This window comes from Taudactylus pleione, unplaced genomic scaffold (genome assembly GCF_031769625.1).
Source record: "Taudactylus pleione unplaced genomic scaffold, aTauple2 ptg000093l, whole genome shotgun sequence".
NCBI classification, from domain to species: Eukaryota; Metazoa; Chordata; class Amphibia; order Anura; family Myobatrachidae; genus Taudactylus; species Taudactylus pleione.
This window is the reverse complement of record NW_028284495.1, coordinates 38,148,410-38,292,588: the sequence shown is the minus strand read 5'-3', so window position 1 is coordinate 38,292,588 and position 144,179 is coordinate 38,148,410. Positions and strand designations below refer to the sequence as shown.

At 43.3% G+C, this 144,179-nt stretch overlaps 1 protein-coding gene across 1 annotated transcript; it reads right to left on the bottom strand.

The window, feature by feature from the left end:
• Positions 1–35,846: 35,846 nt before the first annotated feature.
• Positions 35,847–117,269, bottom strand: VAPA (VAMP associated protein A). The gene is made up of 6 exons (XM_088469699.1): positions 116,912–117,269; positions 75,283–75,435; positions 45,506–45,609; positions 44,797–44,877; positions 43,567–43,704; positions 35,847–39,473 (listed from the first exon to the last, which is right to left on the bottom strand). The coding sequence occupies exons 1-6, from the start codon at positions 116,994–116,996 to the stop codon at positions 39,357–39,359; spliced, it is 678 nt and encodes a 225-aa protein (XP_088325825.1). The 5' UTR covers positions 116,997–117,269; the 3' UTR covers positions 35,847–39,356.
• Positions 117,270–144,179: the final 26,910 nt, after the last annotated feature.

Here is a 144,179-nt window from a genome sequence, read left to right as displayed (position 1 = left end):
ATTTGGGTGTGGTATGTTAGGTCATCATTCAGAATGTCAACATGGCTGTTATGTCAACGTTTAGACTGTCAACATGGTTATGTCGACATTGATATGTCAGCATTGTGCATTTAGACAGTTGGCATGTTGCCACAGCATTTTTGTAGTGTTAGAGTCCTAACCCTAAACCTGTACTGTTGACATTCACAATGTTAACATAATGACCATGTCTACATTATTTCCATGTTGACATTGTGAATGTCGGCATGTTCACTGTCGACATTTCAACATCCCAGACCATGTTGACAATCTGGTGTTAACATTATGAACGTCGACATAATGACTACATACTAAACTATTGCCATATGTAGTAAATACAGTCCTCATCTACATGCTGTTTAAAGTAAGAAGAAAATAATAGTAATTAAAACCACAAAACAGCCTAGGCTGGTTTCTACTAACCAAGGAACACCTCATTGTTTAAACATCTCTAAATCTTGTTTTTGCATTTGTGCAGAATACAAGCCAATGCACGTCTTCACCTCCCCTGCAAGATGCCACTATATTGCCTCTCACATCCATGCACTACAAACAGGAAGGTGATAACACAGAGGAAACCCTGTCATAATGAAAAGCAACCTCAAGTTGTTTGAATGACTGGGGTGCAAGTGAGTGAGCACCTACTCTCAGAGATTGGCAGCCACATGTGGAAAAGAGCATTCAATCTGTCTAAGTGTGCTGGCCTAGGTAATGAACAGGATTGGGACCCCCTGGAGTGGTAATTATGTGTTTTCCCTTCCCCTCAGATTTCCTAGTATAATGGACAGACGTCTATAAAACCATCTTTTGTATTTTAACTTCTCCTTTGTATGTTCTATCCAAGTTCAACTCTTGCACTTGTGTAAAACTCTGTGTCCAAGCAGGGCTTTAGGCATTTATGGGATAAAGATAACTTTAACAGACCTCTATTCACATTTGGAACCTGAGGAGTAAAGCTGGGCATACACTGTCAGATAAAATGTCTATCAGACATTTTAACTGACAAGCTGAAACCCATCAGATATCATGGCATACACTGTGAGACATTTCACAGTGTATGGTCCACGATATCGGCTTTCCTCCCCTGGGGAGGAAGCATATCCCCGTTCCTCCCCTGTGCAGGAACAGGGAAAATGTCTGATGCCTCAGTGCATACCCTTCCAGAAGTAGCCAGGCAATTATCAGATTTATCACACATGCTGGATGATTTTGCATAGAAGACAGATAATTACTGATTGGTCGCAGCAATACACTGTTCAATTATCGTCCGATAATTGGACAGTGTATGCCCAGCGTACACTGTAGATGTATACCAAATGAACAGTGTATTAATGTTCTCAGCAGAGCAGTACAAGCAGGGACATATTAGCTATGATATGCGGTTAAAATACAGATGAGGGGATTCCAGCGGTCAGAATACCGGCCCCGGAATCCAGACACCTGTCAGAAACCCAGCACGGGCATCCGGACCGCTGGAATCCCGATGGTTAAGTAGCGGGGTTAGGGGGAGGGTTAGTGTTAGGCACTAAGTGGGTAGGGTTAGGTTTAGGGTGCAAGGAGGGGGAGGTTAGGTTTAGGTACTAGTGGGGACGAGGTTAGGGTTAGGCACCAGGGAGGGAGAGTTAGGGTAGGATACCGACCGACAAAGTGTCGGTATTCTAACCCTGTCGGGATGCCAGCGTCGGAATTCTGACCGACAGGATCCCAAATGCCGGCATTCCATACCCAACTTATTAGCTACATATTAACTTATTACTGTTTGTTCTATTTACTTTTGTGGTTTCATTAAAAAAAACAAATGTACATGGATCTTTGTGCTGTTCAAATAATAGGAGAACGGCTGATGGGTAAAGGGCAGGGCCGCCATCAGGGGGGGACTGCCGGGCCTGTAGTCCCGGGCCCGGAGAGAGAGGGGGCCCGGATGTCGGAATTAATGTAGTGGCCATTATTATAAGGGAAGCCAGGGAGAAGACCTAGCGCTGCGCGGCAGCATTCCAAACAAGTTGCCAGCCGCGAGCCAATTAAAGCTCGCGGAACGGCAGCCAATCAGGAGCGGCCGCTCCTGATTGGTTGTCGTTCTGAAAGCAGCCAATCAGGAGCAGCTGCTCCTGATTGGTTGCCCCACGAGCAGCCAATCAGCAGCGTCCGCTCCTGACTGGCTACTGGTCCGCGAGCTGTGATTGGCTCGCGGTCAGTGACATATTTGAAGTGCCACCGACATCGACGCTTTCTAGCTGGCTGCCGGTCCATAACTGCACTGCTGCGGCCCTGCAACCCGGGCCCCCGCTCTCTCCGGACCAGCTGAAGTCAGTAAATAGGTAAGTTCATAAACCCTCCTAATGTGGGGGGGTGGACGTGCCTTTCACTGCATGTCCACCCCCCCACCAAGTCCGAAGCCTCGCCTGCCCTCTGCCAGAGTCTGACTCTCCCCTACTCCTAACAGCCCTCCCTCCCCTGTGCCTCCCCCCTACTCCAGACTTTCCTACCCTGCCCCCCCCCAATAAGGTTCAGCATTCCCTGCCCTATGCTCTCCCCCAGGGGGGCCCTGCCTATTTTATTAGTACCGGGCCCCACAATTTCTGGTGGCAGCCCTGGTAAAAGGTGCTTCAGTATGGGTGCACAATTACTGATTTAAATAATGTAGCACCACGCGCATCTTTCTGTTTAACTTGAACTAACAAAGATGAACGTTCACATTCCAGGAAAAGAACAGAAAATCACTCTCAGACTATTGTGCTGGAAATGCTCATGGTCCAAAGAGTAAAAACATCACCACAAAAGGCAAACATTAATTCTTTTCAAATCAGGTGAACGGTGTAGGAATTACAACAGTTTCTATATGTGCCTCCCACTTTTTAAGGGGCCAAAAGTAATAGGACTATCAACTCAAAAGCTATTTCATGGACAGGTGTGGGCTATTCCCTCGTTATTTCATTATCAATTAAGCAGTTAAAAGGTCTAGAGTTGATCCTAGGTGTGACATTTGCATTTGGAATCAGTTGCTGTCGACTCTCAATATGAGATCCAAAGAGCAAGCCATCATTAGGCTGAAAAATCAAAACAAACCCATCAGAGAGATAGCAAAAACATTAGGTGTGGCCAAATCAACTGTTTGGAACATTCTTAAAAAGAAAGAACGCACCGGAGAGCTCAGCAACACCAAAAGACCCGGAAGACCACGGAAAACAACTGTGGTGGATGACAGAAGAATTATTTCCCTGGTGAAGAAAAACCCCTTCACAACAGTTGGCCAAATCAAGAACACTCTCCAGGAGGTAGGGGTATATGTGTCAAAGTCAACAATCAAGAAAAGACTTCACAAGAGTGAATATAGAGGGTTCACCACAAGATGTAAACTATTGGTGAGCCTCAAAAACAGGAAGACCAGATTAGAGTTTGCCAAACAACATCTAACAACATCTAAAAAAGCCATTACAGTTCTGGAACAACATCCTATGGACAGATGAGACAAAGATCAACTTGTACCAGAGTGATGGGAAGAGAAGAGTATGGAGAAGGAAAGGAACTGCTCATGATCCAAAACATACCACCTCATCAGTGAAGCATGGTGGTGATAGTGTCATGGCGTGGGCATGTATGGCTGCCAATGGAACTGGTTCCCTTGTATTTATTGGTGATGTGACTGCTGACAAAAGCAGCAGAATTAATTCTGTAGTGTTTCGGGCAATATTATACGCTCATATTCAGTCAAATGCTTCAGAACTCATTGGACGGCGCTTCACAGTGCAGATGGACAATGACCCGAAGCATACTGCAAAAGCAACCAAAGAGTTTTATAAGGCTAAAAAGTGGAATGTTACACAATGGCCAAGTCAATCCCCTGACCTGAATCTGATTGAGCATGCATTTCACTTGATGAAGACAAAACTGAAGGGAAAATGCCTCAAGAACAAGCATGAACTGAAGACATTTGCAGTAGAGGCCTGGCAGAGCATCACCAGGGATGATACCCAGCGTCTGGTGATGTCTATGCGTTCCAGACTTCAGGCTGTAATTGCCTGCAAAGGATTTGCAACAAAGTATTAAAAAGTGAAAGTTTGATTTAAGATTGTTTAGTTTGTCCCATTACTTTTGGCCCCTTAAAAAGTGGGAGGCACATATAGAAACCGTTGTAATTCCTACACCGTTCACCTGATTTGGATGTAATTACCCTCAAATTAAAACTGAAAGTCTGCAGTTAAAGCACATCTTGTTTGTTTCATTTCAAAGCCATTGTGGTGGTGAATAGAGGCCAAAATATGAAAATTCTGTCAATGTCCCAATATTTATGGACCTGACTGTGTGTATATATATATATATATATATATACACACACACATATATATATATATATATATATAAACACATACATATATATATATATATATATATATATATGTACACACATACATATCTACATTTGTACACATACATATATATATATATACACACACATACATATATATATATGCATATACACACACACACACACACACACACACACACACTTGAGTCCGGCACACCCGTCCTTCAACCACAAATTGCCCGGTGCCTCTCTTATACGAACGTATATCTTTTTGCACTGTATGGCGCTCTGGGTCAAATAACTTCACAAAAAGAATCTCCAGGACACTGTGATGGGGTCAACGTTTCAGGGGGCAAACCCTTTTATCAAGACACAAAAAACATTTTTTACATACCTTTAAATAGTGATCACCCGTGCTCACCTTCACCCAGCCACGACTTCCATCGGAAGCACAATGACGTTACGATGTGCCCCATAGTGTCAACGTCCCGGCGTCTCCGTGGGGCGTGGCTGTCCTGTGTCATCCCATCACCATAGTGACTGTTACTATAGAGATTAAAAACAATGTGCGTAAGCAGGGAAGAGATGTGTACTCAGTACCAGATATCACCTATGATCACCATGATATAAATATATACTGGAACAAATATGTAAAGAAATATATATCATAGGACAAATACCAAGCGCCGGGGGTACACCCAAATAGAAAAATTAAACCACATAGCTCCATATCACAATGAATATATCAAATATGATAAAATGGCATGAAACCTAATGAATTAAACGGACTAGAAAAATACAATATACTAGTCTCGGAATAGAAGTCATCATAAAAAAATAGAAAAAGACAATTTCATTTAGACCATGGGGATTCACCATATGCAGCGTGTGAATCCACCATGCTTCTCTCTGGAGAAGAATGCGATTCCGACACCTCCTCTCGGATTGGGTGGTACCCAATCTATCATTTTGTACCTAATGGTAGACAGGTTATGCTTAAGATAGAAAAAATGCCTGGCTACTGGATGTTCTGACATTTTACCATCCAGGGCTGCACGTATATTAGACCTGTGCAGTGTCATCCTCTCTTTAAGTTGTCTAGAAGTTTTTCCTATATACATAAGTCCGCATGGACACTGTATATAGTATATTGCAAATTTACTTGAATGAGTCAGAGGATGTCTGATCTTATAAATCTTTCCAGAGTGCGGATGGGCAAAGGTATTGCCTGTTTCTAGAAAACCACAGGTGATACAGCCCAGACATCTATAGTTGCCTGGTTTGCGTGTGAGGAAATGTTCAGCTGTCAGATTTTTTTAAATAAAGAAATGTCATTGTGGACTACTGAATCCCTGATGTTTCGGCCACGGCAGTAAAGACGTACAATTTGATAATCCTTGAATCCCGGCAGATGATAATCTGATGTTATGATGGGCCAAATTTGTTTAGCTCTTTGAACTAATTGTTTACTGACAGCCATATATTCCTAAATCCATGGAATCTTGTTTGATTCTTGTCTAGGACTTGCACTGGAAGATAACGCTTCTGAATGTGTCATATTGAGTGCCCTCATATTAGCTTTTTTTCAAGCTTTTTATAAACCGAGCAACTTGAAAAAAGCTAAGATGAGGGCGGGTGATCACTATTTAAAGGTATGTAAAAAAAAATGTTTGTATCTTGATAAAAGGGTTTGCCCCCTGAAACATTGACCCCATCTCAGTGTCCTGGAGATTCTTTTTGTGATGTTTTGACCCAGAGTGCCGTCCAAAAAAAGATATAGGGGGCTATTTACTAAGCAGTGTTAGGAGACGGAGTGGAAAGTGATAAGGTGCCAGCCAATCAGCTCCCATCTGTCATTATTCAAACACAGCCTGTGAGATGGCAGTTGGGAGCTGATTGGCTGGCACCTTATCACTTTTCACTCTGTCTCCTAACACTGCTTAGTAAATAGACCCCATAGATTATTTATATATATATATATATATATACACAGAGTATATATATATATATATATATATATATATATATATATATAATCTGTAATACAATTATATTTACCGGATGATGACTCATATTATACTTAATCTATAAATAAATATATTTATTGTTTGGGCCATTTTCCACATGCATAAAAAGGCCTGTGAACTATTTGTGAATACATATTTAAAGCTATATATGCATTATTTTTACAACCAAAATGTTACTCTTACCCTAAGGATATGTCTTTTAGAACATGGGTTTTACATTATATTGTATTGACAAATGCGCATAAACATAAACGTATGTTTTTCATAACAAATGCTAATGGTAGCCTCATTCCCAATATAAAAAACAAAATAAACAAGTTATGTTACTAATACATTTTATAGTAAATCAGTAAGAAATGCATGGTTTATTTTTTCATTGTAAATACATGCAAGAAGTTCATAATAACTGAAATTCTGTCCTCGTTTGTAACAGAAAACCAGAGGAAAAAAGAGCTCGGTTCTAGAGATGCTCTGTCAGGCAGTATAACTTCACATGTTATTCACACTTCTGCACTTCAAGGTTAATGCCTGTTGCTCGGAGAGGAGGTCAGATTACAGGAGACCCTGCACTGGGGCCAGTTACATTCCCTATATAATATAAAAAGTGTAGCCCACACCTGTACTGTCATACAGAAGGTAAAAGCAGGTGCACAATTGCAGTCTACATTTACACATATATTGAAATAAACATCTCAGAATGAATAAGATAGGCTGACTATGGGCATATACAATTGGGCGCGAGGTTTAGCGAGGAAAAAATCTTGTGCCCCTCGTTCCCAATTTAGAAATACTGCGGGTATGCGCACTCCTGATACCAGCGGTATTTAATTAAAAAAATAGTGGTCACGGGGTTTTCAGCTCTGAAAACCCTGCGCCGGGTAAATATAAAAAAAAAATCTTCACTTACCTGGTCGGGGGTCGGGGGTCTCCACGGCTCCCGGTGGACTCCCCTCTCTCTTCTTACTGGAGAGGGGGCTGCTGCGAGATGTAGTTATCCCAGTGCCCATTTCGGGGGCCACACGGACACTGGGGGGGCACACACACACTCACTCATGCACACTTACAAACACCACACACACTGACATACTCACCATGCTGCAGAAGAGCCGGCTCCCGACGTTGGATGCAGAAGACAGTAATTAAGGACTAATTAAGCTAATTGGAAACTTCCAATTGCTCAATTAGTCCTAAGGGGGGTGCCGCCGGGTTGCCAGAGCAAATCCCACAAATTTTTCCTAAAATTAACTATTTTAGGAAAAATCACGCTTGCTCTGGAGGTGCGTAAAAAAAAAAATCTCCCGGCGCGAAAAAAAACAAAAACACACACCTAATTGAATAGCAAAAAACTCGCACCTGCAGGAAAAACCTCGTAAGTGCGGGATTTTTGTTATCCTCGCACCCAATTGAATATGCCCCATAGTATTGTCGGGATGCAGCTCTTATGTAATATATGCTTAAGGACGAATCCAATTAGCCACGATGATCTCACAGGTGCAACTGCCGCACTTTACGGCAGCCAGAACTCATACAAAAGTGCCCGAAACACCATAAGGCTCCGAGCAATATTGTGGGAATTCGAGCTCGGAGCTGAGTGTGAGGGGTGCGAGATGCAGTGCTGCTGCTGGTGTTTTAACGGCGTAGCAGCGGCAACTCGCACCCTTCGTGGAAAATTGGATTGACCCCAAAGCCTACTAACCCTGCTAATCACTCACCTACTACTAGTGTTTGTAAACCATGTCCACCCAAAACATATGTTTTGCATCAAGTGGAGTTCAATAAGTTATTATAAACTTATTATAAGATAGTATAGGTTACTATAAATTACAAAAAATACTTACTGGGGTTGAAGCATCGTTCCAATACCTGGGTGCACGTGCCCAAAGCTTCCAACACTCCAGTTTTGCTCTCCTCCTAAAGGCTTCCACTTACACGTTTCATTCCTCCATATACTTCTGAATAGCTGAATTGTTTTTACCTTCAGATAATGGTAATGTTGCAACTTTAGTGAATAGTGTTGCAGAACACGCAAAGGTTCAACCAGACGAACGGCACTGGAGCCCAGAGGCAAAATGGGACAGAGACTGTGATATTGTGGATAAACCAACATAAAACCAAACTTCTTTCTTTTCGCTGATCCCTTTTCCTGCCTCCCAGAATGATTTCCAGCATTGGAGTGGGAAAGTGCTGACTGCGCAGTAGCATTTATCATTGCACATGACATGAGCGCAAACAAACTTTTGGCGGTGAACAATTGAAAGATACCCCTGTACACTATTATGTCATATGTTACAGCAGGCAGTGCCGGAAGCAATACGCAGGGGCAAGAAGGTCAATACTGAACTACTACTGGGCACCTTACTGCCCATTATCACTACTGAAAACTTTTATTACCATTCCTTGTTATGGGCATCCTAGTAGGCCTTACAATAAATGGACATCTTACTGGCTAATATACGAGGCTACTTACTAGATACTTCTAATTGGCATCTTATTTGGCATTACCACTAATGAGCATGTTACAGTACATGACAATTACGTCACTAGCCAATACTAGACGAAGAACAGAAGAAATATCTGTTGCACTGGTAAAATCATTTAGTGTAACACTTTTAGAATACCCTTATGCCTTATAATTAGTGTCATTCTATATTCATTATTATGTAGGGAGTGCCCCCATAGAGTGATATAATACCAATTTGGAGAGAAAAGAAAGGAGACTATATGGTGCACAAATAATAAAATTGAACTTAGGTTAAAATTATTCATTTCCAGTGATACATAGCAAAATATAATTTAAAAAGATAATAGAAAGACTGTGTAAATGATAATCATTATGGAGTACACAGAGCCTGATTCAGATTTGGGAATAGAGTAAGATAGAGCAAGTACTGTAACTGTGCATCTTGGTAAAACCATGCTGCCCTGCAGGTGGGGAAGATGTAAAATGTGCAGAGAGAGTTAGATTTGAGGAGGGGGGTGTCCAAACTGACATCTAAATTGCAGTGTAAAAATAAAGCTGTTCAGCATGTGTGGGCTACATGCAAAAGCAGCCAGTTATTTACCCACATGCAAAATAAAATGTATGTATTTGGGGATGTTCAGTACCCTGACACAAGGTATACCAGAGCTTAGAATACCGGCGCCAGAATCCCGATACATGTAAAAAAAACGGTGCTGGCAACCATACCGCCGGCATCCTGAAGTAAAGTAGCGGGGTTGGGAGGGACGCTTAGGGGGAGGGTTAGACATTAAGGGGGGAGGGTTTGGTTTAGAGTGCGGGGAGGGGGAGGTTAGGTTCAGGGACCGCGAAGGAAGGGTTAGGGTAGGGAGAGGGGTAAGATACCTACTGACAGGTGTCGGTATCCTAACCCTGTCGGGATGCTGGCATCTGGATTTTGACCACCGGGATCCCGAGCGCCGGCATCCCGTACCCATCATGTGTATTTGCACCCCTTGCTTTGCAACATGGTTTGTCCAGGTGCACAGTCACTTGCTCTGTCCCACTCTATTCCCAAATCTGAATCAGGCCCACAGTCTTTCTACCATCTTTTTCATTGATATTTTGCTGCGTATCACTGGAAAGAATTAGGCTTTAACCCTTCTTAAATTGTATTATTTGTGTGCTAAATACAGACTCCTTTCATTTCTTTCTTCAAACTAGAACATACTAGGAAACTAACTAGACACTCCTGTTAATTAGCATCTTATTTTGCATTACTACTAAATGAACATGTTACATGACAAATAATTCAACAAATAGCTTATTTACCAACTAACGAATTAATTTCCACTCAAGATTGAATATATTTACCTCAAGTAATACATTATTTTCTACATTTTCCTATTAAAAATATATTCTATCACCAACAATGCATCATTTTTTGAGAATGGCCGGACCTTTTCCTGCAGCCTCTAACTGGGTGACACAAATCATTCCTGCCAGTGCTCCTTAGTTTGAAAAATGATGAAATGGTTATGAGATAAATGAGTAAATATGACTAGGTGTAAATGGTAAGTCATTTTGTTTATTTATAAGGTGCAGAATTATCACGGAGTCACAGTGCTCCTAATCTGCTAAACACTTATGATGCAGGGTGTGTGGGGGAGAAGTAGTGGGAGAGGGGGATAGTATGGGTGCCAGATTGAATCCGGAGGTCTCTAGTGCCAATTGGGACTGGTATTGGCTGTTAGAGGGGGTTGTGTGCGTATAGCACAATTGATCATAGAGGGTGAGTGATAGTCATATGGAACATCCAAATAAAGAAATAAATGTACATGCATTTTAAAAGTAAAAAAAATTATGATAGAAAAAAACGTATAGGTATTGGCGCTCTGGAGGGGTGGCGTCCCGTGCCCTCTGGTCCGTCTGCTTACCCTGTGTCCTGTGATTCAAAACGATCCTCGACTGTCCTTGATGGTAGTTGACCCGCTGTCTGTTGCTTCAGTGTATGCCACGTTAAACACTCTCTGCGGTTCCTTCCTGCTCACCAGCCGCGGGGATGTCTGACTAATCCCACACTTCCTTGCGGTCACGTGGTCCCAGCTGACAACGCGGCTGGCCGCTCGAACCACCAGCTGGAGGGGAGACTTGGGGAATGCGGTTCAAATGTGCGCTGTCTGCTGCTTCAGTGTGTGCCACGTTACACACTCTCTGTGGTTCCTTCCTGTTTACCGGCCGCGGGGACGTCTGACGGAGCCCACGCTTCCTTGCGGTCATGTGGTCCCGGCTGACTGATGACGCGGCCGGCCGTTCGAACCCACCAGCCAGTGGGGAGAATTGGGCAATGTAGTTCTGATGTGCAGTTGCGGGTGTGCATATACACTGTGTACCAGATGGAGTCAGTGGGTTCGTTGGTGGATTCACTGGCAGTATCAATAAGGATGATGATGTACATGTAGTATGACTGTCTCTGTCTAACACGTAGCGGCTGGTTTGCCTTCTTCAGGGACTTGGTGTAAGTGGGCTGGTAGTTCCTTTATAAGGGGAGTGTTTATGACGTAGAACATGATGATTGACAGTTGTCATGGATACAGAACATGGTGAAGAAAATAAAAATAGGTGATTGGTTGTTCTGCATCACATGGACATATAATGTGATTCTTAATATATGGGTAATTGATCTACAGTTAGGAACTTGCAATAAGTTCTGTGGTTAGCGGAATGTTGTGCATAAAGGAGTTATGAACTCACTCATGTTTGAGCTTCTTTTTATTTGACATGGGCTCCGTCACACATCCCCGTGGCCGGTGAACAGGAAAGAACCACAGAGAGTGTGTAATGCGGCACACACCGAAGCAGCAGACAGCGCCCATTAGAACCGCATTCCCCAAGTCTCCCCAATGGCTGGTGGGTCAAGCGGCCAGCCACGTCATCAGTCAGTTGGGACCACATGACCGCAAGGAAGTGTGTAATTAGTCAGACGTCCCTGTGGCCGGTGAACAGGAAGGAACCGCAGAGAGTGTGTAAAGCGGCATACACTGAAGCAGCAGACAGCGGGTCTACTACATCAAGGACAGTGGAGGATCGCTTTGATTTACAGGACACAGGGTAAGCTGAGGGCACGGGACGCCGCCCCTCCAGAGCGCCACTACCTATATACGTTTTTTCTATCATTTTTTTCTTTTAAATTACATGTACATTTATTTGTCTATTTGGATGTTCCATGTGACTATCCCTCACCCTCTATGATCAATTATGCTATACGCACACAACCCCCTCTAACAGCCAATATATGGCTTCTTGACATTGTCAAACAGACAGACCTTCTGTCATCATGTTCTGTTCGTAGGTGGTATTTCATTTCTAGTGCTCCTTAGTTGTTGTGACATTGCCTTTGGGTTTTGGAATGCTTGTTAGTAAAACAATACACATATATGGAACCCAAAGAAAAAGAAAATATAATATAGTGTGTGTGACTGTACCAACTACAGTCAGTGCACAACAATATGCAAATCTATTGCACTTACCAATAGTAGGTGACGATTAATCCAGCAAGAATATCAATCTCTGCAAGTGTAAAGAAGTCTCTCCAGTACTTTTCAATTCAGTAATCTTTCAGGATCCCAAGCTGTTCAAAAGCTGTTAAACTCATTGATGTATTTCAGTACGAAGTGGCATTTTTCTCAGTTGAAACCTTAGTGTAGTACAGTCATTTATTTTTAACTTGAACATCTTAGATTTTGCAAGCTGTGATGTCTCCAGCCCATTGTTAATGGAATAATCAGTTTTATATAGCTGTAGTTGATGTTATACTATATATTTAAATACATTGTTGTCTAATTAAGGTTCTGCTGTAGAATATGTTTAATCGGATGTAGCCTTAAATTTTATTTTTGTCCATTTGGTTGGGAATTTATACACTCTCCATATGGAAGCTGCTTCATTGTGGGTGTATCTATTCATGCCCATGGAAGTTTCTGCCTTGGTCCACTTTATGTGGCTAAATTGTCTACCAATCCATTCCATTTTTGGTCACTTAATATATGGCCTACTTAATGGTTATATAGTACCACACATTTCCAATGTAGAACTTTAAATCTAAAGGTCAAGTAGACCTATTATTTACTGTGTAGGTGACCCTACCATGTAAAGCAGCCCAATAAGAGGAGTCCTGTGCTTATGAACTGTTTACGAAGGTAGAAACCGAACTCTATCTGAAGTCTCTCTTCCACCTATACCCTGCCATCTTTTTCTAATGCTCACAATTGCCTTCTCCTTTCGGTGTATAGACCTTCAAAGCTAGAGAATATTTAAAGTGCACATGGGTAATTGTTAGCTTATCCAACATGTGAGACCAGATAGCGCAGGTGAGGAGAGTCTCAGCTGATTAGACACACTGTGGCTAGCCGAGGTCCTACACACAGGGTCAATCATTTTAATTCTGGATATGCTGCAGGCTCATATTCCCAGAGAAAATACCAAGTGGAATGGTTTCAAAGGTGGGGATTTGAGCACGTGGCAGGGGGTCCAGTGGAATCCTGCAGTTTGATTGGTAGAGAGTATTACTAGCTGAATAACAATTTTTCTTCTACACAGGTACATAAATTGCAACTCACAGTTCAAAGCTCAGCTGTGTGCATGCAGACCTACATTAGTAATCCACTAAAGATGTTTGCAATACAATAACATTATTGAGAAAAATAAACAGTAAACTTAGGCGATGAGCAAAATGAGTGAAGGGAATAGAGGGGGAAGGGGTTGTGACTGAACAGTTACTGAGAGGTGGCTGCAACCACCTTAACAGAGGAACAAAATGAAGAAATAATTAGCAGCACTGAGTCACAAGTAAATGTAGTGGTAAGCTTAAGACTCAAGATAAGCAATGCTTGTAAATAAACCCATATAGCAATAAATTGTTATATAATTTTATTTACAAGCATTGGTTATCTTGAGTCTCAAGCTTACCACTACCCATATATTGGTAACACTGCACAAGTCATATTACTTCTGGAGATATTTGCTGCAGAAGACTTTAAATGAAGCTTAATTAGCTTCCTTATAATTCCTAGTGCTATTGCACAGACAGCACTTTGTATTAAGGGCTCTGCTTTGAAGTATGGTCTTTAATTTTGTAAGAATAATTTCCACTAATATGAGATTTGGGAATACCAAGGATTCCAGAATAAACAAAAGCTTGAAAGTGTTCTTAAAAACAAAAAAGTTTGAAAAATTCCCCAGACTTAGACTGTCTGTGCCTCTAAGCTTATTTCTTGTTCCTTGAGCTCAATGAAGATATTGCAGAAGAAAGATATTAGATGAAAAAGTATTGTAAAAAAAAAAACCAATACATTAAAATGCCATATAAACATCAAGAAAAAGGTCTGTCCTTATGTACGTGAAATTGACCGCAAAATACTGAATAACTTGTTCACAGACTGATAACTGGATTTATAAAGTAATATGGCAATGGAAACAGTAACGTTAAAAGCTTGGGAAAAACAGGAGTACCAAATCCATCTAAGCCAAGTGTGATTTAATAGAGATAGCATGTGTATTGGGCAAGTATGAACCTAATAATAGATAATGTTACTGATCCCTACAAGGAAATGAGACATCCATGTAAATAAGTCTGTCAAAAATGAACCAATCAGATCAAGGTTTACATGCTCTGATTCAATAACTTCTTCATCACTAATTTGTTATATATTAAAGATGTAGCATATATCCACATTGCTACACATCCCACTATTCAAACATTATCGCAGTCACTAATATGTGTCCCCTTGGGAACTTCCATTAACCTGCTGCTAGATCCTGTACGTGTGGGATTTGTACTGGTGCCAGAAAATGATTCCATTCTGTGTGATTTTTTTATTGAACCAACATGAAACAGTATGTAAGTATTCTTATGTTGGAGCCTGCAAAGCTCAAGAGGTCTCTACTCCAGATGTGACTGAGATAAGCACATCTAAGGAGACAAGTGTTTTCCTAGGTCTCGATGCCCTTTAAATAAAGTGGCTCACTATTAGTTTTGCTTTAATCTAATAAAGCTAGTATCAGAAGCCTAACCTATTATTAAGTTATTTTAAAACAAACACTACTGAAAATTTTCCGCACTCATACACTTTTTTTAAGAATATAATATCACAAAGCATGAGTTGTTCAGAATCTCCTGTATTCTAACCAGATTTGAATTGTTTGGCATTGAAAAAAATCATCATTAGCTTGCTTATTCCATAGTTAGAGCAAACCACGGGGAAGATGTACTAAGCCTTGGAAAGAGATCAAGTACCAACCAATCAGCTCCTAATTTTTCAAAACACAGCCTGTAATGTGAAAGTTAGGAGCGCATTGGTTAATACTTTCTCTCTCTTCACTCTCTCTCTCCAAGGATTAATAGATCTCCCCTTATGTTCCTTAATCATTGGCTAATAGATTGATAGTGCAAGCCACTCACTGTGTGACCCTGTAGCATGGACCAAGTGACATGACCATAAGCAGCCAAATCGGACAAGATATGGCTTCTTGACATCATGTTGTGTTTGCAGATGGCCACACAGGCAGGCCAATACAGGTCCCTTGTAGACCGCATTGACCAATATGTTCAATCATTAACCATCCTGAATTGTAAACACAAGACTTAAATGGACCAGTTTTTTTTTATTGCATTTGCTAATACATTGTAATTGGGCTGTGGACAACCTGGAACATTCTGTAATCAGGGTTGCCTACCTTTAATATTCTCTTCCCGGGAGAAGCCCGGGTAAGAGAAGCAGCAGGGGGCCGACGGGGGCGGGGCTTGACGATTAGCGTCATTAAGCCCCCGCCCCCTCGCGGTAAAATTGCCACGATTGGGCACAATTTACATAGGGGGCGGGGCCAAATGCTGTGATTCATGCAGAATCACAGCTTAAGCCCCGCCCCTTCACGGAGACCAGCGATTGCCGCGGGTATTCTCCTAATTCTGCCCACTTCACTAGGAAGTGGGCAGAATTCGGGAGAAATGCCTACCCTTCCGGGGGTGTGGGGGGTTACCCGAAAAATCGGGAGCCTCCCGCGAAAACCGGGAGGGTAGGCATGTATGTTCTGTAATGATTGGCCAGAAACAGGCCTAAACAGTTTTAGCACATTTTGCCAAATTAGAGTTAAAATTATCACATTCTCCATTACATCTTGTACTTATTTTTATTTGGTAGTTTTCGTAGGAAACTATGGGCCTAATTCAGCACGGATCGCAATTGCAACCGCGTGCGCAGATTAGCCGATTGTTGCATACTGCACATGCATATGGATCGCGCATGCAGACAGATAATCCATCGCAGGTGCTAGAATGTTCAGTCATTACTTTTCAATAGGCTTTTTCTATGCCGGACTTGCCATCTGGCAATTTTGGCAAATACCAGAAGGGCTGATGGGCCAGCCCCGTCATTTGAAGGTCTGGCTGAGCAGTTCTGTATCCTGGTGCTATGCTCAGGCAGTTTTTTTCTAATTCGCAGGCATGACATGAAATCATGACGTAACATCACACAGCCTCATACTGAGGGAGGCGCTCGCAGACGGGGTGTAATGCCACACCACGCCCCGTGACCCACAGCACACCTTAGTGATTCAAGGCCTTGAGCTCTTTTTTTGCGCACGCACAAAATAAACCCCAGTCCGTCCCTGGGTATAATGAATTATCAAACTTTCACCTAGCAATACGGCAGACTGTCAAGGACACAGCAACTGCTGGCAGACTCTATATTCACAAGTGTAATGGTGATATTCTCCTCATTCACTTGCCCCCTCCCCTCTACCTAACCCCCCCATCCCCCAATTATAGTGCCTCTCCTATAATTTTTTTTGGGGGGGGGATCTGCCCCTATGTAATACTGTTGATAAGTAAATTTAATGTAGTTGTATAAGTGATGTCAACAGTAAATGCTTGGGAGGAAGAGATAGTTGTGTACAACTTTACCTACCAAACAATTCAGTATTTTCTTTTAGACAATAGATATTGCAGTGAATGCAATGATACTTGCTACTTCTACTTATATACAGGTTTTGAATAGTTATAAAATGTAATTTCAGGATGACAAAATATGTGGGCTTGCACTGGTGCTCTATGTGCACCTATTTGTCCACAAAGGCACCACTACCATAAATAAATCTATGCCTAATGTTGCAGTCTGATGGATGCCCTGGAAAAAGTGCTGGGCTGAAGCAGTAAACATGGCAAGTGATAGTCCAATCATCTACGGCTTCCGATTGCACTGAAAGGGACGGATTCTAAGTCGCCGTAGTGGAGTGTTGCATGCATCCCCATTGTGTTCATGCAGAGCTAAAGTTGAAATTTCAGACGCACGCAGAAGTGGATTAAAAATGTATTGTGCATTCCTGGGCTGTGACAGAGGTAGCTATTCAGGCCATGGAGATGGTTTGTCTGATGGTTCCTTTATGGGAGTGTTGCGGGCGTGATGCTAAATTGGTTGCATACACAGACGAGTAATTGCGCTCATTGGAGAATCTACACCTAGCACAGGGCTGGTGCAAGTTTCAATGGTGCGAACAATGGTTGCGTGTAAAAGATGCACCAATCACAACTGCAGGTTCTGGAGATGCTCGAAGTGGGTGTCTCAGTCAGACTCAGAATCAGGCCCAAAGTGAGGAATCATTGATCCCTCTGAGCAACGTCATAATGTATGAGGAATGTATGTATCAGTCATTATATATAGGAATACCTACATGTGCAAAATCGACCCAACAATTTGTATTCCAAAAATAGAAGTTATAACCCATATCCTATATTTAATTATTTACTAGATACATTCTGCAGCATATTCCATCTGCGCTGGGCCAATTGAACTGAGAGTTCTTCCTAAAACCAGTCCCCACAATACTCTGCAGTGGTCAGAGTTTAAACAGAGATGCACAAACTGCTTTTTGGAGATGCTGTGTTTGAACCTGATGACAGTGCCAATATATTACAGAGGCCCGCTAAGGTGGTCGTACTGGTGCAGAAGTAAGAACTATAGAAAAGTGTGAAAGCCAAGTGGTTCATTTGTATAATAGAACCCTCAGAAAAATTAAAACATCTCATTGATAGATTTACTAAAGTGCAATTTCACTAAAACCACACATGCTTCTTGGAGTTTTAATGTGAAGTTTGAAAACCATGCGATTTCCAAAAGGCCAAACTGTACATCAAACCACATTATTTCTGGGGATGAGTGGGTTCGGATTTCAGTCATCAGAGCCCACCCGAATTTAGCAGATCCGATTCGGATCCAAACAGGCTTGATTTTTCCCGCCTGACTCGGCTCTCAAACCGAGCTTTCGTCTCTATGATCAATGTGGTATATAAGGGACCACGCAACGGATGCCATTTCACAATGGCTGTGGAGACTGAACAGGGAGGGTGGGTAGTGTAGGGCTGGGAGAGGTGCTGGTGCTGTCTGCTGTGTCCTGGGCTGGTGCTCATCCATTCTGGCTGGGCTGGTGCTGTCACTGTGCTGTCTGCTGTGTCCATCTGGGCTATCTGTGCTGTCTGCTGTGTCCTGGGCTGGTGGTGCTGATCCATTCTGGGCTGGTGCTTTGCTGTCTGCTGTGTCCATCTGGACCCAAGTTCTGGACTAAAAAAAATATATATATAGTAAAAAAAAAATCAATCATAGTGTCTTGTATATTTTTCTGTGTGTGCGTGTTAGGCTTAACCGCAGTACCGCAAAAGATCCAGCCAGCAAAGCAAGTTGCAACCTATTGCTGCCCCACTCCAGTCGTGCTAAAAAAAAAAAACAAATCAATAAAAGCATCATTTATATTTTTCTGTGTGTGTGTGTGCGCGTGTGTTAGGCTTAACCGCAGTACCGCACAAGATTCAGCCAGCAACGCAAGTTGCAACCTAGTGCTGCCCAACTCCAGTCGTGATCAATCTGTGCTCTGGGCCCAAGTTTTGGAGCTGAAAAAAAATAAAAATCAATTGTCTTTTTTTCTAATAATTGTCTGTGTGTCTGTGCATGTTAGGCTTAGCCACACAAGAACTAGCAAGTCGGCAACGCAACCTAGTGCTGCCGGATTCCAGTCGTGATCAGTCTGTGCTCTGGGCCCAAGTTCTGGAGCGGAAAAAAAATAAAAATCAATTGTCTTTTTTTCTAATAATTGTCTGTGCATGTTAAGCTTAGCCGCACAAGATCTAGCAAGTCAGCAATGCAACCTAGTGCTGTTCGACTCCAGTCGTGATCAATCTGTGCTCTAGGCCCAAGTTCTGAAGCTGAAAAAAATGTAAATCAATTGTCTTTTTTTTGTCTAATATTTTTGTGTGTGTGCACGACTGCACGTATGTGAATTTTGTAACCGCACCTTGGCTACACTATTGGCGCTTGTGACTGCTTTAAGACCACAGAAAATATGGAGGGCTGTCACATGACAGGAGAGCAAGGCCAAGAACCACATGTCGTAGCTGCCGCCAGCAGTGCAAGGCCATCAACTTCCTCATCCTCTATTAAAGGCCATGCCCCAGGGCTTAAGTCACGCCATCGATATGGTAAAGCTACTACTGAAGTTAAGAAAAAAAAATTGAAAGGAAATTTGCCTTTAGATAAACAAAAAATTGGAGATATGCCATTCACTACTCGAAGTGGTAAAGAAAGGATAAGGTCTTGGCCTTTCCATAGGACTGCTGATTCCGATAGCCCTTCGGAAAAAACAACTGTGTGCCGTGAGAAATCGAAACCACAAATCACCGAGGAGAGTGCAAGTGTGTCCGCGGTTGCCATGTGTGAGCCAGACCTAAATACTAGTGTACTGGACGATCCTCCAAGTTCCAACATTTGTGTGCCCTCTGTAAAGGTGGAGAAGGGCAGTCAACATCTTGCAGACATAGTCATCATGGAAACTTCTGTGGAATTGCACATGGAGGAGGAGGATATTTTGGTAGTTGAAGGTGCTAAGGATGATGAGGATGTCGATGATGAAGATGTTGGTGACTCGGATGTTGATGATGAAGATGTCCTTTGTGTAAGTAAGGCAACAGCTGTTGCCCATGGATTGAAAAAGCCAAAGCCCATTGTTGGCATGCTGGGACAAAAGACAAAAAAATCCACTTCTCACGTGTGGAATTATTTCCACCCCTATCCGGACAACAGTTGTCAAGCCATATGTGCCTGTTGCCATGCAAGAGTGATTAGAGGGAGGGACCTAAACCACATAGGAACCTCCTCCCTGTTACATCACTTGGAGCGCATTCATCAAATATCAAAGTGTACGTCGCCAAGTTCCAAAACTCAAAACGTAACAAGTCCAGTATCACCTACCTGCTCCCTCTCTGTGAGATCCAAGTGCCTTCGATCTCCAACACCAACACCTGCATCATCAGCATCCTCATTCGTGACCGGGAGTAGTCCTGCTGCATCCAATGTTGGTATTCGAAGCATGATTGACTCCTCTCCTATCCGTGATTCCTCAGAAGGATCCTTGATGACTACGCCTGTTGCTGCTGCTGTCAGTGGTTCTTCATCCCAGAAGGGGACCAGGAGGAAGACTACTTGTAGCATATCCTCCAAAAAACAATTAACTGTTAAACAATCGTTTGCAAGGGCAAACAGGTATGACAGTAATCACCCATTTGCACAGCAGATTACTGACGCCATAACAGCTGTGCTGGTATTAGATGTGCGTCCAGTATCCGCCATTACTGCAGAAATGCTGTTGTACCCATTGTCCACTTATATGTGGACAAGTGGGACAGGGCAAACTAAGGATTACATGACTGTGATGGCCCACTGGGTAGGTGTATTGTCTCCCAGGGCCGTAGCTAGAGTAGTGCGGCCGGTGCCATCGCACAGGGCACTACAGGTCAGGGGGCGCTGTTTGGGCCTGTCAAATTTCTGCTTATTATCATTCTTGCTTGTAGCTTCCTCTTATTTCATCTCCAGCATCTCCTGGCCTCTCCTATCTCTTCCCTGGCCCTTCCCCATGAAGCCATGGCCTTTTTTTGGGTGCATTATGTCCCTTTGAAAAATGAGGGGGGCGCCTATGCTCTTTCTGTCACAAGGCACCACAAAGTCTAGTTACGGCTCTGTTGCCTACAACAGCCACATCTACCAGCTGATACATAGGCAGGCTACTCTTTGTATAACTGGTTTCACTAAGAGGCATACCGCTGAGAACCTCTTCGAAAAACTCAGGGAAATCATTGCTAAATGGCTTACCCCACTTGGACTCTCCTCGCGATTTGTGATTTCGGACAATGCCACCAACATTATGAGAGCATTACATCTGGGCGAATTCCAACACGTCCCATGTTTTGTTCACACAATTAATTTGGTGGTGCAACGTTTTTTAAAAACTGACACTGTCATGCAGGAGATGCTCTCGGTGGCCCACAAAATATCCGGACATTTTAGACATTCGGCGACTGCTTGTCGAAGATTGCATGACCAACAGGTACTGTTAAAATTTGCCCTTCCATCAGCTGAAGCGAGAGGTAGTAATTCGGTGGAATTCTACCCTCTATATGCTTTAGCGCATGGAGGAACAGCAAAAGGCCATCCAGGCCTATACAACGGACTATGATATAGGCCATGGAGGGGGAATGCACCTTACTCAAGCGCAGAGGAGAATAATTTCCGTGTTATGCAAAGTTCTCAAACCCTTTGAACTTGCCACACGTGAAGTTAGTTCAGACACTGCCAGCTTGAGTTAGGTCATTCCCCTCATCAGACTTTTGCAAAAACAGCTGGAGAAACTGAAGGAGGAGGTGAAATGGAGCGATTGCGCAAAGTATGTCGGACTGGTGGATCAAGCCCTTGATTCACTTCACCAGGATTCAAGAGTCGTTAATCTATTGAAATATGAAAAATATATTTTGGCGACCATTCTGGATCCTAGGTTTAAGTCCTACCTTGTGAGTTTTTTTCCAACACACAAAAATCTAAAACTGCGCAAAGAGATGTTAGTAAAAAAATTGTCAGCTGCAGCCACACGTGAAACGCCATCATCTCCTCCTTCAGCTGCCAGAAAAAGACTACATTTTCCTTACAGAATGCCTGCTGATCATGCAGATCGTTCACCAAAAAATTACATCTGGTCGGGCTGAGAGAACTGCCTAGTAGTGACATGTCTTCTACCGTGACTATGTGTGATACGGTCTCCATTCGCAGAATGGTAGAGGACTATTTCAGAGATAACATCAACAGTCAACATGTCATGTCAACAGTCCCTTTCAGTACTGGTAGGAAAAAGAGGCAATTTTGAGTCCCATACACAAACTGGCTTTGCATTACTTAAGTTGCCCACCCTCCAGTGTGTACTCCGAAAGAGTTTTCAGTGCAGCTGGCAACCTTGTCAGTGATCAGTGTAGGTTACTCCTCAAAATGTGGAAAGATGATGTTCATTAAAATGAATTACAAATTCCACGAGGAAGACCTCTACCAACAATTACATAAAAAAATTACAGAGGTGCCTATGGTGAATTGCAGCGGGGACGAATTAATATTGTGTGAAGAAGAGGATGTACACACTGATGGGGATGACGAGGACAACGACAACTATTAATGTAAAGCCAGTTTGTGTATGGGATAATTTTCATTTCCATGTCCATATCACATTGGCAGCTTGTTTTATGGGGGTCCAAACAAACCAATCATTTCAAGCAGTCCTTGTCGCTGAAATGATTGGTTTGTTAAACTGTCCTGTTTCGTGTACAACATAAGGGTGGGTGGGAGGGCCCAAGGACTATTCCATCTTGCACCTTTTTCCTTTCCATTATATGCTGGTTGGGGCATTGCTGCCTGACATTTTTAAATTAATGTCATGGTTGGTTTAGGAACCAATGACTTATTGTTAAATTTATTTACTATCAATTTTACAACCAGGGGCTGCACCAATTAATTTATTATCAGTTTTACAGCCAGGGGCTGCACCCAATGAATTGTTTTTTAATTAATTCATTAACAATTTTACAGGCAAGGGCTGCACCAACTATCAATTCTTCAATCCTCAAGGGTATCCCAACCATCATCTTTGCACAGTCCTCAACTCTATTAATAAGTATATCAATCGGTTTTGAGCCTGCAAGCTGGATGCAACCTTTTGGCCCTATAACTAGATGAAAAAAATCAATATTGTGAACTGTGAGGTGGTCAAAATTGACTGGAAATGAGTGGAAATAAATGTTATTGAGGTTTTTCCCCTGGAGACATGTTATCTTTACCCTTGCACAGAATATCTACTTCAAAAGGAGTCTCACACTGGGATTTTCACACCTATACAATAGGAATGGCTTCTAACACCTTTCCACAAGCCTGCTTTGCCCTGGAATACTTTGTGTAACTAAATCATCAACTGAAAAGACAAGTTTGCTTATTAGATACTCCTTATTCAAAATATACCTGTTGTACAAGAGAGAAGCAACTGGACATAGCAATGGCCAAATTAAATTAGTCTGCTCATGAATCCCATTATAACTTCTGGAGTTGAGAAAACAGAAAAAAAATAAAAACTACTTGATCTTCTCTCATCATCAAATGCAATTCATGCTCGCTCATCCATGACCCAATGTATTTTTACACCCTAGCTTTATGCTTTCACTCCACCCACCACGAGCAGCAGTTCCTATTGATCCAGCACAGGCTTCCATTCTTAAATCCCTTGGCATTTTCAAAAAAACTCAACGGGGCAGTCGTGGGAAGCGAGGACGAAAATCTCTTATCCGCTATAACCACGCAAGTTCCTTGCCTTCAGGTTCACCAGTTTCATATAGGAGACAAATAGAAGTGGTACCTATCAAACGGCCCTGTGCTTGGAAGAACAGATCATTAAACTCCCGCTCTGTGACGGACATCCCCAGAGCCCCCACACTCAATATAAAGAAATCTACAGGCACTCCGGTATGCCCAATCGGGTCTGTCCTTTGTAATGCCAGATCTATAAGAAACAAGACTGCCACAATTGCTGACCTTATTGAATCTGCAGATCTTGCCTGTATTACAGAGACTTGGCTAGATGAAAATGCAGCACCTATCTTGGAAGCTGCAGTTCCAACAAATTATTCTGTCATTCACAACCCAAGACTTAACCGCAGGGGAGGGGGAGTGGCCATCTGCTTTAGAAAACCACTTAAACTTAGGGTTCACCCAATGGAAATGACTCACTCATTTGAGTGCATCGCTGCTCGGAGTTCTACAGAATTAGGATTCAGAGTACTTCTCATTTTCCGCCCCCCTGGAGATGGAAAGATATTTCTACAAGAATTTGCAGATATTGTTGCTGGACTAGTTCTGGAGCATCAAAGATGGCTGATCCTTGGGGATTTCAATGCATGGGTTGATTATGAGCTCTCACACCTTGGCCAAGATCTCCTGTGCACAATGAACGCTCTGGGCCTCACACAAGTCATTCCTTCGGCTACTCATATAAGTGGTCATACTCTTGATCTTGTCTTCCAGATTGGATTAGATGTCTCTGACCTAAATATAAACCCAGTCACGTGGTCAGACCACCACTCAATTCACTTCTCAGTTGCAACCCCTCAAAATAGAACTTTACCCATGGAGTTGACAAGGTATCGTCCAAGGAGGGGCATGACTCCCCAGGCTCTTGCAGCAAACCTGGATCTTTCTGCAGTAATGGGGGCCTGTGAAGATCCTTGTTCCCTGGTCCATTACTATAACAGGGATGTGACAGCTGCAATGGATATTATTGCCCCTGTGCGTATACGACCCCTCATACCACACCGTCAAGTCCCTTGGTTTGACAATAGTGTTAGTGAACTCAAGAAAAGGGGGCGTAGACTTGAAAGACGATGGAGGAAGACGAACCTGGTAGAGGATAAGTTAACACTAATCAAACATATAAGAGAATATCAATCAACAATCACCCGTAAGAAAACAGAGTTCCTTTCAAATGAGATCAAGGCAGCAAACAATAGGCCAGCTTAGCTTTTCCGTACAGTGGAGATGCTTTGCAAACCAGCATGCCTGCAGCATGATGAAACCCTCTCCCAGTCAAGATGCAATGAGTTTGCAAAATTCTTTGCAGATAAAGTATCATCCATCCGGGCTGGAATCCCCACAGTGCCAAAGGAGTGCCAAACTACCAAGCCTGCCAAGGTAAGCCACCTGTCTCCCTAGAACAGCTTTGACATAATGGATGTAAAAGACATTGCTAAAATTATCAGAATGTTGCGACCTACCACCTGTGATCTGGACCCTGCCTCAACCAAGTTTCTCATAGGGTGTATGGAAATGATTGGCCCTGTAATTGCAAAAATAGTTCAATGCACTTTGCAAACAGCCATTTTTCCAGAACCACTAAAGGAAGCAATTGTTAGATCACTTCTTAAAAAAAATCAAATTTAGACCCCGACTGCATGACCAACTATAGACCAGTATCAAACCTTCCTTTTCTAGGAAAAGTCATTGAGAAAGTGGTGGCAATGCAACTGGAAACCCACCTGTCTACCCATGATATTTATGATCCATTCCAGTCAGGATTCAGGAGAAGACATAGCACTGAAACAGCCCTGGTATGTGTGCTTAATGATCTTCTGATGGCAAGAGACAGAGGTGATTGTTCAATCTTAATCCTTCTGGATCTCTCAGCAGCATTTGATACTGTGGACCATGGGATTCTAATTGAGCGCCTGAAAAATTTCTGTGGTCTGGATGGCACAGTCCTTAAATGGTTCAAATCATTTCTCACTGGCAGGTCACAGAGTTTCTTCTGGAGTAAACTCTTCATCACCAGTGCCACTTCCATGCGGTGTCCCACAGGGTTCTATACTATCCCCCATGCTTTTTGCAGTATACATGCTACCATTGGGTGAAATAATCAGAAGTCATGGCCTGGTCTACCACTGCTATGCAGATGATACACAACTGTACCTGTCCTTTGCTCCAGGTACAAAGGACCCAATAACAACCCTAAATGGCTGCCTAGCTGAGCTTCAGGAGTGGATGAGTGCCAGTTGGCTGCGACTGAACCCTGATAAAACAGAGGTCCTTATGATAGGTCACAGGACAGGGCTACAGCATAGCCAACCAACAGGCCTTACGCTTGGGGGTTCAGAATTACAAAACACTAAACAAGTGCGGAATCTTGGTGTTGTCCTGGATAGTGGCTTGACACTTAAACATCAGGTATCAGCCACAATCAAATCCTCAATCTTTCATCTGAGGAACATAGCCAGAATCAAGCACTTAATTCCCTCAGAAGATCTGCCTAAAGTCATACATGCATTTATATCATCACGCCTAGACTACTGCAACGCCCTCTACCTAGGTCTCGCAGCAAAAGAATTGCACCGCTTGCAGCTGGTACAAAATGCAGCTGCCAGGCTATTAACCAACCAGCCCCGTTCCAGCCACACAACACCCATTCTCTACTCCCTTTACTGGCTGCCTGTCAGATGGCGAATTGCTTTCAAGATTGGATTAATAACTTACAAAGCCCTTCATGACCATGGCCCAGGGTACCTGAAACAGCTTCTGATTCCTTACTGTCCCACTCGATTACTGCGATCCATTGACAAAGGACTATTAACAGTACTTAGTAAATATCCCTAATTTTTGGTATTTCCAAATTGTGTTTACAATGAAAAGTGCATTAAAATCACCTGTATGAACCATGAAGATTATAGTTCCAATGTTATAGTAAATTATTAGTCATCATGATAATATACATGAAAAAAATGCGATATGCAATAGAATTTAAAATAAAATGTCCCTTTTCCAGTATACCCCTTATAACTGGCTTGTAATAGTTTCTTTTCAAATGTAAAATGACAGCAATTTGTATATTGCAGGAATTTCTTTTGGTGTAGTTTCACTCAGTAGGAAGAGCAGTGTTTACCAGGTATGCGTCAGGAAACACCTCAAGCCGCAAGGAAACAGCTTCGTTTAATATTCAAACTAATCCTTATAAATCAGACATGATGTTCTCACATACGCAGCACAGGACTGTACTGAGGCAATATTGCAGATGTGTATCAGTAAAAAGCACCATGTGAAGCGTACTGTATGTTACAGCCATCCCGTGACACCAAATCAAATTATCTACACGTCAGGCATCAATTTCCACTATAACTGCACCACGTTGACATAATAAAACAAACCTGTGTCCAATTTATGTTGTCAGCTTGTCAATAGTGCATGCCAGCTGTGCATTGCACACAAATATGCTCAAATGCTGATAATGAGAATTGTCATTTTACCATGCCATCCAAGCATTTAAGTGATGTAGCGGTTATTGTGGATTGAAAAAAAATACTTGTTTTCTCCTTTTAAACATTTTAAGTATAATCATTAAACAGAACAATTGAATGTTTTAACCCTTTTCAGATCTGCACTAATTTTATGATTACTGCATCAAATCTATGCAGTTTTTATATGAAAGTTACAATTTGTGTACTTATCCAGTTATACCAGAATAATAATACAAAAAATAACTAAATCTACATTATGTTTTTTCCCAGACTCGGAAGTCACTGGGGTATATTTACTAAAATGCAGTTTTTTTTTAAGTGGAGATGTTGTCCACAGCAACCAGATTCTAGCCATTATCTTGGAGGTCCCTAAACCTAACCCCCCTCATCCCCGGCCTAACCCACATACTTGTGCTCAGGATGCCGACATCAGTATCTTGATCTCTTTGGGATGCCGGCGTCAGCATTCTCTTCTGGGCATCAGTATATTGACCGCCGGCATCCTGACTGCATCCCATTACTACACCTTTATCTACAGTAAATGTCAGTCTAATAAACTTATGTGGCTTAGTATCATCAGCAAAGATCACCTTTATGTGCCACCTACCAGCCCATACATAAAAAGACAGAAATCAATTGTGGTACGCTACATATATAAGATAATACCCCTTTTCCACCAAAATTCGGGGTCTGACCCGGAGTTGGAACAGGGTTCCTATCCGGATCAGACCTGGAATTTTGCCGGCGCCGACTCGGGATATTCCCGAGTCGGCGCCGCTCACACCAGGGTCGGGTCTGCATAGACCCGGCTTTTCCGGCGTGTAAGTGGTCGCTTGTAGATGACGTCATCTCCTATTGCCACTGAAGCCGGACCAATTGGCCGGCTTGCAGCGCACTGCAGGTCATCGTAACCCGGAGTGCGCTGTTCTCACAGCAGGGTTTCACAGGCTACGCCCGTGTTAAACCCTGCTATTTACCTGGGTTGGATTGCCGGGTCACTCGACCCGGCGATCCGACCCTCTCCCCTTTTACACCAGGGAGCTGCCCGGGTTAACCCTTCAATAACCCGAGTTTTAGCTCCGATGTAAAAGGGATATTAGTCTGAATGGTTTCCCATGTATAAGTAACCTAGGTCTTCTATCATTCAACCAGTTCGCCTACCCAAGCACATACTTTTCTCTCCAGATCTAGATGTCTCATATTATGTACCAGACTGAATATAGAAGGATTTTGCATGCAATTGCACTTTGAAACTTTCCTCCTCATAAAAACCATACTGTACTAATATGTATGAGTGGTCCTTAATGAACCTGTGATGACACTTATCAAGCATATTTTACAATATATTTCAGAACTGCATGCTTCAGAATCCCTTTAAATGGCCCAATATCAGTTTTATTTTCATGCTAACTTTTTAAAAATGTTTTATGATTAGACCTGCAATTGGTTCCTTCTAATTAGATAAATATTACCAATGCCTAAAAGAATTGTAATTGCATTTCTCTCATAGGTAAACATTAGATACTGCTACGTTATGCCATATGAAAGATCCCATCTGCACATTGTGTACTATAGCCCAATTTATTCTAATTACACCCATTCATCTGTTCCTGAGAGTATATTTATGTAACACGTATAACATCTGATAACCTGACTTTGATATAACCACACCCCTAGGGGGAGCAGACAACACACACAAGTCACATGCTCCATAGCTGCAGCACACCATACTGTACCAGCTAGAGAGCAGTGTCAGTTTTCCAATATCAGCTTTGCAAACAATCACTGTGCTTTAGCTTACACTGGCTGCTCCTATGTCGTAAATACTGCAATTAAATAAAAAATAAGGTTTCTTTTGTAAGGTTTTGAAAAGCGTGATATGTAAAACAGGTAAATAAGATTGGTAGCCTAGTGGATTGGTAGTCAGCAGACTAAATTAAAATATCTTTGAAGGAAAAGCAAAGAGGAAAAAAAAATATTAAGTTTTAAAACAGATCTCTCTTGCAGATCTGGCTCATCAAATGTCGTATCTGACAACCAGTGGCGTAACTAGGGTATTTGAAGCCCAGGGCAAATTTGAAAAGGGAAGGGAAGAGATAGGAGAGGCCAGGAGATGCTGGGGATGAAATAAGAGGAAGCTACAAGCAAGAATGATAATAAACAGAAATTTGACAGGCCCAAACAGCGCCCCTTGACCTGTGGTGCCCTGTGCAATGGCACCAGCCGCACTACCCTAGCTATGGCCATGTAGAATACTAATTATCTGCACTGTAAGGCCAGTTTCACACTTGCCGGTTTTGACCTGGCAGCGAAAAGCCACCTGTTTTTATGCCGGGTGTGAAATATAGTTAAGCAGGTGGGTCCTTTCATATGGCCTGGGCACGGCACGGTTGCCGTGTAACAGCCGGAAATATCTATTGAGGACGGCTGCCATGCCGTGCCCATGCTGTCCCTGCAGTTTCCTTACACACACACACACCGGACGGCTTGTGCAGTAGCTGCAGCACATGCCCAGTAAGATAAATAAGAATAGAAAAAAAAAAAAAAACATTAAAAGCGGCTCAAAGCTGCTGCTTGTGAAAGGCACTGAGTGCCTGGAAAAACATTGTCCGGCTTCTGCCTGTTTCTTGGCCGGATGGCCAAAGCCGGCAGGTGTGAAACTGGCCTATGGGTATGTTAAGACATAAATGTTTACCTTTATGCCAATTGCAACAGCATAGAAAACAAGGTACAGGTTGAGTCTCCCATATCCAAATATTCCAAAATACAGAATATTCCAAAATACAGAATTATTTTGGCATGACTGAGATAATGAAACCTTTGATTTTTGATGGTTCAATGTACACAAACTTGGTCTAAGGCACAAATGATTAAAAATATTGTATATTACCTTCAGGCTGTGTGTATAGAATGTATAAGACACATAAATGAATATCATTTCCGTACACAAACTTTGTTTGAGCCACAAAATTATTGAATATATTGTATAAAATGACCTGCAGGCTGTGTGTATACGGTGTATATAACACAAATGCATTCTGTGTGTATATTTGGGTCCTATTCTCAAGATATCTCATTATGATATGCTATTATTCCAAAATACGGAATATTCCATTATCCAAAATACCCCTGGTCTCAAGCATTTTGGATATGGGAGACTCAACCTGTAGTACTTATTTGTATCTATACTTGTACACAGGCATATAGCAGAAAAAGGTGTTGGACTTTGTTTATTTAAAAAAAAAAAAAAAAGTAAATAAAAGGGGTATTTTAAAAAAACATATCTTAAGTATCAAAGTGCTTCATGTACAGTATACACCAATAAAAAAAAATCCATCTGGAATACCCTTAGACTCATTGAGTGTTACGAAATGCCGCTGAAAGTCTACAGTGTCTGCAAGAGTTATCTGCATCAATAAAATAAAAATACATAAATGAATTCAGTGCTATAGCTCCATCTAGTGGCTGAGCTTAGTCACGGAAACACATTTTCAATCTCCTATCCCGTAAATAAAAAATTTTTTAACAAAATCTTGTAGATTCAAAAATAATTTAAGACAGGTCAGAAATCTACCCTTCCATTAACAAACTATGCATACACCTCATTCAGAATTGGATTTTAATGCAAGTTTCTGCTCTTTTCATGTTGTGCACATTTTTTTTTCCCCAGGCAACTTGAACCCTCTGTGCCCACGGGGCTAGGATAGGTGGCAGGGCAGCTGTGAATATGCTGCAAATGTACAGTAAGGGCATGTTGATGAAAACTGCACCAGGTAGGCCAGTGCAAATGCGATTGTTTTAAGGAATGTGACTTGCATGTACGCAATCCTTGTACAAATTGTGACCTTCTGAAACTTAACAGCATGATTAGTGCACTGAATGCATGTTTTTCCAAAATAAATATGTGCAACCTTTTATGGCAGCAGTTTAACAAACTGCTGCTATGTAGGGTTTATCTCACAGACGCAAGGTTTTTCCTATGTAATTGCCAGAGAGAAATTCAGCTGTGGAAAATTCATTTGGAATTAACACTGCTGCTTTCTCGCAGCCCTCCAGCATGTGAAAAAAAAAATCAGTGAAAATCCCTATTAAGTTAAAAATGTTGGGACTCTCTTCAGAACCCCTTGGACACCACCCACCAAAGACTAATTAGACAAATGGAAGTTTCCAATTAACTTAGTCCAATAAATGCATTATTGCTGTTTAAAAAAAAAAAAGTCCTCAAATTGCCACAAAATAAACGCATTAATATGTGTACCTCAAATTTAATTACAGTATTTATAAAAAAAAAAAATTTTTAAAAATTGCTTTTAATTTTTTTTTTACATTGTTTATTTTAATTGGCTTCATACTACTATAAAATTATTTTTTTCTCAAAATTTTCAATTTTTTTCATTTGTATTTAAAAAAAAAAAAATTGCTCTTCATAATTTTTTTGTTTAAAAAAAGAAAAGCAAAATGCACAAATCAGCCATTTGCAGCATTTTTAAAGATCAAAATAAAATTTCCCACAGATTTTTGTGGTAAAAATTACCACAGCCATTTTTTTTTAATTGGATAGCACGGGTATTAGGAGTGTGCATACCCATTTTAATGAAAAAATGGTTGCAATCATTTTTACAGCAAAAATATGAATATGTCCCTCAAGCTGGCCGTTCAGACCAATTTTCCTCCAACCATCCAACTAGTTGGTTAGAATGAAAATCGGGTAATGCATGGGAGTAAACGACAATTAGCCATTCGCTCCCAAACACCAAAAAAATGGACGAAAGCTGTTGTTCAGACAGGTTTTTAAATTCAAACAGATTTAACCAACTTGCCTGAATGACCTTTTTCGTGTTTTCTGGTGTCTAAGAGCAAATTGCTGACAGTCGTTTGCTCCTATACATTACCAGATTTCATTCCAACCAACCAGTTGAATGGTTGGTTGAAAGTTGGTCTGGTGTACGGCCACCTTTAGCCTAGTAAAAAAAAAAAAAAAAAAATAGACTGAAATCAATATTGGAATAATGTACAGAATATTACTCTTATATATAATTACTTACAATATATATATATATATATATATATATATATATATATATATAATGTATCTAGTCTATAGGAAAATACAATTTTTGCTTAGCCTTTCCAGGTCTAGATTTTAAATTGTTACCAGTGCAACACTGGTGTTCTTTGTTATACAGTGACTCCACCTTGCCCTGGTGTCTTTTAGAATCTTCCCAAGAAGTCCTTAACAAACAAATACAGACCATATTGGGCTTCCATTGAAATTTTTTTTTATGACATTAATAGTAATCTGCATAATCAAAAGTAACAAAGCAAAGATGCATCAAACTAAATTATTATTTTAATTGATTGAATGTAATGTATTTTGATGCTCAGTTTGAAAGGAATATCCTTCAGACATCTGGTAACGGGTATGAAGAAGTAACCATCCTTCAGCTTTGCATAGATTATTTGCTGAGAGTTCTATATGGCCAGGTGATGCTCTTAGTCTTTGTAAAATACACCCTTCGGACTTGTGGCTCTTCTTGCATGTCCTTGGATAAGGTCCTACAGTCAGCATATCTCAAAATAGATGATGAGACCAGGTGACTGGGTTCCCTTTTATGTTTGGAACTGTTCACACAGTGATTGGATTGGGGGGAGTTGACACCTTAATGCATTAAAGGCAACGTCTATGCATTCAGTATCCATGCTACATAAACTTCTTTCACAAGCGACCCAATAATCTCAGATGCTTCACCTAGGGATATGTGTAAGTCCTCAACATAGATCTAACCTGTGTAATTTGCAGGCTCCAAGAAATGGGGGGGAATGCAGTATCCCCTTCGGAACGATATATGGAGTAATGTGGTTACAATAGGGTGCAGGTGAATCGGAGGAGGGATATGGTATAATAATGTAGTACTGTGGGATGCAGGTGTCAGCTCCTACAGCACCAGCTTATTCAGACGGTATGCAGTCAGGAAGCCGACGGTCGAAATGCCGACCGCCGGCTTCCCTACTGTGCAATCCCGACAGGGGACTAATGATAGGCGTCGAAATCCTGTGGCCTATCATTATCCCTATCCCGGGAGCCCAACAGCCGGCATACAGAACTAAGGTAAGCTGGGCGCATACAGACCAGGGAAGAGGGGAGGTTTAGGTTAGGGGCTCCCGGGAGGGACTTGGGGTTAGGCACCCTCCTGGGAGGGTTAGGTTTAGGAGGGTTAGTTATAATTACCTGTCAGGATCTTCACTGCTGCCGGTGTTCCGGCGTCGGGATTTTAACCCGCCGGACCTATTCATACCGATCCCATTCAGACACCTGCATCCCACAGCACTTCTCTATTATACCAGATCTAGCATGCAGACCACAGAGGGTCACCCCACATGCCAGAACCTACATTTTGAAGTACTATCTGATAAAGTGGGCTTGAGATACTTGAGAACATTGACTTACATTGATAAAGTGTAATTAATTCATCATAGTCGATCACACAATTGGAAAACGTTTATTACAACCATAAGGACAGACATTTACTAATTTTTAAAAAAAGGAAGAGATATATTCCACCTCCGGTTCACCTGCGCCCAAGAGTAACCACACTACTGCATATCCAGCAATATTGTGGCTTGTAAGTGTCTGGTTCCCCACTACAAATCATGGTCTCATTTTTGACAAAGTCTCGAAATATATAACCACTTTACTGAATGTGATACTACTCTTTGAATCTATGGTATGTTGTGGATGTTTTTCTTTCAGTAAGTATCAAATCATATCCAGGGAAATTATCCAAAGTTGCAGGTATGTATTGTAACATAAGAGGATATTCACTAAAGACTGGTATTTGCAGCAAGAATAAATTAACTGACTGCAAAAAAAGGTTTGTTCCGCTTGTAATCACACAAATTTCTCCCACATTATAAAATACAAAATAGTGTATTTTCCTGGTAAGAGTGGAATGGTTGTTTAGAGTTACAACCAACAGCTTTAAAACAGAAGTGACAAGGTGTACACCTTTTGGGATCAGTTTGGGTTATAGTTTGATCATTGACAATCAGAATGTGGACAAGGAGTTTGGAGATCTCAAAAGGTAGGCACCGGGATATTGGCAAATGCTGTCAGGCACTTTATGCCTGACAGCAGTACAACTGTATACCCTTTAAGTAGCATTCACACTTGCTGACATCCCTACACCTGCATTCTGGGGTTCATGTACGGCTCGTCGACTGTCTGTATGCATTAGAATAATTTAAGTAAAGTTTTGAGTTCTCATTTATTACAATTTTCAAAGAAATTGTGTAATTATTTTAAAAAAAATTCATGAAAAACTTTTTGGCCCAGAGCCTTATAAAACATACAGTAGTGGGAATCTATTGGAAAAAGCATTTCAATAGGGAAGCAAAGATACATATTTTGCCATTTGGAATGGAAAATGTTTCGATAATGAAACTAGTAATTGGCTTGGCAGCCACTTACTGCTTGGACATAGACACTCCTGGAACTACAAGATTCAGCAATAGGTGGGACTTGTAAAGTCCCAGCTAGCACTGTGAACTTGACGTTGTAAAACTACAAGCACTAGCACACTGACAGTTCCAATTTCAAGTTGTGATTAGTACCTGTTTAGTAAGCATCTTTTAATAACAAATCTGTTGAATACAAGAGAGGCCCAAGGTTTAAAGGGGTTAAATACCTCAGACAACGAATGGCCTGAAATATAACTCAAGTTGGTGGGGAGAGAGAATAGAACATACGAGGTACATCTATTAAATAAAGATGAGTTATTTAATCAATCAGTCTCGTTACTTATGAGTATTACAAATGTAATGTTTGTCCCCTTCAATATACTCCCCATTTGCACAAATACATCGCTGTAGGTCTTGTTTTCCACTGGTGGAAGGCATGGGGCAAATACATTTCTGTTAGTTGTTTCAACATATCTGCCGTTTTCTTCTTTACAGCATCAACTGATTCAAAGTGTGTCCCTTTAAGCACAGATTTAACTTTTGGGAAAAGATAAAAGTCGCAAGGTGCTATATCGGGCGAATATGGAGGATGTTCAAGTGTAGTAATGTGATTGTTGGTCAAATACTGCTTCACAGAAAGTGCTGTGTGAGCAGGCGCATTGTCCTGGTGAAGAATGAAACCATTTTTCCACAGTTGCAGACGTTTATTTCTGAGACTCAGCTTTTTCAAAACTTCCTTATAATAATGCTGGTTACCTGTTGTGCCTTCTGGAACCCATTCTTGCAAAATTACACCCTTGATATCGAAAAAATGTTACTAAAAATATCAAATTGACACGTTGTTCAACTTTTAAACAGCATTTCTTTGACACTCTACAGGAAATACAACCAAATTAAATGGCTGATCACAATCAACTGAATGTCAGAGTGTTGCTGCTTGTCATGCAGGTTCAGACAAGTTCAAGGTTACTACGTATGCAGTTAGAACCGGTTCTTATGGCCTTGTTTACTAGTTGGAATCAGTGTCTCGTTATTTTATAGACATACGTATGTTTTTAGCCCCTACTGCCTCCATCTATCTTCAAAAGCCATCAATGTTAGATACAGTAGCTGTCTTTTAAAGGAGTATATAAACCAGCCAACATTAAGTGGCTTATCACATATTTCCAAAAACGTAGGTTATTCTTACAAAAATAGAAAGACCAGCTTCATAAAGTATTACTTGAAGACCTGTTAAACACACAGACAGCAATTTTCAGTGAAGGTGACAGTCCTGTACAATACAGAAACGCTTTCCCGCTGCACATATACTATGTAGAAAAGTCAGTAGGATTGCACGAATGTGAATGTTTGTGTTATACTGTAAGAGGCAAGCTAAAAAAAGCAAGTAGATAAATCAGACAAAAGAAAAAGACATTGAAGGAACAAAGACAGTTTAATCCATAGTTCATAATTTAGTACGGTTGACTTCTTTCAAAGACACTGCTGATAGCAAAATATTCTGAGCATTACATTTTATATACAACATTAAAGAGGATTACTATGAATCAAGGAACAGTCCAAATCTTACAGCACCCTATGAAAGACTGATGCATTTTCGCACTAAGTTTAAGCATAAGCCCCACCTGGAGCACTAGGGGTGAAATCAAATCATTTAAACAAAGCTGTGGATATGATAACAGTATATCTCAATGGCAAAAAAAAAATTGAAATAAAAAATAAAAAAATAAAAAAATAAAAAAAAAATCAGTAAATAATTGCAGGTACATTTAATAAGAAAGTCCTACAATGCTCTTTGAAATGGATTTTTCAATATGGTATGTTAATGACAAGGTCAGATATTCAGTGCTTCAGAATAGTAGAACTGTCTGTTCTGTCGCTTGCATTGCAAAAACAAAATGCTGTGTGTGCGCATATGAAGCAGTCTGGGGGCAAGCAGCAATAGTTCAATTTGCAGTACACATATGAATGGAATACTTTGCAGCAAATGTGTGTTTTGTGTAAAATGGCAATCCTATGAGTAATATGACGGATGTCTGCAAGATGCATGCGTTATGTTGCCACATAACACTCTTCATCCATTTAGTGAAATAGCACTTAAAATGCTGTCTTTACACAACTACACAATTTACCTTTTAAAGCTTAATGTGTAGCAGCAACACATCAAGGTCAGTTCAGGAGAGTCTTGGCTACATTTACTAAAATGACAACAGTTCAAATCAAGCATGACATTAATTCAATATTACAAACAAATTGTGCAAAATTGTTCATATTTTCACACTATTTCATCAAAATAGTACTGAAAGGAACAGACTAGCCACAATTTATGATATTTACTGCAATTCAGAAATCAGTGGCTACAGATCCATATAAAATATGAAATCGTTTCTGCATAAATGTTTAACATCCCATGCCAATGTGTTAAAATGTAACCTTGTAAGCCACAGTTTAAAGAACAAGCAGACCAAAAAGCATTACACCTCCCCACAGCTAAGAATTGTGCGTATACTGTAAGGTTTAAGATACATTACTGAATGATCCACTGTGCTTTTTGAGGCAAGGTAATATCAAAATAATGGAGCATACAAAAGAACTAGATGAATAATGAGGTATTATATCAAAATTGCTCCCCTTTAATAAGACTAAAATATCTTACCAGAAAACCGCAGAATTCATTAAGTGAAATAATGACATCACTGCATATTTCTTATTCAGCATTAAATATACTTTATGCCTGTAACAAAACACAGACTTCACTGTCAGATTACAAAGTCATAGTAAACAATGTAATGCCCCCACTCTTCTCTACAACAGTACAAGTAACTGCTTGCCACCTGGAAGACCACTATGTACATACGCCTGCTGTGAAAGGCTGTTCATAAACGGGATTCTGTAATCACAAGGTGTTCTGGCCAATTACACCAAGTAACATTTTTTGTATGTGGAATGTAAACGTAAATTGGTGTATATATATATATATATATATATATATATATATATATATTTATTTAAAGAGTGTGTGTAAAATACACACACCAAAGCTCCTTTGATCTATAGGAAAATACCAACCATGTGCACTTAAGTTTTATTTTTTATTATAGGTCTATGGACTTTCCAAAATCAGGATACAATTATGACATGGAAGATGCAAATAATTACGGGGTTTGGCATACAAGCAATTTTAACAGACAAACCAAATCTCCTATGCAGTGGTCTTGCAACCAACACAAAAGTGAGGGGGCATCAAAGCAAAGACTAGGATTTTGAATTAAACATTTTTATTAAATAATTAGTTGCAGACATATTTGTTTCTTTGTTTTTGTTTTTTGTTTTATTCTGCAGAACAATTTTAAGTTTAACAATAATTGCCACCATAAACATCTACTTTAGCTTGCCTGGTCCGCTTGCAGACAGTTCCTCTACAATGCACACAAGCTGAAAAAAGCTGTGGAACACTTTCTGTGGAAACGTGAGAGCTCACCAGTAAAATGCACATTTAACGCAAGTGAAACGTGAGTATTTTGCACACTTTAATAGGCTAACGTACCCTTAAAACAACCAGCTTAAAGCACCATGTTCCCATGTACAGATAATGACTCACTTTGCAATTCTCCAGAAGACAATACAGAACACACTATTTCTTTATGGGACAGTCATATGGTGAACAAAGATGGATTAATCCTAGCAGACTTAATTAAAAAAACAAAAAGGCACAAGAAACCGTTAAGATGGGCAGTCAAAATGAGGCTTGGTTATTGTTCGATAATAAGCAGCATATGCAGTTAAACAGTGTCGAACAGACACTACACAAATATTGTAAGAAGTGTGTCTAATTGATAAGGTCATCTCTACTTGCTTCTATCAGATATATTAGCCAGTGACAAAATAACAACTGTACAAGAAATACTGCACCCATTTCCTTAATATAGGAAAATAAAAGTATTATTGGAAACAGCGCATAATTCGGCTTTGTGTAAATTAGTGTACTAGCGACTTCTGTCAGAAAGGTGCTGCAAAAAGCTAAATCATACATTACGTTACCGTGGTACATTTTACCACGCAATCCAATAGGCTCATGGCTAAGTCAGTCAATTAGTAAGAACTGTAGGTGTATAGATAACACTAATTTTACTTGCTGGATTGAATGGATCATAAGCTCATCTCATTTAATACTGACATGGTCTCCATAAGCTTTCATTGTACCTATATAAAAGGCGGTAATCGTCATAGACACATGGGAAACCAGATGTTACAAGTACCAAAATCAGCACAATAACTGAACTTTTTGAGACCCTTACGTCCTTGAGACATAAAATACTATCCAGTAAGGAAAAAACTATTTATTTTCGTCTGGTTTTAAACTTTCCAATTTTAAGTAAACATGGGACATGACTGAAGACAAAAAATGAAATATGCAGCATCTGCCTCACACAGAATTTGATCTGCTATTACAAATATACAGTGCAAAATAAAAGATTTAGCATTTACATTGAAGAGACACCATCCCAAGATACCTCAGTCTTATCCCTGAATGAGATTAGCAATCTAAGGAAACCATGTTGCAAACAGTTAAGATAAAATTTAAAATGATTAAAATAATATACAAAAAAAAAAAAAAAAAATGTACTTTAAACATTCAAAAATTACAGGGGAAATAATTAAGTGCCCCTCCCCTCCCCATAAAAGACTGAATGTGTGTGGGAGTCTTCATGTTGATGCAGGAACACACACATTTTTTCCCATAGCCAAACAGTTTGTTTTTTATTATTATTTTTTTCGGTGAATTTTGTGATTGTTAAAGGCGTTGCCTATATGCTGCTGTATGTAACTGACATGGCAGCTAAACAACTTTATGGCCAGGAAAGTAGGGGAAAAGGAGGGTAGAGGGGGAAAAATAGGAAAAGTGAAAGCACTTTATGCCTTAATTTACAAGATGAACTTTCCAAGAAAGAAACCGATGAAAATTGCTGCAATGACGACAAGAAGGGATGGAATGCAGTGACTTTGATCTCCCAGCATTCCTCTGCCCTTTCTTCTTTCATCCTAGAAAACACAAGGCAAACATTAATCTCAGTAAAATCACGTGATTACAACATAACTATCCCTTTCATTTTACCTTAGCACAAATGAAAACAAAAATGATATATTTTGTACAAAGTGAGTGAGGATCTCGGAGTGGGAGAAATGATTGGACAGATGAAACCAGTGAACACTGCACTGCATACTTGATATATTCAAATGATCTAAACATATTCTGCTGAATCACAAATAAGTGCACTCCACGGTACAGTGACACAAATGTTCAGCTCTCAACAATCCTCCGACCAAACATTGTGTTGAATTGAATAGCTTCAGGAGCTCCCTCCCGGGGCTATTCAACATCGCATTGAATTGAATCGCAGCCCGTGAAATAAAGACAAGGCACTGCCTACTTCCATAGCGAGGCAACACACCGCCATTTACAGTGGTTTACAGTCATAGGGGGTCTATTTACCAAGCTGTGTTAGGAGATAAAGTGAACAGTGATAAAGTACCAGCCAATCAGCGCCTGCCATTTTTCAAATACCTGTGTCTGTGACATGGTAGTTAGGAGCTGATTGGCTGGTACCTGATTACCGTTCACTTTATCTCCTAACACAGCTTAGTAAATAGACTCCATAGTCTTTTGCTGTGCATGTGCGGCCCCAACCACTGGCTCTCCTCATAGTGACTGGCTACATCCAATCTGTACATCATAAAATACTGAACTTACCAGCAGCTTCAAGGCTAAAAGATTGGAAAAATAGGAATCTGCCCAAGATTGAGTCTATGACGGTATAAATGTTTGATACGGACATTTACTGATTACTATTTTCTGATGGTTGTACTGAAGCAGTTATACAGTCAGGTACATAAATATTGGGACATTGACAGAATTTTCATATTTTGGCCTCTATTCACCACCACAATGGCTTTGAAATGAAACAAAGATGATGTGCTATAACTGCAGACTTTCAGATTTAATTTGAGGGTAATTAAATACAAATCAGGTGAACGGTGTAGGAATTACAACGGTTTCTATATGTGCCTCCCACTTTTTAAGGGGCCAAAAGTAATGGGACAAACTAAACAATCCTAAATCTAACTTTCACTTTTTAATACTTTGTTGCAATTCCTTTGCAGACAATTACAGCCTGATGTCTGGAACGCATAGACATTACCAGACGCTGGGTTTCATCCCTGGTGATGCTCTGCCAGGCCTCTACTGCAAATGTCTTCAGTTCCTGCTTGTTCTTGTGGCATTTTCCCTTCAGTTTTGTCTTCATCAAGTGAAATGCATGCTCAGTCGGATTCAGGTCAGGGGATTGACTTGGCCATTGCATAACATTTCACTTTTTAGCCTTAAAAAACGCTTTGGTTGCTTTTGCAGTATGCTTCGGGTCATTGTCCATCTGCACTGTGAAGCACCGTCCAATGAGTTCTGAAGCATTTGACTGAATATGAGCATATAATATTGCCCGAAACACTTCAGAATTCACTCTGCTGCTTTTGTCAGCAGTCACATCAATAAATACAAGGGAACCAGTTCCATTGGCAGCCATACATGCCCACGCCATGACACTACCACCACCATGCTTCACTGATGAGGTGGTATGTTTTGGATCATGAGCAGTTCCTTTCCTTCTCCATACTCTTCTCTTCCCATCACAGTAGTACAAGTTGATCTTTGTCTCATCTGTCCATAGGATGTTGTTCCAGAACTGTAATGGCTTTTTTAGATGTTGTTTGGCAAACTCTAATCTGGTCTTCCTGTTTTTGTGGCTCACCAATGGTTTACATCTTGTGGTGAACCCTCTATATTCACTCTTGTGAAGTCTTCTCTTGATTGTTGACTTTGACACATATACACCTACCTCCTGGAGAGTGTTCTTGATTTGGCCAACTGTTGTGAAGGGGTTTTTCTTCACCAGGGAAATAATTCTTCTGTCATCCACCACAGTTGTTTTCCGTGGTCTTCCGGGTCTTTTGGTGTTGCTGAGGTCTCCGGTGCATTCTTTCTTTTTAAGAACGTTCCAAACAGTTGATTTGGCCACACCTAATGTTTTTGCTATCTCTCTGATGGGTTTGTTTTGATTTTTCAGCCTAACGATGGCTTGCTTCACTGATAGTGACAGCTCTTTGGGGATCTCATACTGAGAGAAGCGACAGCAACTGATTCCAAATGCAAATGTCACACCTAGAATCAACTCCAGACCTTTTACCTGCTTAATTGATAATGAAATAACGAGGGAATAGCCCACACCTGTCCATGAAATAGCTTTTGAGATGATAGTCCCATTACTTTTGGCCCCTTAAAAAGTGGGAGGCACATATAGAAACTGTTGTAATTCCTACACCGTTCACCTGATTTGGATGTAATTACCCTCAAATGAAATCTGAAAGTCTGCAGTTAAATCACATCTTGTTTGTTTCATTGCAAAGCCATTGTGGTGGTGAATAGAGGCCAAAATATGAAAATTCTGTCAATGTCCCAATATTTATGGACCTGACTGTACAAGATAAGTGCTTTTGGAAGCTATAGCAACACTACTAACACGCAAAATACTGCATTCGAACAATATAGCACATTGAAGCTATAAGTAAATGCTTCACTAAGCCTTATTTTTTTCAGAGTGTGCAGATTTCTGCATCTAACTGCATTTTATTGTTTTAATGTTTACTTTATTAAGCAATTAGTTACTTACGTATTTTTTAAAGTCTGTTTCGGTGGAGAGACAGAATATGTGGTTGGATAATGTTTTTATGTATACTTTACTACAAGCGTTTTATGAATGTGTTTTAATAAAGTATTGATCCTATTTTATTTTTAAAAAAAAAACAGATAATTTTGGAATACACTTTTACTTAATTTATTTTACAGCAATGTTGGAAATGGGTGTGAAAAATATTTAAACAGTCCTTACAATAGCTAGAATAAATACCATTACAATTTTATTTAGAAGTACAAAACATTGTGTGTGCGGCCCTCAACAGTTTACTTGTTAATTCAGCCCCCACCACCACATGCTGAAATAATTACCAACCCCTGTATTAGATGCTGTAAACCTCAAGTAGTCCACAACCTGATAACAGACTAACAACTATAAGTAGTAGTTTAAAATGGGACATAAAAATTAGCGGCATTTTGAAGCTTGGGTACGGTTTATAAGATGAGCAACATCCTTAATAATGCAGCTAATCTTATAATTGGGTATTCACTTAAAACCCATTAGACTGCAATGCAGAATAAGATACAATTGAATTGCTCATTCAGGAAAAACATAATTCAACAAATAGGGAAACTATAAAAAATTAATAAACCTCAAAGAATACTTCATCTTGCCTTAAGTTTACCAATGTCACCATAAGTTTTATTTTATAGATCTTGCAAATAATTTTCATGAAGTAGAAACCAGCTTTAGAGTGGCAGATATGCAGAAAATTTTATTAAAAGTGCATCCATAGTTTTTGAAAAAGCAACTCCGGTTTCACACATTTTTGAGGCGAAGCGAAAGGCAATACATAGCACCAAGATGTATTAATAGCAGCTGGAGTGGGGAAGAGAAAACTTTACCCTCCAGCGGTCTCAAAGTCCCACAGCGCCTAGTGCTGGTGCCCTATATCTCAGCTCCTGAACAACTCCAATGCACGTGATCTGGAATAACCGCGAGATCCCATTGCAGGCAAACTGCCCATGTGCGAGGAAATGCAGAATTGGTGGCAGGAAAGGCTAAGCACATAGCACTGTGTGTTAGGGGACGAACAATGAAAAGTTTAGCCCCATAACACTTCCCCTGCCATAGCTGGCGGCATTATTTACACAAGGCAAAGGCACCACTAGACATATTTCCAATTTCTCCACATTAAGCCTTTTAATATAGTTTTGAGAAGGGGCAATGACACATAAAAAAAGGGGTCAATCACCGCTTGATTCATGTACCGCATGTTGACCCAATGGTAAATGCAAGTGGCCTTATAAGTCAACAAAGCTAGACACTGAATGATATAACATGTAGCAGCCATGAATAAATGTATAAACAGGTCTTCAGTTTGAAGACAATAAAAAAAAAAAAAAAACTTTATTAGATATTAGGATTCAAGAAAAACAAACACTTACTTTCAGCCGCCGATTTTCATCTGAAAGTTTGATTATCTCAGTCTGAAGTTTCTTACACTCCTCCACAAGCTTTCGTGGTTCAATGTCATCAGTACTTTTCGCTGGCAGAAAAGAAAACAATCTTGTAGCTTCATGTGCCTGGGAAGACAAATGCAGAAGTTACATAATCACAGGATTCCAGTTTTAGTAACAAAATATGTACACGTGGGTAGTTTACAAGTGATATAAAAATAGATTTTATTCTAAGTTGATTGCCCACCTAAAACTAAAAGTCAGTCAAGTGCATGCAGAGAAGTGTGGGGTGGGCCCGGTAAAATGAACAGGTATATGTTTAAAAAAGTTTTATTTAAGTACTTAAGATAGGTGCTGGAGGGGTCTCTGGCTCACATTTGGTGCCATTGCCCTAAAATTAAAGCCTATTGGCAGAAAGTACATAGGTTGATTCTACAGGTCACGAGTGTCTCCATTCCCCCGTGCTTATCCTTTTCCCTTCTCCTGCGACCTGTCAATAGTTGTGATAAACTCACCCAACCTCTTAATAGGCACATTTTCAATTACGCTAATTGTGCAATTGCATCATCTTGGAAAAAAACTGGACAATCCGTCCATAGCTGCCCTACAGGGCTCGATCTGGCATACATATAACCTAGAATATATCACTAGCCAAATCCATGAAAATGTTGCCAAGTTTTCGGAGACGTGGGCTCCTTGGTTAGCCTATCAGGAGACGCATCATTAGCCTAGGATGGGCTCTTGGAGGTGACTCCACATGCCAACTCTTCCCTTCCTGCCTCTTACCCCATTATTGTTCCTCACTAACTCGCTCCCCCTCCTCTTTGTTTCCATCTGTCTTTCTTTCTTTTCTGATAGTGATATTTCTCATCACATATAAAATATTAGGGGTTTGTTGCGATTTATATTTGCAAAGCTTATCTGTGTTCGTGTTCTTTCTTATATGGCTTGGAATATTATGCCATTTTGCGCCTTTTGACTCTAGTATGTAATTTTATATGCAGTTGTGTTTTATTTTATTGTACCCTGAAAAATCCAATAAAATAATTTCAATAAAAAAAAATAAAAAAAAAATTTATTTAGCTATTCCTACTCAAAAGGACAACATTATTTGTTCTGAGTCAACTGGTTCTTTATAGGACAAGCTTCCATTGACATCACGGGCTTGCAACAATTTAGATTCAATGATACTTGCAAAAGTTGAAGAGGGTAACGTACCGGCTTCTCATGTTCATGTGGCATGTCAAACACACATTTTAATTTAGAATCCATAAGATCATCAGGCTTTGCTTCTTTCCACTGCAATCACAAAATCATGTTAAGATACCACAATAGTATATGAAAATAATAGTTTACGTGACCTATACAAACCAATACTCTGAAAGACTGCATAAGACAAACTAAATGCAGAACTGTGGCTTATTATTGAAATGTTGGCTTATGTCCTTTCAAAAGATCACAGATAAGAGAACATTTTGTAATTTTTATTTAAGCAATTTAGTTAAATGCCAATTTTAAAAAAGCAGTTGGTCATGAATGGGATTTGTTTTATATCATTGACAATTATTTTTACCCCTCATAACTTCAAGATAATGGAAATCAAATAGTGCAAAGTTGTTTACTCAAGTAGGCTTGTCAAACATGCATACAAACATCACAATGCATTTTCTAAAGGCAGATTCACCAGTAATTTTCAAGGCTATGTATTATTTTCCGTCATAATGTGTCACAGTGAACAACAACAACCCTGTATTATAAACAGTTTTGTGAAAAACATACAAATTCTACCCTCCTGTAAAACATTCTGTAAGTTAGTCTTACTACAGATACAGTATGTGGCGGCAGAGGAACACAGTGACATCCAACAAATGGGAGTGGGGGGGAAAGTACATGTAGTCTATATGACCATCACTAGGATGTAACTTACCACTGTTTCAAGGTCGGATATATGAGACGGGGCAAATACGGTCTGGACCATGAACTTGTGCTTACTCTTTTCATTTGGATCATAATCAAATGGCTGCAACATTACTGTTTAGAGAAAGAAAAAAATAAAAGTTAAAGTAAATTCACCAAATGCTCTACTATTGTCAAAAATAAATACACATATTGTACTAATGGTGAGTCATAACCAATTGAAAGTTAGCATCTAATACAGCCCAAAATTACAGGAGCTGGTATAGAAGATATTTATTGAGATCCCCCTAAAGTGTGACATTCGACTATGCAAAATTAAAATAGAAAACACAAACTTATGGGATTTTTTTTTCTCCCTTTTTATGGTGTGTGTTCGTTATCTTACAACCTGTAACAGTGGCTCATCTACCTTTCTTCAGAACAGCTAGAAAGTGAAGCAGGTAAACATTGACTCTGGCCTACATTACCTCCAATGAATCCCAATGAAGGTTATATAGCAGAGAGATCTATTCCTAATATTTTGTTACATCTCAGGACTTTCCTGGGCCAGGTGGCAGTACATAAAAACTCCATTCTGTAGGTGCACGGTTTTCATGAAGGGCTTCAGTGTAGTGCCTTAAAATTCTGCTTTAAATTTTGACGCAAAACCATGGAAGATTACCTAAATTGGTCATAGGAAAATATACACAACTTCCAAAAGAATTGGAGAAAAAAAATCCATCTTGGAACAACAAAAATACTATAGAGAGAGATATATACATACATATACACACACACACACATATATATATATATATATATATATATATACACACATATACACAGTGGTGGCGCCAAAATTGCGGACACAATTTGAAATTTGAATGTTTTTCAACTTCGAATGCTTATAAAAACTGTTTCACTTCACGCAGTGCAATGATTTATATATCAAATTAAAGGAAATTTAATGCTGAATTCAACACAATAAACAGAGGTCAAATATTTGCATTCCAAGGGAAGTTATGCAGTGAAAATAACACTTAGGGTGAAAATCCCTGTGTACTTATGTTGTTACTGTCCTATCAGTATTTCGTTGGGTAGCCTTTATTTTTCAAGACAGCAGCACAGCGACGTGGCAGTGAGCCAACCAGTGTTTGGAGCTCTTCCTTCTTTATTATGTGGTGCCATGAGACAATTATAGTTTCAATTAATTGTCTTTTTTTGAATGGATGCCTCAGATGTACCAGTTTTTTCAAACTGAACCACAAATGTTCTGTTGGGCTCAGGTCTGGGCTGTTTCCCAGCACCTGCATGTCATTCTCCGTGAACCACTGTTTGCATATCCATACAGTGTGGCAGGGAGCTGAATCCTGATGGGAAAAAAATGGGGCACTATCTGGAAAAAGATCCCAGATAGAAGGTAGAAGTTTTGGTTGTAGGATGGTGTCAATGTACTTTCTGCTGTTCAGTGTGCCATCTATGACATAAAGGTGGCCTACAGCATCTGCTGTCATACATGCCCAGATCATAAGACTTGTAGGATTCTTTGTTGTCGCTTTAATGCAATCTGGATGTACCTCTTCCCCGATGCGACGTCTCCGATATTTTATCCCATCACTGCCCAATATCGATATCTTTATTTTGTCACTCCATATCACTTGTTTCCACTGACCTTCTGTCCATGCAATGTGTTCTTTTGTCCACTGTATTCATTTCTGACACTGCTTTTTATTCAGCAATGGCTTTTTTCGGGGAATCCTACCTTTTAGGCCAACCTCCGTTAGTCTTCTTCGTACCATTCTTGCACTTACAAAAACACTAGTTGCACGCAGGTCACTGCTAATGGCCGCAGATGACATCCATCTGTCCCTGACGCAAATTAGTTTTATTCTCTATCATCAACAGGTGTTGTGCACTTTTTCCGGCCTTTTCCTTCTTTGTTTTGCATTGATTGTGTTTCCTGATAGCGTAAACAAAACTTTCGTACTCCTGATGTCACATTCCCACCAACTTCTCTCGCAATTGCTGCATATGAAAGACCATTTTCACGTAACACCATAATCCTGGATCTCTTCCTGGGTGACCAGTCACCACTTTGCCTGGATGACATTGTTGTATTTAGTTTTTACACCGTCGTTAGCACTAAACAATACACAAACATCCAACCGTAATTGCACTTCGGTAACCAACTTTATTCTGCAAAATAAAACAGCCAAACTGACCTTTCCCACCTTTGAACATGACCTTGCATCTGCTCATAAACGACAGCTGATTGGTCCTCAGAACGACGATTCCGATTGGCTGGTAGTAGCTGTTACTACAATCCGCTTCTTGAAACTAACGCTTCTTTAACTGACTGAAAGTAGCATAACTTCCCTTTTAATGCAAATATTTGACCCCTGTTTATGTTGAATTCAGCATTAAATTTCCTTTAATTTGATATATGAATCATTGCACTGCGTGAAGTTAAACAGTTTTTATAAGCATTCAAAGTTGAAGAACATTCAAATGTCAAATTGTGTCCGCAATTTTGGCCACCAGTGTATATAAACAAAACACCTTTTTTTAATTAAGAGTTTTCATTTGTTTTAAACCAATGTATTTGCTCAGTGTCAAAGAAAAATATCAAAACCGTGAAAAAAAGAAATGTTATGGTGTAACATACTTTAGTTAACTCTTTCTTCGAGGTCCATAGGGTCCACAGGAACTACCTTGGGGGGTATGTAATTGGAGTGATCCAATGCACTAAACCGCTTACAGCTTTCCAGCTCCCAGCATGCATAGGGCCTCCTCCATATATACCCCGCACCCAGCCCCAGGCATTCAGTTTGTAAACATGCCTAACGACAAAGGACGGAAAGTGTAAAAGGAACTACAGATGTTCACAAGAAACTCTCAAAAAACAAGGAAGCAGTGATACAAAAAGAAAGGAACAGATCCCAACTGGGGCCAGGTGCGTCAGGGTGGGTGCCCTGTGGACCTCGAAGGAAAAAAAAAAAGAGGTAAAAGGTATGTTATACTATAACTCTTATTTTCTTCTTCAGGGTCCATAGGGGCCGCAGGAACTACCTTGGGTACATCCTAAGGTAATTCCCTTAAGGGTGGGGACGATCCGCCGCCCGAAAGAAGCATCCTGGGTGGCAAAAGTATCAAAAGCATAGAATTTGATAAACGTATGAACCGAAGACCAAGTCGCCACCTTGCATAATTGTTCTGCAGAGGCGTTATGTCTAAATGCCAACGACTGTCCCACAGACCGAGTAGAATGTGCTGTCACCGTGTTCGGAACCGTGAGATCAGCGTGAGTATACACGAGAAATAGTCATACGTAGCCACCGAGCCAGGGTCTGCTTGTTAGCTGGCCAGCCACGCTTACGAAAGCCATATAAACGCAAACAATGCATCAGATTTTCTTATGGAGCTGGTACAATCCACGTAGATACGAAGAGCTCGACCCACATCCAGTGAAGTTTCACCTACAGAAAGGCCAGAATACTGAAAGGCTGGGGCTAAAATCTCCTCATTTATATGAAAATGGGATACCACCTTTGGAAGGTAACCCCCCCCCCCCCCCCCTCCCGTAAGGAGGACAGCTCTATTCTGATGAAAAACACAGAATTATGGTATAACATACCTTTTAGAATTCTTTTCTTCAAGGTCCATAGGGTTCACAGGAATTACCTTGTGTGTGTAGTTGGATAGCATCCAATGCACCAAACAGCAACGCTTTGGAGCTCCCAGCATGCACTGGTCCTCCTCCCTATATACCCCGCCCCCAGCCATTCAGGTCGTAACCAAGCCATGCGGCAAGAGATGGAGAGTGGAGAAGGAAGTGTCATGTACACAGGAAACAATCAACAAGCGAAGAGGGAATCTGTGACAAAAACGCTTAGGAACATGTCCCATCTGAGACCAGATGAGTCAGGGTGGGTGCCCTGTGGTATGTTATACCATAATTCTGCATTTCTTCTTCGGGTTCCATATGGTCCACAGGAATTACTTTGGGACGTCCTAAAGCAGTTCCCATAATGGTGGGGACGCTCCTGCGCAAAGAGAATCCGCCGCCCAAAAGAAGCATCCTGGGAGGCATACATATCAAAAGCATAAATTTGATTACATATTAACGGAAAACCAAGGGCGCCACTGTCTTACCGCCCACAATGGTCTCCAGGACCGAGTGGAATGTGCTGTCCCCTTGTTAAGAACAGTGGGATCAGCCTGTGTATAGGCCTGAGAAATGGCCCTACAGAGCCAGTGAGCCAAGTCTGTATGTTCGCTGGCCAACCTATTCTGTGAAAACCATATAACACAAGAAAATAATCTGATTCCCTGATGGAGTTGGTCTGCTCCCCGTAGATACGAAGAGCTCGAACCACATCCAGGGATGCTTCACCTGTAGACAGGTCTGAAGACTTAAAGGCCGGGACTACAATTTCCTCATTTATATGAAAACGGGAAACAACCTTTGGGAGGTAGCCCGTCCTGGTACGGAGGACAGCTCTATTTCGATGAAACACCAAATATGGAGAGCGTCATGACAGTGCTGCCAAGTCAGATACTCTGCGAGCTGAAGAGATGGTCAGGAGAGAAAAAAAAGTCTTAGTCGTCAGCCATCTCAAGTCCACCTTTTACAAGGGTTCAAAGGGATGCGACTGCAGTGTCCTGAGAACCAGAGACCAATCCCACAGTGCCACTGGTGGGAGAAATGAAGGTTGCAGTCACACAATCCCCTGTAAGAATGTTTTAACATCTGGCAGAGGAGCATCCTGCTCTGAAACTAAACAGTCCAAGCCAAAACTTGGACTCTCAAGGAAGCCAGGCGAAGACCTAAATCTAATTCAGCCTGAAAAAAAAAAAAAGTACCCTTGATCCCTTGAATATCTTAGGGTCATATTTCCTATGGGAACACCATAGAAAAAAAAAATGACTGCCAAACCCTGTGATAGATGCGATCAGAAGCAGGCTTTCTTGCTCTCAGCATCATCTGTATCACTGAAGGAGAAAACCCCTTGGCCTTTAAGACAGCAGACTCAAGAGCCATACCGTCAAAGCCAGCCGAGGTAAACTCTGGTATAGGCAGGCACCCTGTATTAGCAGATCCTGCCGTAAAGGCAGTGGAAATGGACTGTCTAGGGATAGACGAGTCGGATCTGAGGATCAATGCCTCCTGGGCCAAGCAGGGGCTATTAGCATGATCCTGCCTCCCTCCTGCTTGAATTTTCTGATGACTTTTGAGAGGAGGGAGATTTGGAGGTAACCGGTATGTCATCCTGAAGTTCCATCTCACCGTCAGAGCGTCCACGAAGGTGGCTGATGGGTCCCTTGTCCTGGACCCATACCTGGGGACCTTGTGGTTGTGACGTGATGCCATGAAGTTGTCTGGTATTCCCCACCTGTCCACCAGGAGTTGAAACACCTCCGGATGAAGAGCCCATTCTCCGGTGTGTATGTCCCGGTGACCTAGGAAGTCTGCTTCCCAGTTGAGAACACCTGGGATGAATATTGCAGAAAGATGGCATTCTGCCCACAACAGAATCCTTGCCACTTCTTCCCTGGCTGCTGGACTTTGTGTGCCTCCTTGATAATTTATGTAGGCAAAAGCTGTCGCAATGTCAGACTAAACCTGGACAGGTCTTCCCTGAAGAAGGTCCTGTGCCAGTATGAGTGCCTTGAGCACTGCCTGAAGCTCCAATATATTTATTGGCAGATGACTTTCCTGTATCGACCCCCTTTCTTGAAAGGTGCGATGACCTGTCACTACTCCCCATACTCGCAGACCTGCGTCTGTGGTGAAGAGTATCCACTCCAGGATCCATAGTGGACGACCCTTGTTCAAATGAGTCATCTACAGCCACCAGGCTAGGGAGAGGCGAACCTCTAGTGAGATGCAACCCATATGGGATCTATCCGATGATACTGACCATCCCACTGGTCCAGGATCCACAGCTGCAGGAACCTGGAGTAGAACTGGGAATAAGCCACCATGTTGAAAGTGGCTATCATAGAGCCCAGCATCTGCATAGCCAAGTGAACTGACACGGTTTGCTTGCAAAGTAGACTGTAGCACTACAGACTCATGTGCACAATGTTGTCCTCTGGTAGATGAATCCTCTGTCCCAGCAAGTCCAGCAGTGCCCCCAAGTGCACCATCTGCTGAGTTGGAAAAAGTGAAAACTTTTTTCCCAAATGATTACCCAGCCTTGCTCCTGTAAGCAGACAATGGCCATCCGTAGATGACATTGTAATATCTCATCTAGATATGGCAGTATCCTAAGTCCCCATTATCTTGGTAAACACCCAAAGGGCAGTGGCTAGACCGAAGGGTAGAGCCTGAAATTAGTAATGTTGCTGATCTACTGCCAACCTGAGAAAGGCTTGGTGGGATCTTGCAATCAGGAGTTGCCGATATGCATCCTTTATGTCAAATGAGACCATAAAGTCCCCAGGCTCCATTGCCAGCATAATTGACCGTATGGTTTCCATAGGGAATTTGGGCACCTTGATGAATCTATTGACTTCAGGTTCAGTAAGGGCGGTGTGACCCCTTGGGTTCTTGAATCAAAAACAATTAAACCCTTCCCTGTTGCATCACAGGGACTATAACTCCTGATGCCAGGAGGGCCTCAATAGACTACTGGTAGGCCGAGGCTCTGACCGGGTCTGCAGGAAGGGTCGTGCCCACAAACCTCTGAGAAGGATGCCTCCAAAACAAGCTGGCATAACCCAGAGAGACCAGCTCTCACACCCAGGCATCTGATACCAGGCCTGAGTGAACTGCAAAAGTCAGCCTCCATTCCAACAACCTTCAGGAGAAGGCCCGCCGCTACTGATCCAACTGCCTGCGGAGAGGCTATAGACAGCGGCATACTCTGACTAGAGTGAGCAGTAGAATAAATACAACAGGAATTCATGTATATGCATACATAGGACACCAATGCCGTGAACACCATGTAGCATGAAGCAATGCAGCCGAAGCCCGTGCTTCTGCAGCTTTTGTCCACTAAGTGCGTCAAAATCTGAGACTAAGTGCGACAAATTCTGAGACCAAGCGGCCCCACAGGTGGCTCTGGTGCATGTGTACTGGAGACAAAGTAGCTGTTACAACAGTACTACACAATCCCTCCTAGTTAACAACCTGCTCATACAAGCCTGCAGCACAGGACTTAGATGTTCCTTCTTACCTGTACCTTTAGACATGACAAATGTATAAATGGTATAAGGTATACAGTATAAATGCAATGTGACTGTCATGAAACACCCCACACAACTTCAAAGTGATGAGGAGAAACACAGTGATAATATACCCAACAGTTTTTGGCAATCAGGCAGTGTACACACAGCAGCTAGCGTTTACAGTCACATACAATGCACATTTGCATATTGCTAAAGCAATATGGACTCTGAATCAACTAATCAGCCCCAGAGGGATTTGTAGGATATAGAGAGCGCTAAACCTTTGAGACAACTGTAGTAGTGCACGGACAAAAGCTGAACTGCGAGCGTCTCACACACGAGGTGGTCAATAGTAAACCAGAGACTCCACTCGGAAGTTTGTGACTGGCGGGGAGGGGCACCGCCTTATCTCCCCTCAGCTACAATTTTGACGACCGGGTACGCTAAACTACAAGGTACTGTAGCAAGACGTTGACTAGTGCGTCTTACTACCCATCCCTGGCAACAGACAATATGGCCCCAGTTGCCTTAGTGAAAAAACTAAGAACGAGACCTTAACACACAGCCGCTTCTGATGCGTCTCAACACCGGAGTTATGGGACCGATTAGCGCACAATTCCCTGAAAGGAACATCTTACCTGACATCTCCGTTTCCCGACCACGGTCCCAGGCTTCAGCAAGAGCCGCTAGCTAAGGCATGCCGAAGCCTGCTGAAAACCCAGTGGAATAAATCGGATGCTGGTGTTGGCGGTGGAGGTAGTAGGAAGCGCAGTACAAGCATCTTTCCAGGCGCCTGGTACCGCTAAACTCTGAAGTTCAAAAAAATTAAGGTAAACCATGAAATAAAAAAAAGCTTAGAACTGCCTAGCAGTCCAGCTGCATAACAGGTGCTTTGTGCCGCGCACCAAACAAAACTGAATGCCTATGGCTGGGGTATATAGGGAGGAGGACCAGTGCATGCTGGGAGCTCCAAAGCTTTGCTGTTTGGTGCATTGGATGCTATCGAACTACACACCCAAGGTAATTCCTGTGGACCCTATGGACCTAGAAGAAAAAGAATTCTAAAAGGTATGTTATACCATAATTCTGTATTTTTCATCAGAATAGAGCTGTCCTCCTTACAAGGGGGGTTGTATCAAATATGGAGAGCGGCATGAAATCAAATATGGAGAGCGACATGAAAGCGCTGCCAAATCAAACTCTGCGAGCTGAGGAGTCAACCATTTGAGGTCCACAGTGTAAAGGGTTCAAAGGGGGGAGCCTGCAGCACCCTAAGCACCAAGGATAGATCCCATGGTGCCACCGGAGGGACAAACAGAGGTTGCAGACTGAACGCCCTGAAAAAAAATGTTCTAACATCTGGCAGAGTGGCAATTCTGAGCTGGAACCAAACTGACAATGCAGAAACTTGAACTCTTAAAGTAGCCAGACGAAGACTTAAGTCTAGTCCAGCCTGAAGAAAAGCAAGAACTCGGGAGACCCTGAAAACCCCAGGGTCATAATTTTTGAGGGAACACCAACGAAAAAGTGAATGCCAAATCCTGTGATAGATGTGGGCTGAAGCAGGCATCCTCGCTCTCAGTATCGTCTGGATCACAGAAGTAGAGAAACCTTTGGCCTTTAAGGCCAGTATTCAATTTGGAGCGAAAAGCCATTTTCGTGTATTTTTGGCCAAAACTTTTCACCAATAACGTCATTTTCGCCTGGTTTGATTTTACTCCGTATTCAATTTGAAAGACTTTCCGCCTAGGCAGAAAGTCAATGCAATGTAATAGGCGAAAAAGATTAACCTATGAATAGCAGGCGGGAAAAAATTAGAATTGGTGTTTTGGGGTGCAACATTGCGGGAACCCACGTGCAGCCTTTAGACAGTCCCCCAAAAGGTAAACTGTGTCAAATAAAAATAAAAAAACACACTTAATAACAACCCAAAAAATCACTGAATTTAGGGGCGAAAAAAAAAAATGTTGGGGGACAAAAGGTAAAAACTAGCGAACTTGACTCTGGGGGGGTCCCCAAGTAAGCCCCAGGTGTTTTTTTTTCATTGCAAGTGCTTCCAGCAGTAGGATTTTTCACGATTTTTTCAACTTAACTTTAGCAACTTTAAAATATGCTGACCCCCATTTTCAAGTACCCCAAATTTGCTGGGATAAGTTTTTTCAGCAAAAAAAATAAACTCCAGAATACTATTCTTCACCACTTATACAAAAATGCTATTTAGCAGCTATTGAGCCCGTTTAAAAACACCAAATACCTTCAGCAAGCCAAATCTGGGGGTATCATAGGGAACCCCCATGTCAGAGAATATTTTGGGGGTTGTCAGGGTGATTTGCCCAAATCTGACATGACATTCCGCTTGTTTAAGTATCAGCGAGTCCCGTTTTGGAATACTTTCAAATTGAATACGGCGATTAGCGGGCATATGCGCGATACTTTCCGCCTGCAAAACACGCAAGGTAGGCGAAAAGTCCGAGAGGCGAAAAAGTATCGCAGCTCGGCTCAAATTGAATACGGGCCTAAGACGGAAACCTCAAGAGCCATGCCATCAAAGCCAGCAGAGGCAAATCTAGATATAGTCAGGGACCCTGTACTAACAAATCCGGTCGCAGAGGCAGTGGAAGCGGACTATCTACGGATAGACATGTCAGATCAGTGAACCAATATCTCCTGGGCCAAGCAGGAGATATTAGTATTATCATACCGCCTTCCTGTTTGAACTTTCTGACAACCCTTGGGAAGAGGGATATTGGAGAAAACCGGTATGCCAACCTGAAGTCCCACCTTACCGCCAGCCTGTCAACAAAGGCTGATGAGGGTTCCCTTTTCTGGACCTGTACCTGGGGACCTTGTGATTGTGACGTAACGCCATAATGTCTATGTCTGGTAGTCCCCACTTGTCCACCAGGAGTTGAAAGACCTCCAGATGAAGAGCCCATTCTCTGGCGTGTATGCACTAAGGATACTGCCTTTGAACCTCTATACACCCCTGCCTATACCTTCTAATATCCTTCCTATAAACCTCTAAGGATGACGCTAATTTGAGTACGCAAGTCATCCAGTAAATAAAGACTCCAGACCTAGAACATGTGGTTCCAAAGCACAAAGTATTATTCAAGTAAAAGTACAGCAGTTACACGTTATGATCCTCATATAATCTTAGCGCAAAGAGATTATACAGACCTAAGTTCAATTATACATATGCAGTGCTCTCTGGTCCAGATGTTAGGCATCAGCAAGAAACCCCTCGTCAATCAGCATTCAGCACAAAGACTAGGAACCCAGGGTCAGAGCACACATATTTATACCCCCCAGAAATAACACAATAGAGAAGTTTGTTGCTAATACCATTGGTCCTAAAGGAGAGGGCATATGTTACATGGCATTTAACAGACTGATTCAAATAGACACAACCCAGCCTCTAACAACTGGGGGTCTCTGGTTTCCTGCCTCATGCAACATCCTAACAGTTGTTCATATTATGTACATTTTGTTGCTTGAAGTCTCTGCGGTCCATAAGTTGAGAATGCATGATGCGATCTCCACACCGATGGTACCGGAATACTGTTGAAAGAGTACGCATCAGTACAATACCAATCACAGCTTACTTATCATGTATAAAACCTTAGTTACCAAATAATCTTTATTTCACAGCATTTATGCTAAATGAACAAACTTAAATCTTATACTTTAAAGCTTATTAAACCTTTTATGTGAATATATAATGTGTAAGTATGCGGGGTGTTATGTAAAGACGCTACTTAACTTGGGGCAGATGCGTGCGCATGAAGCTAATAAACAGCTTTTTCATACAGGATCTTATGCATGAAGCTAATATGTGATTAGTTAACAGTGCAATTGTACGTATTAATGGATGAGAAATGGTGCGCTTAAATCTCACTTAAACTAAGTGAACACCTAGCAGTGTGGAATGCTGAGCATTATAGTTCCACACGCCCCCCTCTCTCAGCAGCCCCCACCCTTCCCAGGCTCAAAAGTACAGTCCTTTGTTCTCCCAGGTTCTTGTGTAAATGCAAATTAGCACAGCTATAAGACCCAAACCTCAGATAACACTCTTGGCTTTGAAGGTATTTTATTGTAGGAAGCCTGCTAATGTAAGGTGCTACAAACGACCCTCTTGCTGTATTCAAGCAGGGCCACCTGGAGTGAGAGCAGACGTTATGTCCAGGAAGCTTGTCTACACAGGCTAGTTGTCACGTGGCCATTTGCTCTGTTTAGCTAATGCAATCCAATTTTGACATACTGTACAGCCATTTCTGAAATATATCCTTTAGGGGAATTATAATATACACTTTATCCAGAGCACCCAAACTACGTAAAGTCATGAAATGGGCTTTTGATGAATCGCCGTAACTTATGGCGATGGTCACAGATGCAATCGCATGATACTAATAGTAATATCGCTACATGTACTAAAGTGTGAGTTTATCTAAAATGGCGCTTAGCCGGCCATTTCCAAGATGGCGTCTTGCGGCCAGTCGCAAGATGGTGTCGCTGCGATTCTATTTTAAACTGATCTTGTCTCAGCCAATAATCCAGCTTCGACAGTCCACCCTTTGATAGCGAACAACATGCTATCACAATCTGATTTTAAAATATAATTTAGGCTTACATTTATATACTATTTAGTGTTATTATGAGATGGCACAAGGTGGTTCTTAATCCATCAATAATGTGTCTCTGAGTGGGGACATAAAACTACTATTATACGCACACCGCGGATCTTGGAAGATCATGTGAAAGGTGTGGGGATACACCAGTCCTATAAAGGCAGTCTTGAAGGGGAATTGAGACTTTACATTATCTGAGGTGTTTTTAAAAATAACATTTCAATAATACATTCTATGCATGTCTAAATATAATACATTAAATTATGGTATTTCCTAGGTTCAGGGTTGTAATGCAGTTCTGTATTTACCTCGGTATTCATACTGACCACCATCATAATTTTGTTCTTTCGTTTTACTCTATTTTTACATTTTCCACACTTCAACACAATAGGAACACACTGGACACATATGCCAATTATTATGATGACAATCAGTATAAGGCTTAAGAATTTGCCTATACTGGCGATCATTTCCTGGACCCATTCCCCTAGACCTGAGAACCATTTCACTGGGTTCAGCCATGAAACCCATCCTTCTATCTTCTCCCTTACTTCAGCCACTGAAGCGTTATGGTTCTTACGAAACTCCCATTTTAGCTGCAGAATTTCATCCATCTTCTGGTCTATCACCTCCTTGGGGTCGCTGGTATCATTGGTGACATAGGAGCAACATTTTACTCCAAATTGGGTGCCCAATGTTACGCAACACCCTCCAGTAACAGCAGTTAATTTAACAGTAGCCTGTGTTGCACCAGTTCTTTCTTGTACGCTTGCAATTCTCTTCCTGTATACCTGAATATGTCATCATACATCTCGGTAATATCCTCAATCAATTTAGCAACTTCCTGAATATATCTAAAGTTTACTGCACCCCGAGCGATCCTGGTGGGATCCAATGCGACTAAAACTTGAAAGCCAGTTGTCTCACTAATTAACTGAGTGGCTTTGTACACGTCACCAGGTATCATATTTCGTTTGCCTCTGTGTTCATATTGTGTGTGAAGATATGGTGACGGTGTGTTTTTATGTATACCAATCATTTCAACATGTGTGAGGGTCATAACTTCTGGGACTCGGGGAGAGTCACATACGCTTTTCTTCCACATATAAAATATACATTATCAAGGAGAACATAAGGAATGGTATGCATCATTATCATTAAGCACATTTCCCTTGCAAACAATCCTATTTATGGGTCTTCGATATGGTACATGCAAGTTTCTGGATGTATTATTTTAGCACAATAACCAGCTGGCACCTTACCAATAATTTCTTAGATGGAACTCAATGTGTACCGATACCTAAATTGTTTCCCACTAGATTTAATTGAGTGTAACAGATCATGGTTTATGGACTCATTATCAGCTCTTTGTGAGAAGGTCATTGTCTGATTATTCCCTGTCACTTCCCAAGTCCCTGGTTTATTGGGGTTGGTTAAGTTTAAACACAGAAGTGATCTATCTACTTGGAATTGATAGAGTTTGAAATGAGGTGGTTTGGATGAGAGGAATTTTCCATCAAATGTTTACCCTTTCTGAAATTCTAAAATTTCTGTGATGTTCAGCGGAAATGGCACCAACCCTACATTATGCTGTCCCTGTGGCACATGTGAACACACCCAGCAATCAGTTTGATTTAACACTTTGCCTACCATGCTATGATAATCCTCTAAAGGATACCCACCCCAGTACGGGTTATATTTAGGTTGGCACCGTTGGATACAGTTCTCATCAACTAGGGACCCACAAAGCTCACAAATACAGGAATCTTCAGACGATAAACCTCCACACCATCCCCGAGTATCCGGAATGACAGCTCTCTTTACAATAACAGTACTAAGATTGGTCAGACACTCCCATGATTGGCATTACACTCAACTCCACTCCATCAGCAATGCCATCAGCTCCCATTTCCTCAATCGGTCTCCCATCACAGAAACTGGATATTCCCGAACCGACCAGGATGGTGAACACTCTTATAGAGAATATGAAAATGAACACAGCAGGCCCGCCAATTGTCACAACAAGACCTGCAAATTTCTCTTAGTTCAGGTATCTCACTACAACCTTTTCAATCCTCCCGGAACAAGCTCGTGAGCGACAGGTCCACGCTTTCAGACTTGTTTCTCCACTGGTTGATTGACCTTTTTGCAGTGAGTGGAATGGACCCAGGTATCTCTCTCAGCCACCTTCAAAGCTGTAGTACTTGTCAGCAGCACCTGGTACGGGCCTTCCCACCGATCAGTCAAACAACCTGAACGCAAGAAATTTCTGATCATAACATTCTCCTGGTTCAACATCATGACAGTTAGTTTCAGGCATTTCATGGAACAACAATTTCAGTTTCTGCTGCTGTTGCTTTAACTGCTTACTCATTGATATAAGATACTTTACAGTTACCTCGTTGTTACCCTTCAAGTCTTCCTGTGGACTTATAATCAAATGAGGTTGTCTACCAAACAGTATTTCAAATGGGGACAGATTTAGAGGGGGTCTAGGAGTGGTCCTTATGCTATGTAGGACCAAAGGTAACGCTTTTGGCCATCCTAGTCCAGTCTCTGCCATGATTTTACTTAGCTTATTTTTCTTAGTCCCGTTCATCCTCTCTACCTTGGCACTGGCTTGCGGTCGGTAGGGGGTGTGAAGTCGGCTATTAATACCCATCAGCTTACACATATTTTGAAAAACATCACCTGTGAAATGAGTACCCCTGTCACTCTCAATGATTTTAGGGATACTGTACCTGCAAATTCCTGAACTATTGTCTTAGCAGTAAACGCAGAAATATTAGTGGCTGCTGGGTAGGCCTCAACCCAATTAGAAAATACATCAGTGCACACTAATACATACTTAAGGTTCCTGCAGGGTGGTAATTGGATTAAATCAATTTGTATCACCTGGAAAGGTCCATCAGTCGGAGGAATGTGGGACGGTTCGGTAGGGATCGCTTTCCCTATGTTCTTCCTCAAGCAGATCAGACAGGACATTGCTATCTTTTCTGCTTGTGAAGAAAAACCTGGTGCGCACCAGTATGCTCTCACCAACTTGCACATACCTTGTTTTCCCCAGATGAGTCAGACCGTGTGCTGCCTCAGCCAGTCTGGGGTAATATGCCTTTGGGGCTACTGGTTTACCTTGTCCGTCCCTCCAGAGCCCGGAGGACGCTTGCCCACATCCCTTGGACTTCCAAATGGACTTTTCCTGAATTGAACACAAATTTTGCATCTCAATTGATTTCAGCATATCAATTGTTTGGAAAGACATAATTTTTTCAGTGGGAGAAAACATTTTTAACCCTGCTGCCCATTTTGCAGCTTCATCGGCTCTGTTGTTGCCCAGTGACACCGGATCATCCTCACATGTATGGGCTTTACATTTAATTACTGCCACCGCTTTGGGCAGTTGGATTGCTTCTAAAAGATGTTTTATATGTTGGGAATGTGCAACTAGTATGTCTGCTGTTGCCATAAAATTTCTCAGACGCCATAGAGCCCCAAAATCGTGCACCATCCCAAACGCGTACCTCGAGTCAATGTAAATGTTAGCAGATTTGACTACTGCCAGTTCACACGCTCTAGTTAGTGCTACTAACTCTGCCACCTGGGCTGAGTGAGGAGGACCAAGAGGTTTAGCTTCTATGATGTCTGTCATTTACAACAGCCTAACCTGTACATAATTCACCTGTGTCTGTTTGTCTATGACAACTCCCATCCGTATAAAAAGTCACATCCACATTCTCTAAAGGTGCATCGTGTATGTCAGGTCTAGCAGTAAAGGTCTGATTCAGATATTCCATACAATCGTGCGTATCATCATGTCCACTGAACTCACCTCCCGCCAGCAACTCGCCTCCTTCCACCCTTTGTACATCATGTTGTACATATAGTAAATACGTTGCTGGATTCAGCGTGCTGCAACATTTAACAGTGATGTTTGCGGGTGCGATTAGAGCTAGTTCCCATTTGGTAAACCTAGCCGAAGAGACGTGTCTGGTTTGAGCTGAGTTCAACAGAGCAGATACAGCATGGGGAGTGTAGACAATCATATCATGACCCAATACAAGGTCCTCACTTTTACTCACCAATAAATCGGTAGCTGCTACACTTCTCAAACAAGTGGGGAGTGATCTTGCCACAGTGTCCAATTGGGCACTGTAGTATGTTACGGGCCTACTGGCATCACCATGTTTTAGTGTAAGGACACCTGCAGCACAACCATCGGCTTCCGTACAATACAAATCAAAAGGTTTTTCATAATCAGATATTCCCAATGCAGGAGCTTTTGTCAGACTATCCTTAAGATTAAGAAAAGCCTGCTCTGTTTCCTCTGTGTGTATGACACGATTGGGCTTTGAGGAAGAGACTAATTCCTGTAAAGGCAAGGCCAAAATAGAAAGACCTGGGATCCACATTCTACAGTATCTACACATTCCCAAGAAGGTACGAATTTGCTGTTGATTCTGCGGCAGTGTCATGTTCTGTATGGCCTGGATTCTATCATTTGTAAGATGTCGTAACCCCTGGGTTAGGCAGTGTCCCAAATATTTTAGTCTGGATTGGCACGGCTGTAGTTTCTCCTTAGCCACCTTGCGTCCTGTATGCGATAGATGAAGCAACAAAAGTTTAGTATCATTCAAACATGACATAAACGAGTCAGAAAATAGCAATAAACTGTCCACATATTGAATTAGAACAGATCCATTGGCAGGTTGAAAAGATTGTCGTGCAATGCCTGGGAGAAGATACTGGGGCTGTCTATGAAACCTTGGGGTAACCGTGTCCATGTGTATTGTACACCTCTGTATGTAAATTCAAATAGATACTGACAGTCAGGGTGGAGAGGCACAGAGAAGAAAGCAGAACAGAGGTCAATGACAGTGAAATGGGTTGCATTTGGTGGGATCTGCATCAGGATGACAGCTGGATTTGGCACTACAGGGAATTGGCTCTCTACTACCTTATTAACACCTCTAAGGTCTGGAACCAGCCTATAACCCCTCCCACCACTCTCCTTCACCGGGAAGATGGGACTGTTGGCTACACTAGCTGTACGAACTAAAATTCCGTTACAATAATCGCTCAATTATAGGAAAAACCCCTAATTCTACCTCCTGTTTTAGTGGGTACTGGGGAAATTTGGAGCTTGCCTACCACTTTTTAAATTTACCATTACAGGGCTAACGTGTGCCATTAATCCAGTGTCCTGTCCATCCTTAGTCCAAAGGGAATCTGGAATTTGGACAACATTTCATCTACCTGAGATGGATTTTCATTTAAACTTGTAGAGTGATATATTATCCTTTGGGGAGTGTCCAACATATCCCGCACCTCGTGTGCAACTCTCTCTGGGATATCTAAAAATACACCATCAGTGGTGCAATATGTAACACATCCCATCTTACATAACAAGTCTCTACCCAGCAGGTTAGTAGGAGTCGCAGCAGCTAGAGGGAAAGAATGCCTGGTATTCAACGGCCCAATAGTAACCTCTGTGAACTTTGTTAAAGGATAATGTTCCACTTTACCTGTTACACCCATTGTTGGTACTGTCTCATTGGTCACCTGTAAATTAACGGGAGATTTTATCACTGACCTGGTCGCCCCTGTGTCTACAAGAAAAGGATATTCAGTACCAGCTACATCAACCATCATGACCGGTTCTTCCCTAGTACTTCCTGACTATTTGTAGACTACAGGTATGACCTGACCCCTAGCGTTGGCTACCATTCTCCAATAAAGCATTTACGGCCACAATTGGAGATGGTGCCTGCTGGACATTTGCTGGTCTCTGTGCATATCCCTTATGGGGATGTCCAGGTCTTCCCTGATTTGGGGTTCCTACTCTTTTTACTGTACAGTTTCTACTTAAGTGTCCTGTTTGTTAACAATTCAAACATGTTCGTGGATCGAGTGAAGACAAGTGTTGTGAGGTTTGAGCAGAGGGTAAAGGTGGTGGATATGGGTAAGGATAGGGAGGGTAAGGGTATTGTGGGGGATATGAGGTTTGTGAGTAATATGGGACCTGTGATTGTATAGGGTTTGTGGAATAGAGCTGTGTTTGTTGTTGCGTGGGGTTAGTGAGGGCATATAACTGATCAGGTGTAAGTGTGTGTGCAGATGCGAGTGTGTCTGTTGGCTGTGATGTTACCGTCATTCCCTCCAGAGCTTGGATACTGACAGCCATTAGATTTTCGCTCTGGGTCTCTCTCTTCTTTGAGATGTTTTTATCATGTTCTATGGCAGATTCTATGAGGGTATCTATTGTGACTCCCCTTCAGCCAGGTTGTGAGGTCTGAACCCAAGTCTTTAAATTCTCTTTGAGACCGTCCATGAGTACCGTGACTATCATTCCCCTGTGGTGAGTGCAATCTTTAATATCTTCTAACCCAGTGTACTGGGTGATAGCCTGCAGAGCCCGGTCGCAATAATCTTCTGCAGATCCACTCTCCTTTTGCTTAATGGTGAAAATTTTGTTCCAGTTAACTACTACCGGAAAATATATACCCAATTGAGTTACAATGCGGGAAATGTTACCTTGGTTTACTTGGTCTGTTAAGGAAACGTCACCATCCAATACACAATCCGTGATAAATTTTGTCACGTCGGTATTGCGTGGTAGACAGGCCCTTAACACCACATGCCAATCTTTATTAGTTGGCTCATGAGAACTACCCAAATTTCTCAAAAATCTTTGACATTTGGCTAGTTCCTTTTTGGGATCGGGGAAATCATTTATGATGGAATTTAGTTCTGCTCTTGTCCAGGGACAATGCATTACTACTTCCCTCGTGGGCACTACACCGTTCGCATCTGCATTTCCATTCGGAACGGTTATTGTCCGAATGGGATGCAGACCGGCAGCGCTACTACCTTTGACCTTGTTACCTGGCTGGGGGTTTAATCTGTTGGTGCTGCGTATGGTATTAACAACTTCCTCTACGGGTGCAGAGGGTGTTAGCACTTCCCTTGCTGTTACCGATGAAGATGGCGGCACCACTCGTGATTGTGGTGATGCAGCATCTATCATTTGCACAGGATGGGAAATGGCAGACATTACAATAGGCTCATCATTCACATCATAAACATTTTCTTTATGGTTGCTTAGGAGAGGGTACAAATTACTTGTTACATTTTTATGGGTATTTTTGGTAACTGTACTTGCACCCCCTATCCACATAAGGTGGGGGTGGTTAGCGTGAACTGCTGGCAATACACTCCACAACGCTACCTTGCTGCACGTGCGCGCCAGATTAGCGTCGCAGATGTATTCTCTGGCAATGCGCTCGCAACGCTAGTTTGTGTCGCTTGCACATTTTTAAGCCAAGCATCCCCTTCATGCTGCCACAACTTTAAACATTCATAATATTTTACCTTTTTCTCTCGGGAGCGCATCAGACTGACGTGATCCCGGTCATTATATAGTACATTTTTATCAAAACTACCAATTCTGGGAAACGGTCTAACACTCTTCATCATCATTTTAAACCGTACATCAAAATACCTTATCGCATAAGTACCGTACTTAGCATGCATAATACGATAGGTCGATCCAAACGGCGCTTCCATTAGCAGCACATCATTGTCTAACACCTCTTGTTTGCATGGCCCCCATTCTGAGACAACTCCTATGCTTTTCAATAAAGATTTAAACTGGTGAAAGATAATCAAGATACTTTCACTTACCTGTGGACGATTTAAACGGCAGCACCCACACACCTGGATAAGATTTGAAAAAGGCAACTTCCACACCCGGATAAGATTTAGTAAGGCAACTTCCACACCTATGGAAGTTTAAGTCGGCTACTTCCACGCACCTCTCTATAACAAAGACAACGTGTACACCTGCTACTGTGTATAGAACGGTAAGCTGCTTACGGTACAGTACCTCTAACGGTAGGGAACAAGTTACCCCTACCAACAAATACTCACTGTTACACACTTTTTCCTGCACAGAAAAATACACGTTAACCAAGATATTGATAACAATTGAAAAATGTAAACCTCAACAGCTTTATTTAAACACGTGGCAGCACAACCGGAAGTACGTATACGCTATTGTGCGACCAGTCACATACACAATAATGCGACTACCACACAACCGTATGACAACTTTTTAGCTGCGTACGCAAAAGTGCGTCTTTAGTGTGCGCAAAACTGCGACTCAGCCGCGTGCTCAATACTGCGGCACCCCTTTAAACGTTAGGTTCTATCAACAAAGGAAAACAAACATTTTTCCTCTCTTGTCCCTGGATTCTAGTCAGCTTCCTTGGCTCACACGAAAACGGATAGCGATCTTTCAGCACAAAGCGGTTGCAGGTAAACCCTGCATGTGGCCACTCCACCCTTTGCTGAGATTTCGATAACCGTATGTGCCGTATGAGTATGTGACTTCACTATGAGCCCCAAACTAAGGATACTGCCTTTGAACCTCTATACCCCTGCCTATACCTTCTAATATCCTTCCTATAAACCTCTAACGATGACGCTAATTTGCGTACGCAAGTCATCCAGTAAATAAAGACTCCAGACCTAGAGCATGTGGTTCCAAAGCACAAAGTATTATTCAAGTAAAAGTACAGCAGTTACACGCTATGATCCTCATATAATCTTAGCGTAAAGAGACTATACAGACCCAAGTACAATTATACATATGCAGTGCTCTCTGATCCAGATGTTAGGCATCAGCAAGAAACTCCTCGTCAATCAGCATTCAGCACAAAGACTAGGAACCCAGGGTCAGAGAACACATTTATACCCCCAAAAAATAACCACCACAATAGAGAAGTTTGTTGCTAATACCATTGGTCCTAAAGGAGAGGGCATATGTTACAAGGCATTTAACAGGTTGATTCAAATAGACACAACCCAGCCTCTAACAACTGGGGGTCTCTGGTTTCCTGCCTCATGCAATCATCCTAACAGTTGTTCATATAATGTACATTTTGTTGCTTGAAGTCTCTGCGGTCCATAAGTTGAGAATGCATGATGCGATCTCCACACCGATGGTACCGGAATACTGTTGAAAGAGTACGCATCAGTACAATACCAATCACAGCTTACTTATGTATAAAACCTTAGTTACCAAATAATCTTTATTTCACAGCATTTATGCTAAATGAACAAACTTAAATCTTATACTTTAAAGCTTATTAAACCTTTTATGTGAATATATAATGTGTAAGTATGCGGGGTGTGATGTAAAGACGCTAGTTAACTTGGGGCAGATGCGTGCACATGAAGCTAATAAACAGCGTTTTCATACAGGATCTTATGCATGAAGCTAATATGCGCAATTGTGCGTATTAATGTGTGGATGAGAAATGGTGCGCTTAAATCTCACTTAAACTAAGTGAACACCTAGCAGTGTGGAATGCTGAGCATTATAGTTCCACACACCCCCCTCTCTCAGCAGCACCACCCTTCCCAGGCTCAAAAGTACAGTCCTTTGTTCTCCCAGGTTCTTGTGTAAATGCAAATTAGCACAGCTACAAGACCCAAACCTCAGATAACACTCTTGGCTTTGAAGGTATTTTATTGTAGGAAGCCTGCTAATGTAAGGTGCTACAAACGACCCTCTTGCTGTATTCAAGCAGGGCCACCTGGAGTGAGAGCAGACGTTATGTCCAGGAAGCTTGTCTACACAGGCTAGTTATCATGTGGCCATTTGCTCTGTTTAGCTAATGCAATCCAATTTTGACATACTGTACAGTCATTTCTGAAATATATCCTTTAGGGGAATTATAATATACAATTTATCCAGAGCACCCAAACTATGTAAAGTCATGAAATGGGCTTTTGATGAATCGCCGTAACTTATGGCGATGGTCACAGATGCAATCGCATGATGCTAATAGTAATATCGCTACATGTACTAAAGTGTGAGTTTATCTAAGATGGCGCTTAGGCGGCCATTTGCAAAATGGCGTCTTGCGATCTCATTTCCAAGATGGCGTCTTGCAGCCAGTCGCAAGATGGTGTGGCTGCGATTCAATTTTAAACTAATCTGGTCTCACCAATAATCCAGCTTCGACAGCTCTGACAATTTAGGAAGTCCATTTCCCAGTCGAGGACTCCTGGGCATGGATATTGCAGAATGTTCGCCACTTCCTTCATGGCTCCCGGACTTAGTGTGCCTCCCTGATGGGTCATATAGGCCACTGCGGTCGCGTTGTCGGACTGAATCTGCACAGGCCTGGCTTGAAGAGGCCCTAGACCAGACTGAGCGCTTGTGCATTGCACGAAGCTCCAAAATATTTATCGGTAAGTGACCTTCCTAGGCCGTCCACCTTCCCTGAAAGGTGTGACGACCTGTCACCACTCTCCATCCTCACATCCATGATGAGTATCACCCAATCTGGGACCCATAACGGGCGACCCTTGTCTAAATGAGTTTGCAGCCACGATGCAAGGGAGAGCCGAACCTCTGGTGAGATGCAGATCTGAGACTTTATCCGATGATACTGACCATCCCAATGGGACAGAATCCACTGTTGCAGGGACCTGGAGTGGAACTGGGCATAAGCCACCATGTCGAAGGTGGATACCATGGAGCCCATTACCTGCAATGCCAAGTGAACTGACATTTTCTGCTTGCAGAATAGACTGCGCACACAAGATTGTAGTGTCGCAATCTTGTTTATGGGCAGATGAATCCTTTGCCCCAAGGAAACCAGCAACGTCCCCAAATGCACCATCTGCTGAGTTGGAGAAAGAGAAGACTTTTCCCAATTGATTATCCAGCCGTAGGCAATTGTCATTTTTAGATGACGTAACACCTCCTAAGATTGTGCCAATATCAGGAGGTCATACAAATATGGCAGTATCCGGATTTCTTGTCGTCTGAGGTGAGCCGTCATGACAGCCATTAACTTGGTAAACACCCGAGGTGCTGTGGACAGACCAAAGGGTAGAGCCTGAAATTGGTAATCTTGCTGACCTACAGCAAACCTCAGAAACCCTTGGTGGGATCATGCAATAAGAACATGCAGATACGAATTCTGTATGTCCAGGAAGACCATAAATTCTCCCGGCTCCATCGCCAGCACTATTGACCGTGGAGTTTCCATATGGAACTTGGGCACATGGATGAACCTGTTGAGAGACCTTAGATTCAGGATAGGGCAATGTGACCCATTTGGTTTCTGAATCACAAATACATTTGAATAATAACCCCTTTCCCTGTTGCGTCACAGGAACTGGGTTTACAACTCCTGACCTCAGGAGGGCCACTAGAAGCCAAGGCCCTGACCAAGTCTGAACTAAGGGTTGTGCCAACGAACCTCTAATGGGGATGCCTCAGGAACGTGATGGCGTAACCCTGAGAAACCACCTCTCGAATCCAGACATCCATAGTTGTCTGATGCCAGGCCTGAGAGAACTGTAGAATTTGGCCTTCAACCCTGAGACGCCCCAGGGGGAGGCCCGCCCCATCAGACAGTGGCTTACCGCCCGGCTTAGAAGCTGGATGTCTGGTTAACCAAGATTTCTTGGTCTGCGGTTTCTTGTGGGAATTACCCTGACTAGAGGAAGACTGCCCGCAAGCCCTACTCTGTGAGCGAAAGGACAGAACTAACTGCCTATACCTAGTCGTAGATGGCAACCCAGCAGATTTAGATGATGCAAGAGAAGCCACTTTGTTAGGAAAGTACTGTTTGGACAAGAACTGGATGACAAAGTGCAAAGATTCCAGAGCCTTCTTGAACTCTGTATCCACTTTCCAGGTTCTTAGCCAAAGGGTTCTCCGGGCTGCCACTGCAGTTGCCGACACCCTAGAAGCCAAGATACCCGCATCAACAACCGCTTCCCCAACATACACAGCTGCCTCCCGCATCTGACAGTGACTAGACAGCTATTATCTGGTAGCATCAGGTATGCTATCCTCCAGAGACGTTGCCCATTCTTCTATAGCTTTGGCTACCCAGGCTACAGCGATAGCTGGTTTGGCAATAGCTCCAAATGAAAACATTGATTTCTATCTGTAACCTCATTTAGTGAGGATGAAGAAGGAATGGGTAATGTAGAGCTCCTGATCAATCCAGTAACATGAGCATCCACCGTTGGAAGAACTTCCCATTTGTCACATTCACCAAGTGAAAATGGGCACCTTGTAGCATGGAAATGCTTATTTGGAGTACATCATGCTTCAGACATGAGTCGTCAGTTGCTCAGACTGAAGGAAATAATCTTTAGCCAACTTCTGACGAGTAAGGATCCTGAGGCGAAGGGAACCTCTCTTATGCCCGTTTTACTGCCACTGGTCTATTTGCCTGCATTACCTGCTGCGGGGCTATACACAGCAGCATACTCTGACTAGAGTGTGAAAAAAAAAAAAAAAAAAGGGATTCATGGGGGACATATACATAGAAGGATGCAAATGCTGTGGGTACCCCATAACAGGAGGCAGTACCATAGACAGAGCTTGTGACGCTGCAGTTCTGTCCACTAAATTTGACAAAACCTGAGACCAAGAGGCCACCCAGGGTGGTTCTTGTGATAGTGCAGGTGTACCTGACAGAAAAGGTGACTGTTTACAACAGACACTACACAAACCATCTTACACAAAAATCCTGCTCTGACAGGCCTGACAAACAGGATTTACATGACCTCAGTGCCAAAGGCTCATCCTTCTCCCCTTTACCTTTAGACATTGCATTTATACCTTATTACCTGTTAAACATTGCTATGTGACCCTCTTCACAACTGTGAAAAGTCAATGAAAAACCCCACACACCTTTACAGAGGGATGAGGAGAAAACACAGTGATAGATATATCTGACAGTTTGGAAAACAAAAGGCAGTATAAATACATCAGCTAGCATACAATGAATATATACATTCAAATGCTAAATACAAATGGACTCTGAATCAACTGACCAGCCCCACCGGGTTATTGGCAGGTTATAAAGCGCTATATACCTGACCCATGGGAGAGGTATACAGGGAGACAGACCAAACCCCGAGACCAACAGCTTTCAGCAGTGCACCCGAGGCTGACTGTGAGCGTCTCACACACGAGGTGGTAAGAAATTGCGGGAATCCACACCAGAAGTTGCGTCTGGGTTGTGGGGGGAGCGGCCGGGAGAGCGCCCATCTCCCCTAAACTGCGATTTTGACAGCACAAGTACACTGGCCTCACAGTAGCTTACTAGTGCGCTCTAGTGTGTGTACTTCCCGTCCTCAGCGAAAGACGATATGGTCCTGGCCGCCTTAGTGAGGACACGCTGATGAGTCCTTCAACCCCAGCAGCCTCCGATGATGCTCCTACACCGGTGGCCCAGGCTGCAGCACACAATTCCCCGCAACGAGGAATCGCCTCACCATCTCTGTAAACCCGATCGCAGTCCGGACCCCAGCGATGCCGCTAGCTAAGCCTTGCTGTGGTCCGCCGAAATGCCCAGAGCATATGGCCATACTGACGTTTCGGCATCGGTAGGAGTCGTCACGGGACATGCGTCCTATTTGGCGCCTAGTACTGCTAAACTCAGTACAAAAACGAAGGTAAATCAAAAAAAGAAAAGTTTGGGACTGCCTAAGCAGTCCCGATGTTATAACCGATGTGTCTGGATACTTGCCTACCGCAGTCACGTTGTCTGACTGGATTTGGACCAGCCTGCCCCGGAGAACTCGCACCAGAGTAAGCGCTCTCTGTACATTGCTTGAAGCTCCAGGAAGTTTATGGGCAGGCGACTTTCCTGGGTTGTTCACCATCCCCGAAAGGTATGAGACCGGTTACCGAAACCCATCCGCGAAGGGTGGCATCTGTAAGTGAGAAGCTCCCAATTTGGAATCCAGAAGGGGCGACCCTTATCTAGATGGGACGTCTGCAGCCACCATGAGCGGGAAAGCAGGCCTCTGGAGGGAGGAGGATCGTCTGGGACAGGATCAGATGATACTGCCCGTTCCACCGGGAGAGAATCGGTTGTTGAAGGGGCCTGAAGGGGAACTGGGCATATTGCACTATATCGAAGGTGGATACCATCGACCTCCATTGCTGAATGAATTGCGGAGCAACTTGCCCAAGTGCAGAGACGAAATTTTATCTGCTGGCAGAAAGATCCTTTGTATTAGAGAATCCAGGAGTGCACCCAGATGTACCAGCTGCTGTGTGGGAGAGAGGGAGGACTTTCTCCAATTGATGAGCCAGCCATGTGCTTGCAGGCAGGCAATGGTCAGCTGGAGATGGTGTTGTAAGACAGCGCGTGAATGTCCAAAATTAAAGAGGTCATCTAGGTATGGTAGGATTTTGACTCCCTGACGTCTGAGGTGGGCCGCCATGACATTATTTTGGTAAAGAACCGAGGGGCCGTTGACAGACCAAAGGGAAACTAGTAATGTTGCTGCAGGACAGCAAACCATAAAAACCGTTGCTGGGTTCGAGCACAATGTACATGCAGGTATGCATGCTGAATGTCCAGAGAATCCATAAAATCCCCATGCTCCAATGCTAGGACAATCGATCGTAGAGTTTCCATGCGCAACTTAGGCACTCTAATAAATTGAGGTGACAAGCCCGCTGAACAGGATCTGCATGTAACCAGCAAAGGGGTTACAGCCTCCTTATTACCATCGCCTTTAGAGGACATAGTAATAGCCAACAAGTAGTACACAAAAAATGTATAGCAAGTAATGCAATGTGACACCCTTCACAAATACAAGTAAATGTGAAGCAATAATAAACCCCTCCACACATGGTAAGTTGAGGGTTAAGAAAGAGCAGCAGGGATAGATATAACTGACAAAGTTAAGACAGTATATCACTACAACAGAGCTTGCATACAATGAATCTACATACTAAAAATATACACACACAATATACACACACATATACATTATAATATATATATATATATATATATATATATATATAACACACACATACAAACATACACACGCATGCACACACACACACACTTGCAATGGGCACTAAGTCAGCTACTCAAGCCTTGATAGGCGGTAGGATTGAGCGCTGTATAACCTAGCCCTGAGGGGAGGTATACTGGACCAGATTCTCCCCTGAGCAGTAGCTTCAGCAATGCCCTGAGAAATGGCTGTTGAGCTTCTCAGTAGGAGGAGTGTGAGCAGCTCAGAGGCGGAAAACCTCGATGAGGGATCGCGCTCTGAGTTGGGGGGAGAGCTTTACCTCCCCACTGCTGTATCAACTACCGTGGCCGCTGGGCTCTACAAAAGGTCCCCGATGCCGGACTTAAGGGCAGCGGTGGTCTAGTGGGGGTGCGAACGAACCGGACACCCCATTTCAGCGTCCTCCAGCTGGTCTCCACAGCCAGAGGGGTAAGTACTGCAACATACGCAATTTCCCGCAAGCAGGGAATCGCCTTACCTGCCTCCCCATTTGTCCAGCTGCAGCCCTGGGTCTCCAGTGGAGCAGCTAGCTGAGCCCAGCAAGGTAGATGGAGAAGCAGCGCAGAAGCCCACTAGGACGCAGAGCGCTGCATGCTCTAAAAAAAAACAAAAAAACTAAGATAATAAAATAAAGCTTGGGGCTGCCTAATGCAGTCACCCTGTCTAAAGGTGCAACCGGCTCCTGCCGCCACCAAACGCAAACTGTCTGCCTTTGGCTGGAGGGCGAGGTATATGTGGAGGAGGACCGAAGCATCCTCGGAGCAAAAGTTTTTGACTGTTTTGTCTCTGGTTAGCTCCAACCACCTATACCCCATGGTTATCCCTGTGGATCCCTATGGACCCTGAGGAAAAAATTTTTTATTTGTTGCTGTTTCAGTAAAAAGAATATTTGTAATCTCATCTCTATGACAATGTATTATCCTTTCATTTGATGAATTTCACATAAAATTGTATCATTTACAAGTCAAAAATCATCCGCACTCTGGCTGTAGAATTTATTTTAATCAACGTTCAAAAAAGACATACATTATTTTTCTACATATTCTCCCTGATTTTCAACACACTTTGTCCATCTGTCAACAAGCTTTTGTATTCCCTCATTAAAAAATGTTTAGGATTAGCTGACAGCCACAAATGCACCGCTGTCTTCACCTCTTCATCAGACGTGAATCTACGTTCTATTAGGACTTCTTTCAGGGGACAAAACAGGTGATAGTCTGATGGGACAAGATCAGGACTATAGGGAGGATGCATTAACACCTCAAAATTACGTTTTTGGAGAGTGTCGACAGTATGAACAACACTGGGCGTTCGGCTCCTTCTTCATGCCTGACACTTGTGCGACCTTCTTGGAACTTCTCTATCCATTTTTACACACTTCTTCGCGACAAAAACACTTTCTCCATACCGTGCACAAAGTCTTTGATAAATATCGGCACCAGACACACCCTCAGACCACAAAAACCGAATGACTGCACGCTGCTCTTCTTTCATGCAAATCACAAGTGGGGCAACCATTTTTTCTTGCACTGCAGCCACAAATGAACTGCCATAACATGTTCAAACCTGCACAGCAGTGACTGGGGAGACTGCAACCTAGTACGGAAAGCATTCATAAGACAGTGCAGCCATCAGAAGTTTTTATATAACTGGAGTGCAGATAATTTTTGACTCACCCTCATATAAATCAGAGGAACGGTATTGATATACTGGTAAATAATCTCGGATAGCTTAGTATATCAGCACTAGTAATATGTTGTTGCAAGGATTCTCTTTTATTACAGCAGTTTCTTATGTTGCAATTCAACACACAGTTCCCTGAAACAATTGGAAACTGTGTATTTAATGCTACAGCATAACTATGCCTTGGTTTGAGGTGTCCATATCTATAGTGTCTCTATACTCTTCAGTTTATCCGTATCAGTGAATACCTAAATTCCCATCTCCGTATCTGTTCATTCAACGGTTCACAAAACTAGTTAGGCATTTAAATAGTGCACAATTCTTCTTTGTTTTAATGTAAGTTGCTGACAGTACTCCAACACATGATTGTCCAATGGGTGCGATGCAGGAGGAATGCCCACTGATCCGGGAGCCTGGTGTACTACTTGAAAAATGTGGAGTTCTCCCGCAGGATCCGGGAGAGTAGGTAAATAGGAGTATGAGCCAGTGGTTCCCAAACCACCTTGAATCACGGCACCCTAGAGCTTCATCATTTGTATCATGGCACCCCTAGGCCATACATTTCGAATTGAGAAACTCAGAAAAAAACTATTAAATTAAGTAAATTGTGCTTATGTGTCATACAGGTTGAGTCTCCTAATATCAAAATATTAAGAAATACGGAATATTCTGAAATACGGAATTATTTTGGCATGACTGAGATAATGAAACCTTTGATTTTTGATGGTTCAATGTACAAAAAACTTTGTCTAAGGTACAAATTATTAAAAATATTGTATAAAATAACCTTCAGGCTGTATGTATAAGGTGTATATGAAGCATAACTGAATTTCATGCATGTACACAAACTTTGCTTGAGCCACAAAATTATTGAAAACATTGTATAAAATGACCTGCAGGCTGTGTGTATAAGGTGTATATAATACATAAATGCATTCTGTGTGTATATTTGGGTTCCATTCCCAATATATTTAATTATGATATGCAGATATTCCAAAATACGGAATATTCTGTTATCCAAAATACCCCTGGTCCCAAGCATTTTGGATATGGGAGACAACTTGTACTAAGGGTCAGTTACGGCGTGACGGGCAGGGCTGTGCTTCTGCTTGTACATATTTTTTGATTGGCAGCCACAAGCACTGGTTTTGCTTATCTCACTGACCATAAATAATTTGATTTGGTCCCAGACCACCAACCTGAGGCACCCCAGCAAGTGCCCTGAGGCACCCATTTTGGAAACCACTGAGTTAGACTAACATATATGCCATACATTTTATTGGGAACTGCATTTCCTTTTTTAAAGAACAATGGAACGACCACCTGAAGGCAATTAAAGCCGTATAAACAAAAAATATAACCTAAACTGGCCTTTAAACTTTTTCCTCTGAATATATTGATAAGAGATTACAAAACAGAAATTAGAAAGAAAATCGATTTACTGTTTTAAAACACACATTACAATTACCCGAAACAGTTACTGTGGCTCCAGGATCGATGGTGCCACTGTTTGGCCGCACACAGTAGCGCCGCGGAGCTGTCGTTTTCACCTTGAAGCATACTTTCTTGTCGGATGGATTCCGCAGTTTGAGGTTTGTAGTAACAACATCTGTAAATGGACCTAAAAGTATATAAAGAGTAGTATGCGTTCAAAACTTATAAATGCCATTTTAATTCAGACCACTGCATTTCATAAATTACATATCAGAACTTTAGACTAGTCTATCCAAATGTACTTTTTGGGGGTGGATGGAGAGAGAGTCGATAACTAACAGTAAACCTAAAATGCCTAAAATATTTATTACATCACTGTACGGCCATTATACATGGAGAAACTAATCTGTTTAATTTATTCAGTCTTATGTGGTCAACCATAGCTGTACATACAAGCAACCGTATAAATAAATCCACAGGTGAAAGCAGGTTTAGGATCACATGTGATATACAAAAATATATATAAAAAAAATAGTAAAAAAAAAAAAAATTGGGGAAACAGACTCGATAACACACCATATTGCATTAAGGCACTAAGTTATTAGGAAGTATGTGCTTGGGAGCAATGCTACTGTAACATTTGAATTCATCATAGCCCCTATAAGTCAAATCCCTGGTAAGCACAAGTTGTGTTTATCCAAAACGTTAAATGTTACTGGTTGTGCTGCACAACCAGTCACACTTAAAGTTTTGGATAAACACTAAAAAGGTCTACAGTACACTACAATACACAAACCAGGCAAAATGGCTATTAAGTGTGCAACGTGCACTACAACTATAATTATATACTACACCAGCAAACATGGAGCGTGTTCTATACTGTCACCAACAAGGGATGAATTTATCAAGAGCGTCCTGTAAGGGGGAGGAAGGAAAGCAACTCCAAATTTGCAGCACAGGTCTCAGAGTACATACTCAGCTTTCCACACTTTTTATATTAGACATCAGACTCTGTATGGTTTTCCATGCCAGTCAACAGATATGTCTAAAGCCTAACATATAGCTCATCAGAATAGAACACTTCATTTTATTTTGGCTATCAGGACGGGCTCCGATATCTAACCATCAGAAAAGAGAAAATATTTACATATTATTCAACACTAGAATTTTTACTGATTTCTATTACAAATAGGTTGATTATGTACATTACCCACTAGAAAAGTGCTGTGCAAATGTGTCACTTAAGGGCGGATTGATCTAAAAACAATGCTGGCGATGTGCTGTCAGAACGGTGTGGAGACACTTGTAATGGCAGCACAAAGCAGTCAAAGCATCGCTCATTTTGTCATGCACCACCACATGGGTGTGCAGTAAAATTAACAAAATTGCTCTGCTGTAATTACCAGTTAAGTGGGCAACCACCGCACCTTTTGGTTAATTGAATTGCCCTCTTAGTGCTGTCTGGAAGGTAGATCGAGTAATGGAGATGTAGGGTGCGAATATAAAAATCATCCCCCAAACCCTGTGCACAGGATTAGTCACAGAGAACTTTGTTAGAAGGTTGGGGATGGTCTTACTGTAATGTTTACATATTGCTGCTACTGTGATAGAAGATTTACCTATTGGTTATATTATGTATGTATATTTATTATGGGCTGTTCAATCTTTTCCTGACCACTTATGTTATTTATAGGAGATAAACATGTTTCATACATTTATCAGACTCTCCCCCACTACAGAATGCCATCTATATAGTGTTAATTATTAATACTGTATTAAATATAATATCCAATGTATAAGGAGACCAACGTGTACATATATGTTCACAGCCAGTGCTTAGTTCATCTGCTGCTCCCTACACGCCAGAACTTGCACCAATGCTCCGCAGAGCAGGGGACTTGGATTATGGAATGGTGCCCACATCCTGAAAACCCCCCCCCCCCCCATTCAGCTCAGACAGGCTGACCCCACTGCCGTTTCTAACAGCTTACTATGATCGTTGGCCCTGTATATATCTGAAGTAGAACATACACTGCACTATGTATAAGGCAGAATATAGCTTATGTGCTAATTATAAGCATTCATGGGCTGCCCATATTTGCTTTGAAAACAAGCATTTAAAAACTCCCACTCTAGGAATCCTGTGTTTGCCTCCAAAAGTCACATGTACAATTAAAGTTCGGCGAGCTCTTCTATACCAGGGACGGGGAACCTCAGGCCCGAGGGCCGTATAAGGCCCGCGGAATAATTTGGTCTGGCCATCTGAGCTTTTTTCTGCTAGTCTCATCTGAATGGCACCCTGCAGCCAGAATCTATGCAGCAGTGTCGCCTGGGGCATCCTTAGGATGCTCTGGGCATTGCTGTAATCACCGGCGATTGTGGCCCCGCTCCCGTGTGATGTCACACGGAGGGGGCGTGGTCTGCACCAGGTACGCAAATAATGTTATATATATATATATATCTCAAAATGGCCCTCGGCAGAAAAAGGTTCCCCATCCCTGTTCTATGCAATCTCTACTTCTGCTTAATAGGTCTAACTATTAACCTTGCATTCCTTTACAAAATGACAGTAGAACCATGCCATTATGAGTGTTCAGAGATAGTGAACCAAGTTAATTTTTTGCCAATTGTGTACTAACACTGCCATGGTACAGTGGAAACATTTTTCTGTGAAACAGTGAACCAAGTCCATAGTGTCATTTTTATCCACCAGGTGGTAGCAGTTTGATATCACTAAGTAGTGTAGTTTTTCAACTTTGAGATCCATTTTTATCAAGACTGAATTTCATGGTCTTGGTTCACTAACTCTGAACTCTCAATAGAAGTATTTTGTCCTTAGACTTTAAGGAGGCATCCTCCCAGCAAACAATGACAGGCAAGGCACATGCTGTGTTACTATGGACACTTCCTACCACTCAGGAACATTTCTGTTTATTTTGAGTTTGCTTGTACCATTACATTTTTATTGTTGAATTGACAGATTATACATTTTTCCAACATGTATAAATGTACTTTGCATCACGTATATGTTTTTACCTTAGTCGTTTAATAGGCAAGGTATGTTAGAAGAGAAACAGAAAGGTACAATAATAGTAGAATATTATATTCTTACACATGTATAAAATGTTTCATATCCCGAATATAATATATATATGTCATTGCCGCACGACTTCGGGTGCCGCCCTGTCGGTTTACGTACGCCACTGCCGTGGCGTTGTCCGACTGGACAGATTGCTCGGCCCCACAACAAGTGATGTGCTAGTTTAAGAGCATAGAACACTGCTCGTAATTCGAGGAAGTTTAATCGGCAGATTTGCATTTGGTGAGGGCTAGCGGCCTTAGAAGTGGTGTTCCCGAATCACTTCCCCCCCCACCCTCTCAGACTCGCATCTGTGGTGACGAGAGTCCAATCCCACACTCCGAATCTCTTACCCTCCTAAAGGTGCGACGAGTTCAGCCACCAGAGAAGGGATATCCTAGTTCTGGGACCTCACACGTTGGTGGAGGAAAAGAAGGGATCCTCCGAGAGGAGGGCGAGCTGAAAAGTTCTGGAGCGGAAACGTCCATAAGAAATGGCCTTGAACGCCGCCACCATCTTTCCCAGAAGTCGAATGCAGACGTGTATCGATACCTGACTATGTCGAAGAACCATCCTCCCCATCTCCTGAATGGAGTGCTGCCTTTTCCTGGGGAAGGAAAACCCGCTGACAGTTTGTCCAGAATCATTCCTAGAAACTGGAGCCTCTGTGTCGGTTGCAGATGAGACTTGGGAAAATTCAGGATCCACCTGTGACCTATGAGAAGCTTGTGAGTTACTGCGATGTCCTGCAGTAATTGTTCTCTAGAATGAGCCTTCAGCAGGTGATCGTCCAGGTAAGGGATAATCGTGATCCCTCGTTTCCGAAGGAGACCCATCATCACCACCATGACCTTTGTGAATACCCTGGGGGTTGATGATAAGCCGAAGGGTAAGGCCTGAAACTGGAAATGTGATTTCCAAATGTCGAATCTCAGGAACACACCTGGTGAGGTGGCCAGATAGGGATGTGAAGGTAGGCGTCCTTGATATCTAGAGATACCAGGAATTCACCTTCATACAGTCCCGCAAGAACCGACTGAGGGAGCTCCATCTTGAAAATCTTCAGGTAGGGATGGAGATCCTTCAAATTCAGAATAGGTCTGACCGAGCCGTACAGCTTCGGAGCCACAAACAAACAGGAGTAGAAAGCTTGTCTGGTCAGATGTCTGGGAACCTGGACCAAAACCCTTGGACAGAAGTTTGTCTATCGCCTGTTGTAATACGACACTCCTGTCATTGTAACTGGCAAACCTGTTGTGAAAAATCGAGTTTGTATCCATGGGTGATGGGGTCCTGAACCCAAGCATCTGTACAAGATTCCATCCATACTTCCCTCAAGTCCCGAAAACATGCTCCCACCCTGGGGTCCCCCAGGTGAGAGGGAAGCCGGTCATGCACTAGGTTTGGTAGTGGACTTACTCTTCTGTTGAGCAGATGTAGCTGCAAATCTGCCACGACCTCTGGAACCACGGAAAGTAGTAGGTCCTCCTCTGGAGTGAATACAGAAATGAGCCGGGGAAGTAAAGGACCAAAATGAGGGCCTCGAGTAGACCTTCTAGGAGGCAGAGCAGCCGACGGAAGATCAGTGGATTTACCCCCAGTAGCCTGAGAAATCCACTTATCAAGTTCAGCTCCAAATAAGACACTTCCCGTGAAGGGAAGAGCTTCCACAGCTTTTTTCGATTCCACGTCCACCTGCCAATGCGCCCTGCACGCTGAAACCGCCAGAGCTGAAGTTCTGGAGGAGAGATTACAAACATCCTTGGACGCCTCTCCAAGGTAGGCTGCAGCTTCCCCTATGTGTTCTGCTAGAGGAATAAGTTCCTCCACCGGGAGCTGGTCTCTCATCCCATCAGCTAACCGTTTTGCCCAAACCTCAATAGCTTTGCTAGTCCAGCAGCTTACAATTGCAGGACGCAAAGTCATCCCGGCAGCTGTATATATGGAATGAAGAGTATTCTCCAGTCTGATGTCTCTTTCAAAGACATGGCTCCAGGGACTGATAGAATAATCTTTTTAGATAGACGACAGACCAAAAGGATCTACTGTAGGGAGGAGTCTCACAAGATTTTCTACTTTCTGCAGGAAAAGGATAGGAAGATAACTGCCGGGACATCTGAAATTTTTTATCCGGATGTTCTCAAGCTGAAACCAGAAGAGAATCTAGTTTTTCTGAAATTGGAAAAGAAGTAACCTGCTTTAGCTTTGTTAAAAAGAAAGACGGCCATGCAGGCCCCTTTCTCATCTTCTATCGGCAATATTTGTCAAATTGCAGATATTAACCCTTCTAACCCTTGGGAAACAGGCGCAGGTTCCTCCTGTAGCTCCTCAGGCGAATCCTGAGTATACTCGCCCTCCTCTAGAGCCGGCATTTCCGCTTCCTCCAAAACTCCGGAGTTAGGCTCCGTCCGCCCGCGCGCCGCGCCCCACGTGCCGCTGAGGCACTCACTTCAATGTAGAAAGCACGCTCCATTAATCTGAGCCACTTCTGTTATAAAAGGACCACCTTGGAGCTGTATGACCTGACTACTTTGCTAATTGAGGTAGCCAGTGCATACTTACAGACTGCCTGGCTGCCGGCAGCGGTCAGTCTTACAGGAACCCTCTGCGCGCTCTGTGTAGCGCACGCAGTACCCCCAGAGACTGTGGTCTCTTTTATAGTCAGAGACCCCAGGTGAACTGCAAGCAGTTGCGAGTGGGTCCCTATCGGCAGCATCCACCGAAGCAGACAGGCAGGGGCAGATGCTGCCTGTCATTCCTCATAGCTTGTCAGCTTCAGCTATTATAAAACTCTAAAAACCTGTAAGAGAATGTGGTAACACTAGCAGATCCTCTCGGATACAATCTAAGACTGGGCTTGTAGAGGGGTATTTTTGTAAGCCTCCCAGGGTGGCTTACAAAAAATGTGCGATAAGGCGGCTGTTTGGAAGCCCAAGGAAGGTCTTTAGACGGGGTTAGCTGCTATATCTGGCTAAATCCTGTACTTTTCGATGCACACACTCGGCACAGGCGCCCGAACGGAGCAACAATTGAATTGCATCGCTGGGCGTCCATAGGGTTTGGGCACCCAAATAACATTTGAATCGCCCCCCCAAGAATGTAGGAGAGATTATGTGACCGGATGACCTAGCCTCGCCAGACAATCACAAATTTTGATCCCAACTGCACCCTGGGCGTGTAGCTTCGCTGCCACCACCAAGCTCCTTCACTGTCACTTTGAACTGATTACTACACCAAGGTTTCTACAATGAGCACCTGGAGCTGCTTACTTCGGGGTATGTGTGAGCACGCTGCTGCAACACTACCTGGATAGTGTCAGCTAGCTTGCACTAGGTCCCTCAACATGGACCAGTCACTGCAGGGTAGCTGGCAGAGGGCTTTAGCTTGGAGACACTGGGCTAAATAAAGAACAGTCGGAGAACGGAACAGAGGTTTGCGCAATTCTGTTGGTCAACGGAAACAAGCTTCTTGAAGCAAGCAGCTGTTTATTGCGCAGTCTATAAAAAGACAAATACTCCACAGCACACAAGTGAAGAAGTTCAACCCTTCTTGATCTCCAAAAAGATACACACATTTTCAGGGCATGCAGGCCAGTCCTTCATCCAAAAAAAATACCACAGGGAGGTGCATCAACCAATCAATCTACAGTACAGTAAGGGCATGTGCTGGTCATGCCCTGTACATTAACATTGTCCCTTATGGACAGAGGGGGGTGGTCACTGTGTCTGAACCCACTTGGGCTGCTAGTTGACACCCAAATGCCAGCACGTCTAGCAGAGGGGGATGGTTCCCTCCAAAACTTATCACAAATTTATAGAACAATAAGACTTAAAATCAAGAAGTCCTAGCTGGATGAAACGAGTTGGAAAGCTGCTCCTCTTGCCTCATGAACTACTTGCACCATATTCAGATAAACATTGACTTTTTAGAAAGACATTGCTTTTAAACCTTTTTAAAATATTACCTTTCTACTTTTAAGTCTTATTGTTCTATAAATTTGTGATTATTGATTGTGGCTTACTAAGGAGATTGGTTATACAGTTATATTTTGACAATACAGTGGGTAAAATAAGTATTGAACACAACATTTTTCTCTGTAAATATATTTGCAATGCGGCTATTGTAATGAAATTTTCAACAAATGTCAGCAACCACACATTCAAAGAAATCAAACCATAGATGTCTATAAAGTTTTGTGTAATAATGTGAATTGACACAGGAAAAAAAAAAAAAGTATTGAACACATGAAGGGAGGTGCAAAAAGGCATGGATAACCCAGATAATTAGAAAGCAATCCTGCCCCTTGTCAGTGCAAATGAATATAAGCTGGTTCAGTCCCAACTGTTGGCCTATGTCTCATTACGAAGGCGTCACACAAGAAACATCTCATGATGGGTAAAAGCAAAGAGCTCTCTCAAGACCTTCACTACCTTATTGTTGCAAAACATACTGATGGCATTGGTTACAGAAGGATTTCTCAACTTCTGAATGTTCCAGTGAGCATTGATGGGGCCATAATCCAGAAGTGGAAAGAACATCAATTCACCATAAACCGGCCACGACCAAGTGCTCCTCGCAAGATTTCTGACAGAGGAGTGAAAAGAATCAGTAGGGATGTGCAGGCTCGGATAGGTTCGAGTTTGCACGTTGAGTTCGGATTTTTCCCTCCAAAAAAACGGAACTCAGAAAGAGGCAAAACGTCATCTTGCATGGACGAACATCATTCCTTTTTGTCCAGGAATGATGATGTTCGTCCATGCAAGATGACGTTTTGCCTCTTTCTGAGTTCCGGTTTTTTGGAGGGAAAAATCCGAACTCAACGTGCAAACTCGAACCTATCCGAGCCTGCACATCCCTAATTATCAGGAGTTGTCCAAGAGCCAAGGACCACTTGTGAAGAGCTTCAAAAAGACCTGGAATTAGCAGGTACAATTGTTTCAAAGAAAACAATAAGTAATACACTCAACCGCCATGGCCTGTATGCACGCTCACCACGCAAGACTCAACTGCTGAAGAAAAAGCATGTTGAAGCTCGTTTAAAGTTTGCTGCACAACATTTGGACAAGCCTGTGAAATACAGGGAGAATATATTCTGGTCAGATGAGACCAAAATTGAACTCTTTGGATGCCATAATACACACCATGTTTGGAGGAGAAATGGCAATGCACATCACCCCATAACACCATACCAACAGTAAAGGTTGGAGGTGGGAACATCATGGTATGGGGCTGTTTTTCAGCATACAGTACTGGAATAATTCATATGATTAAGGGAAAAATTAATGGAAAAATGTGCCGAGACATTCTTGATAAAAATCTGCAGCCATCTACCAGGATGCTGAAGATGAAATGAGGGTGGACATTTCAGCAAGACAATGATCCCAAACACACAGCCAAGGATACTCTCCATTGGTTTCAGAGAAAGAAACTAAAGCTGCTAGAATGGGCCAGCCAATCACCTGACTTGAATCCAATTGAAAATCTATGGAAAGAACTAAAGATCAGAGTTCATAGAAAAGGCCCACGGAACCGTCAAGATTTGACGACTGTTTGTGGAAGAATGGGCCAAAATCCCACCTGAGCAATGCATGAGACTAGTTTATACAGGAGGCGTCTTGAAGTGGTCATTACCAACAAAGGCTTTTGTATGAACTATTAAATAAATTTCAGTAAGCGTGTTCAATACTTTTTCCCTGTGTCATTTCACAACTTAATTTATGAACATCTATGGTTTGATTTCTTTGCATGTGTGGATTGCATGGGTTGTTACTGACATTTGGTGAAAATGTAATTACAATAGTCCCATTACCTATATTTACAGAGAAAAATGTTGATGTGTTCAATACTAATTTTACCCGCTGAATATGATAACTGTATGCGTATTTGCACAGCACCCTGCACTTTTTGCATTATTTGTACATCTATATACAGATTACGTGGTTACCCAGTAGAGGTTAACTGAACCTCACTGATCATTTTGTGCCTACATCAACTCTTTGTCTATTATATAATAAATGTTTAATATATATTGACATCTGACCTTATTTATCACACTTGTGTATTTCAATTGATAGATTTCTAAATTTTTACTTAATTTATTGGTACTATATGAAATAACACACAAATTGGACACTGTTGCACTTTATAACATGCACGCACAAACATATATATATATATTTTTTTTTTTTTTTCCCGCTAGGCGTTTTTCAGCTGTCCAATTCTAAGGGAACAAAATGTGCTCTGCCCTTTTAGCGGTGCCCCGCTAAAACATCTTGCCCTGTGCCTTCCCCACCCGCAGGCAACAGTTTCTCACGGGTGGGAAAGATTGCGGTGACCGATCTCCGTTGGATGAATAGATGCCGTGCTAAGCTCCCAGCGTGGGGCACTCAGCCCTGTAGCCTGGGACTATGTTCTTGCTGCAGCAGCTGTACACTTACACTTCCCTAGTGCAGCACAGCCATCGTGCTCAGACTGGCTGTGGGTGCTTCTTATCACCTCTCAGCGCTGGGTGGACGGGGATCTGGCTCTCCCCATCCCCCAGTGTACAGCCAATTTGTCTTGTAGTGCTTGGGTCCCGGGAGTTAAGCTACCGGACTCCAGTGTTCTGCTGCAACCACTGCTGCACTGTAGAGCTGGGATCACGTGAGCTAAGCTCCCAATCCCCAGCGGCCAACATAAAGTGTAACACCTGTCTCCACGGAATTAGTTTTCTGCCCTTCTGGCCAGCTTTCTTTCCTGATCTCCCAGCGTGAGGTCACTCAACCCTGCGGTTCAGGACAATTGTCCCGGTTGCAGCGGTTTCCTGCTGCCTTTAAGTACTGGAGCAGCGAGAGTCATGCTCCAAGTCCCCAGCACACAACACACAGCCCCGCAACATTTTCTGGCTGCAGCAACTCTTGTTTGCAGTCCTCCTGTACACTGCACCAGGAGTTAACACTTTGCTGCACATATAAATAAATTTAGTATAAAAGTATGTTTTTTCTTGAAACAAACCGCGTCTGGCGTAGGACATACATTAAAAATTGGAGCCTAGCGCTAAGTCCATTTAAAGATGGCTCTATAGCACAAGGGTTAACCTCTTCAGTACCGCTGCTGCTATATGGTCCACATGCGTCTGGTCTCCAGCCACAGCTTACTATCCAATGTGGAGGAGTAGCGTAATGATCAACAGAGCAGTTTGCAGGGAGTAGGCATGTAATCTGGAAGCAGCATGCTAGGGGGTGTGGCAAATACTGATAGATATGGTAAAAATGGGATTTTGGTACCTACCGGTAAATCCTTCTCTCTGATTCCACAGGGGACACTGGAGGTGCTTACGCTGGGGTATAGAGGCGTGGTTAACTGGAGCCGGCACTTTAAATAATTTAGAAGTGTGAAGCTCTTCCCCCTCTATGCCCCATCAGCCCTCAGTTTAGAAAATGAATACAGAGAGGAGATGGAGAACAAGCGGAGTAAGAAAAGGAGAGAAGAACACACAATATATCATACAACATACAGAACAAGCCGAACAGGCAGGCTAAGAGCGCAGAGGTGGGCGTCCAGTGTCCCCTGTGGAATCAGAGAAAAGGATTTAACGGTAGGTACCAAAATCCCATTTTCTCTTTCATCCACTAGGGGACACTGGAGGTGTACACGCTGGGAACGTCCCAAAGTTTTCCCCACGGGCGAGTGCTCTGCGGCATCTGCAGAACTAGGCGGCCAGAACGGGATGCCGAAGTAGCAAACGTATCAAAGTTATAAAACTTGACAAACCTGTGAACTGAAGACAAAGTGGCCGCACGGCACAATTGTGACGTGGAGGCTTCTCTACCGGCCGCCCATGACGCACCCACAGAACGTGTGAAATGAGCCTAATGGACGAAGGAGACAGACGGTCGACACTAACATAAGCCTGATGAATAGTCAGCCGAATTCAACGTGCCAAAGTCTGCTTAGACGATGGCCAACCCCTCTGAACAGCATCAGAGAGGACAAAAAGCGACTCAGACTTACGGAGAGACGCTGTCCTGGCAACATAGATGCGGAGAGCCCCAACCACATCCAAGGTAGAAGAAACACCAGAGTCCTTCACCAACAACGGTACCACAATAGGCTGATTGATATGAAAGGCCGACACAACCCTGGCAAGCAAAGCGGCTGCCATCCGGAGTTCCGCCCTATCAGCATGAAACACAAGGCAAGGTGGCTTTTAAGACAGAGCACCCAATTCTGAAACTCTACGAGCCGAAGCGAGAGCCAGGAAGAGAACCGTCTTCCAAGACAGGTACATAAGATCAACCTCCTCCAAAAGGTTCAAACATGGGCGACTGAAGAAACAGAAGCACTGAGTTTAGATCCCAGGGAGCTATTGGAGGTACAAAAGTGGGCTGCACGCGCAAGACCCCTTGAAGAAACGTCTGCACCTCAGGAATGAGGGCCAATTTCCTTTGAAAGAAAATGGAAAAGGCAGAGACCTGCACCCTTAAGGTTCCCCGATGGAGGCCAGAATCCAGACCTGTCTGAAGGAAAAGCAGAAACCGGGTGAGATATAAGCACGCCAGATGCGATAATGCGCAGCCGAAACTGGCTTCCTGGCGCGTCTGGGATGCCTCTGCGTCTTAGGATATCGGTTTCAAGAGCCACCCCTGTAAACGCAGTTGCGCTAGGTTGGGGTGTATGAAAGGGCCCTGCTGTAGAAGATCCCGGCGCAGAGGAAGGGACCACGGATCGTCTGACAATAGGGATCGAAGGTCCGAGAACCAACTTCTCCGAGGCCAGTTCGGAGCCACGAGAATTACAGAGGCTGTCGCTTGTCTTATCTTTTTTAGAAGACAAGGAAGAAGCGGAATCGGAGGAAAAAAGGTATACGAAGTCATAGATCCACTGACTTATCAGAGCGTCTACTGCTTCCGCCTGCGGATCTCGAGTTCTTGACACGTAAACTGGTAGCTGACAATTCAGTCGTGACGCCATGAGGTCAACCTGAGGACATCCTCATCGACGTATCAGCACTTTGAACATGTCTGGAGGAAGCTTCCATTCCCCTGGAAAAATATTCTGTTGACTTAGGTAAACTGCTGCCCAGTTGTCGACACCCGGGATGAATACCGCCGACAGGATTACTGACTGGTTCTCGGCCCACCGGAGGATCAGAGTTACTTCTCGCATAGCCATGCAACTCAAGAGTTCCTCCTTGGTGGTTGATGTAAGCAACGGCCGTCGCGTTGCCGGACTGAACTCTTACCAGATGAGCCTTTAGAAACTCTGTTGCCTCTACCAGAGCATCGTAAATCGCTGAGTTCCAACGCATTTATGGGCCACTTCTGTTCTAGAGGGGACCCTCTGAAAGCGGTAATCGAGGACTACTGCACCCCATCCTCGGAGGCTGGCATCCGTTGTTACAATGATCCAGTCCCACACTCCGAATCCCCAGCCCGCTAAAAGATTTCTGGATTGCGTCCACCAGAGAAGGGCCATTTTGGTAATCGGGCTCAGACGGATCTGTCGATGTAGAAGCGGATGAGACCCTGCCCCTGTGCTAACAGGTCCAGCTGAAAAACCTTGGAGTAAAACCGGCCGAACTGTAGTGCCTCGAAAGCAGCTACCCTCTTTCCTAAGAGACGCAGACAAAGAAGCATTGACACCTCAGGTTGCCCTCATGGTGTCTCGACTGAATTGTCAGCTACCAGTATACGTGTCAAGAACTCGAGATCGGCAAGCGGAAGTAGTAGACGCTCTGACAAGTCAGTGGATCTATGACTTCGTATACCTTTTTTCCTCCGATTCCGCTTCTTCCTTGTCTTCTAAAAAAGATAAGACAAGCAACAGCCTCTGTAATTCTCGTGGCTCCGAACTGGCCTCGGAGAAGTTGGTTCTCAGCTGAACTAACAACCGGATATCCCTGGCCTTGTCTGTTGGAAGAAAAATCCTCTGTGATTCCGTATCCAATATCATGCCCAGAAATAGAAGCTTCTGGGACGGATTGAGATTTGACTTCTTGAAGTTGATTATTGAACCATGTTGGGTTAGAGTGTGATAGGTCAGTAAGGCATGATCTAATAGAAGAGATACCGATGGAGCCTTGAGCAACAGATTGTCCAAATAAGGGATTATGGGCCTGATTCAGACCCACTCGCGAGCGGCTGTCCGCTCGCAAGTGGGTCGATGTTATGCACTGAGCATGCGCACGACGGAGGGAGCTCCGTCGTGCGCATGCGCCAGATGCGACGAACGAAGGAAAGTCCTTCGCTCGTTGTGTCCGATCAAAGGGGGCGTGCTGTCAATGTTTATTGACAGCACGCCCCCTTTGGTGGGCGTGCCGGGGGCGTGCCTCCCTGACGGGGGCGTTCCCACGGGAACGCCTCCCGTCAGAAGCCGGCCCACTGACATCACTAGTGATGTCAGTGGGAGTGATTTTGGCTCTGATAGAGCCAAAATCACTCCGGAGCTTGCGGTTGAAAACCTCAACCGCAGGCTCCGGCTCGCAAATTCGATGGTCGCGATGGTCTTGACCATCGCGGCCATCACAAAGCACGCTCGTATAGCCTGTGGGTGGTGACCCACAGCTATACGAGCGTCCAGGAGGACGCTCCATGAAAATGGAGCCCGGCCCTCATTCAGAGCGTGCGCTCTGCTCAGAGCGTACGGCTCTGAATGAGGGCCTATGTTCACTCCTGATGACCGAAGGAAAACGATCATACCCGACATGATTTTGATGAATATGCGGGGAGCCGAGGATAACTCGAACGGCAATGCCCGAAACTGGTAATGATCTTTCAATATGGCAAAACGCAGAAAAGCTTGGTGTGGTTCCCAATGGGAACATAGAGATAAGCATCCTTGATATCCAGGGATAAGAACCCCCCTGGTTCCAAGCTCGCAACAACGGACTGCAGATGTTCCATTTTGAAATGAAACATCTTCAGAGACAGGTTTTAAGGACTTGAGGTTTAAGATGGGTCTGACCGCACCATTCGGTTTGGGCACTACAAACAGGTTTGAGTAAAACCCCATACGTCGCTCATGCTCCGGAACCTGCAAGCGGGCTCCCACCACAGGAAACCCCAGGTGGGACGGAAGACCGTCAAGCCACCTGTTTCTCAGCTGCTTTATGCTCTGGTCTACGTGCAACCGTGTGTGGATGACCTCTACTTCGGCAGCCTCTCGGTTGCGTGGAAGCACCTCTGGCTCTACCATGAAAAGGAATGAGGCGCTCGAAAGGAATGAAACGAAGGTCCAGTATAAGGTCTTCTGGAAGCAGGAGCAGTAGATGGGAGGAAAGAGGACTTAACCCCCCCCCCCCCTTGGCCTGGGATATCCACTTGTCCAATTCCAGGCCAAAAAGCATGTTACCCGTGAATGGTAAACCCTCAACCGCACGCTTGGACTCTGCGTCCGCCTGCCAAGCGCGCAACCACAGAGCTCTCAGAAATAGTAGATGCAGATATGCGGGCACTAATCTGACTGATATCCTTAGAAGCTTCTCCTAAGTAAACTGCACTCACAGATGTGTTCTGCTACTAGACTTAATTCTGCTCTGGAGGTACCCGAGTGTAATCAACTGGTCAACCCAGCAAACTACAGCCTTGTTAATCCAGGCATTAACAAGGGTAGGTCTAAGCTGAGCTCCTGCTGCGGTATATATAGATCATAGTATTGTTGCAAACTTACGATCCGAAGGGTCCTTTAAAACAGTAGCTCCCGACACCGGAACTGCTGTTTTCTTAGAGACTGAAAACAGACGCATCTACAGGAGGTGGTGTTTCCTAGTTCTCCATCATGGATGGAAAAGGGTAGCTAGGTTGTTCGTGAATAATTCACACTCCTGGGATGCAGTAACTATCACCTCAGGCAAATTAAGGACCTTTCTGACTGCCAAGATTAGAGATTCCACCCCGGGGTAGGCGGACTAACTCCTGAGGGGTTTCTTGTAAAACTTCCTCCAATTCACCCTCTACGGTATCTTCTATGGCAAGGAATTGTTCGTCCGACTCTTCTGACTGGAGAACAGTCAGAGTATGCTCTTGTGACTTTTTTTTATGGTAGGAAGCGGAGGGTGCAGGCACCGTTGTACCCATCACCTGAACCAGGGTGTCTCCTGCGCGCCTCAGCCAACTCCGATCATAAGTCTGACATACCTCCTACCATGTCAGCGGCCCATGGCAGAGCAGAAGAGCTAGTAATCGCGACCTGTGAATCCGTTGTTATACAAGCATCACATACCGTGGACCAAGTGGCATGTAGCTTGGTCTGTTTGTTGTTACACTTGGAACAGACAAACAGCTTTTGAGAGGCCTTGGTTCGGTTGGACATGGTACACAGTCACCCAGAGAAACACAGCATAAAACAGACAAGATAAAACAAGAAGGCTGTGGGGGGACACAGAGGAGAAACCCCCCCTCCCACAGATCAGATTCCCCTACACTTACACCCCAGTTACTTACAGCCTCTCTACCAGGGATGTAATCAGGAGATGTACTTGTGCAGCACAGGAATGGCAGCAGAGGAATCCAGCCTTCTGTGTCTCTACACTGCAATCTCCTGTATAGAGATGCAGTATGAGCTGCTGTGTAATGAAGTACGGCAGCCCTGCTGTTATACAGCCGCTTGCCGCATAGAGAGACTCGCGCTGCCTTTAAGCTCCGCCCCCTTCTTTATGTCCTGAAGGGCTATACAAGATGGCTTCTGTGGCCATTACCCTCCCCCCGCGCGCCTCACACCGCGTGTACAGCGGGGAGAGTTAGAGCAGGTGGCCACGCTTGTATCGCACTTAACCTGCTGCCCCGCTCCACTGTAACAGCGGGGAGAGGGAGAGCCGAGTGATGCACTAATCAGCGGCAGGAGGGACAGCAGTGAGCTGCGCTGAACAGCGGGTGGAGGGACAGCAGGGAGCCGCGCTGAACAGCGGGTGGAGGAACAGCAGGGAGCCGCGCTGTTGTAACGCTCTGCATAAGCTGCCCAGCACACTAAGTTTGTAACAACGCTGGGTAGCGGCGGGCTGGGATGCGCAGGTGGTTACTCACTGCTTGGTCCCCCATAGAAGTCTCTCTGCAGTCAGCACTTCTCTTCTTCCTTGTTGAGAATGTGCTGTGGCGGTAAGGAGCTGTCAGTGCTCATTATATAAGCACTGTGCACTCCTTCATGCCTTCTATAAAGGACAGGGCGCCAGGTACCTGTACCCCACCTTTAGAGAGGTGGCGAAGGGTACCTAAAAGTGTCAAAAAGATGCTATAAAATAAAAAACCTAAATAAATAAAAGAGATGTGTTGCTGGAGCACACTGATTGTGACCGGCTCCTAGTAGGCACATTTTCTAAACTGAGGGCTGATGGGGCATAGAGGGGGAGGAGCTTCACACTTCTAAATTATTTAAAGTGCGGACTCCAGTTAACTACGCCTCTATACCCCAGCGTAAGCACCTCCAGTGTCCCCTAGTGGATGAAAGAGAAAGTATGAAATGGAAGATGCTTGTTCTGCTGTAAGAGGGTCTGTTGCATATCTGATTTCACCACTGACAACAGTCCCGCCATTTGCAACTTCTATTTTTATCTCCACTAATAGGACTTAGGAGCAGAATATGCCATTGCAGGTGTAAAAACCTAGTTAAATAGCAACAAAGGAAACAGACTACAGGCCAAATGTAACAATTTGCAGATTTGGAAAGCGCAGATATTTTAGCAATTTAGCCACAATATTTAAACCCCTTTTAATTCTCTTTTGAGACAAAACCAACATGGTACTTTAATCCCACGGCTAAATCAATAAAAAATCTGCACTTTCCAAATCCTGCGCACTGTTATATTTGGCCCCAATGCCACTTGAGCCCACGCAATTAGCACATCAATCACCTGTGTGCAAAAGGAATACTTAAATTAAACAAATCTTTTACTAATGAACACGCAAGAAATCAATACAAAACATAACATGAAGATCATGTAGCAGATATTTTTCTTAGATAAAAAAGCAGTACACATTTATAAAATGTATATAATATGGAAAAATAATATATACATTTTGCCTTTTCCAGATGGAGCACCTTGCCATAAAGGCAAAAGTGATAACCAAGTGACTTGGGGAACAAAACATCTAAACTTTGAGTCCATGGCCAGGAAACTCTCCAGACCTTAATCCCATTGAGCATTTGTGGTCAATCCTCAAGAGGCGGATAGACAAACAAAAACCCACAAATTCTGACAAACTCCAAGCATTGATTAGGCAAGAATAGGCGGCCATCAGTCAGTATGTGGCCCAGAAGGTGATTGACAGCATGTCAGGGTGAATTGCAGAAGTCTTGAAAAAGAAGGGTCAACTCTGCAAATATTAACACTGCATAAACTTAATGTAATTGTCAATAAAAGCCTTTGCCACTTATGAAATGCTTGTAATTTTACTTCAGTATACCATAGTAACATCTGACAAAAAGGTCTAAAAACACTGAAGCAACAAACTTTGTGAAAACCAATACTTGTGTCATTCTCAAACTATTGGCCATGGCTGTACTATGCTTTAAATGGGAAGAAGTGATGGAGGATAAATAACTTTTCTTCTGAACTTTTTTTTTTTTGGCCACAAAACACATTTTTAAATATTCCTTTTAACCGCTGAGGGTTTTCTCACCCCTGTGATGAGACAATTTTGCTATTTTTTGGGCTGGTCACATTCCAGCATTAATATTAGTACCTACATAAATACCTTTTCAGGAAAATTTTATTTTTTAGAATCCAATTAGGCTTTTTGCTTCTTCTAACCACCACATATGAGCCTACCCATATACAAGAAAAAAAAATTGCAAGAAAGTGAACTATGGCAGGAGTGATTCAGAGATGGGCACAGGTAAAGCATCTTTGCCTCCTCGCATGTGTCCCGATCCATGCAATTTCGATGGGTTTTTCATTATTTCGACACTATGATCATTTGGACATTCTGCCATAGGCAGGTGAAATGTCCAATGGTGCGTCTTTGTACGCACATTGCCGGATTTGCACCATAATTTTGGTTCTTATAAAAACCGCTTTGGTTCTTGCTTTGGCATTAATCTACCTTTCCAAAGTAGCAAAAAGCAGGATTCTAAGGGAGGAATTAAATTGTTTTTTGGGTGTTGCTAATTAATGGGCACTCAAAGGAGCAATGCAATTTTTGTTTTGGGCGCCCATTAATTATCACATTTGTCGAGCCTAAAAGCACTAGGTTTCGCCGCGTAGAGCGTCTAAACCTGTCCAATGTCCTGGTTAGAAATATTGGTACCGGTGGCTCTCACCCAGACAGAGCAACAATTGAATTACTCTGTCGGGCGCCCAAAAAATAGACTCTCTCCGGCATCCAATCACAGTGACCAGCGGCGCTTGGGGGCTGCCCGGCATGTCCGTAAGAACCGGGCACGCCCCCAAGAGTGTCGGAAAGGGGACGCGTCATAAAGACACGCCCCCTTTTCATTGACCAAGGCCCCTTTTTGGGCGTGCGCAGATATGCCCTAGCTCTAGGTCCGGCGCCCTGCCTGCCGCCGGACCTAGAGTGAACACTAACTATGCACTTGAAAATAATAACGTACTCATTTAATTTTACAAGTTTTCACAGCCTTAAAACTAAACACATACAATGGTCAATTCAATTCAATTGGGGATGCAAACCAAAGGCCGAGAGATCAGAGCCAACCTTTGCTCGACATATTGCCACACTTATGGCTATTTGAATCGACCCTATATAACGTGTAGGAATAATATGGTACAATGAGGCATTGCATATTCAAAAGTAAAAACTACTGAATCCAATGAGTGACCCCCTTAATTTTTTAAAACCCAAGATGGAGATTGTTTCTGTGTAGTGTTGGGTGTAATCTCCAGACTATTATCATATTATAGAGAGGAGCCGTTCCCACGTCTGTTTGTGACAGTGTTCCATAGTGCAAAATGATTAAGCGAGAGGTTCCCAAACTTAGTCCTCAAGGCACCCTAACGGTCCAGGTTTTACTGATATCCATGGTTGAGCACAGACTTAAATCAAAAGAATTGGGTACTAATTAAGTCACCTGTGTCCAAGCAAGGTTATCCTAAAACCTGGACCACTAGGGTGCCTTGAAGATAGAGTTTGGGAACCTGTGGACTAAGCAGTCACAGCAATTCAAAGAGGACTCCCCTCTCTCACATGTGGGTGCTGCTGAATTAATGGAAGCCAAGGAGATTTTCCCCCATCCCTAGAATTCCTTAGTGTATTGCATTACATTGGGTTATTGTCTGGTAATCACAATGATCACTATAAAATAACTTCTATGGGGCACCAAGTGTGAAAGAGGGGACTCACCCTCTTTCAAAAAGGGTGCTCCCAGCTTAGTACATATCAGGCTGGAGTTATAAGGGACTTTCTGTGCCTCTGCTATCCCCTTGCATTATAGAAAAAAAATGTCAGTGATAATCGCACGTCAGTATCACTCTTCTGGAGCCTCCTCCCTAGGTACAGATTACAGGTGGGGAGAAGGCAAGCATTTTTTCTTTTTTTATTACTTGGCACTGCAGTGCGGGAGCCATCACCATTTTTAACCTATATGCAGATGTATCCCAATAGTCATCCCCAATGAAGTGGTTAAGGAGGGGTTTACTTTATGTTCTGCACTATAGTAGGACCTTTCATTATTACAAACATTTAAAAAAAAAAAAACTTCACTAACCTTGGATACTAAGCATCCACCCATAATATATTTCTGAATGTTTTTGCACTTGCATTAAATGATCACAGGTGGGGAATAAAATTTGGTTCTAATTGAATTACCCCAAGTTGTAACTTCAGCCAGAAAGATTTGGTGAGCATCGTAGATTTAATAAGTACAGTGCATCATTTGGAGAAAGACATTCTGTTTTGGTCAGATTTATTTTGCCTGTGAACCGGAGGCCATTAGCATTCTTTATTGGCACATCAGAGTAGAAGAACAATGCTGCAATGGTTTGGAGTGGCTCCTGACACAGCCGATTTGTGGAGCAGCTTTGCAGGAGGCCAGCTGATTCAGGTGTTTTTGGTTCCAGACAACTACAAAGATCAATAAGATACATTTATTAACATTTGCTTATATAGCATTACACTGGGCTTTACAATTGAGAGCAAACCATTAATACACTACTCACACAATACTGGTTAATAACAGACCGATAAAGAGGTAAGAGGGCCCTGCTCTCAAGCTTACAAACTACAGAGGTTACGACCACTAAAACAAACCAGCTACTGAACGAAATGCTGTAGGAAACAAATGAAAAATAAGTTTTGTAATTCATTGCATAGAATATACACAGATGTGTCCTTACACACCTTTCCTGCAGTCGCACCAAAAAGCCCCTCTCAGCATGCTAGGTCGTCAAAGAGTGCTAGGTGTCTTTTTTGCCGAAAATGGGTGTAATTTGCAATGAGACTAGGATGCACCAGGAGACTGATTATTAATTTAATTTGCAACACTTGTTTATCTGTGTGCGACTGAGGGCCTCGTTCAGCAAGGATGGCAGTTGCTAATACACACGCAGTCGGACAATTTTGCACTGCGCATGCACGAACCAGAAGCTGCGATCGGAACTGCGATCGCAGTGGCAGCAGACCAATTGGAGTGATTGACAGGAAGTGTCGTTTGTGGGTGGTGACGCGGGGGTGGTTGGACAAACGCAGGCGTGCCAGTGCGTTTCAACGGCGTTGCATGGGCGTGCATAAATTAGCCACTGCGAAACCATACGCAGCCTGAGGCCTCATAGCGTGCACTGAAGTTAGCAGTTCCTGAGCGAGGTCTGACCTGCCTTAACTGTGCGTATGGGTCCGATTTTACCAATTATTTCGATATGTTGCCAAAGTATACGAATGTGAGTAAGGGGAAGTGGGTGTCTATGTCAGGCTGCGATCGCAATACGAATTACCAGTATAGCGATCCTTGCTGAATCAGGCCCCGAGTCTCTGAATCTGTATACAAAGTGTTACAATGTAGCAGCAGCAGCCTTTTATTATAAATAAATATATATATATTGAATTGCCATTAATTCCAGTATATTGATGGAAAGAAAGACTTCCTAGACAGACCAAAGACCCTGTAAGTGTCTGTCTAGAACCACCGCCCCCCAGCTGTTAGGCTGGCATCTGTGGTGGCAATTGTCCAATTACTGACAATTGGCAACTCCTGTTCAGATTTGCATCCTGTAACCACCACCGGAGAGACTCCCAGGTCTGCAGAGATAATCAGAATATCTGCCTGTTTAATTGAGGGTCTGGTTTCACCCATCAATGAAGCAATTGGTTTTGTAGTGGACGGGCATGAAATTTGGTGAACTGAGATATCTGTAAAATGGTCCTTATTCTGGATTGCAGATCCTGAATATTTGCCTGAGGACGAAACACTGACGCTGGGTGTCGAGAGAAGACCCAGAAATACCATCCTATGAGATGGAATTAAATTTGATTTGGGGAAATTGATGATCCAGTCAAATCTCTGGAGCATACCTAAGGTAATATGAAGATGTTGTTGCAATAGGGCTATTTAGGATGCGCTCAGCAACAAATCGTCCAGATAAGCCAACACATTTATCCCCTACTCCTGAGTAGGGATATCATGTGTGCAAATACCTTTGTAAAGTCTAAAACTGAAAATGTCGATGCCCCACTGCAAACCGCAGAAGATGCTGATGACCCCTCCATATAGGAAGGCATCCTTGATATCTATGGAAGCCAGAAATTCCTCTTCCTCCATGGAACAAATGACTGACCTTAATTGACTCCATCTTGAATTTTTCTAAAAGTAGATAAGCATTTAACCCCCTGAGGTTGAGAATGGGACAAAGAGACCGGAGTAGAACCCCAGGCCTTGCTGTAGTAAAGGAACAAATTACTCCTGAGTCGGAAAGTGCAGAAATTGCCTGTATGACAGCTGCCTTTCTGCAATCATCCACAGGGAGGGGAGTGGAAAATATATATATATTTTTTTTTTTAACAGGACCCTCCAAATTTAAAATGTAACCCCTGGTTACTATCAGAGTTACCCAAAAATCTGGATTGGATTGAATCCAAGTTTCCCGGAATCTTGGAAATTGGCCTCCCACCAGAGGACGGGTCCCAGTCTCGTGACAGTCATGTGGATTGACCTGCTAGCTTAGTAGCAGGGCAACTGGTGCCAGGGACACCTCGTCCCCTAAAAGGTCCCTCTTCAGGGACCCCTAAGGACACCTCGGAAAACCTGAAAGCTTCCTCTGCCTTGGGTCCCAAAAGAACGAAACCTAGAAGATTTTGATTGAGGTGTAGTTAAGAGAAGGTAAGAACTTTTTCCTCCTGTAACCTGAGAAATAACTTTTAGTTAACTCTGGACCAAACAAAGAACCTCCTTCAAAAGGCAATGCCTCTAAAGCATGCTTGGATTCTATGTGTGCCTTACATGTTTTAAGCCAGAGAGAACAGCTGGTGGAAACAGCCAAGGCTGAAATGAGACTGTCCCTGAATAGTATCCATTCAAGTGTCACCTATGCTAGAGCTTCCGAAATCTGATTAGCTAATGAGTTAGCCTCAGACACCTCTCTTGATTGAAAACCAGAAATCATCTGGTTCAGCCAAGAATTTATAGCCTTTATCACCCAGGCACTGGCCAGAATTGGCCACAGCAATACTCCTGACAAAGTGAATAAAGAGTTAAGTACAGCCTCATTCTTTCTATCCATAGGATCTGTAGGAGTTACACACAGAGTTGTGGAAATAACAGTATTCCTGACCAACCTAGCAATAGGAGCATCCACCATGAGTGTAATTTCCTAAAGCTTGGTATCCTCTTCCAAAAAAGGATAAAGACACTACCATTTTTTCGGAATACGAAATTTACAATCCGGTTTTAACCAGGCTTCTTCAAATATTTTCACAAAATGTGATAATTCTGGGAAAACAGATACATGTTTCTTCTTCCGTTTATAGAAAGAAACTGAATTAGTCTCAGGCGTAGTTTTCTGTAGCGGCAAAGTTTCTCTGACCGCATCTATCAACATAGAAACTTCTGGATCAGTCACCCTCCCAGTTTGAGGTGTCTTCCCAGTCATAATCCAATTCCCCTTCTTCCTGGGAAGAGGTAGCAGAAGCCTCTTCTCCAGGAAAATCCATTGAGGAATGGCCTTAAAGTTTTTTAAATGGCTGTGGCCCCTGCAAACGTTACAAATTTATTTAGGAACGTCGCCATCTGAGCGAGAAATCGTCCCATATTCTGGGCTCTACCGAGGGATCTGACAAACGAGGAGCTTGAGCACAGGGTATCATAATTTTCCTGAAAGTGACAATTCACCTATGGCATAGACCTGGCCCAATCAGGCACTATCGGCTGTTCAGCCTAACATCCTGATAATGAAAGCCCCTGTGAACAACCAGCACAGAGTGTCCCTGGGTCCGTACTTTTTTGCAAGTTCTTCTCACATTTTATACAAGTATAGACAGTGACTGATCTATGTGATTTTTTGGAACCCTTGTCTGGCTTATCCATACTGAAAAAGAAAGGCAAGTCTAATCAAAACAGATAGCTATCTAAAATCCCATGGAAAAAAAAAAAAAAAAAAGTAGCACTGATTGAATAGAAAAAAAAGTCTAGTTAAGACTATTCACCCATCTGTTAAATGCAAAAAAACAGGATTTTGGTACTTACCGTTAAATCCATTTCTCCGATTCCACAGGGGACACTGGAGCTTCATGACAGTGGGGTATAGACGGTGGGTTGAGTTGAGCCTGGCACTTTAAAAATCTACAAGTGTGACTGGCTCCTCCCCCTCTATGCCCCATCAACCCCAGTTTTAAAGAACTGAGCCCGAGAGGAGACGGAGAACAGACTGAAGAACAGAGAAGGAGAACAGGAAAAGAAACATCCAACATACTGACACACTGCAAGAACACAGCAGGCTGCAGTGAAACAGTCACACAATAAAAACAGACAAAACTGCAACAGAACTGAAGCAGAACAAGCAACTGAGAACAGGCAAGAAGCACTGGGTGGGCGTCCAGTGTCCCCTGTGGAATCGGAGAAATGGATTTAACGGTAAGTACCAAAATCCTGTTTTCTCCTTCATCCACTAGGGGACACTGGAGCTTCATGACAGTGGGGACGTCCCAAAGCGACCCTCCTGGGGGGGAGAGAGTGCTGAACGCCCTACAAGACACTACGAACAAAATTTGAAGCAGAAGCCGCAAAAGTGTCAAATCTGTAGAAACGTACAAAAGTATGAACCGAAGACCACGTCGCTGCCCTACAAAGCTGTGAAGCCGAGACACCTCTACGTGCCGCCCAAGAAGTACCCACAGAGCGCGTAGAATGCGCAGAAATGGATACCGGCGGTGGTCGAGCAGAAGCAACATATGCCTGACGAATAGTCAGACGAATCCACCTGGCCAAAGTTTGTTTAGACGCAGGCCAGCTACGCCGATTAGCATCATAAAGGACGAATAGAGCCTCTGATTTACGTAGCCCCTCAGTACGGGACACATAAATGCGAAGTGCCCGAACCACATCCAAGGAGTGAGAATCCCCAGAAGAGTCCGACAACGCTGGTACTACAATCGGCTGATTCAGATGAAAACCCGAGACCACCTTGGGCAAAAAGGAAGGCCGGGTACGAAGTTCCGCCCGATCTTCGTGAAAAATCAAGTAAGGGGAACGGCAGGACAAGGCTCCAAGTTCAGACACACGTCTGGCCGAAGCCAGGGCCAATAAAAGAATCATCTTCCAAGTCAAATACTTCAATTCCACCTCCTGCAAAGGCTCAAAGGTGGATGACTGAAGAAAAGATAAAACAAGATTCAGGTCCCAAGGAGCCGTGGGTGGCACAAAGGGGGGCTGAATTCTAAGTACCCCTTGAAAAAAGGTCTGAACCTCCGGAATCAGAGCTAGGCGACGCTGGAAAAAAATAGAAAGAGCAGAAATCTGCACTTTAAGCGATCCCAAGCGTAACCCCGCATCGAGGCCTTTTTGAAGAAAAAGAAGAAGACGTGGTAAATGAAAAGAGGAAGTGGAGGATCCACGACCTTCACACCAGGAGATATAAGCCCTCCAAATGCGATGATAATGCGCTGATGTTACCGGTTTTCTAGCCCTAAGCATGGTAGGAATGACCGACCTAGGAACTCCATGGCTTCTTAGGATGGCGGTCTCAATAGTCACGCCGTTAAACGAAGCCGCCGTAAATCCGGGTACACACATGGACCCTGTTGTAGAAGGTCCGATCGTAGCGGAAGAGGCCAAGGTTCGTCTGCCAGAAGGAATAAAAGATCGGAGTACCAAACCCGACGAGGCCAATCCGGAGCCACTAGGATGACGGTGGACGACCCTCGTTTGATCCGCTTGAGAATCCGAGGGAGGAGCGGAAACGGTGGGAACAGGTACACAAGGCTGTACGGCCAAGGGATCAGTAAAGCATCCGCTCCCACCGCTGCCGGATCCATGGTCCTGGAGCAGTAAAGGGGTAGTTGATGATTTATCCGAGATGCCATCAGGTCTATCTGTGGCTTCCCCCATCTGCAAACCAGTTGATGAAAGACCTCGGGATGAAGGGACCACTCCCCGGGATGAAGATCCTGACGACTGAGGTAGTCCGCTTCCCAGTTGTCGACCCCCGGAATAAACACTGCGGAAATTACCTCTACGTGTCTTTCTGCCCACAGAAGGATGCGACTGGCTTCTCTCATTGCCATCCGACAGCGGGTTCCCCCTTGGCGATTTATGTATGCCACTGCCGTGGCGTTGTCGGATTGTATCCGAACCGGAAGTCCTCTTAACAGAGGAGCAGCCTGTATCAAAGCTCTGTAGACTGCCCGCAGTTCGAGAACATTGATTGGTAAGAGGGACTCCTGCTGCGACCAAAGCCCCTGGAAGTGATTGTCCAGAACCACCGCTCCCCATCCGCGGAGGCTGGCGTCCGTGGTGACCAAGGTCCAATTCCAAATTCCGAAGCGCCGACCCGCTAACAGATGCTCCGTCCGAAGCCACCAGAGCAAGGATATGCGGGTCCGGGGAGACAGACGCACCAGCCGATGCATCTGTAGGTGGGCCCCGGACCACTGAGACAGAAGATCCAGTTGAAATATTCTGGAGTGAAATCTGCCGAATTGGATGGCCTCGAAGGAAGCCACCATTTTCCCCAGGGGACGGATGCAAAGATGCACAGATACTTTCCTGGGTCTGAGCACTAGACGAACCAGCTCCTGTATGGCTAGGGCCTTGTCCCTTGGCAAGAATATACGAAGCAGAACAGTGTCTAGAATCATTCCTAGGAACTGAAGTCTCTGGGACGGCATCAACTGAGACTTCTGGAAGTTCACAATCCATCCATGTTGAATGAGAATCTGATGTGTAAGGGACACTTGGTGTAAAAGGACTTCTGCCGTCGGAGCCTTGATGAGTAAATCGTCTAGGTACGGAACTATCGTCACCCCCCGAGAGCGCAAGTGAGACACCATGACGGCCATCACTTTGGTGAATACCCTGGGAGCTGACGAGAGACCGAATGGCAGGGCCTGAAACTGGAAATGAGCTTCCCTGATGGCAAATCTGAGGAAAGCCTGGTGAGGAACCCAAATTGGGACATGCAGATAGGCGTCCTTGATATCTATCGACACCAGAAACTCTTCTGCCTCTAGTCCCGCAATGACAGAATGGAGAGATTCCATATTGAACCTGTGAAATGAAAGATACTGGTTCAAGGATTTCAGATTCAGAATGGGTCTGACTGACCCATCTGGTTTCGGAACCACAAAAAGGTTTGAGTAAAACCCTTGTTGTCTTTGTGCAGTGGGAACCGCCACAAGGACCTCGGCCAGCAAAAGTTTCTCGATCGCTTGACGCAAAATTAGTTGCTTCAAGGGATCGACGGGCAAACCTGTTGTAAAATAACGCCCAGGAAGAGTGAAAGTGAACTCGATCTTGTACCCTTGAGATACCAGATTTCGAACCCAAGTGTCTGGAGAAGTCCGTCTCCAAACCTCCGAGAAACGCTGGAGGCGAGCCCCCACCTTCGGATTTCCGAGATGGGATGGGAGCCCGTCATGCCACAGGCTTGTCTGCTGGCTTGGGATCTGGACGGCGGCCAATATTTGCTTGACGTCCTCTAGCACGGCCTCCTCGCCCCGCTGAAGACGAACCTCGCGATCGTCCCTGAAATCTTGCCGATGCTCGAAAGGAACGAAAGGAAGGTCCCCTAAATGAGCGACGCGGAGGAGGTGCTGATGAAGGTAGAAAAGTACTCTTACCTCCAGTGGCCAGCGAGATCCATTTGTCCAGCTCTGGACCAAATAAAATATCGCCTGTGAAAGGAAGAGCTTCCACTGCTCTTTTTGACTCTGCATCCACTTGCCAGGCACGAAGCCAAAGTGCCCGGCGAGCAGAGACCGCCGAAGCAGAAATCCTAGCGCCTACCTGGCCGATATCTCTGGAGGCGTCTCCTAAGTATACAGCAGACTCCTGAATATGTTCTGCCAAGGTAATCAGATCTGCCCGCGGAGTGCTGGATCTAAGACCCTCAGTCAATTGTTCCGCCCACTTTTCCACAGCCTTGTTGACCCAAGATCCTACCAAGGCCGGCCGAAGTGCACCTGCGGCCGTATAAATGGATTTCAAAGTGGTTTCTAATCTCCGCTCTGAGGTTTCCTTCAATGTAGTAGCTCCTGGAACAGGTAACGTGGTCTTCTTTGACAACCGAGAAACCGAAGAATCCACAGGTGGCGGGGTCTCCCACCTCTTCCTATTTTCCGCAGGAAATGGGTAAAGAGAGAAAAAGCGCTTAGGAATCTGGAATTTACGGTCCGGATTCTGCCAGGCTGCCGTCATCTGTTCGTCCAACTGGAGAGAAACAGGGAATGTGACGGCTATCTTCTGTGACCTGGCAAATAAGGAGTCTTCTAACGATTCTGGAGCTTCCTGGCCAGAAATCTTAAGAACTTCCCTTACCGCTAGAATGAGTGCGTCAATACCTTGCAATGCCTCAGGTTCTTGTGAGTAAGTCTCTACGTCTGATTCGTCCAGCATCTCCCCTTCCTCCTGAGACGAGTGATCCGCTGCCGAATCCTCATCCGACTGGAGAACCGCCGGAAGAGCCCTCTTTTTAGATGAGCGACTTACCGTAGCTTCAGGAGCTTTAGACGCAGAACCCATCGCTTGAGCAAGGCTATTCACCGAGCGGACTAAATTCTGAGCCCACGCTGGTTCTGCTAGAAAAGAAGGGTGAGATGTGCCAGGTAGATCTCTGGCAGACTCCCGTTCCCTACGGGAAGCGGCTAATTCAGAAGAAAGGTCCGCCATGACCCCGGCCAAACTATTTATGAAGGAGGGAGTGACAGACTGCGTGTTAGCACTATCTGCTTCACACGTCTCGCACAGGGAAGACCCTTCGGAGCGAGCATGGGTAAATTTCTTCCTGCACTTAGTGCAGGCAAACAGCTTTTGTGATGGTTTTTTCTGCCCTGGATGTCATCATGTACTCACAGACAAGCACCACATACAATTCAGGAATGCAGAAGAAGTATAGGGAGAAGCAGAATTACAATAATAATGCTACTCAAGTATGGGAGCAGACAGAGCAATAAGGGAGGAGCAGAATTTCAATAATAATGCTACTCAAATTGCAGGCAGAGCAGTATAGGAGGAGCAGAATTTCAAGAACAATGCAACTCAGTAACAGGGGCAGACAGGCATATAAGGGAGGAGCAGTCAATAGGACCAGAAAGCAGTTAAAAACACCCTCTGTATTTACAGACCCCTGTAGAAGCTGTCCACTGCTCTCAGTTTTCTCCTCTCCCCCTCCGCTCAGTGCCTTCAGTCTCTCTGAGGCGCCACTCCCGTTCAGAGCGCGCCAAACTAGCCCAGGCAGTGAAGGAGGAAGAGGAGGAGGGACCCATAAGCTCCTCCTCCTAATGGCCGCCGCTTTGTATGCACGCGGCATACACTTATACAGTGGGGACGTTCTCACCTCTGTGTCCCCGCACTGACAGCGGGGGCCAGCGGCACGACCGCCGCCAGTGATAACCGTGCCGGTGCCTTTTACACAAGCACCGGCACGCAGAGGTAGGAATGCTGCTCCGAGCCTACCTAACAGCCAGCGCCGGTGTTCTATCACAGCACCAGCGTGGCACTGACAGCCGCGCGCTGTTACCAGACCCAGCCGTTATTTTCACCTCTCCTGCTAGTCAGGAGAGGTGTGCTACTCACCGGGCTGCTGCGGCCAGAGCGCTGGGCAGTGAGGGGAGAGCGGGGACCCGGACACAAGCCAGTGGTAGCTGTGGCGGGCCCCGCTGAGTCTGATGACTCCTAACTGCCTAAAGCAGCCTCCCCTCCATAGGGTGACCGGACACAGGCTGCAGTAGCCGTGTGGTCCCCTCTCTGGCGGCTCACACGATGCAGGCAGACTGTCACAGCTAACAGTCTGCCTGTTCTCTTGCTGATGACTCTTTGGTTCTTTTACATTTATATAAAAATTAATATAAGGGCTGGAGACAGCCCCTGTGCACCGGCTCTACTCGGGCACATTCTAAAAACTGGGGTTGATGGGGCATAGAGGGGGAGGAGCCAGTCACACTTGTAGATTTTTAAAGTGCCAGGCTCAACTCAACCCACCGTCTATACCCCACTGTCATGAAGCTCCAGTGTCCCCTAGTGGATGAAGGAGAAAAAACAAAAACCTGGACTCTTAAATGACCAAATTCTTTGCAAAAAAAAAGTAAATAAATCTCACCTACCCCCGTATGTTACTGCTTACATTTCTGAGAAAACAGTGCAGTAAAAGATGCTTATATATCTATAAGCCCAGAATACACCAGGTTAAATACATAAAAGTAATAATCCTAGTTCACTGCTTAACTTGTTAGCCTCTATCCCCCAGCATCTGCTGTGAGCTCTCACACACAGACTTCAGCCGTTCCCATGCCTGGCTTTGCAGCAGCTTGAACTACTGATAATAAATAGCTGGGGGAGACGTGGCCAGCCCCGGCGTCCTGCTCACTCAGGACACCTGTGCAACCTTAGCCTCCGGCGTTCCCCGGAAACTACCCACAGCCCGGCCTGATGACATCACCCACTGCGCGACTACACGTGCAGCGGCACCGCCGCATCCTGGAATGCAGCAAGCCCCTCCTCTAAGGAAGCAGCATGTTGCTGCTCTGTAAGCCCTCCAATGGCCCAACAAGGAAACCCCTGTGGACTGAAAGCGATGTGGTGCTGTGGAAGCCCAGGTAGATGCGAGACAAGCCAATCTGTTCAAAAGCAGTGTGCCGGGAAGCAGTACATAATGACAATAAGATTTTTCAGGTGTGTGTCTGGCATGGAGAGACCCAGGGACTTTGTAGTTTGGTGACTCTCTCAGGGGCAGTCTTTAGAGAGGGATACAGGGTTCACACAGACCTCTAATGGGGCATACACACGGTCAGATCTGTCAGATGAACGACGAACTACAAACGATAAACGACGAACGATTTTACCAACGATTTCATGAACTACGAACGATTTTTTGACAGTATTAAAATGAATGAAAATCTGACAAATTTGACTGCAAACACGTCAGATATCGTTATCTGACAAACGGGAAATAACATCGTTCATCGTTGCAGGGACACGTCAGATTTTCTTTCAGATATGAACGATTGAATGATTTTTAAAATAGTTATTGTACAAATCTGAAGGAAAATCTGACCGTGTGTATGCACCATAAGCTACATAACTCCCATTCGGTTAGCGCTTGTTGCCAGGAACTAAGCACCTAAACAAAATCATCAAAATAAAGAAATAAAACCTAACTAAAAGCTAGGACCTAGCCAGTGCTTTACTCCAAGGCATGAAAAACAAGACTGAGCTTACGGTGGAAGAGGAGGGATTATATAGGGGGTGGGAGCCAGTTTTAACTAGCTAGTGTCCGACTCCACCTTTCACTATGCATAACCCAGATGTAAGGCAACCCCCAGATGGATGAAAGAGTCCCGTTGTGTTTCACAATCAGAGTCAGGCGCTCACAGATATACAAGTGTTGCATATCGAATTAATCAGCACAGTCTGCTGGTGTATCTTAGTCGCATCGCATTGCGGACTTCAGATGCATTTTCAAAAACAAAAACAAAAAAAAAAAAACGTTTAGCAGAGTATCAGGGGAACTCACGCCAGGCAAATCGGGCCTTTGGCATATTGAGGCTAGATGTATGAGGACATATCTCTAGGTGGATTTAGCCTTTGGAGTGCTGGGAATAACTATGCCAGAATACATACAACATATTCAGTTCCATACTTATGGACTATAACGGGCCCATACCACACGTTAAGGAGCTCTCCAATTACATTCAAGGAAACATGCTGCAGATGGATTTAACATTTAGAGAACTGGTAACTATAATGCTTGAAAATATCAGATTTAGTTTATAGATACAATCTAAAGGCCCCCATACACGGTGCAATTTACAAACGATCCAATCTCGTTTGGAATTCCCTTGAATTCCTAACTCACCCGGTCAAACAAAATTGTGTCCACACACGGAACGATTGTACAAACTACATAGATGGGTCGTAAACGACTGCAGATCGTAAACGATATATCGTTTGTAGCAAACAACCTCACAATGCTGGAATTTAAATGGGAGGAAAAGTGACAACATATCATCAATCGCATCGTTCATCATGCACACAAACACAGGAAACAATGTGTGCCAAATCGTGAAAGATAGGTCAATAGCTTTCTGCAGGTTCAACTGATCAGCGACGACGATGGGGGTGCGCATCGGCGTCGTGATCCCCACACACACAGCACTTTTCACACAATTGGGTGTTCCAATCGATCGAAAACTGTCAAATCGTGTATAAGAGAAATACATTTAAAATCGCAACGTGTATGAAGAGCCTTAACTGTAGATTTGCAACCATACATTTGACAAGTTACTCTTTGAAATTGTTTTTCAGATATAATTAATCCACATTTATGAAACTTAATGCACTCTGTCAATATTGGATACATAAGTCCGATAAGAGCATGCATTCATCTAACAGAATGGGGGGGGGGAATTAAATTCTGATTGCGGGGATGTAGCACCCCGGTTAAGTGTCTGGAGCCATTCAATTGACTGTATCGTGTCCAGCACTTACTGTGACTAATGCCCAGGGGTAACCTGCATCTTCAGGGTTTAGAGCAGGACACTAACACTGCAAGTAGCTCCAAGGCACTAATTAGCGCACATTTCTGCTTGCACCCTCATGTGGGTGTGAACAGAAATAATCAGTGGTGGGTTTACAGTGGTGAAACAAATACTCAAGTATAATATTTGGCCAAGTGTAGCTTCTACATTATATCCCTCCTCTTCCTCTTGGGTTCAAATTAATTCATAAATGCAGAGTCTCATTGAATATGTTATAACATCCTCAATGACAACCTGCATTTATGCATCAATTTTTATTTTAAACATAAAATAAATATTAATGAACACTTGCCAGCAAAGGTGATGTAGTGTAAAGTCTGTGTAGTCTGTAGAAAACACCTAATGCATTCTATTTTATCACTTTGGGTGACGCAGTCAGCCTTTAGGTATCATACACAATCTAATTTTATACGTAGTGCTGTAAGCGGCTTCCATTGCACTGCGACTACTATAGACAATACAGATTATGGGAAATATGTCCCTCCTCAGTACAGTGTGTGCTTAAGTAACTATCGTAAACACCAGTGATAGTACATATGAATTCCCACAATAATTAATAGAGTACAGAAGAAACATTTACCATACAAATCAATGCTCTCACATACATTCTTGTTTGCACCACATGAAAAATGTGGTTCTGTATGACCCTTCTCCTGGCAGTAATCCTGCAATATAACTTTTTGCATATTCTTGATAAGCATCCCTGAGTGTATGAATGCAAAAAGCTTAACATGGCTGAAATCGACTGTTTATGGTAACCACGAAAGCCTCACAGCACTTGGGTCTGAATCGAATAACTGTCCTAGCTTTATGGGGTCTGTATGTTCTCCTCATCATTGTGTGGGTTTCCCCCAGGGGCTCCACTTTCCTCCAACACTCAAAAATATTCTGATAGTTTAACCCAGAGGTTCCCAAATGCAGTCCCTCAAAGCACTCCAACAGTTCAGGTTTTAAAGATATCCATGGTTGAACACAGATGGTTAAAGCAAATTGAAGTACTAATTGATTCACTTGTGCTCAAGCATGGATATACTTAAAACCTGAACTGTTGAGGAACCTTGAGGACCGCATTTGGGAACCTCTGCCTGGCATGGTCGCATCATATGCAACCATAGCAGACTGTGCTTTCCCTGACACGGTCAAATCTGATGCAACCAGTCAGAAATGCCCAATGGGCGGCTGCTGGAAGATAATCTTCCAGCAGCCACCAATCTCAGAGAGACCTCCCAGCACCCTTGGTTCTGACCCCATTGCTGGCCCCAGTGATCGAATAGCCCGGCAGGACCCCTACCCAGCAGTTGCAGAGCAGCTGAGACTGCACTGTAAACAGGGCACAGTTCATATTCAAACACTTATATTTACACATTACCCTCACTCACACCTGTAGTAACTTATTCCCCTCCCTCGCCCGTATTGTAACATTTCCTTCCTTCACCCCGTAGTAACACAATTGACATTCCCCTCCCTCACCTGTGTAGTAACACATTCCATTCCTTTACTATTCAAATAGGAAAGCCACACAAACTGCCAGTCATGTTTGGCAGCAGTTGGGGGTAACAGCTGGTGTTTGAATACTGAACTGTGCTGCAGCCACGATGAGTCAGTAGTCAGTCAGGACATTGCACAGGGTGAGGAAACATTTTAGCCCTTTTCATCCCCTTAGGAGTCGAATTTCAAAAAATCCCTTCTTAATAGGCACATATATCATAGAAGTAATACGCCTAATGTTCACTATAGTTCCGGCGGCAGGCAGGGAACCGGAGCTAGAGAGGGAACTTCCGTGCGCGCGCCTAAGGCGCGTGCGTGCCCAAAAAGGGGGCGTGGTCCATGAAAAGGGGGCATGTCTATAATATGCGTCCCCTTTTTGTCACTCTAGGGGGCGTGCACGGCACTTACCGACACGCCGGGCAGCCCCAAGCACTGCCAACAGCGAGAATAGATCTATTCTCTGGTGGTGACCGGGTCACAGCACATTCCCCACCTGCGGGACACTGCGCTGTGAGGGCAGGGTGCTTTTTTCCCTCCAGAAGCGGGGAGCCGCGCCCCGCTAAAACAGCCTAGCGGGAACGCTATACTCCCAAATTTTTATGTTTCTAGGTGCAGGAGTTTGGGCTGGGCGTTGAAGAGTCAGTCAGGACTTTTGAGAATATATATCTATATCAATCTTAGGGCACGATTCAATTCTACGCGATGTAAATAGCGCCGGGAGATAGCTCCAGGAGCTATTCAATTCATCGCGATGCTAGGTCGGGGAAGGCTCGTTCTCGCGCCTTAAACAGGGTTTTTTAGGCGCGATAACGGGCATTCCCCGACCTAACTTCCCGGCGCGAGGCTGTTTTCCAGGCGCGAAGGGCAGAAAACAGCCTCGCATCGGGACTTTTGTCGGATTTCTTCTCTCATCCCCGGAGGGATGAGAGAAGAAATCATTAGTCGGACTTGGCAGCGCGGTGTATTGAATAGCTCTGGGAGCTCACTCCCGGCGCTATTTACATCGCGCTGAATAGAATTGTGCCCTTAGATATTTACGGTTTCCATTTCCACACTCCACATTAATCTTTCACCCGTACAGTAATGAATTACCAACTGCCAGTGATGTTTGGCAGCACTGGGGATGACAGTTGGTGTTTGAATATGAATGGTGTTACAGCCAAGATGAGACAGGTAGGCAGGACACTGCACAGGGAGGGGGAACATTTTAGCCCTTTTCACCCCCTTAAGAGTCAAATTTCGAAAAGTACCTTTTTAATAGGCGCCTACATCATGGAAGTAATATACGCCCCAATTTTCATGTTTCTAGGTACAGGAGTTTGGGCTGGGCGTTGAGGAGTCAGTCAGGACATTTGATTATAGATATACTATTTTCCATATACAGAACAGATGGTGGGGACAGACCACAAGCAGGCTGTAATGTAAGCTTACAGTGCGTTATGACCTGTACACCGCCAACATATCAGTACCACATAAAAGGAGTATGATCCCATGCTTATAGGGAGGGGAATGCCCCCACTAATTTTGGAAACTTACTAATATTGCAAGGAGGCACTGTACAGTGAGCTATTTTCAGCCACAGGCAACCTTCTCAATTTGCAGTAATGCTATGTCTGCAGTTAAGTTATGCTGCAACCATTGAAATATTTCATCAACAATACTACTGTCCTACTGTCAAAAACAATAATTGTAATAATGTCATTTCCACAGGCTAATTAAAATGTTCCTGGCTGCTTAAAAAAAAAAAAAAAACACACACACACTAATGAAGCTATAGCTTTGCTTGTATTTCCAGTCTCCGATATAGCAGTACCTAAGCTTCTGACCTGCAGTCATTAGTACACCCTGATAGTGGTTGATAACAGAAAATAGCTTTTGAACTATAATGATCTTTAGAACAAGGAGAAGTTCATTAAAGCTTATAAGAAATAATCAAACTTCACTATACTTTATATCATTTGGCACTGATAAGACAAAGAGCACAGCTGGGCAGTAGGGACATACAGTAAGAACCTGAAAAATTTTTTTATGTAACATGTAGCATTCAGTCCCTCATTGGGAACACACAATACAATACACAAAGAAACTTTGGACTGAAAAGGTCTTGGAACAATAACGGATACAAAAAAACTATTTACACCAACATAGCAAACACACTGCTCAAAGTAGCAGAGTAATACATATCTGGCTAACCATGTCAGGCTATGGGAAAGGAACCCATAATCTAATCTTCAGGTCCTAGGAAAGTCACAGGGGAAGGGCAGATGTGAGATAGAGCTGTTAGAGCGAGGGAGGAGCCTGGTGGATGCAGCGAAAAGAGAGAAAGGTAAGGTCCTGTAAAATAACATTGCCACAGTATATACAAAGGACTCTTAAAAACACAGTGTGCCCTTGTATTATTATGCTATAAAGCAGGACTGCACAAAGCAGGACTGCACAACCTGTGGCTCTCCAGAAAAATGGATTTAATGATGCGAGACATGTATGCTTGTTTTGTATTGGTGGAAAAGGGTTTTTATTTTGTTTTACTTGCAGGGGACGATTCAATTGTTAGCACCTGTGGCTGCAATTCAATTGTTGCTGTGTAAGGACACGTACAGCCGCGGGAGCATACATTTCAGCTCGCAGCCCCACCGGGGTTTGGACACCCAAAGAAGGACTTTAGACGGGTTTATCCACTTTGCGTGGCTAAACCCTGTCTGTTTGAGTGCAATAAAACATGGGCATCCAAATACAATTGAATATCGCACCCTGATCTCCCGTCACTTTAGATGGGAGATAGGGTGCGATAAAACAATGGAAATGCAAGTCATTTTACCAATATTTTAGAACTTGTATAGCACGCTTACAAAAGAGAAATTTAATGTGAAGCTGGCCATACACTGCCCAACTTTTCATCCAAATGATAGATCTGACCATTTAAACGATCGTGAAGTTGATTACATACACTATCCAACTTTTTAATTATTTGACTGATGGCTGAATTTAAAGAAATACAGGACAGCAGAAGCTTGCCAAGAAGCAAGTGCCACCTCCTACTGCAGGAGAACCAGCACTAAGCTTTTGCAGATTCCTTTTAGACCAAGTAAGAATTGAATAAAGTATGTTTTAGAACTAAGCTGTTTGGCACTAGGGCTGGTTATACCCCAGAGGGGGGTGGCCAGCACACAATTTTCGACCTATATGTAACATCAAAATCATTCAGTTGGGGGAAAATCTTCGTTCGTATCGTTCGAAGTCAGAACTAACAATTTATCAACAAGTATACAGTGATCGCGCTGAGTGAAAATATGTGGGTCCAGGGACCCACATCTTTATAAACAAAAAAAAAAAGAAGGATTCCTACCTGACCATTTCTGGTTCCCATCATAATTTATGCTTCAGAGCTCTCCATATTATCATCAATTATTTATATAGCACACACATATTCCACAGCGCTTTGAAGAGAATATTTGGACATTCACATCAGTCCCTGCCCCAGTGGAGCTTACAATATATGTTCCCTACCACACACAGACAGACATTGGGGTTAATTTTTGTTGGGAGCAAATCAACCTAACAGTATATTTGCCCTCAGACCTCCTCATATGCCAACACACATCCCCACACACATTACTGTAGGGGGCTTTCCCAGCACTCACAGAGACTAGATGCCGGTCACTGCAGCCATGGATGGGGACGGCTGTTTTAGCTTTCGTGCATAGTGTCCCTTATTCACGTTACGTCACACAGTAGTACCCTTTATTCACATGACACCACAGTAGTACCCCTTATAACACATTATGTCACACAGTAATGCCCGACCTTTACACATTATGCCACGCAGTAATACCCCTTATACATTATGCTCCACCCTTCCCGTCTTCCCAGCAGCTTCTTACCTAGCTGTGTCCCTCTAGCAGCCTCTGAGCTCTCACCTGCACCAGCTTGCCCCCACGCCCACATCAGCAGGCGGGCGCACCTGTCCGGCACTGCGGCTCTTGAAATAGCGTCACAGCGCCACCTTCATTCGAATCTGGCGCCGCCATGAGCCAAATGGAGCTCATGGACCAGCAGCTGCTGCAGGTCAGCGAGCGGCTTGTGACCGCCTATTTGAATGACATGAGCTCTGTCTCTCTCTCTCTCTCTGCATGGTGGCTGGGCCAGGTCCTCGGGTACAGGCTGAGCTGTGGCCAATCCCTGTACCCAACAACTTTGAACGACTGGTTTCAGACTTAATTTTTTTCACGCTACCAGATCAATGTAAATGGGTAATTATTCTCTGTAAAAGTGCTAAAAAAATAAATTAAAAAAAGTGTGCACTATATAAATAACTGGTAATAGAGTAATACCAGTCGATTATAGTTTGCTCCCATACACTGCATGGCTAGCTTTACCCAAAATACTCAACTTAATTGCTGAAATACACATGCTCATTATTTCTCACTCATTAAATAAAAGATGTAAAGAGCAATCCTATGACACCTTTTAACATCCTTCTATACTTTTCTTATGGCAAATAACAGTCTCCTATCCTACACGGTTTATTGTTTAGCAGATTTCTAGGGTTTCCTCACTCTTTAATGCATTTTACATCATAGTTGACAAACTGCGGAGTTAACACGTGTCACCTGCAAATTGAAGTTTCTAAGTGAATTACACATGATGTTCCGATTTTATTTGCTAAAATATCACATGATGTATGTGGATTAACAACATGTGAGGTCAAAGCAAAAAACTTGCAGCTAAATTAAATATGGTCCGCAATGTGCAGACATTAATAATTTACAAGTACAAACAGAAGCAAATAACTTATAACTAGTATGTCCAACTCTGCTAAGACAAAGCTAAAAAAAAAAAGAAAATCAGTTTAGTTCTACCTTAATACTCACATTTTAAAATTAATCTTTCAAGATGTATTCTTAGGGGGGAATTCAATTGTTTGCACCAGCGACCTTAACTACTCCACGCACAGCGGAGCAATTTAATTGTTTCTGCGTTAGGGAGAAATAGTCACTGAGGGCACAAGCAGAAGTGTGGCTAAACCCCGTCTCTTTGGCCGCAACTTGTGCGATAAAGCATGGGCGCCCAAAAACAATTAAATGTCACGCCCCGATCTCTCGTCACTTTATACGAGAGGGTGCGATAAAACAATTACATCGCCCCCTTATAGCCTACTAAATGGGCTTTAGAACTGCCCACAATTAGCATAAGTGAATGAACCAATACACACTTTTTGAAGGCCAGTCACTTTATGTCAATGTCAGAATGATTAGCATTTATTAGGCACCACAAATTTCCGCAGTCGTACAGAGAACAAAATATAAAAAGGTAAACGAACCAACATATACATAACAAGTGTAGGCATAGTTATAGCATATACCAATTGGCTGAGATAGTGGACCTAAGGCGGAGGGATGACACTGCTCGTGAGAGCTTATATTCCAAAAGGCTCTAAGGAATTCTAGTGTTCTCGCTACAGTGCAGGCCGGGCGCTGGGGGTGCCGCCAGGGAGTCTATGCACGCGCGGAATATAAGGGAAGTATGACTCAACAAACCAGTAGGAAGCCGCAAACTCTCCCATTTTGGCCCGTGCAGGTTCTCGCCATTGTTTTGTCGCCATCTTGTGGGGAGAAGGCTTTGCAAATTCCTGCTTGCCAAGTAGATATGATCAATGGCAATAGCTGTATGTTTTATTTCTTCGAAGCAATTGGGAGCTTTTTCACCTTAATAGCGTAATTTAACGACAACACATTAGGTAATTGCATACAAGCAGCTGTTTACAGCTTTTTTATTACTATTCAAGTATACAGCACTAGTAGCAGAGTTTTTAAAATTACAATACAGTGGACTTTTATCACTGTAAAAAATACATAAATAAAAATCACAATGACAATTCCCCCATCTGTCATTAGCCTAAGTTAGCCATGGCAACTAAAATGTACATATTAGCACCCAAACATTAGGTTATTTTCTGCATCTTAAAAGTTGCACCTCATTTTAAAGCAAAGTTGATTCTTTTCACTTCAGTGTTATTGAGTTAATTCCACTTAATTGACCCCATGTTCACTTACCATGAATGCAAATAGACAATGCAGCACCTAAACCCTTGCCATTCACAACATTTAGGTTTTGGGGATATATAACAATTATCTGTACTCATGGATTGCACTGAGGATATATGCTTCACTGGGAAAAAAGGGAATGTCCTGACATACTTTGGACGCACTTAAGATATTCACTTACACTTTCCAATGAGTTCGATGGGTTTTGTTGACAGTCATCTATATCAGGCTGCTTTGGAACTACATATCCAAGCCTGCCCTCACAGAACACCTGTTGCAGGGCATACTGGGATGTGTAGCTTCACAGCAACTGGAGTGCCACAGATTGCCTACCCCTGAGCTAGACAGCATAGGAGGGAAATTTAATTATTTTGCCGCCCAAGCAGTATTGACCGCCCAACGGCAGCTATCCAAATGTTCCTGCGACAGGGGCGAAAGCTTGCACTCTCCAAAGGTAGCAAGCAGAAAACTACATCAAGTACTGGGTTTGGGTACACCTTCCAGGACTTTAGATGGGTTTAGCTGCTTTAGGCAACTATAACCTGTCTTTGTGGGTGCCACAATCTCAACAAAAAAATAATACACACAATTGGATATACCCTTGTCAGTTTAGACAGGGGCGTGGTCAGGTGCACAATTGAAAAAACCCCACCCCCTTTCCCCAATAATGTTAACAGGTAAGCCAGGTCGATAGACAAAAAGGTTTACATCCACAAAATGGGCACGATTCTATTCAACGCAATGTAAATAGCTCCGGGAGTGAGCTCCCGGAGCTATTCAATACACCGCGCTGCCAAGACCGACTAATGATTTCTTCTCTCATCCCTCCGGGGATGAGAGAAGAAATCCGACAAAAGTCCCGGCGCAAGGCTGTTTTCTGCCCTTCACGCCTGGAAAACAGCCTCGCGCCGGGAAGTTAGGTCGGGGAATGCCCGTTATTGCGCCTAAACACCCTGTTTAAGGCGCGAGAACGAGCCTTCCCCGACCTAACATCGCGATGAATTGAATAGCTCCGGGAGTTATCTCCCGGCGCTATTTACATTGCGTTGAATAGAATCGTGCCCAATGTCGACTTGCTCTCCAATGCAATACATATTTCAGTTGGTTTAGGCAAGCCTGTATTAAAGCAGCGCACTAGCAGAATGTATGGGGATTATATAACACTTGCACACATGGAAGACTACAGAAACCCTTCCTCCAACCACTAAAACCGTTGACGCTGTTAAAGACTATACTGTACATTCCAATATAATCCTGGTTCCAATAGGTACTTCACATAGCTACTGTATCATGTGCCACTTCTTACCCTCATCACATGGGAGAAGACTTTACAGTCTCGTGATCATATATAAGAAGCGTCCTGCATCCAAAACTAACCAACACTGTAGCAGTAAAAACAAATTTAGAAATATAGAGTAGAACGGAGACAAACACAGGAAATAAATTAAACACAACGACCATATTGAACATACGGTATACTTCAATGACATGCATTTAGATTTGAGTGAAAGCTCTGTTGGCACATTGCAAGGTAACTAAACCCTTGTGCAGAACACAGGCTTACAGGCTATGGTGCATTTGTAATGGTTACTCCTATCATATCTGTGGAGGTGTTATTAGTGTTTCCTGTAGTGTGTGTGTGTGAATATATCACACATATATATATATATATATATATACACACACACACACACACACACACATACATACATATACACCCACGTACTATACATATATACAGCAGAGAAGGGCAGAGAGAGCCGGCTGTAGGTGCCATCTCCCTCCTCGGGCACTTTATGCCCCGTTATGTAGATGTAAGGCGGCTGACAATGGAGAGCAAGCAGCGGACACTGGGAGATGGGCACTGCAGTCGCCGCTCACCCGCACATGTCGCTAGTAGCAGCGGTAATGACAGCAATGTGCCCCCAACCCGGGCGCGGTTACCTTTGAATTTGAGCTCGTGCGGCGGGTCTAGCACCAGGACCTGATCGTGCTTGGACATGTTGGCCCCGCCGGCGGCTGCACACATGCACCTCTCAGCTAGAGCGCAGGAGGACAGATGCGGGAGGAGGCCTCGGATGTGAGGCGCAGTAGCGGGCCCGGCGGAGGATGACACCAGGCCGGGTGGTTGAGGGAGACGCCGCGCAGCGGGGGGGAGGGGGGTATCGGGCTGTTGGGTCGCTAGGATGGCTCCGCCCCCCGTGCTCCGTGTCACCGCTGACTCAACACACAACACAGTTGCGGCAACCGCACAATACCCCGGTCACGTCAGCGCCGGCAATGACAGTGTGACGTCCGCACGTAACTCATCACAGCTTCACTGGCCACCTGTAGCCACGCCTACCAACCTGGTAAACACGCCCGTCAACTGTGTAGCCACGCCCAGGTGAGTATGTAAGTATTGCGTTTCTGGCTTTTTTATTTTTTTTATCAAACTTTATTTAAAAAAAGAACTGTCACCATGCTTGCTGCTGAATCTCTGATAGTAATGCATATTACTTTATACTACCATATTTACCCTAGAGGAGAACAGTGCTCTGTATCCTTCTACTACTCCTAGTTCCAGGTTTGACATGACAACAGGTTTATGCTAGTCATATGTCACACCATGTTTTTAACCATTTTTTTTTCTTACTAAATATGCAACTTAGAAAAGTTCTGTAATATATCAGACACAACTCTCACAATAAAGAAAAGCACCTGTCAGCATCAGCAGAATTCTTCTCATGCTGCACATCCGCTAGAAGACAGGCAAAAGACTGCACGATTATGACATTGTAATGGTGTTTGCCAGTCTGTGATGAGCCTGCACTGAACGATCAGTCATTCAGTGTAGGCACAATCAATCATCTGCAAACATGCTCAACCTGACCTTATCGTCAGGTTGTCCAGCATGTTCGTCCAATGATAGATGTCTAAACGACCAGCGGGAGCGCACATCGTTGGTCGTTTTAGACATTTTTAAGCCATACTTTCCTACCTTTTAATATCTCTTCTCGGGAGAAGCCCGGATAAGAGAAGCAGGAGGGTGGCGACGGGGGTGTGGACTGATGATATACACCACTAAGCCCCGCTCCCTCTTGGTAAATTTGCAGCGATTGGCTAGAATGGCAGGGCCAAATGACGTGATAGAATTTACATAGGGTGCAGGGCCAAATGACGTGATTCATGTAGAGTCACGTCTTAAGCCCTGCCCCCTACACAGAGACCCGGGATCGCCGCGGGAATGCTCATTCTGCCCACTTCACTAGGAAGTGGGCAGAATGTGGACGAAATGCCTACTCTTCCAGGTGTGCGGGGAGTTACCCGAAAAACCGGGAGGGTAGGCATTTACGCAAATCTCCATGGATGCATATTATAGCATCTGTTGGGGGAACACTAATCACAAAATTTACTTTTGTCACATTAAGCTCTTTCACCACAAAGGGGGAGATTTATCAAATTTTGGAGATAGATAAAACGGAGAAGTTGCTCATAGCAACCAATCAGCTTCTAGCTGTCATTTTAAAGGCTGTGCTATAAAATGACAGTATGTAGCTGATCGGTTGCTATGAGCAACGTCTCCACTTTATTTCTCTCCAAGATTTGATAAATCTCCCCCTATGTTCTTTAAATTGCTTTGCAGTTCATTGTAGCTTCCAAACAGGCTACTGGGAAGAAGTATCAAGCCTTGGAGAGAGATACAGTGGAGAGAGATAAAGTACCAACCAATCAGCTCCTAACTAATTTTACAGGCTGTGTTTGAAAAATGACAGGATCTGATTGGTTGGTACTTTATATCTCTCCACCTAATCTCTCTCCACTTTATCTCTCTCCAATGCTTGAATGAACTATTCCTATGTGACCATAGGCAAAATTGGGGGTTGGACCGGACCACCCATTAGCCCAGTTCCGCCATATTTAATGAAGGCAGCCGTGCCTGTTTGGTTGAACCGCCTGCTACAGCCGGGCATGATGGATGAAATAGCGGCATATTAAACATGGTGCTGGCCGCGAGCCAATCAGAGTTCGCAGAACAGCAGCCAATTAGGAGTGGCCGCGGCTGGCGCCATGTTTAATATGCCATCGGCGCTTCACGGTTGCGCTAGTGGTGGTTTATATATACAGTCAGGTGCATAAATATTGGGACATAGACAGAATTTTCATATTTTGGCCTCTATTCAAGACCACAATGGCTTTGAAATGAAACAAACAAGATGTGCTTTAACTGCAGACTTTCAGATTTCATTTGAGGGTAATTACATCCAAATCAGGTGAACGGTGTAGGAATTACAACAGTTTCTATATGTGCCTCCTACTTTTTAAGGGGCCAAAAGTAATGGGATTATCAACTCAAAAGCTATTTCATGGACAGGTGTGGGCTATTCCCTCGTTATTTCATTATCAATTAAGCAGGTAAAAGGTCTGGAGTTGATTCTAGGTGTGACACTTGCATTTGGAATCAGTTGCTGTTGCCTCTCAATATGAGATCCAAAGAGCTGTCACTATCAGTGAAGCAAGCCATCATTAGGCTGAAAAATCAAAACAAACCCATCAGAGAGATAGCAAAAACATTAGGTGTGGCCAAATCAACTGTTTGGAACATTCTTAAAAAGAAAGAACGCATCGGAGAGCTCAGCAACACCAAAAGACCCGGAAGACCACGGAAAACAACTGTGGTGGATGACAGAAGAATTATTTCCCTGGTGAAGAAAAACCCCTTCACAACAGTTGGCCAAATCAAGAACACTCTCCAGGAGGTAGGTGTATATGTGTCAGAGTCAACAATCAAGAGAAGACTTCACAAGAGTGAATATAGAGGGTTCACCACAAGATGTAAACCATTGGTGAGCCACAAAAACAGTAAGACCAGATTAGAGTTTGCCAAACAACATCTAAAAAAGCCATTCCAGTTCTGGAACAACATCCTATGGACAGATGAGACAAAGATCAACTTGTACCAGAGTGATGGGAAGAGAAGAGTATGGAGAAGGAAAGGAACTGCTCATGATCCAAAACATACCACCTCATCAGTGAAGCATGGTGGTGGTAGTGTCATGGCGTGGGCATGTATGGCTGCCATTGGAAATGGTTCTCTTGTATTTATTGATGATGTGACTGCTGACAAAAGCAGCAGAATGAATTCTGAAGTGTTTCGGGCAATATTATATGCTCATATTCAGTGAAATGCTTCAGAACTCATTGGACGGCGCTTCACAGTGCAGATGGACAATGACCCGAAGCATACTGCAAAAGCAACCAAAGAGTTTTTTAAGGCTAAAAAGTGGAATGTTATGCAATGGCCAAGTCAATCCCCTGACCTGAATCTGATTGAGCATGCATTTCACTTGATGAAGACAAAACTGAAGGGAAAATGCCCCAAGAACAAGCAGGAACTGAAGACTTTTTGAAGACAGTAGAGGCCTGGCAGAGCATCACCAGGTATGAAACCCAGCGTCTGGTGATGTCTATGCATTCCAGACTTCAGGCTGTAATTGCCTGCAAAGGATTTGTAACAAAGTATTAAAAAGTGAAAGATTTAGGATTGTTTAGTTTGTCCCATTACTTTTGGCCCCTTAAAAAGTGGGAGGCACATATAGAAACCGTTGTAATTCCTACACCGTTCACCTGATTTGGATGTAATTACCCTCAAATTAAACCTGAAAGTCTGCAGTTAAAGCACATCTTGTTTGTTTCATTTCAAAGCCATTGTGGTGGTGAATAGAGGCCAAAATATGACAATTCTGTCAATGTCCCAATACTGCACCTGACTGTAGATCCCTTTCAGTAGAGTGCTAGAGCACTGCTGTTTGTACCAGTGCACCAGGCAGGTACCTATATTATTACCCTGCCTCCTGTGCACCCCCCTGTGCAGCCAACCTGCCCGGTAGCCCCCAACAGGGTCCAGTCTTCCCTGCCTTGTGTTCCTCTCGGTCCAGCCTTTCCTGCCCTTTGCCCCCAATCCCTGTGCCTCCCCAGGTCCAGCCTTCCCTGCCCTGTGCCACTCCTCCACCATGTTTATCCATTCCTGTGCAGTGCCCCAATAGGTCCAACCCTCCCTGTCCTGCAGTACACTTAGTCTAGCCCTACCTTCCCTGTGCTCCCCTACTAAGCTCCAGCCTTACTAGCCCTGTGCCAGCCCTCCCTGACCTGCAACCCCCCCACTAAGGTCCAGCCTTCCTTTCCCTGTGCCACCCCCCCCACCATATCTAGCCATCCCTCTGCCCCCAATAGGTCCAGTCCTCCCTATCCTGCACTTCCCCTTAGTCTAGCCCTCCCTGCCCTGTCACCGCCAGGTCCATCTCTCCCTTTCCTGCATCCCCCCTTGGTCCAGCCCTCCCTGCCTTCTTCCCCCAGGTCCTGTCTTTGATCTTCTGTGACCCTCCAGTTGCAGCCCTCCCATATCCAGACATCACTGGTCTCAAAAAACACTTTTCCTCTTGCCCTACACCTCATCCCGCCAGCCTCTTTCATCTTCCACTTCTTCCTACTTCATCCCTTACCATCCTCCTCCTCTTCTGCTGAAGGCAATGGAGTTCTACTAGCCAACGATTAGAAGCAACGTGGAGAAACCTAGGCATGGCAGGTAAGCACAATCTTTTGACTTAAATCGTGTAATTGGCCAAATATTCTCTGTAAAACTGCAGAATTAGAAAAAGTGTGTATCTAAAAATGACATTTTTATTTCCATGTCACACTGAGGATATACTGAAGTCTCTGCCCACAGCTTTTGCCTAGGAGACCCGGATATAAACTTTCTTCTAAGACTCATATCCATCTATATTAACAAGATTCAGCCCCAAGTTTTGCCCACCTGGTAACAAGTACAGTTATTGACTCTATTTGACTATTACCAAGCCCCCATATATACCCTATTGGTTTGCTGATATATTTCAGTATACCATATCATAGAATTTTCATTTCTGTCTACCACGGAGCGCTTCCCTTATTATATATTTTGTATCATAAATTTGGGGAATAAGGACAACCCCTTAGTGGAGAGCAGCTAGTGGTTTAACATATACCCTTCTGTAGGAGCGCAGACCGTAACTTTTGTTTATATATCTAAAAATCACGCCTCCTGTTTGAGAGAACACGCCCCTTTTTTGGAGCCTGCCACTTTGGCGCGCGCAAAAGTTCCCTTTGCGCTAACAGACACCCTGCCCCCTGAACTCTAGAATATATATATACAAAAGTTCCGCAATGTGTAGGCTGTTTGTGTCTAATTCTGTGCAAAAATACAACTGGTTTTGAGCATGTATTTTAAAGTGAAAATGGCAGTCCACTGTGTTACAAATTGCTTTTTCGTGGGAACAATTGGGTGAATCGTGGCTTTCTTTACTGATGTGATCTATGGGCCTTATTCAGCAGTGCACACTGATCGGGAATCTGCGCAGGCGCATTACTTGTTCTGCGCATGTGCAGAACTGGTCTGCGATCCCGCACGGAGACTGGCAGCAGACTATCAGTGATTGACAGCAAAAATTGATTAAATAATCACGGCGCTGACAGGAGTTGTTCCTCCAAGCAGCTACTGCACAAGAGGTAGTCAAGCTCTTCAATACAAATAACAATATAAAAAAGTAGCGCTAAAGAAAACAATTTATTTAATATTAAAATTAATTATTCCCTTTAAAAGGTAGTTTTGGCACAATAAACAATTGTTGTAATCATTAGTAAATGCTCAAATATGAATGACATTTGAAATATTTCAATAATAGACATGCATGTCAAAAAATATATAAAAATGAGTAAAAAAAAAAATTAGGTAATAAGCTCACTGAAAAAAGCAAATACCCTTATCAGGCTCTCTCACAGTTCATATGTAGCTCACTATGTCCATAGAGATGCTCCCACATTTGACAGCTAATGGTTGGTAGAAAGGTCCAGTGTTCATGAATTAGCAGTGGTATTGACAGTCTTTAACCCAACTGCAGAAAGGAATCTCCTTATACTTGCTGTGGCCGTCTCGGGAATAATGTGCAGCTCAAGTGAGGACAATGTTCAAGAAAAATATGTCCTTCCAAATGGATACAATGTGCAAGGTACAGGAGGATACCTGATATAGGATACAACACCAACGCGTTTCACTGCCTGTTAGCTTTTTCCACCTTGAAAAAGCTGCCAGCAGGCAGTGAAATGCGTTGGTTTTGTATCCTGTATCAGGTATCCTCCTGTACCTTGTACCTCTGATGAAACCGCCGCGTCATTGGGCAGAGAAACGCGTTAGGTGACTCGTGGAACGCAGGTGGCACGCATATTGGGATCCGGAAATACATCACCGGAAGTGACGGAGCGGCACCAGCCAGCGTGCAGCAGCGTGTAGACAGAGCGGTACCAGCTAGCAGCGGTTAGCAGCCCATCCATCCATTCTACTGGTTCACCGTGAGCGGTAAGAAGTGCCAGGATCCAGGAGTAGAGGTCCCTCTGCTTGAGGACGTATGCACCTCCGGACCACTTGATGCACTAAGTGGTAAAACTTTTTGGCTGTTACGCTTTCACACCTGTGAGCAGGCGACAATTGCATGAGCTTCCTCCCCCTGGGATTGGGGTAGAGGTTAACTGCCACATTGTACCCTGCCTTGTCTACCCAAATGGTTGGATGGTAATACATTCACTGTAGGAATTACCTATTATCCACTATAATATTAACGCTGCAATACTAACATTTCAATTGGTGTTGAAAGAGCTGCGCTACTATCTTCACATTCATTAACCCTCTATTAACTGGGTATAAGTGGATAAAAACACTAACAAGCTATTAAATCTATGCTGTTAGGTTGTGACCAGTGACTTTCATTTACACTCCATTTCATCCTAATGTGTGTATTATAGAAAGACCATATTGCATAAGTTTTTGGAGGAATTTTTTAATAATCATTATTATATGGTGGAGCCGGCTCCATGCTCTAAATAATGTGGCATTTTAAGCCTAATTAATTATATCCTTCTGCATTTCCATATTTTGTTGTTTTAAATGTATTGGGAATAATGTTATATGCAATAAAATTATTAAAATAATTTTTTAAACCAGCAGCCACTGTCAGCGCTCCCATTTCTCTTTTATACTTTATAAGTATAAGGAGATTCCTTTCTGCGGTTGGGTTAAAGACTGTCAATACCACTGCTAATTCATGAACACTGGACCTTTCTCCAACCATTAGCTGTCAATTATGAGAGCATCTCTATAGACATAGTAAGCTACATATGAACTGTGAAAGAGCCTGATAAGGGTATTTGCTTTTTTCAGTGAGCTTATTACCTAATTTTTTTTTTTTACTCATTTTTATATATTTTTTGACATGCATGTCTATTATTGAAATATTTCAAATGTCATTCATATTTGGCCATTTACTAATGATTACAACAATTCTTTATTGTGCCAAAACTACCTTTTAAAGGGAATAATTAATTTTAATATTAAATAAATTGTTTTCTTTAGCTCTACTTTTTTATATTGTTATCAGTGATTGACAGTCTGCTGCTGTTTGTGGGCGGGGAGGGGGCAGCGATGTTTTTGATCTCTAGCACAGGTTTATTTAAATAAGACTGAAAGGTTGGGGGCACTCCGTGTTGAGCAGTGGGTAAATAGGTGTTTTGCACAGTGCGGGGAGAGCCTGGGGGCAGTCCAGCAACCTTGACTGTTAGTGTGCCTGTGGGACAGTGTTTCGGAAGTACTGACTTGAAGTACCACTCATTCATAATGCCCTCTACTGTTCTCTATGTCACTTCACCTGGAAATCTAATAGTCTCTTTTGGAATTTTGTATCACCTCTAAGTAGATGTTTCACCATCTGTACTGGCCAAGATTACTGAATTTCTTTCTGCCAGTCATCTGCAAAGGAGTCTCAGGACTTTAGGATTGCACATATGTTGCAAAAATTTACCAGAGCTGACAACTGCACATTTACTAGAGTCACCTGAATTGAGGAATACAAACTGGTTACAGAAAGTCACAGTAGCTGAAGATTATACTCTGGTTGAAAAGAAAAGATGGAGTTTACATGTTGGATCTATGTCACCAGAGCTGAGGATTGCCCACTGATTGCAAAAAGTGTCACTATAAAGGGGCAATTGCAGTCTGGTTACAAAGAGCTATAGGTGCTGGGAATTTTTACATCAATCACAGGAGCTGATGATTTCACACTGGCTGCAAAGAGTCACAAGAGCTGAGGATTGCACACTGGTTGCAAAGAATCACAGGAGCTGAGAATCACACACAGATTGAAAAGCATCAAACAGTCACAAGACCAATGGGGTCTTATTTTGTGTCAGATGCAGGTGTAACTGTTAATGGATCTCGCAGATTTCATCATACTGTGCCTGCACCAAAGACAGGAATCGGCGAATGCACATGCCTCAGGTCAGGCATACACTCACTTACATAGATCACTAGTGCAAATGCATTGAACCATCTGTAGATGAACCACACTTTCTGAAAAATGAGCGTTTCTGGCCAGTAACTGGGTGTCTGCAATGTGATAGCACATTACTGCTCCATCTCATGGGAGTGTCATTGTTGTGTAAGCAGATTTACATGCACAATCATAGCATGTGGATGGAAATGTGACATCTGTTTATAACAGATCTTTTGCACCTAGCATGGGACAGATGTATGTCTAGATACTAATGATGGCTGCAGACATAAAAAAGGTGGGCAGGATAGGTTTCCATATGCCGTCATATGGATTTTCTTCATGCTACGGTGATTTCTTGCTTTAACATAAGGAAGTACAAAGGAAGCTGCAGTCAAACAAAAAAGCAGCTGCAGATGCATTTGACTCAGAATCAGGCCCCCTGATAAATTTACACTGGTTGTAAAGAGGCTGTCAGTACAAGCAGAATGGACACCACTGACCTGCCTCCAATACTCAGCATGCCTCTGATTGCTGGCCTTCCCAATTACAATTCTTAACAGAACTCAGTTGCACTCAGCCTCAGGCCAGAGATGACATAACACCTCTCTCAGGTGTTACCACTAACTTCCAGCACCGATGAATCATGCAGGGAAATCACCCATCAACCAGCCACTCTAAGAAACTGCTCAGTGCACTCCTCCAGTTCCTGAGTATTTATTGTGTTCTACATAGATGCTGTGCTCCCGCTCCAAAACTATACCCTCCAGTATAGTTTTCTTCCAGTGTTGTATAAACTCCTGCTTTTGGTTTACTCAACAGCAGCACATCCAAACCCGTATTTACATCTGCGGTGTTTTCAGGCAGAGTCCTCATACCAGCTAAGTACTCTGTTGCTTTCACTGTGGGAACTACACTCTGACATGACCTGGGCCCTCATGGAGTAAAGTCCATATCCTCTTGCATGGATTCCTGGTAAAGTCTGGTGGGGGTCTTAGACTCAGTGCAAGGGTGTTTGGTTGTGCCAGTTCAACCTATTTGCATTTTGTAGAGAACTGTCAATTATCAACTTTACTGATATTACATGTCACAGTGTAAGGCATGCTTATTTGAACCTCAATGTTATACAGAAAATAGATAGCATTGATGAAATGTAGGTACTTTATAACCTTAATAGGCTGATCATGTGACTTTCTATAGAACTGTCAGTTATCAACTGTTAATATGTCTACTGACCTTGTTAAGTAAGCGTAATTTAACCTAAATGATAGATATATAGATTATACATATATTATAAATTGACAACAATGGTATAATGCATGCAGGAGGTATTTTTTTCATCTATTTGTTATCTAATCATACAGACCATGTGATTTGTTACATCATAAACAGCCTTTGTGATGTCAAGCAGCTTTGTTGGAAAAGTCTCCATTTTGTAAAGAACTGTCACTTATCAGCTTTATCTGCTGAAATGACATGTCACAATGTAAGGTATGCTTATGTTAACCAAATGTTATTAGATAGATAGATAGATAGATAGATAGATAGATAGATAGATATATAGATAGATAGATAGATAGATAGATAGATAGATAGAATTGGTGAAATGCAGGTAGGCTGATCATGTGACTTGCTATAGAACTGTTACCAACTATATCTGTTGTTAATATGTCTACTGACTGTGTAGTGCAAGCTTCTTTTTCAACCTAAATGATAGATAGATAGATAGATAGATAGATAGATAGATAGATAGATAGAATTGGAGAAATGCAGGTAGGATGTGATTAATAATTTTAATAAGTTGATCATGTGACTTGCTATAGATCGATTGATCGATAGATAGAATTGAAAAAATGCAGGTAGGATGTGATTAATAACCTTAATAAGTTGGTCATGTGACTTGCTATAGAACTGTCAGTTATTAACTGTATCTGTTAATATGTCTACTGACCTTGGAATGTAGGCTTACTTCAACCTAAATGATAGATAGATAGATAGATAGATAGATAGATAGATAGATAGATAGATAGATAGATAGATAGATAGATAGATTATAAATTCATTATAAATAGACAGTAATGGAAAATGCATGCAGGATGTGATTTTACATAAAGTATAATCAACCAAAGAAAGGAAAAGAGGGAGATATTGTGGTCTGGTGCACTAGTGGGTCATAATAATACCTATTATAATAATGTATATCAGAGAGGAAAGGGTAGGTAATATATAAAAAATAACTTTTATTGATAGATTATTTAAAATAAATAGTGTTTAGATTAATGGTGAAATATATTAAAACGATAGTCTATATAGAGAAAAAACATTTGGAAAATAAAATGTGAGAGAGTACAAATTTAATTTTAGTGGTTAAAACACTTCCTGCTACTGCCGGCGGTTTGGATCCTATAATCATAAATAGGGATCCTAACGTAATGATACTGTATATCTCAAAAGGTATCCAACTAAGTCAATTCTAGATATTTTAAATACAGATGATTCGTACCATCATCAAACCTGTTACATGATTATTGGATAATTACAGAATGGGTATTAGTCCATTGCTATTGTATTTGTTGTTAATGATATTCGTTCTTCAAGATTGTCTATGATATAAAAAGACAAATGTCTTCTAGAGAATGTCAGCTTAGTCACCCTAATAGTACCAAAGGGCTATATGCACATCATACGTGTATAATTAATGTAGTGGGTATAATAGCCACACTACATATTACATGTATGTATTAGTAAAGTATCAATTGGCAACAAAGATCTATAGTATGGTGGCAGACTGTTTGTATTTAGCAACAATAGTATCCAATGTGGGGTAGAGATAGTTTGCCACTAATAGATACTTTGTATTAATACACATATATTATATGCTATTAGTAGCGGTCTAAATAAACTGTATCAACAGTCTGCTACTATTCCTGCAATTAATGATAATATGCAGGTCACATCACACAACACCATGTATGCTTGTATAGGCAGAATAGTTGCTAATACGCTGACATGGGTATGATAAACAGAATCTATGATCCGCATATTATACTGCGGTCATAGGCGTTAGAACATCATAAACAAATATTTCAAGCAGCTAGAGATGATACATTTGATATATAGATGATCCACATATGATAATGCAGACCACCGGCAGCGTGCAGGGATACCTATTATTGGTAGGTATTTATAATTTGTAGGAGTTGTTTAAGGGTCTTATATTATTTCATACACTGGAAAATAGGGTCTTCACTTGTGTATCTGTGAGTGATCTCAACAGGGTTTCTCATCAGGATGTGATTTTACACCTCATTATACTGACCATGTGACTTTTTACATCATAAACAGCCATTGTGATATCACTCAGCTTTGGTGGAAAGGTCATTATTTTGTACCGGGTTTTCTTGGGCGCAGGGATGGGCTTTGCCTCAGCTACTCCATGAAGTGACTTCCCTATTTAGCTGGAGTAGGTATTGATGCCAGCAAGTGGCTAGGCAATAGGCCCGTGAAAACCAGCATTAGGGAGCCCGTGCCAAGCATGGTGAACACAGGACCTGTGGCAGTGGTATTCGTGAAGGTACCAACAACTTGTCTATTGTATGCGGTTGTGAGAAAAATAAAGACCACTACACCTTGCAAATCTGCCAGTGTCTGTGCTCCTTCCAGTTAGAGTGCTTCACAAGTGGCGCCGTACCAGGGACCAATCTGCTAGCCGCTGATTGCGTGGCTGATACCCCGTGGCCGTTACACCGTGCATTACTGAGTGGTGAGTAAGGATTGCCATCCCTCTAAAAGGCAATTGTTTTCTGCAGAGCCTGCGCTAATGAGCCAGGTGGGGCATCTTGTGTTGTGCAGAGAAGTTGTAAAAGTATTTTTATTTTTTTTGTTGTTTTTTTCCTTCTTCCTTTGGTCTCTAGTTGAAAATACTAGGGTAACTTTTGCTGGTGATATACATTGAATGCTTAATGTATCACTGCTATATGTTTAAAGATGCTAAGTTTAAATTTACAAGCAGTTCTCACAAAAACATGGAGGAAATTCTACGAACTCTTATACCGCTTTTACACCAAAATTCCGGGTCTGACCTGGAGGTTGGAACAGGGTTCCTATCCAGATCAGACCTGGAATTTAGGCGGCGCAGACCCAGGATTTTCCCAAGCCGGTGCCGTTCACACCGGAGCCGGGTCTGCATAGACCCAGCTTTTCCGGCGTGGAAGTGGACGCTTTGAGATGACGTCATCTCCAAGCGCCACTTAGGCTGGCTAATCGACAGCCATACAACACGATCCAGGTCACTGTGACCCGGATCGCGCCGTTTACACTGCAGGGTTTCACGGGTTATTCCTGTGTTAAACCCTGCTAGTTACCTGGGTTGGATTGCCGGGTCACTCGACCTGGCAATCCAATCCTTTCCCCTTTGACACCAAGGAGCTACCCGGGTTAACCCTGCAATAACCCGGGTTTTGGCTCAAGTGTAAAAGGGGTATTAGTATTTTTTTATTTTTTTTTACACCCGTGTTGACCTGTAGTAATTCTCAGAGTTTGATTATCAGGGGAAACTCGCACGGGAAAGCAATCTAACTAGTTGATTGTATGGAATGAAAATCTGGTAAGGTATGAAAGCAAATGACAATCAGCAATTTGCTCCTAAATGCCAGAAAACAGATGAAAATGGTTGTCAGACAAGTTTGTTAAATGTTTGATCTAAACAATTTGTTCAAACAACAGTTTTTGGGCCTGATTCAGACCCGCTCGCGAGCGCTGAGCTCTCCCAAGCTGGTCGATGGTGCCCTAGTGCGCATGCGCGAGACCCAGGGAGCGACGGGGAAGCCGTCGCTCCAGGTCTCGCACCAAAGGAGGCGTGCTGTCGATGTTGATTGATAGCACGCCCCCTTTGGTGGGCGTGCCGGGGGCGTGGCTGCCAGACGGAGGCGTTCCCATGGGAACGCCTACCGTCTGGGTCCGGCCCCACTGACATCACTAGTGATGTCAGTGGGAGTGATTTTGGCTCTGATAGAGCCAAAATCACTCCAGGGCTTGCGGTCACCAAGACCCTACCGCAGGGTCTCGTCGCAAGCCCGATGGTCATGGTCCTCCTGGACGCTCGTATAGCTGTGGGTCACCACCCACAGCCTATACGAGCGTGCAGTTTGATGGCCGCGATGGTCTTGACCATCGCGACCATCGCCACTGCGAGCCGGAGCCTGCGGTTGAGTTTTTCAACCGCAAGGCCCGGAGTGATTTTGGCTCTATCAGAGCCAAAATCACTCCCACTGATATCACTAGTGATGTCAGTGGGCCGGCTTCTGACGGTAGGCGTTCCCTTGGGAATGCCCCCGTCAGGGAGGCACGCCCACCAAAGGGGGCGTGCTGTCAATCAACATCGACAGCACGCCCCCTTTGATCAGACACAACGAGCGAAGGAAAGTCCTTCGCTCGTCGCGTCTGGCGCATGCGCACGACGGAGCTCCCACCGTCGTGCACATGCGCAGTGCACAACATCGACCCACTTGCGAGCGGACAGCCGCTTGCGAGTGGGTCTGAATCAGGGCCATAGTACAGTAATACTTTTTTTAGAATATGTAATTGTTTTGCTGCTATCATGTTGTTTAAGTTGTTTGATGTTATAATGACAGGTTGAAACCTGTGACTGATCGGGCGCAGCCGCTCCGGGTGAGTGGTCCCGGCTTCGATATACACGTGGTGAATGGTAGGTTTCTATTGTTATTGTGTTGTTTTGTGTTTCTTAGCCTGATGACAGTGCCTGAAACGTTACAAATGTAATGCCAGAGTTGTGAACTATAGAGAACCGAAACGTTGGTGAACACTTTTTTGATATGATGGAATAAAAGAATTTTGATACCTATTTGATTGAAATTCAGATGAGTGCACCCCTACTTTCTAGGGAGGAGCACTGCAGTGTGAGTGCTGGACTGGTAAAGGGGGAAATAGTGCCGAGCTGCGCACCTTGGTCCTGATTTTATTTTTTTGGTGGGGGGGGGGTGTCACCACGAGATATAGCACCAGGTGACACCAACCCTAGTGACGCCTCTGCCGCCGCGCCCATAGGTGCTGCTTTCACAATCTCCCTGAAATGCTTTTTCAAAAGTAGGCAAGTATGGTTTGCATGCATATTTAACTGCCAAACATAAAATAAAAGTCCAACCAAAAGAGGCCTGTCAGTACCAGCAATCATGGATACCACTAACCTGCTTTCAAAACTGAGCAAGCTACTGATTGCTGGCCTTCTCAATTAGAACCCTTAACAGAACCCAACTGGGACCCACCTCAGGCTAGAGCTGACATAACACCTCAGGTGTTATCACTATCCTCCAGCACCAATGACTCAGGTGGGGAATCACCCATCATTCAGCCACTATAAGAACCTGCTCTGTTCACACCTTCAGCACCTGAGTATCAATTGTGTTTTACATGGGTGCTCCGGCTCCAGAACTATACTCTCCAGTATAGTTTTTTCTATTGTTGTTTAAACTCCAGTCTTCGGTTTCCTCGACAGCAGCACATCCATACCCGCATTTCCATCTACAGTGTTTCCAGGCAGAATCCTCATACGTACTACACTGGGCCGCAACCTTAGCCCTCACTAAGTAAGGTCCAGACTGGTGAAGTCTGGTAGGGGTCTTAAACCCCCTGCCAGGTGTTTGGTTGTGCCAATTCCACCTGTTTGCCTTTATCATCTGTGTGGGTGTGTGTACTCTGATACACTTGCTGTCTGTTTTGAGCTCCAGGGTTATAGTAATATACTCAGTGTATCCCATTGCACACTATATGCTGTTCCCACAGTGCCAACACCTCGGTGACTGATAGCATGCTACGTGCTGTACCCACAGTGCCAGCACATATGTGCATCACGTAACACACTACGCGCTGCACAAACAGTACCAACACATGTCCAGTGTCGGACTGGGGCATGAAGGGCCCACTGGGGAATACAGTGGTAGGGGCCCAAGCTTAAGGGGTGTGGTCTTCCATCAGAGGGGTGTGGCCAGCTACCACAGATGCTTGGCTAGCCATTAGGTGTAGTTTCTGTAGAAGGGAACCAAGCCCCCAAGTTGATCAGTGGTTCTGCTCCACCAGGTAACTTACTGTCTAATAGAGTATCAATCTATAATTTGTCTTGAACCGGACACCTAGAGGAGGGAGCAGAGGTGTAGCTAGGTGCCATGGTGCCCGGAGCAAGAGTATGTTGCGACGCCCCCTACCGTGTACTGAATTAGGGACATGGGCAACATGTGGGGGCATATTGTATTTGAAAGGAAAAGAGTGTGATTAAAGCCAGGAGTGCCACAACATTTTAGTTGTTTCAGACAGACAGACAGACATATGAGAAAAATGTCTGGCACTCCTGCTAATTGTACACTAATGCCTGGGTGCCCCCCCAGCAAAGAGATACTTTTCACAATACATCACCACATATGGTGGCACTCCCTGGACTTCATAACATTAGAACATGTTCACAACAGTATTCCATTATATGATATATATCTATATATAGATCTATATATTTTAGATATATATTTAGATAAATAGATATATCATATATAACTTGGCTTTATACATATGTATTAAGTCACTGCCAGCCATCCCTTACAAGCTCATGTTCTTGTCAGTGTGTTGGCTGCTGGAGGCGGAGCTGTGAGGAGTCACTCATGAGTTGAGAAAAGGCCCATGGGAGGAGCTGCGGTGGGTAAGCATGTGCAGCAGCTCCCCCTTTGCCATTTTACTTTTGCTTCCAATGAGCTTCTGCACATGCGACACACAGAAGCTGCCTCTGAACACTTCTTAAATGGATAAGAGCTCTGATCATGGCAGATGGCACCCCCTGACCTGTGAGGAGCCAGGAGCACACGCTCCACCAGCCCTGTACTTCCTACGCCTCTGGGGGGGGAGGTGATACCACAGGCAGTGGGGCCCACTAGGGATTTCCCCTGTGGGCCAGTCCAACCCTGAATATGCCTGTTCCTTATTGCCCGCTAAGAACTGCTCCACTAGCACCAGCACTTTGTATACCTTATTGCATACTACGTGCTGTACAAAAAGTGCCAATGCATCATTGTATCTGTTTGTGCAGATCATCTGTATCTGTTATGGCAGGCTACCAAAATCCCACACTTTGGGGTAAATTTAATAAATCATGTCTGGTTGAGTTTCAATACACAGGGCATCACAGGAACTCGCATGAGTTTTTTTTGCGTAATTGATTTACTAAGAATTGCGTTTCCCTCTCTATTTTGATTCAGTGATGATACTGATCGTGTTGTATCATGTGCAAGTTCCATCGTACTGGCCCCTCCTCAATAGACTCTGCCAAAGAACTGCACAGATCAGTGTGATCATTGCAGGGTTTTATGTGTAAATAAAGGTTTCAAAATTTTAAACAAAATGGGCGTGGATCCTCCCCAACCAAACCCAGACCATTGAGATTGAGGTTGTTCTGTTGCTGGAAGTACAGGGTAAAACGTCATGAGGTTCCCCGTATTTCCAGCAATTAGCACTAGGCTCAACCAGCCGGGGGGTAATGCCATAGGAGGGGGACACACATCATGGAGTTCCCCTGCCAAACCATTATCCAGTCCCAAACTGGTCACCCCTGGTCCACAAGAGGATATTCCCTGCACCCTTGGTGGTGGTGGGTGCAGGGTTAATGAGTGATAAACTAAGGGCCTGCTGGCACTTGACCCAACTGTGATGAAAATATTTGAAAAAAAGACAAAGACACACACACACACCGAATGATTCATACCTTTATTACACATTCACACATACTGTACTGTACAGTACTACCCTGAGATTGACAATTCACCCACAAGGTTTCCTGCACTATAGCCATGATGGCTGAGAGTCAGACCACTCTTAGCCAATCAGAGGGCATTTTCTATGACAATGCCCTCTGAAACTGTCAGTCATGGAGAAGCACTGTAAAGTACAGTATGTACTTACAGTGCTTCTGTGTTCGTGGGGATTGCAAATTCTATTTTGTTGTTTTAAGAAGACCTTGTACTTCTACCTATAGAAGGAGACCAAACACCTCCAGGGAGAACGTACTGTAAGTATGGAGTGTGAGTGTCAGACGGACAAGATTCTTAGTAAATTTACTTTGTGTACTCTCCTGTACTTTCGGCATTCATTTGTGCCTACTGTGTTAAACACCCCAGGGTATTCAGTTCGTACCACCTCAGAGTATCGCAGCTATACCTCTTTTGATGTGTTCCGCCGTAAATAAAAATCCTAAAGCTTCACATAAGCTGTCCTCTGCTTGCAAGCTTTTTATAATTACAATACCAAATGTTTTCCTATGAATATATACACTACTCTACTATTTACAAAAAACATAAGATATTTAATAATCATGCACAATAATAGGACTAATTGACCACACAATATATTTGAACAAAGGAAATGAAAAAAATAATGCTGTTAGATAAAAATATACAATATGTTGTTATGCACTTAATATTTTTGAATAAAGCTATGAAGATTTGGAAGCCGAATCTATGCGGTAAATTTACTAAGATTCGTGTTTGGTCGAGATTGCAATCTCGGGTGAGATTAGGCATTTTTTTCAACTCGCAAATTTACTAAAGGCAAACTCCTGAGATTTCTCTCTTTTCGCTGAAAAATTCGTGTGAGATTGCAAACTCGATTAAACTCACCATCGGCCAAACTCTAAAGTACTTTTCATGAAAAAGATACGACTCAGGAATTTACTAAAAATTGAGATTACAATCTCGGGTGTAATTGTAGCAAACTCACAGCTAAATTGAAGTTTCAAATAGAACACCTCCTAAAATGTGAGTTTGGCAGAAATATACACAGATCAGTGTGATTTGTGTATGTTTCTGCATGTAAGCCTTATCTAAAGGGTTAATTAAAAAAAAAATATGTAGGTTCCCCCCCAAAAAAGCATAACCAGACCAGGGCTGCTCAACCAGTCCTGGTTCCTAAAAATTGGGGGGGGGGAAACGAGTAGGGTTACCCCGTATTTTAGGAACCAGCACTGAGCTGCTGATCCTGTCCTGGTTTTAAAAATAGGGGGGAAACATTGTGTAGGGGTCCCTCTTTTTTAAAACCAGCAACGGACTCAAATCTGGCCTGTGGGTATGGGGGTAATATTAGTGAAAATAGATAGAAACTATTGTTTTTTACCGTGGAACTACAGGTGCCAGCGTACCTGTCCTTTGGAACTACAAGTGCCAGCAGGCGGCCGGCACTTGTACCCTTGCTGTAAAAAAAATAGTTAATAAAACACAAGACACACACACCATAGTAAGTACAATTACACCTACTTACCACACTCACACATATTTACCTGCTGCCAGATGTTCTGTCCAGTTCTCCAAGTAGAATTCCAGTAGGTGTACCTGTAAAAAAAATCCTATACTCACCTCCATCCTTGCGCTGGTCTCCATGGCATCCCCGGGTCTTGGCAAAATAAAACAACGACTGTACCCGGTGCCATGTCGGACATGTATAGGCATATGTGTGATCACATATACCTATACAACGCAGAATGTCAGAAGACGCTACTCTTCTGGAATTCATAAGTCCCGCCAGCCAATCAGCATCTGCTCTACATGTAGTGGCTGCTCATTTACATACATTGCTGCATTAGTGATCATAAAACTCAAATAAGCAACAGGGCGTAAGCAACCAGGTGTTAGGTGCCCGAGTTAGGAGTAGATGACAGTATAAGTAAGGAGAAGCACAAGAGGGTAGAGGACCCTGCTCGCGAGAGCTTATATTCTAATGGGGCAGGGCAGAGAAACAGCTGTGACACAGTTGGGGTAGACAGGGAGGAAGGAGCAAGTAGCAGCGGGTTAGGATGAGAGCTGAAAGGCTTTGATGAGGTAGTGGGTCTTGAGAGCACATTTGAAGATTTGTAGAGAGGTGGAGAGTCAGATAGGAAGAGGGAGAAGGTTTCAGAGGTAGGGAGCAGCACGGGCAAAGTCTTAGCGGCGGGAGTGGGACGAAGTAATCAGTTGGCAGGAAAGGTGGCATGCATTTGTTGAGCACATAAAGTCGGACGGCAGTGTGAAGGTCAGAGATGTAAATGAGTTAGGACTTTGTAAGTGAGTATAAAAACCTTGAATTAGGGCTCTGAAGGGAAGGGGAGCCAGTGGAGGGCTTGTAGGGAAGTGGGGGCAGATGTAGAACTATTGGAGAGGAAGATGAGATGAGCAGCAGAATTGAGGACAGATTGGAGTGGAGAGATGTGAGAGTCAGGGAGGCCAGAAAGAAGGAGGTTACAATTGTCCAATCTGGAGATGACCAGTGAGTGGATAAGGATTTTAGTAGCATTCTGGATGAGAAAGGGTCTGATCTTGGAAATATTTTTGAGATGGAAATGGCAGGACTGCGATAGGTGCTGAATGGGTGATTTGAAAGAGAGGGAGGAGTCCAGGATAACTACAAGACAGCGCACTTTGGGGCTAGAGGAGATAGTTGTGCCGTCAATTCATGATGAAATTGTGGGAAGTGAGGGTAGGAAGATGATCAGCTCAGTCTTAGACATATTAAGTTTAAGAAAGCGCTGGGACATCCAGGAAGAGATAGCAGAGAGACGGAGATACGAGCAAGGAGAGGGGGGGAAAGGTCAGGGGAGGAAAGGTAGATATGAGTATCATTACCATAGAGATGATATTGGATTTCAAAGGAGCTGAAGAGTTCAACTAGAGAGGACGTATAGAGAGAATAGGAGAGGTCCAAGGACAGAACCTTAGGGAACACCTGTAAGTGGAAGCAAGTGAGTTTCTAGGGTGCTAATGCGAGCTTCCATATAGCTTTATTCAGGACTGTTTTTTTGTCCACAGCCGCAATAAGCATAGCTTGTATTGACTCTTACACTAACCGCATGCTTGGTGCAAGAACTCCGTCAGAAACAGGCTTTCCTTCTCCACATGCACAACATGGATGGAGAATATCACGTCCATGACACACTTCCATAAAACTCCCACTAGCCAGATTTATTGAGAGCATTTGACACCACCCAGTAACACCCATTTCATGCAAAGCGAGATCCAGCAAAAATCCGTCCGAAACGCTCATACCATACTTTTTATGATTGAGTAATATTTTATTAATTTACCATTTTAAAACATGTAACATATAATACAACATAAAATAAAACATAGTGATGCTTGACAGGCATAACCCAGCAAAATATCTAACATTCAATATCAATTCCAACATTCGGTAAATAGAACCAAAGCCCAATATATATAGCGCCTAGAGGCAAATTGAAATATACTTCCACATTGAACCACCACAGCTACAGCAGTATAAATGTTCTAAATATAGTGACCTAAAACATAACAACTATAACAATTAAACGTAACTATAATTAGTACAATTAACTTAACCAAATAAATGTTAACCACTCTATATAGTTATTATGAGTATCAAAACCACTAACACATCAGCTATAAATTTATTAGCCGCAAATATACTAACCATGAGGGATGTACTTTCCATAATCGTAATCCTCTGGGAATGCCCCAATCCAATTTTACCAACGATGAATGGTCTGATACACCTCTTGCTTTATACTCCATCAATATCTTGGGCAACAATGTACAAGAAACTAAGGCAAGGTCTATATGTGAAAAAGTGAGATGGGTAGAAGAGAAACAGGAAAATTGGCTAACCTCAGGATGTTTAAGTCTCCACACACACATCCACATACCCCAATTCTTTTACAAAATTTGAAAAACCTGAAGCACTCTGACCAAAGGAGCTCATAGAGGCCCTCCACCTATCTAAGACTGGGGGTCTCATTCAGACCCGCTCGCAAGCGCCTATGCACTCGCAAGCGGGTCGATGTTGAGGCCCTGTGCACGCGCAGCAGCCGCACTGCGCGTGCGCAAGCCCCGAAGCGAGAGAGAAATTCTCTCACTCCTGGGCTCACTACAAAAGGGGGGGCTGTCGATGGTGATCGATAGCTCGCACCATTTTGTAGGCGGGGTGGGGGGTGGCTGGCCAAATGGAGGCATTCCCAATGGAACGCCTGCTGTTTGGGGGTGGCCCCACTGACATCACTCGTGATGTCAGTGGTGAGGTTCTGGCTCTAATAGAGCCGAAAGCTCACTGGAGCTTGAGGTAGACAAGACCCTACCACAAGGGTCTCATCGCAAGCCCCGATGGTTGCGATGGTCTTGACCATCGCAACCATCAACCTGGGCGCTCGCTAAAGCTGTGGGTGGCCACCCACAGCCTAGCGAGCAGCCAGGAGGCCGGCTCTGAACATAGAAGCGGCCGCCCTCATTCAGAGCGAGCGCTCGCATTTTGCGAGCGGCTCTGAATGAGGTCCTGGGTCCATAACGGCATTTAAATTTCCCAGGCATACCACAGGTTTATCTGAGGATTTTGCAATAAAGCTGGCAGCCGTCTTAAAACATCAAATTAAAAGGAGGAGGAATATAAACCACCAAAATAAAAATAGAAAAAGAAGAAATATTACAGTCAAGAAAAACATAACGACCATAAGTGTCAATTGGTAATGACTGTAGCACAAATGGAACCTTTTTATTAATCAAAATGGAGACCCCTTTGGATGATGAAGTATACATAGAGTGGTAGGCCAACCTACCCAGGGGTGTTTAAGCGTCAATGATTTACTCCCCACTAAATGTGTCTCTATAAAACACAAAATATCAGAATTATATTGTTTAAGTAGCTTAAAAACTAATGACCTTTTCAGGTGATCATTTACACCTCTAACATTCCAAGTTAGAAAATGTATCATTAAAAGTAACAAAAACTAATATTACAAAGAAAAAGAAAAGAGGCCAGAAAGGGACAAAAAGAACATAAAAAACCAGACACAATTTCTTTCCCAACCAACCTCTCCCCACCCTATACACCCCCCTTCCCCTTCCTGAGGTATACTTATCCCCTTAACTAATGCAAGAATAACAAAAGTAAATAAAGGAGGAAAAAAGAAAATTTTAAAAAACAGCCACCAATGCAAGGGGACTCTCCATATATCCTTAATGTCCATAGATCTAACACTATATAAGCCGACATATTATTTGAAATTAAATGCCTGAAGCAACATCCACTCCACAAAGACATTCTGCCTAATCCTAAATTAATGAGATGAATCAAAACCATGCCGCAGCCTCATTCGGTGTTGTAACTTTTTTTGTTTCATCATCCGCTACTACGCGTAGTTTAGAAGAGAGCAGCATGGCATATTGAAGATTCAAGTCACGTTTGATAGGAAGAAATTTAGCTCTGTCCTTTTGTACATCTGCAGCAAAATCTGGAAATACTGAGATAGTGATTCCATTTCGTACCAGGGGACCTTTGACTCGAGCCATTCTCAATATTACATCTCGATCCTGATAAGAGAAAAGCTTTGCAATAAATGTACGAGGAGCTGCACCAGGAGGAAATGGTCTGGTGGGTATTCGGTGGGCTCGCTCCACAGCAAAAGTAGTAGTAAAACCATAAGTAGCTATCAGCCATTGCTCCAAAAAGGCTTCGGATGAAGGTCCTTCCTCTTTTTCGGGGAGAACCACAAAACGAACGTTATTTCTGCGCAACCTGCCTTCCATATCCAAGACCTTGTTTTGCAGACCTGCCATTTGAGCAGTCATAGAAATAACTTCTGCTTTTAATGGAGGTGCAAGTCCTCAAGTGTAGCAATCTGATTTTCCACTTCTCCAACCAGTTCGCTGAACATCATGGCATAACAGGGACAAATCGGATTGTACCTTCTCAATTTTGTCTGCCTCCAAAATTTGCTGTAGTGTAACCTCAGGTGAAGATTGGGAACCAGATGCAGCTTACATAGAAGTCCCAAGAGAGTCTCTCCCAGAGGGCCCCGGTGAAGATGATGTTGAAGACCTGGAAAATTTTTCAAGCTTGGCTGCAGCTGCTGCATTTTGTTTGCCCATATTGCAATATAATAAAAGTTTATGACTATGAGAAAAAAGAAGACTTTTTAGATATGAAACACAAAAATGATGGCTGCAATGTTACTTGATTCTTCCACCAGGGCACACTCCGCTGTCTGCTAATCTCCCACTGCTGCTTCTTGGTATAAATAAGTATTCTCAAATCAGGGAGTAGCAACTTAAATGCTGTAACATATGACGGTGCTGCAAACACAGTAGATAACTTGTAAGTATATAACACAGGAGCTTGCGGCAGTAATAATACGAAGTCTTTCCAAAGGAGCACAAATAATGAATTCACCAATTAACAACTGAAATATCTTAGTGAGTATAAGTACTCACAAGTCCAAGAGTAATGGCTTGTATGAGATCTAGGAATAATGGCTCAGGTGCTCCAAAGCTATAAATGAAATTGTGAATTCACCAGTCTCCTACTGATATATCTTTATAAAAGTAAGTACTAACAAATGCAGAAGTGTTGGCTTAAGTGTTATAGAGAAAGGAATTGCTGCATGCACAGTAAACACTCCAAAGCCCAGCACTGCTGTATATAGATTTATAAATAAGTATTCTCAAATCAGGGAGTAGCAGCTTAAATACCTTAGCATATGAAGGTGCTGCAATTACAGTGAAAAAAAAAGTTTTTCCAAAGGAGCACAAATAATGAATTCACCAATCTTCATCTCAAATATCTTAGTAAGTATAACTTCTCATAAGTCCAGTATTAGTGGCTTGTTTGAGTTCCAGGAGTAATGGCCCAGAAATTAAATCGTTTATTTACCAGTGTCCTATTGATATATCTTTATAAAAGTAAGTACTCACATCAAGGAGAAACAGCTTAAATACTTTAGCATATGAAGGTGCTACAAACACAGTAACATTTTAAGCACAAAACAGGTGCTTGCGGCAGTAATCATACTAATACCTCTTTTCCACCAAAAACCCGAGTCCGACCTGGTTCCAAGTTCAACCCAGGTCAGACCCCATTTACACTGCACCTTCGATCTGTGTTACTCCCAGGTCAACCTTGTTCACACAACCCAGATCTGCCCTGCTAAACCTGTGAGGTCATAAAAAGTAGGAGATGACTGCTCCACAACCACCAATCAGCTCATTTTAGGCATGACCCAAGTCGGATAACCCGGGTCATGCCGTTTACACTCCACCATTACCCGGGTCCAACCCTGGTAGCTACCTGGGTTGGATTGCCGGGTCACTTGACCCGGGTTATTTTTCAGGGACCCTTTTACACTGAGCTGCGACCCAGGTAGACCCAGCAAAAACACAGGTTTTTGTTCTGGTAAAAGGGGCATGAGTCTTTCCAAAGGAGCACAAATAATGGATTCACCAGTCTTCAACTGAAATATCTTAGTAAGTGTAAGTACTCACAAATCAAGGATCACCTGGTGTAGTATCTGTCGCCGAGCTCCTTGGGTGCCTGGATGCAGTTGGCCATACAGGTAACTCAAAGCATCAGAGAGCGAAGGATTGAGAAGAAGGGACCATCCCCACTTTCCCATACTTTTGCCATCACGTCGCCTGAGGAAGGTCCAGTGCCCATGCAGAAGGGGCTTTCCATTTGCCAGCCAAATAGAAGACACATAGATGGACCCTGGGTCTGTGTCTCTACTGCGGTGGCAAGGGGCACCAAGCACGTTCCTGTCCTCAGAAGTCGGGAAATGACAGAGCCTAAGTGATGTGGGAGACATCCACTTAGGCTTCTCAGCTATGTCAGCAACAAATTCCATCCTCATTTCAGTGTACATATTAGTCAGAGGTAAGCAGCTCAAGGCCTCAGCCTTCCTGGACAGTGGAGCTGCAGGACATTTCTTGGACCTTGCCTATGCCCAGTCTGTTGGCATTCCTGCAGATGTACTGGAGTCTCCAATTTTTATCTGTGGACTAGATGGAAAACCCTTGCTCAATGGTCAGCTGAAGAGGCAGACACCTCCTCTCCTGTTATCTATCGGGGCCCTGCATACTGAGCACATCATCTTTCTATCTTATTCACTGTCCTCTGACTCCTATCATACTTGGACTACCTTGGCTGAAGACTCACAATCCTGTTATCGATTGGGAGACTGGCGAGGTTCTGCGGTGGGGTCCAAGCTGCTCTAAGGGTTGTATTACCCTTCCCATATGGGCGCTGCAATCGGATTTTCATCCATTACCACCACCTTACCAGGACTATTTAGATGTCTTCTCCAAGCATAAAGCTGATACTCTTCCTCCGCATCGTCCATATGGCTGCACCATCGAGCTTTTTACCGGAGCCAAGCTTCCCAAAGGCAGGTTATACGCCCTCTCCATTCTGGAATCTGAGGCCATGGAGGACTATTTCAAAGAAAGCCTTGCCAAGGGATTCATCTTTCCTTCCAAATCCCCGGTAGGCACGGGATTCTTTTGTGTAGGCATGAAGGATGGAGCTTTGCGACCTTGCATTGATTATCGAAGGCTCAACAGAGTCACCATTATAATTCTTACCATTTGCCGCTTATTTTGGTCCTGTTTGATGAGCTCATGGACGCCATCTTCTCCAAGATTGATCTAATAATCTCATCAAAGATGGAGATGAATGGAAGACGGCATTTAACATGCAGGGCCCTCTTACCTTTATGTCTGTCTCTTGCAACCCAGTCTTGTTCTATTGATGTTGTTTCAAATTGTAAAGTAAAACGGAATATGCTGTGCTACATAAGAAACTGTTAATAAATAAATAAATAATGCACTCAGGACCCCACGAGTACCTTGTAACGCTGTTCTGTCTGGCCAATGCTCCTGCGGTCTTCCAAGACCTGATCAATGATGTCCTCCAAGAGTTCCTGGATCAATTCGTGGTTTTCTACCTAGATGATATAATTATTTATTCACCTTCTCTTGAGACACACCATGCCCATGTCCGCCAGATACTGCAAAAGTTATGGGAGAACCACCTTTATGGCAAACTTGAGAAGTGTGAATTTGAAAAGACCGAAATATCATTCCTGGGGTATGTGATCAATCCCAGTGGGTTTGCCATGGATTCCGGTAAACTCAAGGCAGTGCTGGAATGGACTTGACCCACCAATCTGGAGGCCATTCCTTGGTTTTGCCAACTACTACCGCAGATTTATCTGGTCATTTTCCGCCTGTCACGATCTGCCGAACTGAAGTCTCCTTCTTACCTCTCCGATACCAATCCAGATTGACACAAAGGGGCTCCAGGTTCAGGCGCCGTGCACGGCTGGTATAAGGATATACACTTGGTGTTCTGTGGCCTTCTACTACTGGCAGGCTTTTCCAGGTTGTTGACATATAGGCCGCACGCCGGGTCTCCCTCCAGAATGGAGACATGGGCGTAGCCATCTTGAACTTTGTCACATGATGCTAAGCTTCCATCCAGTGCACGGCCTGCTGAACTGCTGACTGCACTAACCAATGATCCAGGATCAAGTCCCATAAATTCCTTTCACTGACTGGCCTCTGTTGTTAGTACAACGTCTCTTCTTACTGAAGTAACAGCTCTAGTGCTGAGCTCCCTCAATTGCTGTTTCTGAATGGCACAGTCCATCCTATGCGATTGTCTTCATCTTCTGTCAAGACTCCATCATCATTTGCTGCAGTCTGGACTTGCCATTGGGAATGCCTCTCATATCATCTGCCGCAGTCTGGATTTGCTATTGGGAAGTACCTCTCAGTTATCATCTGCTGGAGTCTGGAAATTATCTTTGGGAATTATCTTTCAAATTATTATCGGTTCCTACCGATCAGCTCTAATAAAGTATCACCATTGGTTCCTACCGATCACCAAACATTGAATCCTCATCAAATCAATGATCATTCTTCAAACATCGGATCCTCATTAAATCCGTTATCATTCTTCAAGCATCAAATCCTCATCAAGTCAATTATCATTCTGCAAACATCAGATCAACAACAAATCAAATATCATTCTGCATTTATGAACATTCAACAACTCTTATC

Excerpts from the sequence above, each read along its gene's own strand:
- VAPA (XM_088469699.1), bottom strand. The coding sequence starts at position 116,996 with ATGTGTGCAGCCGCCGGCGGGGCCAACATGTCCAAGCACGATCAGGTC. Across the intron at positions 75,436-116,911 it reads GCACGAGCTCAAATTCAAAG|GTCCATTTACAGATGTTGTT; the intron begins GTAACCGCGCCC and ends ATATACTTTTAG. Across the intron at positions 44,878-45,505 it reads TATCCGACCTTGAAACAGTG|TGGAAAGAAGCAAAGCCTGA; the intron begins GTAAGTTACATC and ends TTGTGATTGCAG.